The sequence below is a fragment of the Agelaius tricolor genome, unplaced genomic scaffold (assembly GCF_023055355.1).
Source record: "Agelaius tricolor isolate 1412-34295 unplaced genomic scaffold, bAgeTri1.0.p SCAF_18, whole genome shotgun sequence".
Taxonomy (NCBI): domain Eukaryota; kingdom Metazoa; phylum Chordata; class Aves; order Passeriformes; family Icteridae; genus Agelaius; species Agelaius tricolor.
Genome location: NW_027269278.1, coordinates 16,878,350 through 16,995,956, shown reverse-complemented (window position 1 = coordinate 16,995,956; position 117,607 = coordinate 16,878,350). Strand labels below are relative to the sequence as shown.

Below are 117,607 nucleotides of genomic sequence, written 5' to 3'. Positions count from 1 at the left end.
CAGCCGAGAGCAAAGCAGTGCTGCAGGCTCCTTTTCCTCTGCATTAACGGGAACCTCGCACAAACCCTGCAATTCTCCCAAGGAGATGCTCCCCTCTCCCTTCCCACGCTCTCCTCTGATCAGGAGGAGAAAAAATCGCGTTTTGCCCTGTGGGTGCAGGGGAAGATCTCTGCCTCGTCCCCTGGGCTGCTCAGGAAAGCTCCCACCACAGAACCCAAACGCCCTTTGTGTCACCGTGATATTCTCTGAAAAATCCTCTTTGCCCAGGATTTTCTCCTGGGAAGCTGAGAGGCCTCAGAGAGGAATGAAAACCAAAATTCTCTGAGTGCTGCTGCTGTGTTTGCTGCTTTGGAATGTGGCTTGGACATTGTTTACCAACAGGTGAATGCTTGATTGGTTCCATGTGAATTGTTTTTAATTAATGATCAATCATGGTCCAGCTGTGGAGAGGCTGAGAGGAGTCACAGGTTTTTATTATCATTCTTGTTAAGCCTTCTGATGTATCCTTTCTCTTTCTTTAGTATTGTTTTAGTATAGCAATATAATATAATATAATATAATATAATATAATATAATATAATATAATATAATATAATATAATATAATATAATATAATATAATATAATATAATATAATATAATATATCAGCCTTCTGAGAACTTGCAGTCAATTCTCCTCTCTCACCTCGACCTGGGGACCCTCACAAATGCCACACCCTTTATTCCCTGCTCACAACTTTTCACCTGCTGCTTTCATTGATTCCTCTCAAGGACACACCACATTAAATTCAGGCAGCTTTGACACCAGCACATGGAGCTGCTGTGGGTTTACCCTCAGTTTTGGAAGGGTCTGCCAGAAGCTGCCGATTTAACCTTGGATTTCCTGCAGGAAATGGCCTTGCTGGCAATGTCCAGCCCAGGTAAGTGCAGCACCTGAGTTCAGGTGAGGTGCTGGAAATGAGATGGAATTGGGAGTGTGAGGTGGTGCTGGTGAGGTTTTAAATGAGCAGAGAGAGAAGGATGAGCAAAGCCTGAGGGTTCCTGTCTCCCTGCTCCACAACCTGGTAAGGAATGGAGTAGCTGAGGAGACATAATTAATCATTTTGTTTATGTATAGCAGCACTGCACTGGTCTCAGTGTATCCCAGGGAAGCAGGAGATCTCCTGGGAATATTTAACTTCATCTGCATGTCCTTGGCAGTGCCTGAGGGGAGCTTCAACCACGAGGATTTAACACATATATAAGTATATATATATATATAAGTACTGTATATTCCAGAAATAACTGTTAACTACCATTTCCTCCGGGTGCTAGGCTGAAGACAGAGCAAAAGTAAAAATATTCCTTCATTTTTCAAACCAGAGCTGACAGCCCTGAGCAGTTCCTGGTGCTGCAGCAGCTGCAGCCTCCCCTGCGGGTCAGGTCCTGTCACATCTGGGCTCCAAACTCCTCTGGGCCGCCCAAGGGCTTTGGCAGCTGCTGATGCTGGAACTCCCTGGGGGAAGGAAAGCAGGGCAGGCAGGGAGGGTCCTGGGGCTTCTGCCTGAGTTCTCTCCTCCCATGGCTGCATCCCTGCTCCCTTGCTCTCTGCAGGACCCCTTGAGAGTCCTCTGCAGCCGAGCGCTGCTGTGTGCTCCTGCTCCAGTGGCCACTGCTTTATTCTCCAACCAAACTCCCCCAGCCTGAGCAGTCCCAGCCTCCCTGGAGGGGCTGGCCCTGCCTTGTTGCTCTCCAGCCTGGGATGGGGCTGGATTTTGGGGGCAGTTTGCCCTGGCAGCCCATCCTGCACTGCTCCGGACCCGATTCCAGGCTGGCAGGAGCTGGATGCTCGCTGCTCTTCCCCTCGCTGCTCTTCCCCTCGCTGCTCTTCCCCTCGCTGCTCTTCCCCTCGCTGCTCTTCCCCTCGCTGCTCTTCCTCTCGCTGCTCTTCCTCTCGCTCACTAGATGGCATCATCCTGGAGCTCCTGAAGGGCTCTCCGGCTCTTTCCCTGCATCTGGCACTCTCTGGGACATCCCTTCCACCAGATCTCTGCCTCTCCTCGGGCTTTCAGTACTTTTCCAGGGTGGTCCTCAGGAGTTTCCCTGTGCTCCCTCATTTTAGGGTTCTGCTCTCCCTGGGCAGGATGGGTGCTGCCTGCTGCCAGTGGCTGGCACCTAAACCCTGCAATTCAGGGCTCACAGCAGTGGAAAATCATTCCTGCTGACTGCTGATAATCAGAGAGATCTGGAAAAACGGGAAATCTCTGCTGGGCTGGGCTCCAGCTGCAGGGCTGTGTCCTCTGTGGGGGTAGGAGCATCATTTTGGATGATTTTTGTGAGGCGGCTCAGGGAGGATGGATGGATGGATGGATGGATGGATGGATGGATGGATGGATTTGTTCTGTACTCAGGGAGGACCAGGACATTCAGGTTCCTGGCACAATCCCCCAGTTCTGAAATGGCCAAGAGAGCAGCAGAGGCTCTTCATGCCAGGATGGCTGCAGTCAGTGTTCCCTCTGCAGTCAGGGCTGGTGCTGGGGCTCTGCCTTCTCATTCCACTCCCTCCTGAGAGGAATAGGGGATTTGTCTTTGCAAACAAGCTGGGGGTCTGCTGGTGGATAAAACCAGCTCTGGAAAATAAAAGAAACAATGGGAAGGATTCTGCTGATTGATGAACGGAAAAAGGTATTTGCTTTTACAAATAAACTTTAGGTTTGCTGATAAATGAAATTAGACATTGAGAGATGAAGGGAACGATGGGGAAGAAAAACCCCTAAAATTCCATAAGAATTAAAAATTAAAAGGGAGGATTATACATTAGAGGGAAATCTTTGGGAAATCTCTGGTATCAGGCATTTTGGGAAGTCTGTACCTCTCAAGTACCTCAGCCAATGGGGAAAGAGAGAAGGGAAATGCAGCCAGGAAATTGGGATAAAAAGGAGGCTCCATCCTCCAAAAATTCGAGACATCCCAGGGGAATGCCCCATGGCCTCTCCCTCAATTCCAATAAAGCCAGAAAGGACTCCTCTGTCTCTGTTTTGGACATAAACCTCTGGTGTTTGTGGATTAATTTTCCTAACACTCCCTGACACCAGGCAGACCTCAGGGACTGCCCAGCTGTGCCCAAACACAGCTGGAGCCCACTCACAGCTGTGCAGAAACCCATTTGTCCATCCGAGCTGAGGGATGGTTTTCAGAAGTCGTTTTAAATTGCTCAGATCCTGACAGGCACGAGGGAGAGCGCCCGAGCCTGACTCTTGTGTAGGTCCTGACCTCTCCTGTGTAGTTATTTTAGCACAGTTATTTTATTTTATTTGGCTTCACGAAGCTTCAGCCTGTGGTGAGGGCAGCAGGGGATGAATGTTCACCCTGAAACTCCCCTCGGCTGCACCTGCAGCACCCAACCTTTCTGTGGGACATCTCTGCTGTCCTGCAGCAGCACCCCCAGAGGTGTGGACAAGCACAGGACTCCCAGGCCGCTCACAGAGCCCTCATTTGGGCTCCCTTACAAACCCTGGGCAGATTCCTTGAGGAATGAAATGTCCAGGGCACAGCAGAGCCCCAGGCAGGCTCTGCCTCTCCCCAGTCAATTCCCAGAGTTATCTCCCAGGGGAGGTGATCTGGTCAGCATGCAAAGCCACTCCCCACTCCTCTCTACAGCCCTCATTACACTTGTTAATTAAGCACTGGAGCCATTTTGCAGCCTGAGCTGAGATTTTCTCCAAGCCCTGCCGGTTCCTGGGTGCTCATTAGCTGTGAGGAGTGATGGAATCCCTTCAGCAGGCCCAGGGAGAAGACAATGCTGATGCTTAAATGCTTCTCTACCTTAATTCTTCTCTTCAGCATGTGAAGACCAGAAATTGTTTCATTCCTCTCTCAATCAGCCTTCTCCATTGCTCCACATCTCAGTGTACACTCCCTCCCTTAGCAGCTGGTTTGGGTGTTTTCCTCACCATGCTCTGGAGGATTTGTGCATCTCTCAGGGCTTTTGAACTGGTAAAACTTCCTCTGCTCCAGCCTGGACACTCCACACAACACCAAGAGCTGCAGTTGCAGATGTTGGTGCTGTCCCAGGCTCTTCATGAGCACTTCCACCCCCAGCATGCCACAGGAATGTCACAAGGACAGAAGGAAGGGAGGATTCCACAGCTCATCCCCACCTCTCCTCAGAGCACATCCGACTGAGCAGTGGTGACTGGGGCAGGAGTGGGGGTGATGTGCAGGAACCCAGTGCTGGGTCTGCACCCCAGCAGGCACCAGGGAGGTGACCAGTGGCCTGATGTCCCCTCCAGACAGCCCAGCAACGCTTCTGCAGCCACCTCTGCAGGGGCTGGGGGCTTTGCTGAGGGGGAGGAGGATGAAGGCGAGCCCTTGGGGAGGGGCAATAAAGCCCTGGCAAAGTGCCTGCACCTCCATCAATTCTCTGGGGTGGCTGTAGCAAAGTTAATAGTATTAAAAAAGAGCCACATTTAAGGAGCCGTTAAGGAGTGAGATGAGTTGTTTATGATTAAATTAAATTCATATGAAAACTAATGACCTGCCAGTGTAAGCCTTGAGTAACTTTACAATGTAATTAAAAGCCCAGCGGGGGAGAGAGCTGTGGTTATGCCACGTGTTGAGGAGCTGCTGGGAGCACGGAGGCCAGGGGTAAGTGCTGGTGCAGAGAAGGGCCTGGGCATTGCCCTGGCTCTCTCCTGGCACCGTGGGCACGGAGTGGGGCTGCCAGGAGGAGAGGTGGATGCAGGGGGTCAGCTCCTGGCTGGCAGGGGTAGAATCATGGGTCGGTGGGGCTGGAAGGGACCTTAAAGATCGTCCCATTCCATGGGCAGGGACACCTTCCACGATCCCAGGCTGCTCCAAGCCCTGTTCAACCTGGCCTTGGAGGCTGCCAGGAATGGAACTTCCCTGGACAGCCTGGGCCGGGCCTCACCACGCTCACGGTGAAGAATTCCTCCCTGCTATCTAATCTCAGCCTGCTCTGACAGGAGCCATTCCCTGCTCCTGTCACTGCACGCCCTTGTGAGCAGGAATGCGGCCTGTCCCGGGCAGGGCAGCTCTGGCCTGAGCAGGACAGCCCTTCCCTGCTCATTCCCTGCCTCCTGGAGGGACGTGGCTGCTGCCGGCCACCCACGGGCACTGCTGCGATGGGACAAGGGCAGAACCACCCCGGGGACACTGCTGTGATGGGACAAGGGCAGAGACACCCGCGGGCACTGCTGCGATGGGACAAGGGCAGAGACACCCGCGGGCACTGCTGTGATGGGACAAGGGCAGAACCACCTCGGGGACACTGCTGTGATGGGACAAGGGCAGAACCACCTCGGGGACACTGCTGTGATGGGACAAGGGCAGAACCACCCTGAGGGCACTGCTGTGATGGGACAAGGGCAGAGACACCCGCGGGCACTGCTGTGATGGGACAAGGGCAGAACCACCTGAGGGCACTGCTGCGATGGGACAAGGGCAGAGACACCCGCGGGCACTGCTGTGATGGGACAAGGGCAGAGACACCCGCGGGCACTGCTGTGATGGGACAAGGGCAGAACCACCTGAGGGCACTGCTGTGATGGGACAAGGGCAGAAACACCCCGGGGGAACTGCTGTGATGGGACAAGGGCAGAGACACCCCGGGGGCACTGCTGTGATGGGACAAGGGCAGAGACACCTGAGGGCATTGCTGTGATGGGACAAGGGCAGAACCACCCTGAGGGCACTGCTGTGATGGGACAACATCGGAAACACCCACAGGCACTGCTGCGATGGGACAACATCAGAAACACCTGAGGGCACTGCAGTGATGGGACAAGAGCAGAACCACGCTCGGGTAAGGGGGACAAACCGGGACCCGTTCCCGGGAGGGGCTCTCCGAGCCGTGTCGCAGCCGCAGCGCCGGGCTGGGCGCGGAGCGGACACCCCGGGCAGGCTGGGGCCGGCCGGCCCTTTAAGCGGCGGCGGTGGGGCCGCCCCTCCGGCCGGGATAGGCCGGGCCGGGCCGGGGCCGCCTCCCGCCCCCGGAGCGGGCGGCGCGGGGAGGCTCGGCCGCGCTGCAGCCTCCGGTGCCGGCGGCGAGCGCCAGAGCGTCCCCGCTCCCCGAGGGGCACGGCAGCGGCGATGCCCAGGCGGAGCATCGCCGAGGTGAAGGTGCTGGACGTGCAGAAGCGGCGCATCCCCAACAAGCACTATGTGAGTGCCCAGCCCGGCCCTGGGCGAACAAAGGCCGGGCGCTGCCGGCCCCGCTCCCGCGCGGAGCTCCGGGAAGGGAGGACGGACGAGGAGGAGGAGGAGGAGAAAGAGAAAGAGGGCGGCAGCGCTGCCGGGGTGCCTCTCCCGGCTGTGCCGGGGGTGCCTCTCCCGGCTGTGCCCAGGGCTCCCGCGGTGCCCCTGCCAGCCTGGGCATGCCCCGCCGCTGCCCCCGGCCCCGGGCGATGCCCGGGGATGCGGGCGGGGGTTGCGCGCACCGGGCAGCGGCCACGGGCACCGCGGGGAAGCGGCCCCGCTCCTGCAGCCGGGGCCGTGGGACCTGTTGGTGGCGGAGTCCCGGGGCAAAGGGACCACCCGGCTGCTGCTTTCGGTGCCTGGGTAGTGCTCGGTCCCTAGGAAGGATCCCTCGTGTCCCCTGCCTTCCTGCGTGCTCCAGACTATTGCGGGTTTGTCTGGTTTTGAAGGTGTTTGGTTTTTTTTTTTAATTTTTTTTTTTTTTATGATTTAAACTTTGGTGTGTTTCCAGGCACACCCGCGGCGAGCTCGTGGGTGAATCCTGGCAACAGCGTAAAACAAAGCCCGAAATGTTCTTCCCTCCCGTGTTGCCGTAGCCCGGGGTGACCCAGTGACACACTCACTGCTCGTGGCACATCTGGGCTGTGCAGATGTGCTCTTCGCTCTGCCTGAAGCCAGTTGCCACAAGAGCCAGGCTTTCAGAGCTCTGGGGAGATCAAGGGCTTCTCCAGGTCCCCTCGGCTGTTTGGTGGCATTGAGCAACAATTGGAGGAAAGTGAGGGCAGGAGGCGAAGGCAGCGGGGTCTCTCCTCGCATCAGGGATGCGGCGTGGCCGCTGCCACCCACCTCCCTTATCTCCCCTTCTTCCTGCTGCCCTGCCTGGAGCTTTGCCAGCCCTGGCAGAGCCTGGAACCGGTTCCAGATGTGCGCTGTTCCTGCCATCGTGTCCCTCGCAGCCTTACTCATCGCCGTGCGGCTCCGGAGCCGTGCGGAGCTCCGTGCGCTGCTGTTTGTTTTGGCGGCTCCGGGGCTTCGTGTCCCGTGACGAGCCGGGCTGGGATGGCTCTGGGCTGGCTGTGGGATGGCTCTGCTGTGCCTGCAGCCCTGCCGTGCCCCTCCGGAGCAGGGTCCCCACGGCAGGGACGCGCACCCGGTGCCGCACACGCTCTGCGCTGTCCCCGCTCGCCCTCCGCCCGTCGCGGAGCCGGCTGGAGCTGGGGCAGAGCACAAATAATCCCTGCCAGGCTGCAAAACCGGGCCGGCGATGTTTGCTGAGCAGGGAGCTGGGTGGAGGGGCTGTGGGTGGGGATGGGGAGCAGGGGCTGCGGGAGCGGTGACAGCTGTGAGCCCCGGACTCCCCAGCCCATCCCAGCCCATCCCGTCCCTCTGCTCCAGCCTTCCCAGCCCATCCCATCCCTCTGCTCCAGCCTTCCCCTGCCCCGGGCTTGGACCCAAACCCAGCAGCGGGAGCCAGCGTGGCTGCACAGGGCTGAGCCAGGGAGGGGCCGGCAGCGCTGGAGTCAATGGGAGCGCTCGCCTTGCTGGAGGAATCGATAGAACCGGGCAGATTCACAAAGCCAGTTAATTATATGAAACCAAAGCTTTTTTTTTTTTTTTTTCTTTCCGTTTTTTTCCTCCTGCAAAGAGAAAGAGAGGCAGCAAATCATGGCTGAATCATTTGTAGGCAGTGGCTGCTGGCACAGCGTGAATCCAAGGCGACCACCGAGTGTCCGTGTAAAAACCTTTGCCCTCTGCCTTCTCCCATCACACAGATGTGCTCTGCCCCAGCCCTGAGGCAGCTCTCCTGTCCCTGGGGAGGCAGCAGGACCACGCTGCCTTTTCCCCCTGCTGCCTCTGTGATGACCTGCCCTGCTCGGGCTCCTCTGCCCCAGCCACAGGTTTCCCTTTGCTGGACAAAGGTGTGATTGTGCTGCTCAAGGTGAGGCCACAGCACAAAGTTATGAATTCCACTTTCCCAGAAAAGTGAGATCAAGGCAGTGTTTCCAAGCCCTTGTTGCACCTGCAGCAGGGAGGGCTGCCTCTATTCGGGCTGCTGTGGTTTGCTTTTCACCTGGGTAATTGATACAACAAGAATTGCAATGCCTGAGACAAAAAGTTGGTTGTTTTGCAGCTCTGCTGTGGAGCAGGAGGCACAACGTTTCCCCAAATTGCAGGGCAAGCACCCAGCAAGGTGCTGGGCAGGGTTTGGGTGGCTGGGTACAGGTACAGCCCTGTGCCCTCAAACTCCACGTGTGTTTTTAAGCTTTTCTTCATGGGCACTGCCTGGCAGGGGCATTGAGGAACGATCCTTGTGCAGGTGTTTGTTGCAGGATGCTCTGGCTCATGGCAGCCCATTTTCCAAGGGAAAAGGGGACTCCATCCTCCAGGCTGTGGCTGAGGTGACATTTGCAGTGCATTTCCCACAGAGTCCTGTGTGAAGTGATCCCAGCTCAGGGATGCTGCCAGCGAGGGCTCCGGGGCCACCCTGCAAATCTGAGCAGGCAAAGTCCAAGAGGAAAGTTTAAAAATAATCATTGTGAGAGACAGAGGAGCAGACTGTCATTTCTCTGGTCTGGCCAAGTCTCTGATAAATGAATGTCTATTCAGAAAAGACCCAAAACAAAGCCATACTAGAAACAGACTGGATTTTCCTTTAAAGGACTTCACGCAGGACCTCTTTATAGTATTGTGTTTGTTACTCTAGAGCAGAAGCCCTAAAAGAAAGCTTTTTCCTACTAAATCCAGATTGGGTTTTCTTTCCCTTTGGCCATCTTCAGGATGTTCCATTTTGTTACAGCTGCAATGTTTTCTCTGTGTTAATAGCAATGCCATTGAATCCCAGCTCCATTTCTGCCTACCAGGAACATTTCCATTGTTATATAGGTTTAAATAGTTGTTCTGGATCACCATCCAAAATTATATATATTCATTCAACAGCATGCTGTTTGGGTGGGTTAGATTTTTGGGAAAGCTGGGTTGTGTTCTCTCAGGACTTCCATTCATTTCCCCTGTTTATCCCTGAAAATGGGGGGTTTAAACAAAATGTGCAGCATACATTTATTTTGCAAACCCAGTGAACAAGATGGCAAAGCTTGAAACAAAGTGAAGACCTCATTTGTGGTAGCTGGGTTGTGAAAGTAATTAACAGTGAGTGGTGGAATCTGGCTAATGGGCCCTACAGGTGTTTGAAAACAAATCTGAGGAGAACCACGTTCAAAAAATGAAGGTGCTGTTCTGTTTTTGATGTGGAATTTGTGATGTGGTGGTGTAGGTGTCCTCTCTGTTCCTGGGGCCATTTGTGGTTTCATTCTTCGTGCAGCCCAGCCCTGCTGTGCTTATCTGGAACTGATTATGGAGTGTTTGAATGGCAAGAGGACAGAGCTGCCAATCTGCAGCTTCTTTAGTGCTTTACATTTATGAGCTGGAGGTATTTCTGAGGAGCACGTACCCCATGGATGTTGTTTTGTGGTCCCAGCTGGAGCAGAGCTCAGTGGCCCCTGGCCCGGTGTCCCCTTGAGCAGCTGAGTTATTCCCCTGGATTTTGGGAGGTGTTTCTGCCCTTGTGGATCATCCTGGTTGTTTGCCTTCACAAGGGTGTCAGGGATGACTTTTCCCTGTGCTGTCTCATGAAGGGTGACCATGCCCTTGGAATGTCCTGTGGGCAGCCCGAGGAGCTGAGTGAGGATGAGGAGGCTGGCATGAGTAGTGTGAAATCTATGCAGTGTGGTGTCCCCAGATAACCAAACTAGGAGTGGGACAGAGCTAGGGGAAGCTGCAGTCTCACTCCTGGTGGCCTCTAAAGCTTTGAGGGCTTTCTCAGCATCCTCAGTGGTGGTTTGCTGCTGTATCCTGTGGTTGTGCCTTGTCTCATCCCATTTCCTGTCAGCTGGGTGATGCTGTCCCAATGACATGGACTGGGAATTTGGGAGGAATTTTGCCCTGTCCTCGTGCCTGGCCCTGCTCTGCTCCACAGAGCTCACCAGGCTTTCCTCCTCACCTCTCAGCAGAGCTGAGCATGGAGCACTCTTACCTTTGTGGATGAAAACCAGCGCTCAGACTCAAACTCTCCTTTTATTTTTCTTCCCTGGCCACGTTTCTCAAGGCTGTTGAAAAGCTTGAATGTGGAAGGGCCAAATCCTGCCTGGCCCTTGGCTGCTGAGCAGGAGCAGCTCCGTGGGGGAAGCTGGTGCTCACACTCAGCTCAGGCTGGTGCTCACACTCAGTCCTGGCTGGTGCTCACACTCAGTCCTGGCTGGTGCTCACACTCAGTTCCAGCTGGTGCTCACACTCAGTTCCAGCTGGTGCTCACACTCAGTTCAGGCTGATGCTCACACTCACTCAGTTCGGGCTGATGCTCACACTCAGTTCCAGCTGATATTCACACTCAGTTCAGGCTGGTGCTCACACTCACTCAGTTCAGGCTGATGCTCACACTCAGTTCAGGCTGATGCTCACACTCACTCAGTTCAGGCTGATGCTCACACTCAGTTCCAGCAGCTGATGCTCACACTCACTCAGCTCAGGCTGATGCTCACACTCACGCTCAGTTCAGGCTGATGCTCACGCTCAGTTCAGGCTGATGCTCACGCTCAGTTCAGGCTGATGCTCACGCTCAGTTCAGGCTGATGCTCACGCTCAGTTCAGGCTGATGCTCACGCTCAGTTCAGGCTGATGCTCACACTCAGTTCCAGCTGATGCTCACACTCACCCAGTCCCGGCTGATGCTCACACTCAGTTCCAGCTGGTGCTCACACTCAGTTCCAGCTGATGCTCACACTCAGTTCAGGCTGATGCTCACACTCACTCAGTTCAGGCTGATGCTCACACTCAGTTCAGGCTGATGCTCACACTCACTCAGTTCAGGCTGATGCTCACACTCAGTTCCAGCAGCTGATGCTCACACTCACTCAGTCCCGGCTGATGCTCACACTCAGTTCCAGCAGCTGATATTCACACTCAGTTCAGGCTGATGCTCACACTCACTCAGTTCCAGCAGCTCTGGGGCCCTCCCTGGCCTCTGCCTGCCCCCATCTCTCTGCCCCTGATGCCCCAGCTTTGCTTTGGAGGGTGTCTCTGTGTTCCTGTCGCAGTGTGGGGACAGGACACAGGAGGATCCCTGTGTGTGACCTGCAGAGGGGCTGGGGCAGGCTGGCTGCACTGCTCTGTGCCTGAGGGCTCTGAGCAGCCTCAGCTGGGCTGTCCTTGGGGTGCCAGCCTGGTGGCTGTGCCCCTGCCATCCCACAGTGCTGTGCCCTGCCAGCCTGTACGGCAGCTTGGGGGGAAGAGGCTACAGATCAAAAAATCAAAAAAATCAAAGGGATGAGCTGGGGCCAGGGGAGAGGGGGCTGCTCTGCAGTGCTGGCTGTGTGCTCAGGCTGCCTGGGCTGCTGCTGAGGGTCTGCCTGCCCTGGTGCTCCCTCCAGTCCTGGGAGGTGGTGGGATTTTGCCTGCCCTGTTTCCAGCCCTGCCTTGGCTGGTGGTGAGATTTTGCCTGCCTTTCTGCCTCCCCTGTGCCAGAGAGCCCAGGGCAGCATCCCTGGTGCCCTAGAACACCTTCCCATGCCAGCATGTCCCCCCTCCCAGCTGCCCAGCAGGCACAGAGCAGGGCTGAGGGGGTCACGAGCTGCCTGCCCACTCAGCTGGGCCTTGGCTGTCCCTCTGCTGCTCCCAGCTTTGGCACCCCCTGGCACAGGAGCCCCCTGTCCCCTCCCCAGCCCCACAGGCCTGCAGCAGTGAGGGCTGATGGAGAGGGGCCAAGCACAGCAGCTTGGTGCCAAGAACTTTCTTTGTTTCCAGCCACCTCCCTCCTTTTTTTTTAATTTTTTTTTTTTTTTTCTTTTCCTCTTACAATTTCCCACTCCCTTTTCTGTGTTAAACCCACCCTGGCTTGGCTGCGTTGCTCAGCTCCTTTGGTTTCTCTGCCCCTTTGGGTTTCCAAAGGGAGGGTGAGGCTCTCACATCTCCCCTCATTCCAGGGTCACCGCGTTTCAGCGTGGGTGAAATCAAAAGCCTGATGCCTTTGACTGATGCTTTTCCTCTTTGCTGCTGAAAGATGCTTTAAATATGTGGAGTTTTCCACAGAGAGGTTCATTGTGCACAGTCCCCCTGGACCTGAGACCACACAGGCTCCGAGCCTTTGGAAACAGCTCTGCAGACAGCTCAGCCCCCGCTGCAGGCTGCAGCGTCTGGGGCTGCTGCAGGAGCCCTGCTGGAGCCTGGGGACTTCTCTGTGTCCCTGCACTGCCTGGAGATGTCATTCCAAGTCACCATCAGTTTGCTGTCCCCCCTGCCCGTGTCTGTGTGGAGGAGCTCTGGGCACAGGGGAGCTCTGGGATCATCCAGGGAAGGCTCTGAGCTGATGCTGGGGTGGCTGAGCTGCTCTGGGCACAGGGGAGCTCTGAGATCCTTCAGGGAAGGCTCTGAGCTGATGCTGGGGTGGCTGAGCTGCCCCGGGGCTCCACCAGCTCTGAGATCCTTCAGGGAAGGCTCTGAGCTGATGCTGGGGTGGCTGAGCTGCTCTGGGCACAGGGGAGCTCTGGGATTGTCCAGGGAAGGCTCTGAGCTGATGCTGGGGTGGCTGAGCTGATGCTGGGGTGGCTGAGCTGCTCTGGGCACAGGGGAGCTCTGGAATCCCTCAGGGAAGGCTCTGAGCTGATGCTGGGGTGGCTGAGCTGCCCCGGGGCTCCACCTGGGTTCTGGATGCTGCTGAGCTTGGGCTGGACTTTTAATGTAAAAGACCGAGGTCATTTTCTCTGCCTGGTGCCAGGCAGAGTTCCCAGTGCCCTCTCCCACGTTCTTTCCTGTGGGGTTTTTGTGTGTCCCCCCCAGCCAGGACACCGTGCAAACCTCCATGAAAAACTTTGGAGAACTGCTGTAGGAGGGGAGGGAAGCTCAAACTGCAGCTCTAGGTTTTGCTCACCTTCCCTCTGCCTTTCTCCTGCTCACATCTGAGCAGTCCAGGCTGCTTCCCAGCTTGTCCTGGTGTGTTTATGCAGGGAGTCCAGAAATGATTTTTCTGCGAGGTCACACGGCCTCGTGTTTAAGAACGGGAAACTGGTTCTGTTATTTTTTAATTTTTTTTTTAATTTTTTTTTTCAGTATCTGTTCTTCATTTCCTTGCCTCGAGTCAGCAGTTTGAATCAGCTCCTCTCTCCCTCCCCGTGCTGTTGTGAGGGACTTTGTGGGCAGGGCAGGAGGGAGGATTTGGGGATGGCTCCTCGGTCCCTGAGGGCAGTGAAAGGCACCAGGAGCCACCGCTGGGTGCAGCCCCAGGGATTTCCAGCAGTCCCTGCAAAAACACTGCTGGGCTGGCTGCTCCCAGGGCTGGCTGCTTCATTCCTTCAAGAGGGAAAGGAAAGAAAAGGAAAACGAAATCTCTGGCTGCCCTTTCCAGAGTCTCGCTGGCTCCTCACCCCCTCTGTCCCCGTGACTCCCGTGGCTCTGGTGGGTCTGAGCTGGCTCCTGCAGCCTCCCAGGAGCTCCCTCCCTGCATCCAGGGCTGTCCTGGATCCCCCTGGCTCTCAGAGTGTTCCCTGGGCTGCTCTGACAGCTCTGGTGTGCTTGGCCAGCTGCCATCTGCATGTCTTGCAGCAAGCTATTATTTCCTGACACTTCCCTTCCCTCCCAAAGGTTTTCAGCCCCATTTTCCACGGGCTGTTCTCCCTCTGAGAGAGGTGCTGGGCAGGGGACAGCAGTGACAGATGCTGGGTGATGATGGGGGGGCCCAAGGGGAAGGCTGCAGGATCCCCTGGGCCTTTTTTCCATGTTATATTTCCATTTAGGGCATTTTGTGTGACCAAGGAGAGCCCTGGGCAGCGGTTGGTGGTCCTGATGTCACCCTGCTCAATGGGTCACTTTTAAATACTTGGTTTGTCACCATTCCCATGTGCTGTAGGGATCCCAAGGAGTTTGGGAGCCCAGTTCTGTTGAACTCAGCCTTTTGCATCTGCAAGTTTCCATTTTCTGTGAGGGATCTGTTCCATCTCTGCCCTCCAAGGGATTGGAGCATGGCGAGGGTTTGGTGCTCATGAGAAATGCTCCTCTGAGCTGGCATCAAACCACATCCACCTGCACCTCAGAAATTGTCCCTGTGCCTCCTGCAGCTGCCAGCACTGAGGCTCCAGGGTGTCCTTTCCAGAGGGAGGAAGGGCAGCCCCCATTCCTGGGTTCCACTGACTCAGCTCCTTCCCTTCCCTGGTCACAGCCCCCAGCTGGCCCAGGAAGGGCTGCAGGTGTTTGGAGATTTGGGATTTGGACAGCTCAGCTGCTGGTTTTGGCCAGGGGCCCATCCCAAGCCCCCCTGGATCCAGCCTCAGGAATCCCTGGAGAGGATCCAAGTGCCAGCCCCATCCCTGTGGGGGCACAGCCCTGGGGGATCCCCTCTCTTCTCCTTTTTCCTCCATGGAAAAGCCCTGCAGGTGGTTCCTCAGTGATAAAAACCCATGGAATAACTGCTTTCCACGTGCCCTGGGCTGGGGAAAAGCCTCTTCTCACCTCAGCTGATGGGGTGGCTCCTGCTGGGACAAAATCTGGGTTGTTTGGGTTCCTGCTTTGTGGTGGCTGCTCCTGGCAGGACACGGGGCAGTGCCAGGCCAGCAGGGAAACTTCAGAGCAAGGGCAGTGGTTTTAAAGCTGTCTTGGTTGTTGGAAGTGCCTTCCAAAAGCACCTGAGGAAGGGATTTTGGGGTCTGTGGGAGCCTGGTGCCTCATGGAAATGCTCACTGGGTGAGTGCAGTGTTCAGACCTTGTTGTTGGGTGAGAGGAGCACCAGGGTTGTGTTTTCTGGTGGATTTTTTATTTCTGAGACAGCAGGGACTGGATTAGATATTGGGAGACAACAAGATCTGGGATGAGGCTGTTGGAAGGACGAGGAATATCCACCAGCAGAGAGGAAGTTGGCTTTCCCCAGGTTTTGTAGATACAGAGGAGCCCCAGGTCCTGTGGGCTCCTCCATCTTCAGTGCTTTCCTTAAGTAGGTTGAGGAGGAACCCCTGGAGACCTTTCTGCTGCTGGACAGGGATGTGCAAGGGACTCTTCTCCCGAGCCCTGGGAGTTCTGCATTCCAGCACAGCAGCAGTGAGCTCATCAGAGAGCAGAAATTGCTGCAGAGGCCACAGGGGAGCCTGGGGTGCCCTCAGCCCTTGTGCCTTCATTACCCTCAAGAGCTCTGAATGACTTTGGCTCAGTCTGTCCACATCCTGATTAAAATCCCAGTCTAACAAGCTGTTGACTCCAAATAAAGGCAGGGTAGGAATAAACAATGAGGAGGAGCTGGCTCCTGCTGCTGCCCCAGTGGAAGGCTCCGTGCAGGCAGGCAGCCAGCAGTGATATAACCCGAGCAGCGCTGGGGACTGCTGACAAAACTGGGATAGCAGCTCAGCTCCCAGCCCACATGAGCTCATGCTGGCCCTGCAGCAGGTCCTGGGCAGGGGGTGAAGGGGTTTGAACCTGTGCTAGCACCAGGTTAACCCCTGGTTTGCCGGGGGAGTGCTGCCTCCCTTGGAGCACAGCGTGGCCTCCACAGCTGGAGCAGATGTTGTCTTGGAGAACCATCTGTGCTCTTTGTGTTCATAGGGAGGAAATGAGGGTCCTTCATCTCAGAATAAGAGCTGGGGAGTGAGAGCAGAGCAGGGAATAGCTACAGACTGAGGGACTGGGTTTAGGTGGGATATTGGGTGGGGAGCTATCGCAGACATCTTTTATGGAAAATCCTTTCCTTAGGATTTTTTCCTCCTGAGAAGCTGAGAGGCCTCAGGAACAAAATGTAGACATTGATTATCTGCTGCTGTGGAATGCAACAGGTGCATCTGTGATTGGCCCATGTTGGTTGTTTCTAATTAATGTCCAATCACAGTCCAGCTGGCTCAGACAGAGAGCCAAGCCACAAACCTTTGTTATCATTCTTTGCTACTCTATTCTTAGCCAGCCTTCTGATGAAATCCTCTCTTCTAGTCTTTTAGTATAGTTGTAATGTAATATATATAATAAAATAATAAATCAGCCTTCTGAAACATGGAGTGAGATCCTCATCCCTTCCCTCATCCTCAGACCCCTGTGAACACTGGCACAGGGAGCCCCTGGCACAGGTGCCCAGAGCAGCTGTGGCTGCCCCTGGATCCCTGGCAGTGCCCAGGGCCAGGTGTTTGATCACCCTGGAAATGCCCAGGGCCAGGTGTTTGATCACCCTGGGACAGAGGAAGGTGTCCCTGCCATGGCAGGGGGTGGCACTGGATGATCTTTTAAGGTCTCTTCTAACCCAGCCCAAATTCAACAAAAGTGGACCTTGAATTCCTGGTTTGCAAGTAGAGAAGTTCTTTATTTTAGCAGTAAGAACTTGATCCCTCTTGCTGCCTTGTTTTCTGTCTTAATGTGGGAGTGATTGCACTGGGAAGAGTTTGTCACCCTCAGGAGTGTCCCCACCTCGGTGGCTCAGGCTGTGCCAGCCCTCTGAGCGGCAGAGAGAGATTTGAGGTGGATTTTCAGTGCAGGATTTGAGTGGCTTTGATAAACTCAAATAACCGAGTGTTGTGCTGTCCTGGTGTTTGAGCTTTGGGTGCTGGTTGAGGATGTTGGTCACATTCCAGAATCTGGAAAAATGGGCATCTCAGTAGGGAAACTCCTGAGGGATTCTCTCTTAAATACCAAAAATGGGCATCTCAGTAGGTAAAAACCCCTGAGGGATTCTCTTTTAAATCCCAAAACATCAGCTTTTAAGAGCCTTGATGCTTGATTTTGCTAGCAGAAGTTCCAGCAGGTCCCTTCACCTGGGCTTCTGAACGTTTTGGTCCTTCTTCAAGGAACTGATGCTTGAATTTCTGGTGGAAATAAGGACTTGAGTTAGGAGGAAAACAATACCCTGGGTTCTGCTCAGTCAATCTGCTATCAATTTGAGATTTGTGTCACTTGGGTGTTGCACTGGCACCTCACCAAGGGTTATCTCTGCTTTCTGTGAAACACAGAGGGGACATGAGATCAGCAATTGCCTCATTCTGAGATGTGCTTGTTGTCCTTCACAGAAGAATTGGTGCTGAAATGGGCCGGGTTTGCTGTTTTGTGCTGAAATGGGCTGGGTTGGGTGTTTTGTGCTGAAATGGGCTGGGTTTGGTGTTTTGTGCTGAAATGGGCCGGGTTTGGTGTTTTGTTTTGTGCTGAAATGGGCCGGGTTTGGTGTTTTGTTGTGTGCTGAAATGGGCCGGGTTTGGTGTTTTGTTGTGTTCTGAAATGGGCTGGGTTGGGTGTTTTGTGCTGAAATGGGCTGGGTTGGGTGTTTTGTGCTGAAATGGGCTGGGTTTGGTGTTTTGTGCTGAAATGGGCCGGGTTTGGTGTTTTGTGCTGAAATGGGCCGGGTTTGGTGTTTTGTGCTGAAATGGGCTGGGTTTGGTGTTTTGTTTTCTGCTGAAATGGGCCGGGTTTGGTGTTTTGTGCTGAAATGGGCCGGGTTTGATGTTTGTTTTGTGCTGAAATGGGCTGGGTTTGGTGTTTTGTGCTGAAATGGGCCGGGTTTGGTGTTTTCTGCTGAAATGGGCCGGGTTTGGTGTTTTCTGCTGAAATGGGCTGGGTTTGGTGTTTTCTGATGAAATGGGCCGGGTTTGGTGTTTTCTGCTGAAATGGGCTGGGTTTGGTGTTTTCTGATGAAACGGGCCGGGTTTGGTGTTTTGTGCTTTGCATTCATCCCCAGTTAGAGCCCGGTCTCGGGGTCTGTGAATCACCTGCAGTGACTGGGGCTGATCCTGTGGCATTTCAGGGATCAGGACGCTGATTTCCCCCCCTGCAGGTGTCAGAAACCCAAGGCCAAGCAGGCGGAGTTGCAGAGCCTGGGGGTTTGAGCTGCTGCAGTCCCGTTTGCAGCAGCCAGGCTGGTGCAGGTGCTGCCCTTGGATCTCAGCTTCAGCTTTGGTGCTGCCGCTGTAAATGGGGTGCCCAGGGTTCAGTTATCAACTCCTGTGGCTGGAGGGATTTGTGCTGTGTTTTTACACAGAAATGTCACCCCACACTCAATGTGTGCCCCCCTCCAGGGCCACAGAGCTCAGTCCACCACCAGAAACAAACATCTGCTTAAGCTGCAGCACTGGGGCTCAACAATTTACCCTCACCTGTGTTGTGGTGTGGCTGAATTGATCTGAAGCATTCCCCTGCCTGTCACCCAGCTCTGGGGGGCTGCACTGGCAGCTTTTTGGGTTGTGGCGGGGCCTTTTTGGGGTCCCTCACGCTGATTTGTGCCTCTGTTCTTCCCTCCAGGTGTACATCATCAAGGTCACCTGGTCCAATGGAGCCACCGAGGTCATTTACAGACGGTACAGCAAGTTCTTCGACCTGCAGGTGGGGAATCCTGGGGGTGCCAGGGGTGCTGGGGGTGCTCCAGCCCTCGTGGGCTGACAGGCTGAGCTCACTGCAGCTGCTGGTTTCTGCTTTACCTGTGCAATCGCTGGGGTTGTTATTGAGGGGGGGTTTGTTTGCTTTTGGGGAGGGTTTTGTCAGAGTTAGGTCCAAATTCCGCTCCTGTGGCTTCCCCAGCTGCTGTCACAGCAGAGCAGGGCTGAGAGCTGCCCCTGGGGAGGGTTTGATGCCCTGGAGCAGGGGAAGTGCCCACTCACTCCCCTGGCAGCAGCTGCTTTGGCACTGAAGGGAGCCTAGAGGAAGGATGGAGAGGGACCTTTTACAAAACCACGAAGTGACAGGAATGGCTCAGACTGAGAGAGTGGGTTAAGAGCAGAAATCAGGAAAAATGCTCCCTGTGAGGGTGGCACAGGTGCCCAGAGAAGCTGTGGCTGCCCCTGGATCCCTGGCAGCGCCCAAGGAGAGGTTGGATGGAGCTCTGGACAAGCTGCTGTGGTAGAAAATGTCCCTGCCCATGGCAGGGTGTTGGAACTCAATGATCTGTACGGTCCCTTCCGAGCCAGGCCATGCCATTATTCTGATTTAATTCCCTCCTGGTGCAGGGGGGAGCCAGGAGGGAAATGGAAGTGAGGGAGAGGAGGCTGGAAAGGCCATTGGGGCAGGCTGGGCTGCAGGAAACCCAAAGCAGGGCTCTGGTGAGCAGGCAGGGGGTGTTCTGCACCTCCTCCTTGGTGGAGGTGAGCCAAGGGCTCTGGCTGGGCTTTATGAGCCCAAACCCAACCTGAGCTGCTGGAGCAGAGCCTGTGCAGAGCAGAAAGGGAAATGCACAAAGGGATGGATCCCTGGGCTGGCACAGGGGCTCTGGGGTGCCTGTGGCACCAGGGAGGAGCTGGGCACCCCCTGAGCCCTCTCAGGTGGGGCTGGGCATCCCCCTGGGCTGGATTCCCCTGTGACCGTGCTCACTGGGGTCTGAGGATGAGGGGAGAGACAAGGAGCTGACTCCATGGTTCAGAGGGCTGATTTATCATTTTATGATATATATTACATTAAACTATACTAAAAGAATAGAAGAAAAGGTTCTCCTCAAAAGGCTGGCTAAGAGTAGCAAAGAATGATAACAAAGGTTTGTGGCTCAGACTCTCTGTCTGAGCCAGCTGGGCTGTGATTGGCCATTAATTAGAAACAACCACGTGAGCCCAATCCCAGATGCACCTGTTGCATTCCACAGCAGCAGATAACCATTGTTCACATTTTGTTCCTGAGGCCTCTCAGCTTCTCAGGAGGAGCAATCCTAAGGAAAGGATTTTCCATAAAAGATGTCTGTGACATTCCTCTGCATCCAGCCACTGCTGAAATTGCAGCCTGCCCAGCAGAGCCAGCCCTGGGCTTGCAGATGGCTCTGCCAGGTTCAGCTGCAGAGCCTGGGATGGGGCAGAGGCTGCTCTCAGCCCTGTCCCCTGCCCGGGGAGGGGGGCCCTGGCAGTGCAGGGGTTAAGCTGTGGGCAGCTGTTTGTGTAACCAAGGAAATATTAAAGTAAATAAATAAGGAACAGCTGTTGGGCAGCAGCCAGGCCTGGAAGGAAATGGAGCTCGTGCTTCCTTCTCTGCAGCATCTCCTCTTCATGGTGCTCCAGGCTCATTCCTCTGCCTGGGGCACAGAATTTGGGGTGTCTGTGCCCCCAAACCCCTCTTGGGGTGTCTGTGCCCCCAGACCCTTTTGGGGTGTCTGTGCTGGTTCCCTTTGGGGTGTCTGTGCCCCCAGACCCTTTTGGGGTGTCTGTGCTGGTTCCCTGGGCTGGGCAAGGGCTGTGGGCAATCCTGGCTGTGCTCCCTCTGTCCCTCCATTCTGGCTGGAGCTGTGCACAATCCTGAGGTGGAAAATGTCATAACTGGAGCCAGGCACTCTGCAAAACACCTTTAGAAGCAGAGCTGCTTTATAAATACATAGAGATGTGTATCATGGTGGAGGTGGGAAAGTTTAAAGCAAACATCTCCTCCCTTTGCTGTTCCCTGCAGTTTTTTCCTTTAAAAAAATGAGAAAAATATTAAAACAGCCACTCCTTTTTGGCTCTGTTGAAAGAATGAAAGAAGCTGTGGTTTTCCCCTTCCTTCCCCCTTATCACACATGCTTCCTGGTGTCCTCCTTTTAAACTCATGCTGCAGGACAGTGGAAATTGGATTGAGAGGTGAGGAGTGAAACAGATCCTCTGAGCACAGTGGAAAAAAATGCTCTAGGTAGGCTTGGTAGCAGTGCCTGGTGCCATTGCCATTTCTTGTGTGACTCTTGCATGATTCTGGGCCAATTTTAGCTCTTCAGGCAGAAGTTTTCCATGCTGGAAATTATTCATGCCTCTGGTTATTTTAAAAAAAAAAAAAGGGAAAATTCCACACAGCCCCCCAGAAAACGAGTGTGGGACTGAAATGGTTCAGCTGCTTCTGCAAACAGCAAGAGGGGAAAATATTTTTCCTAGGTCCAGTTCTGATGATCTTTTTGATGTGCTGGAGGAAGAATTGGAAATTTGAGCCGCAGGTGAGCTGTGTGTCAAGAATCTGTCTGTCTTGTTATCCAGGGAAAACCCATGCAGGCTGATTGATGCTCACAGCCTTGAGCAATCCCAGCACATGTTGGGGTCAGGATGTTTGTTCATTTAATATCAGTGCTACCAGTGGCTCTGGCTGCACTTTCCATGCTCCTGTCAGGGGCTGAGCAGGGTTTGTTTTTTAAAAAGAGCAGGGAAAGGGTTGGTGCACCAGGGGCTGGGACCTGGAAACTTCTGGATCCAAGTGGGAGAGAGGAGCTTGGTGGGGCTGAGGAGATGCTGCAGTGGCTGGGGAGCTCCTTCCTCCTGGTATTCCCAGTGGGGCCACAGCTGAATCATTTGTCACCTTCCCCGGTGGCTCAACAGTTATTTCAGGAGCAGGGCCAAGGAAAATGCAGTGAGTGCTGAGAGCAGAGCCAGGGGGCAAAGTGTGCTCCCCTCCCAGGCAGGCAGGACACTGCAAACCCTGAATGAACTGCAGTGAGGCCTGCAGGCTGCTGGACCCTGAATCCACACAATCCTGGAGGCTGGAAAAGAGCCCCAAGGTCAGAGTCCAACCTCTGCCCCGTCCCCACCTTGTCCCCAGCCCAGAGCTCATTATCATCTACAGAGATACTCAAAGATACAAATTCAAAGATACAAATCTTTAGCAATTAGAAGGGAGAACTGCCCAAAAGATTTAATTCCCATGTAGAACTTTGCACTTCTTATGGTCTGTTGGTTCAAGGTAGATACTCAAGAAACCTTGTTCTAAAACTGCTCATTGAGTACCAGATCCTCCAGGTGCCACCTCCAGGGATCGGGACCCAAACCCCCCTGGGCAGTTCCAGGGCCTGAGCCCCCTTTCCATGGGGAAATTCCTGCAGTGTCCACCCTGAGCCTGCCCTGAGCCCCCTTTCCATGGGGAAATCCCTTTGCCTTGGAGCCATCAGGGCAGCTGCATTCCCCATGCTGGGATGAGCAGTGTCAGAAGCCACCCTGCTGGTCACAGAGATGCCACAGGCTCCAGCCAGGAGCATTTCAGGCTTTTCCTGGGTACTGTGCCCTTCCCTTTCCTGTCCTTGGTGCCCAAGCCTGGCCCTGTCCTGCGCAATTCCAGGTTCTGGCCCTGTCCTGCGCAATTCCAGGTTCCCATCTCGTGGCTGCTGCACCTTTCCAAGCACCACCACCCTGCCTTTCTCTTCCAAGGGTGGCAGGACCTCCCCTTTCTGCCTGCTTGGCTGTTTCCATTCCTTGTGCCACACCAGTGTCCCACAGGAGCTGTCACCTCTCCCCAAGGGCTGGTGACCCTGCCCACCCCTCAGCTGAGCTCAGCTGCTTCCTCCTGGAGCCAGGCCAGCAGCTGAGGCAGATGCAGGGGGGCTCTCATCCCATGGGAAATGCTCAGGCCGTGCCTTTTCCTGCTCCGGGGTCACCACTCCAGGGCTGAAATCAGGGTGAGGATTGTGGAGCTGGGCATCAGCTCCAGCCTGTGCTCTCTCCTGTGCTCAGGAGGGGTTTTGCTCTGCAGGTCCTCTGCCTCTCCTCCTTTTCTCTGGGAATATTTTCTGCCAGGTGGCAATTTAGGTCAGGGCAGCTTTTTAGGAAGGAAGGAAGGAAGATAAAATTGTAATTCTGAGGTTTAAAACCTGGTGTAACTGTAGGATTTGTAGTAAGTTTCTAACTCCAAATGCTAAACTCAGTTCTGCATAAACCCCTTGGCTGGAGGAATAATTTCCTTCCAACAGGACTGAGGCTCTTTCCCAACACTCACAATTCCAGATGTGAGCTGCTGGCAGCAGATGGATGCTGTCCCTGAGAAACAAAGGGATGGGATTGGTGCTTGCAGGGCTGCTGGGAATGTCAGCTGCCATGGAAGGTGGAAATCAGGCACGGGAGTGGCTTCTGTGGTGGGCAGAGGGAGAGGATCAGGGTCTGCTCCTGCCTGGGAGGTGCAGAGGCTCTGCAGTGCCTGAGGGATGCTCCCCATGGGAGGAGCCTGACGAGTTCCTTGGAAGGATCCTCTTGAAACCTCAGGCTGCAAGGAGTGCCACTGCTGCTCAGAGAACAGATTCTGGCTGTCTCTTGTGGTTTCTTGTGGAAACCCCCAGGAGGAAGCATTTTTCCCCCCTTTGTCATTCTGAGTTCAGCAGGCACGGCTGGCAGTCACTCCAGCTCTTCATGTGACTGAGAGCCACTCATCTCTTGCTGCTCTCCTAAAACACCCCAGACCCAACCCTTTTACACCTTTCCTGCCACTGCCAGCCCCCTGTGCTGTCCCCATGCAGCCCCACTCCATGTCCTCAGCATCTTCTGCCTTTGGCTGCTGCCACATTCTCAGAATCCCAGAATTATTGAGATTGGAAAAACATCTCTGAGACCATCAAATCCAAGCTGTGCTCCATCCCCACCTTGTCCTCAGCCCAGAGCTCTGAGTGCCACCTCCAGCCCTTCCTTGGACACTCCAGGGATGGGGATCCAACCCTCCCTGGGCAGTTCCAGTGCCTGAGCCCCCTTTCCATGGGGAAATTCCTGCTGTGCCCACCCTGAGCCTGCCCTGAGCCCCCTTTCCATGGGGAAATTCCTGCTGGTGTCCACCCTGAGGCTCTCTGAGGTTCCCTCTCCTCCTGTCCCTGTTCCCTGACCCCCTGGCTGTGCCCTGCCATGTTCCAGGGGTGCCCCTCTTTGGGACAGGTTACCCCAAGGCTTTTCCCCTTGCAGTCAGACCCTTCAGCCCCTGAGGGTGATGATGTTCTGTGGCTGCTTCTCTGCTCAGAGCTTTCATTTTGAGACCAGGGCTGGAGACACAACATAGGCTGGGCTAAACGTGCTCCCCACACAATTCAGGGACAGAAAAACCAGGGAATTTGAACAACTCTAAAATTGGCTCTGGCTCTCCCTCCCATTCCTGTCTGTCTGTGCATCCAGTGTGTGTTTCCCAGTTCTCTTGTTTGTCCATATGTTCAACAGCTCCTTCAGGCTCTTTGCTGGAAACTCTCAGCTTTGACCCACCTGGAGCTGTGTCATCTTGGAGAGAGTCCTGCAGCCCTGGGGCCAGCAGCTTTGTGTGGAACACCAAAAAATAAATAGTTCTGTTGAAGTGGTGCCTGCTTCCATGAGAAAATTGGCAGCAGGCAGTGGCCTGTGCCTGCCATCTCCATGTGGAGCAGAGCCTGGTGCTTCTGGAGGGGGTTCCTCACCTGTTGTGTGCACACAGGTGCCAGGCAGAGGCAGGGAGAGGGGAAAGTCTGTGTCTGAGGGAGTCAGAGAGGCTCTGAATAATCCAGCACACTCAATGGGCTCTGAACACTGGAGCTGGCACACAAAGAGGAATTGTTCTCATCAGCTTGTTTCAGGCACTTGGAGGCTTGAAAAATGAAAATGAGCCTCTTGCTTCCATTGCTGTGAGCTCAGAGCTTGCCTTCCTCTGTCTCCTTCCCTTCCTCCTCCTCCTCCATTATTTAACCCAGGCTCCTGGCAGGAGTGCTCAGAGGTGAAGTGAGAGTTATCTTCATGCTCCTGATGTGGAGAGCAGAGAGCAGCAAGCACTGGGCTCCAGCAGGTGGGAATGCCAGCCTGGATCCCCCTCTCCTGGCTCATTCCTGCTCTGGAATTCCAGCCTGGATCCCCCTCTCCTGGGTCATTCCTGCTCTGGGAATGCCAGCCTGGATCCCCCTTCTCCTGGCTCATTCCTGCTCTGGGAATGCCAGCCTGGATCCCCCTCTCCTGGCTCATTCCTGCTCTGGGAATGCCAGCCTGGATCCCCCTCTCCTGGCTCATTCCTGCTCTGGGAATGCCAGCCTGGATCCCCCTCTCCTGGGTCATTCCTGCTCTGGGAATTCCAGCCTGGATCCCCCCTCTCCTGGTTCATTCCTGCTCTGGGATTATTCCAGCCTGGATCCCCTCTCCTGGTTCATTCCTGATCTGGAATTCCAGCCTGGATCCCCCTCTCCTGGTTCATTCCTGCTCTGGAATGCCAGCCTGGATCCCCCTCTCCTGGCTCATTCCTGCTCTGGGATTATTCCAGCCTGGATCCCCTCTCCTGGTTCATTCCTGCTCTGGAATTCCAGCCTGGATCCCCCTCTCCTGGCTCATTCCTGCTCTGGGATTATTCCAGCCTGGATCCCCCTCTCCTGGCTCATTCCTGCTCTGGAATTCCAGCCTGGATCCCCCTCTCCTGGGCGGCCTCTTTGATGGCAGAGCCCTGAGGCAGCTCAGCCAGGCAGGGTTTTGTGTGTCCAGGGTGGTAAACAGGGCTCTCTCAATGGTTCTTTCGTAACAGGAATCTTATTTCAACACTTTGGGGATTTTTTTTATTTTTTTCCCCCCCTCCAGGGTTTATGGAGTTCAGCACAATTCTGGGTAGTTGCGTGTGCCCTGAGCTCTGTGGTTCCAGCCTCCCACAGAAATAAATCAGCAGGATCTCTCTGCCTCAGGCAGCTGGGGCAGGACAGGCAGGCCCTGCGTGACTGAGGGCAGGGAGGAACCCACAGCTCCCTCCAGCCAGGTTCTGCTGCAGAGCACCAGCAGCTGCTTTGTCCTCTCTGCCCAGGCTGCATTCAGAGCCATGGGCTCCAACAGCCCTTGCAGAAGTGGAGGAATGGTGAATTCCCACCCTGGAGCTCAGGAGAAAACACTTTCCATTAAATGAGGCCTTTTTCTGTTTGCAGAAGGAAGAGCCAGTATTTTTGCAGCAGTGCATCAAAGACCTTCCCCACTCTCCTCCTCTGTCCCTCCACAAAGAACATGCACAGCCCAGTGCACTTCAGCCTAGTTAAAAGTTGGCTCCTTTGTGTTTCCTCTCTCCAAATGTCTCCCATTTATAGCGTTCCAGCCCTTGGCAGCAGCAGCCAGCACATTCCCAGAGCCAGGGCAGCTCAGGGGCTCAGCCTGGGCTGGGCTGGCACCTCCTGGGCCTGCCCTGGGCTCAGCTCCCTGGATGGTGCTGGGTGAGCATTCCCAGGCCAGCTCACAGCCAGGACACGCTGCAGGGCTGGGCAGGAGGGATCAGCTGCAGATCCCTGAGCTAGAGCCTGGCTGGAGCAGGGCTGGGACCTCCATGGCTCATCCCAGGCTGGGAGAGCTGTTCCATGGCTTATTCCAGGCTGGGAGCAGCTCTCCATGGCTTATTCCAGGCTGGGAACAGCTCTCCATGGCTTATTCCAGGCTGGGAACAGCTCTCCATGGCTCATTCTAGGTTGGGAGCAGCTCTCCATGGTTTATTCCAGGTTGGGAACAGCTCTCCATGGTTTATTCCAGGTTAGGAACAGTTCTCCATGACCCCTGATTTATTCCAGGATAGGAATAGCACTCTATAGCTCTTGGTTTATTCCAGACTGGGAACAGGATTCCATGGTTTATTCCAGGCTGGGAACAGCTCTCCATGGTTTATTCCAGGCTGGGAGCAGCTCTCCATGGTTTATTCTAGGTTGGGAGCAACTCTCCATGGTTTATTCCAGGCTGGGAACAGCTCTCCATGGTTTATTCCAGCTGGGAACAGCTCTCCATGGTTTATTCCAGACTGGGAACAGGATTCCATGGCTCATTCCAGGTTGGGAACAGCTCTCCATGGTTTATTCCAGATTAGGAACAGCTCTCCATGGTTTATTCCAGATTAGGAACAGCTCTCCATGGTTTATTCCAGGCTGGGAGCAGATCTCCATGGTTTATTCCAGGTTGGGAGCAGCTCCCCATGGTTTATTCCAGGTTGGGAACAGCTCTCCATGGTTTATTCCAGGCTGGGAGCAGCTCTCCATGGTTTATTCCAGGCTGGGAGCAGCTCTCCATGGTTTATTCCAGGCTGGGAACAGCTCTCCATGGTTTATTCCAGGCTGGGAACAGCTCTCCATGGTTTATTCCAGATTAGGAACAGCTCTCCATGGTTTATTCCAGGTTGGGAGCAGATCTCCGTGGTTTATTCCAGGCTGGGAACAGCTCTCCATGGTTTATTCCAGCTGGGAACAGCTCTCCATGGTTTATTCCAGCTGGGAACAGCTCTCCATGGTTTATTCCAGGTTGGGAGCAGCTCTCCATGGTTTATTCCAGATTAGGAACAGCTCTCCATGGTTTATTCCAGGTTGGGAGCAGCTCTCCACAGCTCCTGGTTTGTTCCAAGCCCCTCTCCCAGTGCAGCCCTGTTTGCTGTGAGCCCCTCTCCCCTGTTCCCTTGGGATGCTGCCTTGTTCCAGCTGCACCCAGGGCCAAGGAGGGCAGGCTCTGGCTCTGGCTCTGAGCCTGTTCTCTGCCCTTTCATCCCTCCTGGCTCCTTCCCTCTGGAAGCTTGGCAGAGCAGCTGCAGGACAGCCCTCCCAGCCCTGGGGGAAGCACATCCCAGGGGAAAGGCTCTGATGCTGAGTGAAAGGAACCAAAAAGATGGGAGGGATAAAAGTTCCATCCCTTGGGGGCTTGTGCTGACAATGCAGTGTGGGTTTCTGGGGGGAGCCCTTGGATAATGCAATGGTTGAAGGTTTCCCTGTTCCCTCTCTCCCTGAGCCAGGGTGAGCTGATGCCCTTCCACTCCCTGGATATTTATTATTGGAAAAGCTCTGGGAATTGAGCTCCTCCCTCCTGCCAGGGCCCCTGTCCTGGCCCTGCCATGGGCTGTGTCCCTGGGGAGGTCCCTGCTGTGCCCTGGGGCTTTGCTGGGGTTTTGTGGCTCTGGGCTGAGTGAGACCCAGCATCTCCACGTGCTTTTAATCAATCTAACACAGGCACTCTGCTGGTGGAAGGACCTGCAATTTATAGCATGTGGCAGCAGCCCTGGCTCCAAAATGAACCAGTTTGATGTGATTGATGCTGCTTGGGGGGAGGCAGAGGATGGAGAGCAGTAAATCAGCGTGAAGGAGCGCTGTGTCCCAGAGCGGGGCATTCTTGGTGACACGACCAGGACCTGTTTCTATTGTTCAATCTTCTATGGTTAAATGCTCCTGGTGCAGCACAGGCTGCTCTGAGCACCACCCACACACCCTGGGCAGCCAAGGAGTGCATCTGTGCACTTGGAGGGGGAGTGGGAGACAGAAAGGAGAGCTGGGCTTGTCCTGCCCTTGCAGGGGAAGGTGGTGGAGCTGAAGGGATCAGGTGTTTCCCTGTCACAGACATTCTTTTATGGAAAATCCTTTCCTTAGGATTTCCTGAGAAGCTGAGAGGCCTCAGGAACAAAATGTAAGCATTGATTATCTGCTGCTGTGGGATGCAACAGGTGGATCTGTGATTAGCTCATGTTGGATGTTTCTAATTAATGGCCAATCACAGCCCAGCTGGCTCGGACTCTCTGTCCGAGCCACAAGCCTTTGTTACGATTCCTTCCTATTCTATTCTTAGCTGGCTTTCTGAGGAAATCCTTTCTTCTATTCTTTCAGTATAGTTTTAATGTAATATATATGATAAAATAATAAATCAGCCTTCTGAACCATGGAGTCAGATCCTCATCTTTTCCCTGGTCCTGGGACCCCTGTGAGCACGGTCACATTTCCCCACATTCCTGGTTCCTCACTCCTTTCCCCTCCCATCAGGCTCTCCCAGCCTGCTGGAAATCTCTGCTCCTGTGCTTTTGGGAGGGATTTCTGGCACTTTGGGGTCCCCTGGCAAAGGGCTCTGCAGGGATCTCCTGGGGGCCTGGGCACAGGGGAACAATTTAACCTCTTCTTTTGCTCCATCCTAGAAGTGGTGGTTGTTCACAGGGTCCCAGGATGAGGGGAGAGATGAGAATCTTGACTCCATGCTTCAGAAGGCTGATTTATTAGTTTATGATATATATTATATTAAAAGAAAATGATATATTAAAACTATACTAAAAGAATAGAAGAAAGGATTCCATCAGAAGGCTTGAAAGGAATAGCAAGGAATGATAATAAAATCTTGTGACTGACCAGAGAGTCTGAGACAATTGGACTGTGATTGGCCATTAATTAGAAACAACCACATGAGACCAATACCAGTTGCATTCCACAGCAGCAGGTAATCATTGTTTTTCTTTTCCTGAGGCTTCTCAGGAGAAAAAAAATATCTTAGCAAAGGACTTTTTTGAAAATATGTGTGTGACATTCCTTCATTTGGGAAGATGCTGGTTGGAGGTGCTTGGGGCTGCTGGAGAGGGGGTGTGGGTGAGCAGGACTCACCTGTGCAGCTTTCCTGATGGTTCTGGTGGTGGCTCTGTGGATTTTGGCACCAGCTCTTCCCATCCTGTGTGACACAGCCCCAGCTGTGCTGCAGGGACGTTCCCATGGCTGGGATGGGCAAGAGGAAGTGGAAAGCAAGGAAAGAAGCTCAGCTCAGCCTGTGTAAAACATTCTCTTGGGGGTTTTTATTTCCACTATTATTATTCTTAAGAAAAGCTTTGCCCTTGATGAGTCACCTAAAACATTACAAAAATAAAAAGGCTTTTAATTTCAGCAGCTCACATTGAAGCTTTAATTGTAATGAATCCTCACCTGCTGATCTTTCTTCTTGGCAGGTCAGCATTTTCCAGTTGCTTATGCAAGAACAGGGCCATGAGGCTGCTGTTCCTGCCCTGAGCTTGGCTCAGCTCACAAGGAGCTGTGGGGATGCTGAGCTGGTCCCTGGGGGTTCCTGTCTCTGCCAGAGTTTTGTTGTCAGCTGGGAAGGGGCAGGAGGGACCATGGCCATGCCAGGGGCTGAGGTTTGTTCTGTATAAACCCCTGGCTCTGGCAGCTGAACCCCTCAGGGTCTGCAGTGCCCCTTTGTTCTATCCTTGCATTGCCCTGGAGCTGCTCTTGGTGACACCACTGTGAAATCCTCCCTTGTGTGGGGACAAAAAACCCTCAATATTGGCTTTTCTGCTGACTTGGAGCATGGAGCAGCAGGGGAAATAGATGGTTTGGGTGCTTGGCAAGAAGTGTGATGCAAGAAGAGGGTCATGAGGCTGCTGTTCCTGCCCTGAGCTTGGCTCAGCTCAGCCCCTGCCTGGGCCTGTCTCAGGTTTGGCCTGGGCATGGGTTTCAGGGAAGGGATGCACACAGCTCTGCTGCTCCCCACACTGAGCAGGGAGAGGGCACCCAGCTCAGGAGTGCCTGGGGGAGGAGCTGGGCACGGGTCAGGCTGGGGTTTGGGGTCCCTCTGTGACCCTGGAGCCCTTCAGTGGGGTTGGCTGTGGAGCAGGGTGAGGTGTGAAACTCCCCTGGAGGTGTGAGCACAGCCCTGGCCCATGGAATAGGGCAGATGTTGGTGTTCCCCTGCACTGTTCTCATTTCCACAGCAGAAACTAAAATCTGATGCATTCCCAGTCTTCCATCACTGGGGAAGATGCTGGTTTGAGATGCTTGGGGCTGCTGGAGAGGGTGAGCAGGACTCACCTGGGTGGGAAGATGCCCCTGCTGCTGTGTGAAATGCCCTGGGGCTGCTCACCCTGCCCAGCTGGGGCAGCTCCTGCTGCTGTGAGCACCCAGCTCCCCCTGGCATGGACTGGGGATGCTGTGGCACCACTGGAGCCCTTCCCCAGACTGGGCACTGAGCAGGGGAGAAACTCTTCCCTGTGCTCGGGTGGAACTTCCTGGGCATCAGTTCCTGCCCGTTTCTCTTGTCTTGTTCAACACATTTGGGATCTGAGCTTGCTCCTTGTTAATCCCTCTGTCTTCGGGGCTGCTGTGGGGATTTTTTCACCCCCTGTTTGTTCAGACAGCCCTTGAGGATGCAGGGAAGGTGCCTCTTGTAGGATCTCAGAGAGACTAAACACCAGGAGCCTGTGAGCTGCTGCCAGATTTCCCTTTCCCAGACGATTGCTTGGCAGAGCTTTCCCAAACCAGCTGATCCCAGTGCTTTGATGTGCAGGAACACATTGAGAGGTCCCTGGTTCCCAGCCTGGAGCCCTGTCCCCCCTGGCAGGACCCCAGTCCCTTTCCCACCTCCCCAGTGGGACATTGGTGGCCCCAGTTTGTGCTGGTGGCCAGCTGGGCTCAGGGATGTCCCCTCTGAGCTCACCCTGGGGCACTCCCTGCCCTGCAGGGATGGGCTGTGGGGAGCTGGGCAGGGTGGGATGGGAGCAGCCTCAGCCCAGCTCATCCCTGCTCCATCCCAGGCTGCTGCTGCTGTCCTTGCCCCCCTGAACCCCTATTCTAAAACCCCAAAAATCTATTTTTCACCCCATGATAAATTCAGTATCATTCTACTTAAACTTTCATGGCTTGCAGATCTTCGTGTAAGGTTGGTAACTTCTCCATGGGTCAAATCAAACCCCCAGGTGTGTCCTGGGCTCTGTGCCAGGGTCTCTGAGCCCCTGGCAGGGTCCTGCACTCCAGGACAGCCACAGGGATGCCCTGAATCCCCCAGCTGGGGCCTCTGGGGCTGTGCAGGGCTCAGATCTCAGGCATTTCTGATCTGAACAAAGCAAACCAAGCACAGGAGGACTGCCTTTTGTTAAACAATGCCAGGCAGTGACACAGTGATGTCCTGTGCATTTTAGGCCCTCCAAAGAATATTAACTGATAAAGCATTAGACTTGGAAGCCTCTTAATTTGGGAAGGTACATTCAGGTTGAAGGTGTAATTTTGGAAAGTATGTGATACTGCCTTGATCAGTAATATGAAATTAGCAGTGTTGGTGACTTCACTTCCCAAAGACATATTCACCAAGAATTGCTGCAAAGCAGCAGCCTGTCAAAAATAGTTCCAGAGAGAAGCTTGTTCTCCTTAACTGCTGGCCTCTATTTTTGCTACAGAGAGGGCAGTTCTGTGTTAGAATTGCCTGTGTGCACGCTGTAACCCCTGTGGCACTGCACCACAGCTCCTTTTTGGGGCAAAACCAGAAATCCTGCAGAGCAGGGACGCTCCCTGTGACTGTGCTCACAGGGGTCCCAGGATGAGGGAAGAGACCAGGAGCTGACTCCATGTTTCACAAGGCTGATTTATTATTTTATGATATATAGTACATTAAAACTATCCTAAAAGAATAGAAGAAAAGGTTCTCCTCAGAAGGCTGGCTAAGAATAGAATAGAATGGAATGAATAACAAAGGTTTGTGGCTCGGACAGAGAGTCTGAGCCAGCTGGGCTGTGATTGGCCATTAATTAGAAACAACCACATGAGCCCAATCCCAGATGCACCTGTTGCATCCCACAGCAGCAGATAACCATTGGTTACATTTTGTTCCTGAGGCCTCTCAGCTTCTCAGGAGGAAAAAGTCCTAAGGAAAGGATTTTTCATAAAAGATGTCTGTGACAATTCCCCTCTCCCCAGGATCCCCTGCAGCATTGCTAATTGCTCTAATTAGGATATTATCTTAGGGCTTTCCTGCTGATGAAGCAGCTCTCTGCCAGCCTGCTGGTACAAAGCTGCTTTTCCAAGGCTGCCCATTTCTGGGGGGTTATCCTGGTTTGTTTTTCCTGTATTTCCCTGTTAATGGACAGCTCAGGATGGGGACGGGGAGTTCTCAGAATCTGCCTTGCTCCAGACTCACTGCCCAGACATTCCTGGCTAAGGAAAACAGTTCACTGATAAGATTAGTTGGTGGTGGAGATAAATGTGGATGAATGTGCCCTGTGCTGCTGTGGGAAGCCTGGGCTGGATCCCCCACTGGGGTTTCTGTGCCCAGTCCTGGCTCCAGGGCCTGGGATCGCTCTCCCTCTGCCCAGGGGTCAGTAAAAAATGGGACACAGCAGCTTCCCTGCATAGCAGACACCAGAATTCCTCAAACTGCATCCACCCCAGCCTTTTTCTTTCTCCTTCTCTGTCAGAAATACTTAAAAATAATCTTGGAAGGGGAGAAACAATGGATTAATTGTTGCTGGGTTGGTTTTTTGATTTTTTTTTCCCTTCATTTTTTTCTCCCTGGGCTGGCTGGGTGCATTGCTGAGAGCAGGACTTGGCCCCTCTGTGCTGCCCTGTGTTTGGTGTCTGGCTGCATCTCTGCTGCCCTGTCTGCCCCTCTCCCTGGGAGCCTGGCTGGCCCCTCTGGGGATGGGATGGGATATATATTTTATATTATATATTATATATTGTATATTATATATTATATATTATATCTTATATATTAATTATATATTATATATAATATATCATATAATATTATATAATATTATATAATATTATATAATATTATATAATATTATATAATATTATATATATGGGATGGGATATATTATATATTATATACTATATATTATATATTAGATACTGTAGATACTGTAGATACTGTATATTGTATATTATATTTATATATTGTATATATATGGTATGGGATATATATTATATGTTATATATTATATATTATAAATTATATATTATATTTATATATTATATATTATATATTATATTTATATATTGTATATATATGGGATGGGAGCAGCTCTGTTTGGGGCTTGGAGAGGAACCTTTTGCTGCAAACAGGGTTTGTGGGAGTGCCCCCATGCCACCCTCCTGCCTCCCACAGCTCTGCTGCTGGAAAGGCTGCTCTACCTGGAAAATCTGGCACTGCAGAGCACCCTCTGGTGCCTGTCCCTGTGTCCCTCCCCCAGGGTTTGTGGGGTTGCTGCACTTTTACCCTTTTCCCATCCCTTTTGCAGAGCTGGAGCTGCTTTCCTTGGAGGCACTGGTAGCAGTCCTAGAGGCACTGGGGCAGTCCTGGATGCACTGGAAGCAGTCCTAGAGGCACTGGGGTGTTTTTGGAAGCACTGGGGCAGTCCTGGGGGCACTGGGAGCAACCCTGGAGGCACTGGGGCGTTTCTGGGGGTGCTGCAGGAGAAGGAGCATCCCCGTCTTGCAGGGTCAGCAGGACAGGGAGGCCACAGAGGGAACCCCAGAGCCTGGAGCCCTGCCAGCTCTCCCTTGTGTCTGCTGGCATCCCCTGGCTCTGGCTCTGCTCTTTTCCTCTGCTCTTTCCCCTGGCTCTGCTCTTTCCCCCTCTCTGTTCTGTGTTTTCTGTGTGTGTGTGTGTGCAGCTCAGGAGGATCCCTCAGCCCAGGCTGGCTCTCTGTGGCTCTGTGCTCCTGGATCTGCCATCCCAAGCTGCCTCCTGTGCTCACAGCCAGCTCTGGGCTTGTTTTGCTTGGAGTGAGGTTTCCAGCTGTTCTTCCCACAGGCTCATGCCCAGGAAAGCTGCTGAGCTGGTGTTGGCTGTGCCTCCTCCAGAGCTGGGTGATGTGGCAGCCAGGCTGGCTGGGATCCCCCCTGCCCTCTCCTCTTCCTGCCCATGCCAGAGGCTGCTCCAGCCTCTTTTCCTCCTTCCAGCAAGAAAGAAAAGAGCAATTTGTCCCTTGCAGGCTGCATGGTGCCAGCCCAGGTACTGGTACTGGTGGTACTGGTGCTCCTGGGCTGGGCTGGAGCAAGGAGAAGGCTCCTCATGCTGAGCAGGGCACAAAGGGACATGGAGATGGGCTGGGCTGCAGTTCTGGATGGCTTTGGAGGGATCACATGGCTGGGAAGGGACCTGGCCAGAGGCACAGCCCAGGCACGTGCAGCTGCTGGGACAGCACAGCCTGGAGCCTCTGCCCTGGAGCTCAGGGAGCTCTGCAGCCAGGGATGCTCAGCTGGGGCTGCAGCAGGGCCAGGAGAGCTCCCAGTGTCTCCAGGAATGCTCCCAGTGCCTCCAGGAATGCTCCAGTGTCTCCTTGAGTGCTCCCAGTGCCTCCTTGAGTGATCCCAGTGCCTCCAGGATTGGTCCCAGTGCCTCCCGAAATGCTCCCAGTGCCTCCAGGGTTGCTCCCAGTGCCTCCAGGAGAGCTCCCAGTGCCTCCAGGGTTGCTCCCAGTGCCTCCAGGGTTTCTCCCAGTGCCTCCAGGAATGCTCCCAGTGCCTCCAGGGTTTCTCCCAGTGCCTCCAGGGTTGCTCCCAGTGCCTCCAGGGTTTACCCACAGCCAGCTGTGCAGTGTTTGTGCCTTGTTTTCCTCTCCCCTCTCCAGCCACAGGCTCTCCTGAGCTCTGCCCTGCACACAGCAGAGCAGGAGTGCTGCACAGAGGGACAGGGCTGTGCTGGCAGCCGGGATTTTCATGGATTGAGGGCAGAGCTCTTGGCTTGCCTGGGGAGCCAGGTCCTCCCTGGGGCTGCTGCAATGAATGTCACACAGTCCCTGGCTGCTGCCAGGTCTGGGGACATTTTTTCCCTTACAAACCCCTCCCAGTGCCACCCAGGTTCTGAGCTCACTCTGAGAGCTCTTTCTGCTTTTCCTGTTGTCTTTGGGATTCTTGGAGGAGTTTTTAATTTCTTCTCAAAATGCAGGGAAAAAATACCTCCTTGCATCTGTCCCCTCTGCACCAAACCTCAGTAATTTATCCCAGGGTTTGGCATAAAGAAATTTATCCCAGAGATCCAAGGAAAAAAGGGTAACTGCTGCCTGTGCAGGGCTGCTGGTTGGACTTTCCAGGTGCTCAGGACACTTCCTGGGCAGGTTGTCTCCAGTGCTTCCATAAATGTGAATTCTTTAGGCAGAGAGCTCCAGCAGACTCAGCCAGACCCATTTCAGTACCTGGGCACCAGGGAGCTGCAGAAATCCTGGCAGACACTTCAGATCCATGCCCTGAGGAAACCAAAGGAGAGTTTGCACCTCCCTCCTCCTCCTCCTCATCCCAAAGGAGGGAGTGTTGGAGTCCCTGGTGTGTTCTGTCTCTCTCCTGGGCAGTGGCTTCGTGTCCTGCCCGTGAATCCCTCATCTTCCTCACCTCTCTTGCATTTCCTCTCCTAGATGCAGATGCTGGACAAGTTCCCCATGGAAGGAGGCCAGAAGGACCCCAAGCAGAGGATCATCCCCTTTCTGCCAGGTAGGACAGGGGCTCCAGCAGGATCCAGGCTGGTTCTGGCACAGCAGGAGCTCTGTGGGACTGGGAGCACACACACATGTGGGAGCAGACACAGATTTCAGCTCTGCTCTGCTGCACCATCTGAGCAGCAGCGAGTTCTTGGCCTGCAGTGTGTCCTTTAAAATCTCTGATTTGTCAGCAGTGGGTCTTAAACCCCCCCCAGGATTTCTCTGAACCTCCAGAATTGTTGAGTGGAAGCCCAAGGATTTCTCTGAACTGTCAGAGACATCTTCTATGGAAAATCCTTTCCTTAGGATTTTTTCCTCCTGAGAAGCTGTGAGGCCTCAGGAACAAAATGCAAACAATGATTACCTGCTGCTGTGGAATGCAACAGGTGCATCTGGGATTGGGCTCATGTGGTTGTTTCTAATGAATGGCCAATCACAGCCCAGCTGGCTCAGACTCTCTGAGACAAAAGCCTTTGTTTTTCATTCTTTCTTTTCCTATTCTTAGCCAGCCTTCTGATGAAATCCTTGCTTCTATTCTTTTAGTATAGTTTTAATACAATATATATCATAAAATAATAAATCAGCCTTCTGAAACATGGAGTCAGATCCTCATCTCTTCCCTCATCCTGGGACCCCTGTGAGCACGGTCACACTGAACCTCCAGAATTGTTGAGGTGAAGCCCAAGGATTTCTCTGAACCTCCAGAATTGTTGAGTGGAAGCTCCAAGGATTTCTCTGAACCTCCAGAATTGCTGAGATGAAGCCCCAAGCATTTCTCTGAACCTCCAGAGTTGTTGAGTGGAAGCCCAAGGATTTCTCTGAACCTCCAGAATTGTTGAGTGGAGCCCCAAGGATTTCTCTGAACCTCCAGAATTGTTGAGTGGAATCCCAAGGATTTCTCTGAACCTCCAGAGCTGTTGAGTGGAATCCCAAGGATTTCTCTGAACCTCCAGAGCTGTTGAGTGGAAGCCCCAAGAGCCCCACAGGCCCAGGGCTGAGGGTGCTGTGAGGCTCCCCAGAGCTGCTCCCACGCTGCTTTCCCTGTCCTGTGCAGCTCCAGGGGACACCAGAGAGGAGGAAAGAGCAATGGAATTCAGCCTTTGAATGGGTTTCCTGCCCTGCTCAAAGCCAGGAGCTCTGTGCCATGTCCAGCACCAGTGGTTTTATCAGCACATGTGATAATCTGGGGCACTTTGTGGTGTGGCTGCTGCTGTGGGGGGAAAAAAGAGCCTTAATATGGCTTGGGCAAAGAAACAGCCTGTGGGGAGTCTCTGTGACCACAGAGTTGTCTTTACCCCCACCCTTGAGCAGCTAATGAGGATATTTAGGAATGTCACAGCACCATAATCACTTCCAGTGGCTGTCAGGTCTGTTTAGTGCAGCCCTTTGTGCTGTGCTCTGCCTCCTGGCTCTTCTAGAAACATAAAGGCCTTTGTGGGCTTTGCTTTGCTCTGAATGCTGTGGAAAAAAAAAATAGAAAATAATTTAATTTCCACCCCTTTCTGAGCAAGAGAATCTGCTCTGGGTTTGTGATTCTGGCTTGTCCTGGCTTTGTAACATCAGCAAAAGCAAAGCTCAGCAGAAAAGCTCACCTGGGGTTAGAGCAGCAAAGCTCACCTGGTGAAACAGCAGAAAAGCTCTTGCTGTACAAGGGCTCCTGCCAGCAGGGAGAGATGGAAGCCAAACTGGCAAAGGCCATCACTTGGAAAAACTGGATTTGTGCTCTGCAGAAAATTCCCACCAAAACTCTGCTATTTTTGGGAGGGAAGCCTGGTCAGAGCTCTGCTGCTCTCACTCACCAGTGTTTGTTTCTCCCTGGTGTTGGAATAGTTTCCCTTTGCTCCGAAACATGTCACTGGGATTTCCACTGTGGGAAAAAAGGGGGTGGAAATTGCTGGAAAAGAGAGGCTGGGCCAGCTGCAGAGCCCTGTGCTTGGGGCAAGGTGGTGTTGGAGCTGGGATTGTGGTGCCTTTGCCCTGGGACAGGCAGAGCCACAGCTCCCCAGGGACAGGGTGGGCAGGCTCTGCTTCTGAGGGCAGGAAAGGCTCTTTCAATATTTGCTGGCTGTCCTGGAGCCTGATTCCTTTCTGGAATCTTTTCCCAGTTTGGGGTGACTGTGGTGGTGTTCACAGGGGTCCCAGGATGAGGGAAGAGATGAGAATCTGGACTCCATGTTTCAGAAGGCTGATTTTATTGTATATATTATTGTTTATTATATATATTTAATATATATATTACATAAATATAATCTATTTTATATATTAAATATTTATTATGTATTATTATTTAGTATATATTTTAGTATATATTATATTAAAACTATATATATTATACATATTATAAATTTCATATATTATTATTTCTTATATATTTACTATATATTATATATGTTCATATATAATATATATAATATATTTTATATATTATTATTTAGTATATATTATATATATTATATTATAACTGTATATATTATATATTATACATATTATTATTTATTATTATATATATTAAATTAAAACTATACTAAAAGAATAGAAGAAAGGATTTCATCAGAAGGCTAGCAAGGAATAGAAAGGAATGATAATAAAATCTTGTGACTGACCAGAGAGTCCGAGACAGCTGGGCTGTGATTGGCCATTAATTAGAAACAACCACATGAGACCAATCAAAGATGCATTCCACAGCAGCAGGTAATTATTGTTTTTCTTTTCCTCTGAGGCCTCTCAGCTTCTCAGGAGAAAAAATCCTCAGGAAGGGATTTTTCAGAAAATATCATGGCTATAGTTTTGTCCCAGCTGACCCCCAGCTTTGTGTCTCTCAGCCCAGGGTGCCATCCAGGTGAGCCTGGGACTGGTTTCCTGCACAAACATGGTTCTATCTCCCTAGATTTGCTGGGTTTAGATTGTGTTCAGCTTCTGGGAATGCTGCAGTTTGTTCCCAGTCCCATTTGGAGCATCTGAATTTCATTAGCAGGGGAGCTTTGGCTGCTGTGGTTTCCTGCAAGCCCTCTGCTTGCTGGGAAGCCCTTGCAGAGCAGCACCAGCCCTGTGGCCACTGCAGCTCTCCAAAATTCTGCTTTTAAAAACAGCCTCCCCAAACCCCCTTTGTCCTGCTCCCTTCTCAGGACTTCACTGCTAAATCTTCCTCCTGCAGCTCTGGCTCCCTCAGCAAACCCCAAAGTGTCCCAAACTGGGGTCAGCACCACCACCTGAGGAGGTGCCACGGGGTTTGTGTGTCAGGCTGGGTTCCTGGAATGGGAAGGAGCTCCAGGATTGCCCCACATCCCAACACCCAGCCCACAGCAACTCTGCTGGCTTTGTATTGCCTCATTTTGTGAGGGCCTGCCTTGAGGATTTGACTTTTTATGGGAAATTTCTGGAGGCTCTGGCCTCTCTGAGCAGGTCTTGGATGCTGTCAGGAGGGGATTTTGTAAGTGCAAAGTTCCTTCAGCCCACTGAGCTCTTGTGGGGCCACTGAGCTGGGTCCTCCAAAGCAGAGCAGCTGCACTTGAGCTTTGGGGACGGGCTTGAGCTCTGAGCTTTGGGACCAGGGTTTGAGCTTTGGGGCCAGGCTTGAGATCTGGGACCAGAGCTTGAGCTTTGAGGTCAGGGTTTGAGCTCTGAGCTTTGGGGCCAGGGTTTGAGCTCTGAGCTTTGGGGCCAGGGCTTGAGCTTTGGGGCCAGGGTTTGAGCTCTGAGCTTTGGGGCCAGGGTTTGAGCTCTGAGCTTTGGGGCCAGGGTTTGAGCTTTGGGGTCAGGGTTTGAGCTCTGAGCTTTGGGGCCAGGGTTTGAGCTTTGGGGCCAGGGCTTGTCCCTTTTTGGGTGTTGGCACCACCTCTATCCCACAGCAGAGCCTGGTGGTGTTTGAATTTTCCTGGCAGTGCTCCTGCTGTGTGCCTGAAAAGCTTTGAGGGGAATTTGAAGTGCTTTTTGAGCTCTCTTAGCTGGCCTTGAGCCCCTGGCAGAGCTTTCCTGTGGTGCTGGAGCAGCTGTGGCAGCACCCAGCCCATGGCTGGCACCAGCTGTGCCCTGCCAGGGCTCTGGGCAGCTGCAGAGGGACAGAGGGACAGAGGGACAGAGCCCTGCTGGTGCCTTGCTGGGACATCACCCCAGGGTCCCACCCTGGCACAGGGCAGATGGGGACCCCAGGAAAGAAAGAAAGGAGAGGAGCAGAGCAAACAAATGAGCTCAGCTGGGGAGGGCTGTGCCAGATCCTTCAGGAAACAGCTTTGCTGAGGAACGTGGAGCTTTCCAAGCTCCCTGCAGCCCCAGGGGCCTGGAGCAGCTCCTGGCCAGTTCTCCTGCCTGCCTGGAAACGTGAGCCCCAGCAAGCAGGGTTTGCCTGAGGCTGAGCTCACTCTGGCTGTAAAATTGCTTTTCAGGAAGATTTAGCAGTGAAGCCCTGAGTGAAGGGAGCAGGACAAAGGGGGTTTGGGGGGGTTGTTTTTAAAAGCAGAATTAGCCCTGCTTTCTGCTCCCTTCCCAGCCCAGCAGCCTGCTTCAGCTTTGGGGCCAGGCTTGAGCTTTGGGGTCAGGGTTGAGTTTGAGCTTTGGGGTCAGGCTTGAGCTTTGGGGCCAGGGTTGAGTTTGAGCTTTGGGGCCAGGCTTGAGCTTTGGGGTCAGGGTTGAGCTTTGGGGCCATGGTTTGAGCTCTGAGCTTTGGGGCCATGGTTTGAGCTCTGAGCTTTGGGGCCAGGGTTGAGTTTGAGCTTTGGGGCCTGGTTTGAGCTCTGAGCTTTGGGGCCAGGGTTGAGTTTGAGCTTTGGGGCCTGGTTTGAGCTTTGGGGCCAGGGTTGAGTTTGAGCTTTGGGGCCAGGGTTGAGTTTGAGCTTTGGGGCCAGGGTTTGAGCTCTGAGCTTTGGGGCCAGCATAACTCCCAGGGTAACTGTGAGGGTGCTTTAGATCCCCGCAAAACCTCTGTGAAGGCAATGGGAGAAAGAAAATTTGTCGCTGTCGAGGCGGTCACGACACAAAGCAGAGACCACAAGCAGTCTGAGATGGCAACTCTTTATTATTGAACATGGCTGACTTTTTATACACTTTTAAATTGGTTTTGCTTCTTCTACTTTAACTATTAGCTGCAATAAGTCAATATAACACTATTGGTGAAAAGTTACAATGACTTCAAATAACTTTTTAAAAATGCTTCGTTCAGCTGCAAAGTTCTCTTATCTTTCTTCAATTCTTCACTTCTTTCAGTCTCTTTAGTTACAACTTTAAAAAGTTGTCAGCCTCTTCTTGCTTCTCAGCTTCTTCTTACTCCTTTAGCTAACAAGCCTTTCTGGAAAAACTGATCCATTTTCCAGCTCTGGTACCTGACTTTGCTCAGTGCTGTTGCATCTTCCTGTGAGCTGGAGATGGCCCAAGGGTCCTTGTTGTTATTTTGTGCTCTGATGAGAGGGGATCTGTGCTGCAGCAGGCTGGGAGGGCAGGCTGAGCCCCGGCACAGAGCAGATGCACAGTGCAGGACTCCTGCCTGATCCCCCATCCCAGCCACGGCTGGCTGCTCCAGGGGCTGGGATTCATTATGTCTACATTCAGGGCTGCCTTTTCTCTGAAGTGAGCTTGGAACCCGTGCTGGGGAAGGTCTGGATGTGATTTGAAGGTGCAGAGGAGTGAATTCTTTCCATGGGGAGGGGGGGACTCCTTCAGGGTAGGGCAGGAGGCTCAGCTGCTTTTCCACTCCTGGAGCCCCTGCCTGGCTCACAGCTGGGCTGCCCTGGGGATGCTTGGGGTTCTCAGCCTGCTGCACATCCAGCCTTTGGCTCCACTATTTTGCTACTTAAGGTCCTTCTGCCTGGTTTTTTAATTTTTTGGGGATTTTTTTGTTTGTTTGGTTGGTTTTTTTCAGGTTTTTTTTGGGTTTTTTGGGGTTTTTTTTTTGGTTTTTTGTTTGTTTGTTTGTTTGTTTGTTTGTTTTGGGGGTTTTGGAGGTTTTTTTGGGGTTTTTTTTTGTTTGTTTTTTTGGTTTGGTTCGGTTTGGTTTTTTTTGGTTTGTTTTGGGGTTTTTTTTGGGTTTTTTTTGTTTTGTTTTTTTGGTTTGGTTTGGTTCGGTTTGGGTTTTTTTGGTTTGTTTTGGGGTTTTTTTGGGTTTTTTGTGGGTTTTTTTTGGTGTTTTTTTTTGTTTTGTTTTTGTTTTGTTTTGTTTTGTTTTGTTTTTTGTTTTTGGGGTTTTTTTTTTCCCATCTCCTTGCTCCCAGTACAGCTCCAGCTCTGCCTGGTGAACTCCCCCAGGAGGGAACCATTTGCAGAGCCCTGGTCCCTGGTTTTGTTTGTTTGGAGAGATTAACCCCTCCTGTGTCCTGCCTGCTCTGGCTCTCACTGCTGGAGACCCAAATTCCTCCTCAGCCTTGTCCCCAGGGTTTCTGACACTGCTCAGTCCCAGTGAAGCCTGAGGCAATGGGGACCTGGCTGCATTTTTTTCCAGCCTGCCTATTTTGGGGCTGCTCCAGCAATTTTTGCTCTGGGTCAATCAGAAAAAGCAAATCAGCCTTGATTTACCCGCAGAGGAGTTGGGTTCTTCCACTCCTGGGGAACAGATCCTTTCTGGCACCAGAGGAATTTTCATGGCCAGACAGAATCCCTTCAGTGGAGCTTTTTTTCCCTTTGGAAGGATTAACAGGTTTTTAAAGTCCAGAAAAAGCAGGCAGCCCATTCTGCAGTGTGGATGCTTGCACAGCCATTGTGTGTTGGAGCCTTATCTCAGCTGTCTTTTTCCAAAATCAACTTGTTTGACACATTCCTGGGTGAGAAACGTTCAGTCCTCTCTCAGCTTTGTTTGTTTCTGTGGAGGACAGTGCATTTTACAGGGTATTTTTACAGTGAGTTTCAGCACACTTCCTGCTGGAGGGAATTCCTGGTGCCAGCAAGGATGGAGCCTCGCTGCTCATTGCTCATGCATGACATTATCTATGTAAATAAGAAAATCTAATTATTTCTGAGTCCTGGCATCGTGAGGAGAGAGGGAAGCTGGGCAAGTGGAGCCTGCAGCAGCACTGGCCTCTGCAGCTGATGGAAAATCAGAGCTGCCCCCTTCACTTGTCCTTGCTGTGTTCCTCATCCCGGGGCAGGAGCAAAAATGGGTTTGGAACCGTGGAGCCTTGGGATGGTTTGGGTTGGAAGGGACCTTAAAGGTCACCTCACCCACCCCTGCCATGGGCAGGGCACCTCCACTGTCCCAGGGGGCTCCAAGCCCTGTCCAGCCTGGCCTTGGGCACTGCCAGGACCTGGCTGAGGATCCTTACAGGCTCTGGAAGCAGCCAGAAAAGCACCAGGGAGAGAGTTCTGGGCATGAGGAGGTGGGAGCCATCCCTGGAGCTGCAGAGGGATGCAGGTGCTCTCTGCACCCCTCGGTCTCCTGTTGTGCTCCCCTTGTGCTTTGTTGCCTTGGGCCATGGGAAAAGCCCCACTGGACAGAAATTCCCACTGGAATTTCTGCTGAAATTCCACCCTAAATTCCCAGATTTAGGTCTGGGCCAAGGAAAACCTGCCCAGGGAAATGCTGCAGGTTGCCCACCTCTCCCTTCCAGGAGGGAAGGGGTTTCCTGCTCTCTCCTGCCTGTCAGCTCAAGGGTTTCTATTGCTAGATTTGGCAGCACTGAAGGGGCTGCAGTTATGTTAATTAGGCTTTTTGATTAAAGTCAGCTTTTTGTTAGAAAATAAACTTCCTTGTTGAAAAATACCAGATCTAGAGCAAATGGAGAGAGGAGCTGGATTTCCTGCTGGTTCACATGCTCCATGCCTGGGCTAATTTAAGATCACTTGTGATGAATTTGTTCCCCCCAAACTGTATTCTTTTTATTATTACTCACTAGCATATGTTTGTTAAACATTTCAGTATTCCCACACCCAGAGCTTATTATTTCAGCCATTTGTAACCTACCCACCCAGCAGTGATTTCACTTTGGCAGACCCAGAACCAGAACAGCCATTCCTTACCCCTGCCAGCAGAACTGGTGGGATCCATTCATCTTTCTAGCAATCATCATTCAGACAGAATCCTCAGCAGCAAACACACTGGGATTGCTGATGCAAAGGCAAAACTCGATCATTCTCTTGTCAGATGGAAAATAATTGCTCAGGGCAAGGAATGGAGCTCCAGCCTGGGTGCTGGTCCCAGTCTTCCCAGAGAAATCCCCTGTTCCCAGGCTGTTCACCCTCAAAATAGAAGAAGATTGAATAGAGGGGGATTTTGTTCTCACTCTGTCACAAAGGCTGCCAGATTTGGCTCTTCTTGGCATGCTTTAGAGGGAATGCACTGCAGGGCAGAGCATTTCCCACCAGCAGCGTCCCAGCCCTGCTGCCAAGGGCCCAGAAATGAGGAGCAATCCTGGGCTGAGCTGCCTGACCCCCTCCCTTCCCCTGCAGGGCAAGGATGGAGCTGCCTCTGAGTGGGTTCAGTCCTGTTCCAAAGCATTAACTGAGCCTGGCAGGAGATCTGGCTCCTCCAGAAGGTTCTTGCTCGTGCTCTTTGCAGGCTGAAGTTGGCTTGGCTTTGGTTCATCTCTGCTTCAAAAATGCCTTGGCTGCTTGCACGAGTCACCCGTGATGCAGCTCCTGGCCAAGTCAGGGAGAGGCACAGGGGGTGACCCAGCCCTGCATTGCAAACTGGGATAGATCACCCAGCCCTGGAGTTCAAATTCTGATCAATGACTCAGCCCTGCAGTTCAAATTGCCAGAACCATGTGACCGTTTTCCTGCGTCCTGCTCTCGGTAGCATCCAGCCCCTGGCTTCAGTAATTCCAGGGGAAAGGGACAAAGCCATGGTGGGACTCCCCAAGGGCTTTTTCCCTGCTCTCATGCGGTTTGCAAGGGTGGAGTGAGGGGAGTTTGGCTTCTGGCTTGCCCCGTGGTGACCCCTTTGATAAATGAAGGGGTTGTTGCTCTCCTTGGCTTCAGGGATGGGATTGGAAACCCAAGCAGGCACAAAAAAGACTTTCCTGTGGTATTGGAGCTGCCGGGAGGAACTTGAGGGAACTTCATTGCCACAAAGCTGGGTTTTGCAGGTGATGGTGTTGCAGAGCAGTGCCAGTTCCTAGAGCTTTGGGAAGTGCTCTGAAATGCTGCCAGCACCAACCCTTTTGATCAGGGATCTGTTTCACTGTCTGCTAATGGCTTTTGTCTCCTTAAACCAGGGAAGCTGTTCTCTGAGAGAGCAGCTTGAAGCATTTAGGACTCATTAGGCTTCAAAGGAAAGAGGCCTGTACCATAACCAGAGGGGAGGAAACGGAGTGGCAAGAGGATCCCATTAATGGAGAACAAAAATAAACCCCAGACAGGAAGGAAAATTCTATAGGTCTGACTCAGAGCTGCAGACACTGTGGCATCCAGGAGCTGCACAGGGAAAAACCCTCTGGGCTTGGCTGCTGCCCACACTGGACCTGGACACGCTGGACAATGGGACAGGGATGTCCTGCAGCCTTTGCCAGGGATTCTGTCCAGCCCAGACTTGCACACCAGCAAACAGAGGGGTGTGCTTTGGTGGGGGCTGCTCCTCAGCACTGGTGAGAGACCAGGGGGATGCAGTTTGCTGGGAGCTGTTTGCTCTTCTCTCCCCTGGCTGTCCTTGCCACTTGGACTGTGCCCGATTCTGGTGAGCTGTTTAATCCATAGGAGGAAATGGGCTTTTTTTGGGTATGGTGCTCTTGGGGAGCAAGAGGGGGTGCAGGGAAAAGGTCCTGACAGAGTGATCCCAAAGAGTGCTGAGCTGAGCTGCCCTGTCTCCCTTGTCTCCTCTCACGTTTCAGGGAAGATTCTGTTCCGCCGGAGCCACATCCGCGACGTGGCGGTGAAACGGCTGATCCCCATCGATGAGTACTGCAAGGTAAGGGGGCTCCAGGTCACAGGATCACACAGGATCACACACAGGATCACACACAGGATCACACAGGATTACACAGGATCACACACAGGATCACACGGGATTACACGGGATCACAGGATCGCACACACAATCACACACACAATCACACACAGAATCACACAGGATCACACACAGAATTCACAGAATCACTGGGTTGGAAGAGACCTTCAAGCTCATCGAGTCCACCTCAGCCCCAACCCCTCAACTGAACCCTGGCACCCAGTGCCACATCCAGGCTTTGTTAAACACACCCAGGGATGGGGACTCCACCACATCCCTGGGCAGCCATTCCAGAACTTTATCACCCCTGCTGGAAAAAACTTTTTCCTGATATCCAACCTGTATTTCCCTTGGTGCAGTTTGAGGCTGCGTCCTCTGGTTCTGTCAGGAGACAGAGCCCAGCCCCAGCTGAGCACAGGCACCTTTCAGGAGCTGTGAGAGTGATGAGGGCAGCCCTGAGTCTCCTTTTCTCCAGGCTGAGCACCCCCAACTCCTCCCTGTCCTTGGGCACCCACCAAGGACAATCCCAGTTTGGCCCAGCTCCATCCTGATGGACTGACAGCATCTCCTGGTGTGGCAGTGCTGCCCTGATGCCTTCAGAGGCTGCCTGGAGCAGAGGCTGGGCAGAGTTACAGCAATAAATTGGTTTTTATTAAAAGCCCTTCACAGGATCCACCTTGGGCAGTGCCAGAGCCTGGCCGTGGCTCCACCCCAGATGGATCCTGGCCACGAGTTCTCACACTTTGATAAGTTTGGGTCCATTTCCATGCTGGCTTCATTGTCCAATTCCAGCTCCAGGTGATGCAGTCCCACCCTCCCAGGTTGCTCCCCTCCATTCCCTGTTGTTTGCACTTTTGGGCTGAAGCTGCAGCGGTGTCCTTGGTTCTGGGGCTGGAAAAGGATTGTTCTGTGGGACTGAGCTGTGAGGAGAACCTGCTGACACCTGATATGGAGTGCAGAGTTCTGTACCAATGCAGTGCAGAGGCTGGGAAATAGGAAAGCTCAAACTGAAGGCATCAAGAGCACAGGAGTGTGGCTTAGCCCCTGCTCTCAGTCCCTTTTTGATTTAAACCCACCCATGGTTTGGCTTTTCTCTCTGTGGATCCGTGCAGGGGGCTTGGAGGCCTGGCCTTGCAGGGCAGAGGTGCCCAGCCCTCTGCAGTTTGCTCCCTGCTGCTGGGCTCTGCCTCCCCCCTGGCCCTTCTCCAGCTGCCAAGCAGAGCCAGCTCTGGAAGGGCTGGGAAGGGCCTGGCTGTGCCCATCACCACAGGTCTGCAGTGAGATGGTTCCATGCAGGACTCGGTTTGAAGCTCCTCAGGGAGCCTTTCCTTTCCCATCTCTTGGGAAAAAGCCTCCTGTTTGATGGGAGGAGGCTACTTGATCCTACTTGAGGCTGTAGGATGGTGGGGTGGCTCCAAACTGGGATGCAGACTCCAGTTACTGGTTACAAAACCAGGGTAAGATGAGTTGTACCTCAGAAAATTATTGGAACACAGAGGAGGATGAGACAATTTGCTCCATACCCTTGAAGGATATAAAACTGGGCTGAAGTGTAAGGGAAATTATGATTTTAGGGCAGATTTTTTTTTTTTTTTTTGGCAGGGGAAACAAAATTCTGAAGTCCACAATGAACTATTTTCACACAAATCCAGTGTGTGTCACATCTCAGCATGTCAAAAACATGCTCTGGTGCTTGCAGCAGCCATGGTAGGACTGGTACCTCCAAAATCCAGTCTGAATGTTGTTGGAAATTTATGCAAAGACTGTAAAACCCATGGGAGAAGATGGGGAAATGGTGAAATGCCCATGCCATCCCTTAGGTGAGGGAGGTGTGGCAGTGCCTGTGTGTGGTGGGGGAGGCTGTGGGGTTTAGGGCTCAGCCAAGCCCCTGGCAGGGAGGAATCACAACTCCAGGGATGGAGATGGGCTGGGAAATGCAGACAGCTCTGCAGAGGGGCTGCAGATGAGAATCACTGCAGGCCAGGAGAGCAGATGAGCGCTGCAGGTGTGGTGCAAGGTGTGCCCTGAGCTGTCCTGGGGGAGCTGATGGTGCTTGGCCACTGAGCTGTGTCCCTGCACAGACAGACACGGCCATAAATCCCATTTTGGGGAAGAAAACGTCCCTCAGTGATGAAACGCTGCAGCTGCCTCTTTCAGAGCAATGCCATTAGTGGCATAAAATATAATGAACCCTTTTTCCTTAACAAGAGGAAGGTAATGGCTGATGTTCTATGACCCACTTAGGGAGCTGTGCTCTCCTCCTCCCGTTAATGCATCACCCACGAGGCCCCAGAGCTGCTGCTGCTGCTTGCCCGGAAAGCAACTGGGCTGAGCTGGCTCTGGGGCTGGCCAGAGATGGAGAATGAGCAGGGATGAGCAGGAGGAATCTCTGTGAGGAGGATTTTCTTTATTGCAGTCTCCTCTGGGGGAAGTTGGGTGTTTTTGTTCTCTGGGAGAGCCCTGCAGAGAGGATGGGTGAGATATGGGGTGGAAGCAGGGAAGAGGAGCAGGGGGGGAGCCACTGCTTTCACAGGGCTCTGTTCCAGCTCCTGTTGAATGAAAAACGTGGCAATTTAAGATAAAGTGCAGGAGAAGCAGCAAAGGAATCAGAGCAAACTGGTAAGAGCAATGAGTTGCTAAATGAGACTTGGGACAACCATGGGATTGGCAAGGAGAGGGAGCAGAGGCCTGAAATGCCTTCTCATTGCTCCAGTTTATTCCCTTTGGCCTTTCCCGTGGTGTGGGATCTGCCTTCCTCCTGTCTAAGGGATTTGGGGAAAGTGTCAGGGGGGATTGATGGAGGAGTGGTGATGCTCTACCCCAAAGAGACTGGGTGGCCCACTGAGAATGCTGCTGCCCTGAGAAAGACAACAAAATCCATTCTCACTGCCTGCAGAATGATTCTAATCCAACAAGGATCCTCTGCCTTCGGTCCTTTCCCCTCAGGCCTGCAGGAAGGATGGGAAAGGTGACTTTGCTGTGGCTCCAGCACCAGAGCTGTGTCCTGCTTTGGGTGGCAGGGCCAGAGGCGGGACAGACAGACGTCAGGCAGGGCCAGAGGCGGGACAGACGGACATCAGGCAGGGCCAGAGGCGGGACAGACGGACATCAGGCAGGGCCAGAGGCGGGACAGACGGACATCAGGCAGGGCCAGAGGTGGGACAGACAGACCTCAGGCAGGGCCAGAGGCGGGACAGACAGACCTCAGGCTGCTGTGCCTCTGTTTCTGTGGCCTGCTTGGCTCAGCACAGCCAGCTCCAGGTGGGCTTCCTTCCAAACGTGCTGGGAAATGAGCTGTGGGCCTTGTGTCTCCTCCTTCCAGCCCAGGGTGTTCTCTGGGATCATCCCCTCCTTTCAGAGGGCACAGAGCCTTCTCCAGGCCACAAAATCCCAGGAATTTTGGCAAGAGGAAGTCACTTAGGTCATGGGATGCTGGAGCTGGGGAGTGGTACCACATGGGAATGGCATCCATGCAAAACCTGATATTTGAATAGCCCTTCCCTGGGCCCAGAAGCCATGGAGGGAGTGGTTTTCTCTGTGCTGTGTCTCACATGGTGCTGTTCAGTCTGGCCCATGATTAGTGGGCTGAAGGCTGCTGTGCTGGCACTGAGGCACTGCTGCTCAGTGCCTGGAAGGGCTTTGGGGCCAGCACTTGGGGCACTGAGGAGCCACATCTGATCTCTGTGGTCACCCTGAGGCTCTGCTGCTGTGGTTTTGTCTCCAGGAGAGAAATGAGGGGAGGTTTGCTTTGCCCACGCTGCTGTCACGGGACTGCTGGGACAGCAAACACAGGGGAGGGGGAATTGCACAGAAATCTGGTTATAAATCTGCTCCAGCTCAGGCTACAGCTCTGCTCCCTGATTTTAAACACTCCTTTTTTCCACTGCCCTCCCAGCCAGGCACTCTCACCCTGCAGGTCCCACTGTTGAAGATTTTTTGCAAGAGATTCCTTGAAGGGAAAGAAGCAGAGGGAATTTTACATCTCCTGCCATTCCACAGCAGCCTCCCAGCCCTGGTGTCTGTGCTTTTGCCTCCCTTGCTTCTCCCCCTGCCCCTTCCCAAGCTGCCATTGCCCAAAGGAGCATTTTTAGGCTGTGCTGGGGTGGCAGTGGGAGCCTGCCACGTGTAAAGTGCCCAGCCTTTCCCAAGGATGGCTGCTCCAGGCTGGGAAATGGAGCTGGGAGGCTGCATGGGCACCCTGGGGCTCCCAGCCTCTGGCACAGCACCTGCCCCAAAGGTGGAGCTGCCTGGGGCAGTCTCTGCTTATTCTCCTTTAGTTGAACTGCAGCAGGGGGGGTGCTGGGTGGGACAGGGGCTCTCTGGCTCTGCTGGGAACCCCTTGGGTGCCACTGGTGTCCCAGGAGTCCTCGCTGGGCTCCTGGCACAGTTTGGATGCTGCCAGCAGCACTGTGTGTGTGTGTGTGTGTGTGTTTGCTCCTCAGGCTCTGATCCAGCTGCCCCCCTACATCTCCCAGTGTGAGGAGGTGCTGCAGTTCTTCGAGACACGGCCCGACGACCTGAGCCCCCCCAAAGAGTGAGTGGGTGGGTGTGCCACTGCTGGGGGGCAAACTGGGAGGGGGAGAGACAAACTGGGATGGTGGGAGACAAACTGGGATGGTGGGAGACAGACTGGGATGGTGGTGAGATACAAACTGGGATGGTGGGGACACAAACTGGGATGGTGAGAGACAAACTGGGATGGTGGGGACACAAACTGGGATGGTGAGAGACAAACTGGGATGGTGGGGACACAAACTGGGATGGTGGTGAGAGACAAACTGGGATGGTGGTGAGAGACAGACTGGGATGGTGAGAGACAAACTGGGATGGTGAGATACAAACTGGGATGGTGAGATACAAACTGGGATGGTGGTGAAATACAAACTGGGATGGTGAGACAGGAACTGGGATGGTGGGGACACAAACTGGGATGATGGTGAGATACAGACTGGGATGTGATGGGACACAAACTGGGATGTGGTGAGACACAAACTGGGATGTGATGGGACACAGACTGGGATGTGATGGGACACAGACTGGGATGTGATGGGACACAGACTGCCTTGGGCTTGCTGATGCCCAGCACTCTGGTGCTCATGAGCAATTCCCTTGCGAGTCACAGGTCTGGGATTTGGAGACTTTGGTGCAGAGGCTCTGCAGCTCAGTGTGGACACTTTTCCCCAGTGTGAAAGTGGAAACACTTCTCTGTACCCCATGAAGTGTTGGTCTCTTCCTGAGCCTCTTTCTCCTTGCAAATAGCACTCTCAGGAGCATGATCAGCCTGGAGAGCCTCACTTCACACACTTGCACCAACCTCTGCCTCGTTGGAAGGGCACTTTCCCTCCCCATATCCATGAGCCTCATCCATTACAACACTCCAGAGCCTCTCCATGCACACCCAGCAAGGTTTGCAGGGAACCTTACACAACTCAGTGTGGTTCTGAGTCTTGTGACTGTGAGCTGCTCTGGCCAGGAGCCACCCATCCCCTGCTGATCACGAGCAGCAGGAATCTGAGCAGCCTCCTCCATGTGCTGCTCTGCTGCTCTCCCTTCCCCTGCTGCCTGTGACAGGGCTCCTGAGCACTGCAGGAGCCTGATTGACTGTGAGGGGAAAGCAATAAATTGATTTGACACCATTCTCTATTGGAAGGGTGTGGAGGTAGATAAAGGGATTTGGTTTTTCTCCCCTGAGCAGCAGCTGAGCCTGTCAGGTCTCCGGCTCAGTATAGTGCTTGTGTGTTCTACATCTTCTCCCTGGGTTTTTGATTATTTTCATTCCCTCTTAATTCCCCCTTCCCCCATGCCTGCTTTCCTCCTTTGGCTCCTGTTTCTATTGGCTTGGCCTGTCATCATTTCTCCTGCAGCTCGTTGTCACTGATGAGATTGGTCTGAGAGCCCCAGAGCCCATTAACTAATTGCTTGCTGTCTCTGATGCTCTCATCTGTCCTGCCCAGCCATTGCTCACCACTTAACCTGCTGCTCCAGTGGTCATCCACCCCTCAGAGAGCGTCATCCAGCCCTCAGGGAGGGTCATCCAGCCCTGGATGGATGGACAAGGACAAGCAAGGGACACCAGGACAAGATGAGCTTGCAAGGACATCAGAGGGGGGGTATCAGAGTGTGGGGCTGTTTTGGGATGTCTGTGCAGGGATCTTTGAGCCCTGCATGAGGAGGAGGAGCTGCTCTGCAGTAGGAGTCAGGTCTCGGACCCACCTGCAGTGAGGGATTTTCAGCCACAGGGGATGGAAGGGCAGCTTTAGCCTTGTACCCTCTCTCCTCACCTTTATTTTGTTTTTTAGGCTGAGCCAGAAATGAGGCAGGGTGGGCACTGTGGCCAGAGCATTCAGGTGTGGGGAGACTCCTTTGGGGCAGCCCTGGGAGCTGCTTGTGCTCCCAGCCCTCTGTCCTTGCAGCCATCAGTGCCAGTCCCCTGCCACCTCCCTGCTTTGGGTCTGAGACACAAGGCACTGCCTGGAGCCCAGAAATCCCAAACATGTTTTTATGGTGGGACAATCCACAGCGTCCTGGGTGCAGAATTCTGTGAGTTTGTGAGTTTTGGCCACTGCAGGGCAAGCAGGTGATGCTGAATCCAGTGGTGGTTGTGCTCCTTCCCTTCTCCCTCTCTCCATGGGGAATGTGCTCCTTCCCTTCTCCTGCTCTCCATGGGGAATGTGCTGCCTCCCTTTCTCCCTCTCTCCATGGGGAATGTACTCCTTCCCTTTCTCTCCCTCTCCAGGAGGAGATCCAAGCTTGCAGCACACAGAGGGACCCAGTGGGTGCCCCTTGTCCCTTGGCCTCCATCAGCCAAACCCTGCAGCATCTCAAGGACATCCCCGTTGTGTCCCCATCCCATTCCGAATGCCAGAGGGGTATTTATTAGCTACAATTCAAAATGCTAATTAATCCAAGTCCTTGACTCTGTCCTCTGGAGGCACTGGGAGCCCATTCCCAAGGCCTGGAGTGCTGCCAGCTCAGCACTAAGGAGATGGGAGCTGTGATAGACGGCGGGGCTGGATCAGACGTGACAGCGTGTCTGAGGCTGGCCCGGATGTCATCCCTCATCCAGCACAGAAACATTCTGCTCTGGGAATCTGAAAGGGAGCCAGGCCACAAACAGAGTGGGGGAAAGGAGAAAAAAAAAAAAAAAGGAAAAAATAAAAGGAAAATATTTTTCTGCTGGGTGGCTGAAAGGTGGGGATGAGGGAGGGGAAAAGGAGTGGTCAGCCACTCTCATGGAGCCCTCCTGCTCCCTGGCCCTTCCCTGGGCATCCCTGGCTGACACCTCTGCTCACCCCTGCCCACGAGGGTGGCAGCTGCTGGCAGTGGAGGGCACGTGCCTGTGAGTGGTGTTGGATCCACCCTGTGCTTGTTCTGTCCGGGTGCAGGTGAGGCTTCACCCAACTCACTGCACCCCAGGATGTCAGACCCTGCCAGGGCCACAGCTGGCTGCAGCCCTTGGAGCTCTGCTTGAACTGCAGCCCTTGGAATTATGATTTAAGTGCAGTCCTTGGAATTCTGGTTCAACTGCAGTCAGTCCTTGGAATTTTGGTCTCAACTGCAGTTTGTGAAATTCTGATTTAACTGCAGCTCTTGGAGCTCTGGTTTAACTGCAAGTCATGGAATTCTGATTTAACTGAGGTTCATGGAGCTCTGGTTTAACTGCAGTTCTTGGAGCTCTAGTTTAACTGTAAGTCATGGAATTCTGATTTAACTGTAGTTTGTGGAGCTCTGATTTAATTGCAGTTTGTGGAGCTTTGGTTTAACTGCAGTTCATGGAATCCTGGTTTAACTGCAGTTCATGGAACCCTGGTTTAACTGCAGTCCTTGGAATTCTGGTTTCAACTGCAGTTTGTGGAATTCTGATTTAACTGAGGTTCATGGAGCTCTGGTTTAACTGCAGTTCTTGGAGCTCTGGTTTAACTGTAAGTCATGGAATTCTGATTTAACTGCAGTTCGTGGAATTCTTATTTAACTGCAGTTTATGGAGCTCTGGTTTAACTGCAAAGGGTGAACTCAGTCCTTGGTTCTGGCAGTGTTTGGGAATGGAAAGAGGAGGTTGGACAGCCCAAGCCTTTCTCTCCAGGCCCCTGTAGTGCTGTTTTCCCCAGAGCTGGAGCTCCCTCTGGGCTGAGCCAGGGCTCTCCTGCTTTTCCTGCTCCCTTCAGCAGCTCCTGTGCTGCACAACACGAGTGGTGCTCAGCCCTTCCCGACCTCCCCCTGCTCTCCAAGGAGAGGAAAAGGCTCAAACTCTGACTTTATTCCTCCTCCTTTCACCACTGCTCCCAGCTGGGCAGGATGTCACAGCCAGGAGGGGAGTGAGACAGGAACCTCAGCATTTGGTGGGGGGAAGAGGGAGGTGAAGCCCTCCCTCCATCCCCTCTTTGCCCCAAATTTTCCTGTCCTGGAGAGACAACATCAAACAGGAGAGCAGGGGGAGGTGGCAGGGCTTCTACTGGCAGTGAAAACTGGTGGCTTTTGTGATGTGGATCCCTGACTGGGATTACCCCAGTGCTTCCAGCTCACAGGGCTGCCCAGCGTGGGGCAGAATGAGGCTGAATCCAGAGGAATTTGTGAAGAGCGGTGAGGGAAGGAGGAGAAGAGAAATGCTTATGGAAAAAGAAACCTCTGGAAACTTAGCAATCCGGGGGATGTGGGATTTTTCTCCTCGGTGTTGGATGGATGCCCTGCAGCTTCAAAGAACAGAAGTCATCAAATTCCTGCTCCCCACGTCTCTCAGCAGGTCTGAGCAGCACAGGATGCTGAGGTGGGAGGGTGCTGTGTGCCCCCTCAGCTCCCCCCTGCCCTTTGCAGCTTTTAACCACAGCAGAGGTGCTGGAATAAGGCTGGGGAGGTCTGAGGGGCTGGGCATGGAGCCACTGCTGAGTCAAGGCATTCAGCTGCTCCCTCCTCAGCTCACTTTCAGCTATCAGGGAGCCCAGGTTAACTCTGTAGAGAAGCAAGGCCCTAATAGTAATTAATAAATTATTAACATTAATGACTAACTAGTTACTAGTATTACCAAGCAGTTATTTATTCACTGCCCATAGTTACAAGTGGTTAACTCTGTAGAGAAGCAAGGCCCTAATGGTTATTAATAAATTATTAACATTAATGACTAACTAGTTATTAGTATTACCAAGCAGTTACTTATTCACTGCCCACAGTTACAAGTGGTTAACTCTGTAGAGAAGCAAGGCCCTAATAGTAATTAATAAATTATTAACATTAATGACTAACTAGTTACTAGTATTACCAAGCAGTTATTTATTCACTGCCCACAGTTACAAGTGGGGTGTGCTGGGGTTGGGGCTGTCGTGGTGCTGTTCCCACCCCTGGCCATGAGAAACCTCTTTATTAAAAGCATCTTTCTCTGGGTTTTTTGGGGAGCTGAGCAGGCCCTCATGCATAAAACACTTAAAAAGTTGTTGCTCTGAACTCGGTCCCTGCTCTGGGATGCAGGGGCTGCAGGAAGCCACTCCAGGAGCTTCTGCTGGTGGAGCAGAGACCCATGAGGTGGTGGATGTTGCTCTGGATAAGGATTCTTGCTGGCTTGTGGCTTTGGGGTGGTGTCCTGCTCTGCAGACAGATCACAGCTTGTGCACAGAGTTGTTTGCTCTGCATTTCTGCCGATCCCCACGTGCACATTCAGCAGGAGCTCAGGCTGGATCCCAGCTCCACAACAGCCTCCTCGTTCCCTTTCTGCTGGGAGCTGGCTGACAGCAGCAAACACCAATTTCTGCAGAGCCCTGCAGTGTGCCAGCTCCCTGCACAGGCTCTGGCTTTTCTGAGCTCCCAGGGCAGGTCCTGAGCCCGAGGGCTCAGCTTGGCCAGCTCTGCAGTGGCCCTGGAGTGTGGGCACAGGGGCTCCTTTCAGGGCTGCTGGAGCATTTGCTAAACATCACTTCTCCCAAACAAGGGCTCTCTTGTCCCCTGCTCCTTGCCTCCATAAATCTTGCAAACATCTCCAAGCTGGCTGAATGCTCAGGAGATGAAGCCCCTCCTGACAGCTATTTTGGTGCCATTACTGTGTTACAGCAGGATTTTTTTTTTTACAAGAGAGGTTGTTTTTTATGTGAGGGAGATGTTTTCTTGGAATGCTGACCTCAGATCCGTCCTGTTTGATGTGGCTCCTGTGTGGGTTTGCAGCAGCTGCAGTTGTTTTCCTTCTCTTGGTGCTCCAGTCCTTCACCTATTGCACCGGCAGGGCCAGTGCTGAGGTCCCCAAAGCCACATTTGGGGGCACTTTTCTCCTGTGAGTCCCACTGCAAGGTGGCTTTTTCTGTGTGACAACCTCAGGGCCACCTCCCTGCAGCTCTGGGACCTGCCTGGCCCAGCAGCCACCAAATGTGCCTTAGGAAAGAGTTTATAAACTCAAGCCAGCCTGTAACAGCTCTTCTTTAGACCTGGCTTTAGAATTAATGACTCTTAATTAACATTTCTTGCCTGAATTACGACCCTGTAAGTCCATGAAGAATTTCAGTGTCCCCAGCATCCTGCACTGAGTAGTTTAACAGTTGTCTTACAGGTTGTTGAAAAGCAGCCTCTTTGTATTTGCTTTTAATTTATTTTTAAAGTCTGCTCACTTTGCTCAACCTCTGTGCTCCCCATCTCACTCCTTCCCACCCCTGGATCCTCAGGGATGCTGCCTAGAGAAGATGCTTGAGAAACTTGACTCTCTTTTCCTAAAAAAATCGTGGCATGTGGGTTATTGAGTGTGCTGAGTTCTCCATGTGTCAGAGTTTCCTTTCAGGGGATTGTGAGGTTCTTGAAGGACACTGAGCTGAGCCCACTGAGGCTGTGGTGTTGGCTCAGAGCTTTAAGTGAGGCTCCAGTCACACAGCAGCCTTTGCCTTCAGCATTCTGGGAAGCAGCTGGAGAAGCATTCCTGGCTTTTTCCACCTCTGTGGCGCTGGTTTGTGTCCCCCTGTCCCAGCTGGGCATTGGTGCTTTGTAACTGTGCCATGGCTGCTGGGGGCTGGGGCTGAATGGGATTTACAGTGGAAGGCAGAGGGGTTTTTCCTCCCCTCCTGCTGGAGCCATCAGTTTCCAGGGAGCTCTTTGCATGTGAGCTCTGCTCTGCCCTGCTCTGCTCCACGGGGATCTGAGGAGGAGGAGGAGGAGGAGGAGATGCTGCCAGGAGTTTATTGCTGTTTCCTGTCTTGTCTGAGCTCCTGTCCCCTCTGAGGTGCTTGGGCCAGGGCTGCTGCTCTTCAGACCTGCAGCTCTTTGTGTCCCTGCCAGGAACATCCCAGCAGCAGAGTGGAATTGCAGCTCCTCCCTTGCCCCCTCACTCAGAGAGAGCAGCCAGGGAAGGGAAGCAGGGGATGAGTTACAGTGATGGGTTTAGCAGAAGGCAGGGCAGAAACTCCAGTTATTCCCATCACCACCTGCTGGTCTCCAGCCTGCTCATCTGGCCTTGCTTTGCCTCCCTTCCCTGTTCCCTGTGGAACCTCTGAACTGGGGCAGATTTAATGGGGATTATTAATTAACTCTGATTTAGCTCTGCAGTGCTGCCTCTGTTGGGAAATCTTTGGGATGCTCTGTCCCAGATTCCCCTGTTGGGCTCTGCACCTGGGACGTGGTGCTCAGGTCTCTGAACTCAACAGGCTCCAGTTTCTGTAGCAATGTCCTCTTTGTTTCCACTCCATCTTGGCTGCATTTTATTTCATTCTATTGACACTTGCATGGATGAGTGCCCAAGGGGGTACCAAGTGCCTCGGTGGAAGTTGCAAGGCCAGGCCAGCAGTCAAGCTCAGCCTGGGAAGGACAAAACATTGAATTATGAAGTGAAAGGAGCGGGGCAGGGGCTGTTTGCAGGTGGGTGATGCCCATGGAGACAGTGGCTGGGTGAGGAGGGTCAGTGGCCCCACCAGGCCAGCGCTGTGTGCCCTCCTGGGTGGGTTTGTCACTCAGCCAGCCCCCAACTGTCCCCTCACTCTGCTGACACTCTTCCTTCTCTCTTTCAGGGAGCCCATTGGGAAGAAGAGGTCTGGTAAGGACTCCTTTCCTCTCTGCTGCTGCTTACACCAACTCCTGCTCCCACCCACAGGCCAGCTCTCCTGCTGTGGGGCAAGGTCCCACCCCATGGCCCCCATCCCATATCCCTGGGGCTCTGTGGGGCTCCCAGCCCCATGGCCCCCATCCCATATCCCTGGGGCTCTGTGGGGCTCCCAGCCCCATGGCCCCCATCCCATATCCCCTGACCCTGGGTGGGTCAGATGCCCAGAGCTCCCAGCACTACCCTGGAGGTGCTGTGAGCACTGCTGGACCCCAGTCCACCCCCTCCCTGCCTCATGCCTTGTCTCCCATCCTTTTGTTCCTCATCAGGGATTATCCAGAGAACGGCCTCTTTCCTGCACAGAGGTACTAACAGCTGCTCCTGCCCTGCTCTGCTCTGCCTTTCTTGGGGGACACCTGCTCAGCTGGGGGGGCAGGAAGCTTCTCACCCTTGCCAGAAGCTGTCACATCCATCCCCTGTGTCTTTCTGTGGTGGCTGCTGGACACGGGCTGGTGGCACAGGGGCTGGGCTTGGCTCTTGGTGCAGCTCCACGGGCAGGGGACGTGCCCCAGGGCCTGCTGAGGGTCTGCAGGGTTGGGGGTGAAATATTTCAGGAGTTCAGGGGAATGTCTGAGCTGCCTGGGGGGCAGTGTGGGGCTGGGAGTCTCCTGGTGCAGCTGGATGTTCTCCTTCACCATGGCACCAGCTGGGAGCCTTGGGAAGGTGCTGGGGCCTGGGATGCTCTGCCCTTGCTCCTCAGGAGAGGGGGACATCTCTGAAACACCCCCTTGCTGGTGGGGTTTAGGGTTATTTGAGCTTCCCAAAAAGAGCAGGAGACAGGAGTGGAAGAGCCTTTGGTCCGTGGGTTAAGGAGGCAGCTTTCAGCTCCTGGAGCTGCAGAAGGTATAAAAATAATGTGAAATTCTTTGGGAAGGAAGGTCTGAGCTTTGGCTGCATGGAGATCCTGCTGAAATCAGTGGTGGGAAGGATGTTGGCCAGAGAACTGGCACTGCCATCACCTGTGTGAGCAAACCCCCTTGTGGGTGAGTGGGATCCTCTTGCAGGAGGGGGGACAGGCACAGGAGGGACTCAAAGATTCCATTCCCCTTTCCAGTGGAGCTCTTTCAGGAGCTGATGTTTTCACTGAGGCTGGGGGTAGCATGTGGTGGTGTTTGCAGGGGTGCCAGGACGAGGGAAGAGATGAGAATCTTGACTCCATGTTTCAGGAGGCTGATTTATTATTTTATCATATATATTAAAAGAAAATGATATATTAAAACTGTACTAAAAGAATAGAAGAAAGGATTCATCAGAAGGCTAGCAAGGAATAGAAAGGAATGATAATAAAATCTTGTGACTGACCAGAGTCTGAGACAGCTGGGCTGTGATTGGCCATTAATTAGAAACAACCACATGAGCCCAATCACAGATGCACCTGTTCCATTCCACAGCAGCAGGTAATCATTGTTTACATTTCATTTCTGAGGCCTCTCAGCTTCTCAGGAGGAAAATCCTAGCAAAAGGATTTTTCATAAAATGTGTCTGTGACAGTAGGATGCAGGTGGGAAGCTCTGGTGTGGTTGGGGCTCCTGGGTTTGATCTGTTCTCATGGGCTGAATGCTCTCCTGTGGGGCTCACAGGGTTTTAACCTGTTCAAACCTTTGACAGCATTTTCTGCTCAATCTCTGACTGCTCTCTGTCCAAGCAGGACATTGGGATGGACATTTTAAACCCTCGTGAGCCATTTGCCAGCACAGCCTGGCTCTGTTCTGGAGTGCTGGGGACAAGAGAAGGAGAGGCCTCTCTAGGGTTGAGAAGAGGAAGAACATTTCTGCTGCATAACTCAGTTCAATGAGGGCAAAATTCAATTTAAGGGCACTGCCTGTTAGAGGAGCAGGAGTTCTCCACTGAGAAGGAAGAGTTTGGATAACATCCAAGCTCTGGCAGGGCAGGATGTGCTGTTCTGGCCCTGGCAGCAGCCAGCAGGGAAAGGTGTTTGCTCTCAGTAACCTTACACAGGGTTGATGCCTCGTGCCAGACATGTTCAGAGATTCATCTCACTGCCTTGCATTTCCTGGCAGCAGAAACAGAATTTGGTTCAGCTGCTGTCACCCCAACTCCTTCTACACCTTGAGGAAATCCCTGGTGGCTCATTGGGTCTTCAGGCCAGGCCTGCTTTGAGGTAGCGAATGTGCAGCAAGGCACAAAAAACACTCCTTCAATCCAGGATGTCCCTGAGGAGGGGTCATCCAACAGCTGCTAACAAACAACAATCACGAGGATTGTCCAAAAAACAATTTCCCAATTGCCTGAGGGGGGGTGAGCTGCTCTTGAGTAGTGCTGGGAAGAGCTCTGAGGTGCTGGCACTGCAGGCTGGGTTTGGAAATGGGATTTGAGCAAACACTGGGATGCAGAGTGGGTTAAAGTGCTGCTCCTGTGGTGACCACGAGACTCAGAGGACACTTGGAGTTTCGAGGAGGGCCTGGTGTGTGTGAGCACTGGAAATCAAATCTGCTTTCTTTGCTCAGCTTTTTGTACAGCACTTGGAATCCCGCCTGGCTGAGCCTGAGGCGTGGGTTCTGCACAGCTTGCAGGGGGTGGATTATCCCAGACTTTGGGGCTCTGCCTTGGCCCCTGATTTAGGTTTGTCTAAAAGCAGCCATGCCATCAGTCCCCTGATTGTTGGAGCGTTTCTGTTCTCTCTGCCTCTCACAGAAAGCACAGATGGAGAGCATGGCTTGGTGCAGGCGAGCCTGAAACTGCCTCCAGAGTTTATATTTGGCTGGAGCTGCCCAAGGAGGCTGGCAGAGACCTCAAATGCCCCTTTGCCAGTTCGGTTTTTGCTGCTTTTTTTGTGCCCACGTCCCTTTTGCTGTGCTGGGGAATGTCCCTGCAGTGTTTGGGCTGAGGAGAGGCAGGGAAGGAGCCTCAGGGGAGCTGCCCGAAGCCCCACTGCTGGATGGTATTTCCATGTGATTGTTTTCCACATTCTGGAAGAATCCCTGGGGAGATGAGAGGGTTTGCAAAGAATTCAGCAGAGCCTTCAGGGCCCATTTCAGTGAGAGCAGGAGGAAGGCCCATCCCCCTTGCAGTGCTGATCATCCCAAACCCCTCAGGGCTGGGAGAAGAGGGGCTGCTCTGATCTGACCCACACAGGCAGGGGAGGAAGTGACTTCATCCAAACAATGACATTGTTGGGAGATGCATTAGGCCAAGGCTGGAGTGTACAACAGCCTTCAAACCCAAATACCTGTGCCCCTAATTCAGTGCTGAGCTCTTTGTTTCCCTCTGGGAGCACCAGTGGCCAAGCTCTGTCAGGAATTCCTCACTTTTGGCACGAGGGAAAGGAAAGGAAAGGAAAGGAAAGGAAAGGAAAGGAAAGGAAAGGAAAGGAAAGGAAAGGAAAGGAAAGGAAAGGAAAGGAAAGGAAAGGAAAAGGAAAGGAAAAGGAAAAGGAAAAGATCACAAGCACCCCCATTTCTGTGAGATTTCCTGCTGGGTTGGTACATCTCAACCCTTGGGTGAAAGGCCAAGTTTCTGGCCAAACAAAACCTGCAAGGATTTTTGTGCTGGCTGAGGGTGAGGTCACTGCTGTGGGCAGCCCTGGGTCAGCTCTGGGATGTGCTGAGAGCCCCTCCTGCCTCCAGGGTGAGCATCACTTCTGCCAGCCCAGCCCAAGGCCTCAGTGGTCCCTTGGCTCAGTGGATTCCCCTTCTCTAGGCCACATTTATGTCTTTGTCCCAGCTGAGGATGCCCAGCTCCTGCCTGAGCTGCCTGCACACCCCTCTCTGGGGGTTCCTCCTCCCCTCCCCAGCTCAGAGCTTTGGTGCTGTCTCCCTGCTCCCTGGGCAGCTTTACACTGATGCTATTTTGAGGAACCCAGGTCTGGCTGTGCTCAGGATGCTTTGCTCCCTCCAGGGTGTGTTTTTGTGGTTGAGGATGATTAGGGCAGGTGAAATGCTCCCGGAATTAACGCCTACCTCTTCCTCCAAGCTCGGTTTACCACTTCTCTTCTGGTTTAATGGGCACGTTGGAGGATCCAGAATTGGCTGCTGAAACTGCAAATAGCCTCGGAGGCACGGGTGTAATTACAGGAGGGAGGCAGAAAGGGGAGTACTTATCTCTTCCTGCAGTTGTTATTTTTCTCTCAGGGGCTGGGTAGATCCTCAGATCCCTTTAAGCACAAACCTTTAATTGAGCTGCTAGAAGAGATAGTCCCAGCATCCCCCATTCACTTCGAGGGCTATTTTGAGCTCTGTCTGCTGCCCCACCTTTGGGTTTTGGGGTGTAGGAAGCTTTCCTGGTCAGGAACAGATCCTCTGCACTGGCCAGCTCACCTGGAGCTCTGCAGGGTGCTGTTTATGGGCACAGACCATTTCCTTCCTTTTCCTTGAAATAACACTGCCCTGCAGACACGTGCTTCATTGCAGCCTTGGCTGTGGTCTGGCATTCTCAGGAGCAGCTGGGAGAGGTTGTGAACAGGAGAACTTCTCCAGGAGGCAGCAGAACATCCTGGCAGTCCTGAGGACCTGCTAGATCCTGTCCTTCAGGATGAGGATGGCACCTTAGCACACATCTTTCCTCTCAACCCCTCCTCATACCTCTCAATTTGTCTTTACAAACTCTACTTTTTAACCACCTGGAACATTTGAAACACCCCCTCCTGACTTTTCCAGGTCTCTGCACCAGGTGTGGCAGGTAAAAACAGAGAATAAAGTAGACAAGGAGAGTTCCTATTAGCCCAGTAATTTTGTAGATGGATCCTGATAGCCAAGGTCTCCCATCCTTCTCTTCCATTGGGAAGTCCAGATCTCTGGGACGTTAGAGATCAATTCAAAAGATCAATTAAAAAATACTCCAATGACCTCAAGTAACCCCTGTGACCTCAAGTAACCCCCAGATCAATTAAAAAATACTCTAATGACCTCCAGTAACCCCAGCTGAACTAAAACAATGCCTACCAGGGACTCCAATGACCTCTAGTAATCCCAAATGACCTCAAGTAACCCACACCAGGGCCTCCAATGACCTCACACAACGTTGACCAATAGTGGTTGAATAAAATGCACCTGCTCATCTTTCCCCCTTAGCAAAAGAGCATTTGAGCAACTGTTCTCCCCTTGGCATAAAATTCAAATCAGACAGAGAAGTGTCTGCTAGGAAACACAATTCTGGGTCCAGCAGGAGCTCCAGGTACAACAGCAGATCCTGACACCCCTAACAATCCCTTTCTAAAGGTCTTTTTCACAAATGGCACAATCATTCCTTCCCTGTCGCTGTCCTGGTGGCCTCCCCCTTCCCTTTGCTCCTGGGGTTCCCTTCTCTTCATCCCATCAGGGGCTGTAAAACTGTGCCATGATCCTTGCCTGTACCTTTACCTTTTCTTATCCCGGTGCAGGGGAGTCCTGGACGAGGTTTTGTTGAGACTTTTGTGCTTTTTGGAGGTTTTTGGAGGCAGACAGGGAAGTGCTGTGGTGCTCTGGGTACCTGAGTGCCCTGTGCCTGTTTCATGGGGGATGTAGGTGCGGGAATGCCCGGCTGGACACTGGGCACTGGCAGTCTCCTGCCAAGCCCTGGTGCTCCATGGGCAAAGGGCAGCTGTGCTCAGTGTGGGGGACACTCATGTTTGTGGGGTGGTGGCAGGTGTGAGTGGGGAGTTGTGCCAGGCTGGGGGGATGCATATCCAGACTCTGCCCTAAATGAAATGGTGCTGAAAGCACAAACTGGGCACCAGGCTGGCCTCGCTCCCCTCCGGTGACAGCAGGGCTGGCAGTGCTCCGTGTGACCTCAGTGTCCGGGACGTGTGTGGGACATCCTGGTGTCCTGCCCTATCCTCCTGGTGATCCCACAGTGCTCCCAGTGATCCCACGGTGCTCCTGGTGTCCCAGTGATCCCACAGTGCTCCTGGTGTACCGTCCTATCTGCCCTGCTCCCAGTGTCCCGGTGATCCTCCAGTGCTCCCGGTGTTCCGGTTATCCCATGTTATTATCCCGGCGTCCCGGTTGTCCTGCAGTTCTCCCATTATCCCAGTTTTATCCCACAGTTCTCCCAGTGTCCTGGTTATCCCCCAGTTATCCTGGTTTGTCCCACAATTCCCCCAATGTCTCAGTTATCCCACAGTTCTCCCGGTGTCCTGGTTGTCCCACAGTTCTTCCAGTGTCTCAGTTATTCCATGGTTATCCCGGCTTATCCCACAGTTGTCCCAGTGATCCTGCTCTGCTCACGGTGTCCCGGTGATCCCATGGTTGTCCCGGTTATCCCATGGTTATCCTGGTGTCCCGGTTACCCCATGGTTATCCCGGTGTCCCGGTGATCCTACAGTGCTCCCGCTGTCCCGGTTATCCCATGGTTATCCTGGTGTCCCGGTTATCCCATGGTTATCCCATGGTTATCCCGGTGTCCTGGTTATCCCATGGTTATCCCGGTGTCCCGGTTATCCCATGGTTATCCCATGGTTATCCCATGGTTATCCTGGTGTCCCGGTTATCCCATGGTTATCCTGGTGTCCCGGTTATCCCATGGTTGTCCCGGCTGTCCCACAGTTCTCCCGCTGTCCCGGTTATCCCATGGTTATCCCATGGTTATCCCATGGTTATCCCGCTGTCCCTGCTGTCCCATGGTTATCCGGTGTCCCGGTTATCCCATGGTTATCCCGCTGTCCCGGTTATCCCATGGTTATCCCGCTGTCCCGGTGGTCCCACAGTTCTCCCGCTGTCCCGGTTATCCCACGTTATCCCGGCTTATCCCGCAGTGCCCCCTGCCGCCGGTCCAGCTCCGTTCCCCGGCTCTCCTCTTGCTCGCCACAGCATCGCTTTGTTCCCGCCGTGTTCTGCCCCCTCTGCTCCTCCTCGGGGTATTTTCCCCCATTTTTTTGCCAGGACACCGGGATGTGCAGCTGGGCAGGGAGCAGAGCAGACCGAGGGGCTGAGCACAGCGGGGCTGGGAGGACAGGGGATGTGCCCTGTCCTACAAACACCTCCATCCTACAAACCCTTCCCATCTGGGGCTCTGGGGCTCCTCAGCCCAGCAGAACCCTCTGCAGGCTCTGTGTTCTGGGGCAGCCAATGTGCTCAGGGGAGTCACCAAAACCCCAGGGAGATCCAGGCTGCCGTGAGCTCCTGTGCTGGTGGAGGTTGCTTGGGTGGCTCTGGTGGGCTGCAGCAGGTCTCACCTGGCTGTCCCCGCCTCACCTGGCTGCTGGTTTGATCTCTGTCCCCCTCACTCTGCCCAAAGCTCTGGCTCCCCCCTCTCACGCCGGGTCCCCAGGGTGTCCTGGAGCTGCTGGGTGGCGGTGGCCGTGCCCTGGGGACAGTGCTGACCTGGCACACGGGTCGGTTTTGTCCCCTTCCCTGTGCAGGAGCTGACTGTGCCTCGGCCGAGCCCCTGGTGCTGGAGCAGTATGTCGTGGTGGCCGACTACCAGAAGCAGGAGAGCTCGGAGATCAGCCTGTGCGTGGGCCAGGTGGTGGATATCATTGAGAAGAATGAATCAGGTACAGGGAGCTGGGCTCTGCACAGGCTGCTGGGGCTGCACAGGAGCAGTCCTGGGCTGTCAGTGTTCTCCTGAAGCAGAACAGCCCCCAGGCATGCTGAGGTGGGGTGTGCAGGAAGCAGCTCTGCTCTGTCAGTGTGGATGAGCCTGCAGGGCTCTCTCTCAGGGCTGATTTCCCCAGTGCCGTCCCCCTTCCTCAGTCTTGGTGCTTCTTGGAGCTGGAAAACTTGGCTGAAGTGTGCTGAGGACAAAAGCCATGCCTGGGCTTGGCAGGCTGGGTTTAGTGAGTGACAGAGGGGGACACTGTCGTGGTGGCCATGAAAGGCCCCTTGGTGTATTCACAATTCCTGTGGGCAGCAGCCGAGCTCTTCGCTTGCTTCCAAACTTCAACTTGCTCTTAACCTCTGCACAGGGACTGAGCCATGGCATGGAGAATTTATTCCCTGCAAAGGGACTGAGCCATGGCATGGAGAATTTATTCCCTGAAGCTTACAGATGTTGCCTGTTGGGGGGAGTTAAATGAAAATAGATTTTAGCAGCTCTGGAGAGCTGCTTGCCAGAGGATCAGTTGCACCAGCAGCTCTGTTTGAGAACGAGAGAAATAAAAGCAACCCTGAAGCAAATGAAACGATTAGCACAGCCAGCTCAAAAGCTGTGGAAAATCATTTATTTATCAAAGGTCAGCCCTGCTTTTCCCTCCCATGCAGGTAGCTGATTCCCTCCCTGACAATGTGGTTGTCTTTCTAAATGACTCACTGGGGGGGTTCTGAGGGTGACACTCAATCTTTATTTTCCCCCCCTAAAGACACAAATTGTGCTTTTAATAACGAGCAGCAAGTGTTGGTTTTGATTGGACACACAGGGGGGCCCAGAATTGCTTGTGGTCTCTCTGGAGCTGGCTGGGCTTCCACTGGGAGAGCTGATGTTTTAAATCCTGCATTTGCTCGTGGCTTTTCAGTTCTGCTGTTTCCACAAATGTAGAGAAGGCGAGCGCAGCAGGGCTCAGCCATCGATTCACACACAGGGTATTCATCTCTGCTAATTAGCCCAGGCTTGCTGACCCACACTGAGGGAGAATGAACCGTGAAGGGGCAGAAAAAACCAAAAGCAAATGCAGTGGCTGGAGCCATTCAGCTCTCAGAGCCTCTCCTGGTTTTCCTGGGGAGGGAATTGTACTTTTAGATGTCACTCAGCTGCAGTTCTCCCGTGCTTGGCTCTGTTGCTTTTGGGTCACCCCAGCTTCCCATGGAGATGCAAGAAAGGGGTCACAGCCCCCCAGGCACGTGGTTTGGAGGGAGGGAGGGAGTTTTTGGCTGGTGTGAGCCCTTGGCTGAGCCTCCTGCTGTTTTCTCCTCAGGCTGGTGGTTTGTGAGCACGCTGGAGGAGCAAGGCTGGGTGCCAGCCACCTGCCTGGAGGCCCAGGATGGAGTCCAGGATGAGTTCTCAATGCAGCCTGATGAAGGTAAGAAGCTGCTGGAGGCATCTGCCCCAGCTTCCTCTGCTGGAGGCACTGCCTCACCCTCCCTGAGCCTGGGGGAGGCAAAACCCAGGAACAAAACCTGGGAAAAGGGACAAAACCCCAGGAATGGACCTGCAGCAGGACTGGGGCAGCTGGATACTGGTGGTGCATCCACTGGCCTCTCTGCTCCTCCACAGAGGTGCCAATGCTCACCCCAGTGTCTCCCTTTATTCAGGGGGCTATTTTACCTGCCCTGGAGGAGGAGCAAAGCCCAGGTCCTTGGACAGTGCATGTGCAGGACAAAGAGCACGCAGTGTGGGAAAGGCAAGGCTCCAGCCTGTCCTTGGAGCAAATCCCAGGTGTCCCTGGATAACAGATCCTTGCCAGTGCCTCTGTGTGCCCAGGGCAGAGCAGAGCTGGCCCAGCCCCTCGCCTGGGGGGCTCAGCCTGGGGAGGGCTCCAGGCCAGCAGAGTCTCTGTGGCAGCCCTGTCTCCTCCTGGACATGAAGTGCCACCTCCTCACGTCCTCTCTTGTCCTTCTCCTGCTCTCCCCGTGCTGCTCCCAGTGCCATGGAGGTACTGGTCTCTGCCCAGGCACCTTGGCCGCCGCCGGACCCTCGGGGACTTGTACACCCCTGGATGGGCTCAAGGTGGAGCACACAGAGACTTTCTTGGCTGCCCCTGTGTTGTGCTTGGAGCCTTGTGTGCATGTTGGTTTGCTGTGCATGCCCACCCCTGCTCCTCAGCCTTCCCTTCCCTTGTGCATGTCCCTCTCCTCTCTCAGCTCTTCCCTCTCATGTTTTGGGCTCAGAAATTGCAGTTCCTGCTTTCCCCCAGCACACATGTGCAGAATTCTCCCAGCTGCTGCCTCAGTTCCTGCAGTAACCTGGGTTGGTGCCTCAGGGTGGGGTCAGGAGGAGAAGGTCCTGCTGGATGTGACAGGACATGCTCTGCTTGGTCTCCTCTGCATGAAGGGGGTGGAAAATCAGGCCCTTCCAGAGCTGTGCCACTCCCAGAAGACAAATCCAGGAAACCTGCATGGTGGGGATGTAGGGATGTCAGAGGGGTGAATTTTGGAGGCAGATTTTTCCCCTATGGTGTTCACCCTGTTGTGAAGGCACTGTGTAAGCACAGGCAATTGTGTCCCTGTGTTTCTTCCAGAGAGGAAGCTGAGGGAGGGGGAGGATGGATGGACCCATTTGTCTGACATGGCTGCATGGCTTTTAGGATGTTTCTCCTTCCTCCTGAAGGGAAGAACATTCACATTCCTGCTTAACATCCTTTGTTCTGGTGGACATGACTTCAGGTTCTTCTCCAGGCTCCCCACATGGCTTTGACCAATGTCCTGGGGGTTAAATGGTGACGTTCCTGCAGATCTGCTGCTCTGGAGCAGTTTGAGGGCACCTCTGTGTCAATGGGGTTGTCTCCTCATGCCTGTGGGATTTCTCTCCCCTTTCAGAGGATGGTTCCTCTTTAAAGACTCTGAGAATGAAATTTGAGCTGAAATGAATGCATGGAAGAGGTTCTGTGATGAGCTGTGAAAAATCTTTAGTCCTAAGGGAGAGGAGAAACTGTTTTAGAGAACTTCTTGGGCCAGAGCAGCTCACCAAGGTTTACATTTCCAAATACATTTCACTGTCATTTCCCTTTGAGTGGTCGTGTATCTCTGTATGTTTGCACCTAAATTACAAGAATTATCATTTTATCAAGCACTTCATAGCCATTTGTCAGCTGAGGCCAGGTTCCCATCAAACAGCTCCTCAGTGAAGCTGCTCTTTCTTTCCACCAGAGGAGAAGTACACAGTGATTTACCCCTACACTGCAAGAGACCAGGATGAGATGAACCTGGACAAAGGGGCCGTGGTGGTGGTGACCCAGAAGAACCTGGAGGGCTGGTGGAAAATCAGGTACTGTCCCAGGCACTGCAGCTGGGGCTGTGGGATGTCCATTGCCAAGGCAAGTCTGTGAGCTGGGGAGGGCAGAGTTCCAGAACTCATTTCTCTCCACCCTGACAGATTTGATGTTCAAGCACAGCTTTGGCTGAAAATCTTTGAGCTGCCCAGATTTCCTGTGCTGGGAGGTGGCTGTGTCCCCCAGCAGAGCTTTAGTGGGTGTCACATCCTGCTGATGGGGAAACCCAGGAATGTCCCAGGGCTGGCTGCATCCCCTGGCTCTGTTGGAGGCTCCTGCAGGGAATGGCCAGGTCTGGGCCAGCTCTGCTGTGTGCCAGAGGCTCCAGCCCATCCCCAGCTGAGGTTTGTTTTCTGCTGGAAGCTCATTTTCTCTTCTCTGTGGTGGAGCAAACGGCCAGGCTTGCTCAGGGTGGGAGGACTCGCTGCAATTTTCATAACCTCACAGTGAACCTGTGCTCCTGGCAGCAGCACAGCCCCAGAAACACATCCACTGACGTGTGAGGCACAGGAGAGCTGCCACAGGAGCTCGAAAGGCAATTACAGACTCGGTAGTTGGTGCCATCTGAACAAGGTGGCTGCAGCCCAGCCAGCAGGGAGGGTCTGGCATGGCAGGGGCACTGTGCATGTGGTTTGCAGTCAGGTCACAGGGCTGGTTTCTCTCCTAAACAGATTTAGAGCAGGGAAGGGATCCAGGCTGCCAGCAGGGAGAGGGCTTGTGCTCTCTCCAAAGACCAGGTACATCAATCCTAGCAGCAGCCCTCGTGTTTTTCCCTCTGCTTTCCCTGCCAGAGCTCTTCACTCCTGAACCGGTGCCATTGCTGAGGTGAAAACTGGGCTTCACAGCACTCCCATTGCTTGGCCCTGGCTGGGGCCAGCTTGTGTGGGAGCATTAGCCATGAGGGAGCTCTGCTGGTGCCATGGAGAGCCTGGCAAGCTCCTGTTGCCCAGAGCTGCCAAGGTGTGTGCTGAGCTCTGGGCTCACGTCCTCGGCGTGTCCCAGGGGCTCTGTGCAGTGACCCTGCTGTCCTTGTCCCCACAGGTACCAGGGCCAGGAGGGCTGGGCCCCTGCCTCCTACCTCAGGAAGGGCAATGGAGATGGGTTCCCACCCAAGCTGGGCTCGGGCTCCCCGGCTCACTCCGGGGCCCTGGATCTGGATGGCATCTCCAGGCAGCAGCTGCTGGCCAGCAGGGACAAGGACGGGCTGGGGGGCCAGAGGGACAGCAGGCTGGAGAGCCGGGCCCTGCCCAGCGCCGACATCCGCCGCAGTGAGTGCTGGGCAGGGCAGGTGGGGTCAACACGGCCTCAGGTGGGCTCCAACACGGCCTTGAGTGGGCTCAAACATGGCCTTGAGTGGGCTCCAAACATGGCCTTGAGTGGGCTCTAAACATGGCCTTGAGTGGGCTCTAAACATGGCCTCAGATGGGCTCCAACACGGCCTTGAGTGGGCTCCAAACATGGCCTTGAGTGGGCTCCAAACATGGCCTTGAGTGGGCTCTAAACATGGCCTCAGATGGGCTCCAACACGGCCTTGAGTGGGCTCCAAACATGGCCTTGAGTGGGCTCCAAACATGGCCTTGAGTGGGCTCTAAACATGGCCTCAGATGGGCTCCAACACGGCCTTGAGTGGGCTCCAAACATGGCCTTGAGTGGGCTCCAAACATGGCCTTGAGTGGGCTCTAAACATGGCCTCAGATGGGCTCCAACACGGCCTTGAGTGGGCTCCAAACATGGCCTTGAGTGGGCTCCAAACATGGCCTTGAGTGGGCTCCAACATGGCCTTGAGTGGGCTCCAACATGGCCTCAGGTGGGGTCAAACATGGCCTCAGGTGGGCTCCAAACATCTCTTCCCTCCCAGGCTGGGGATCCTCTCCCAGGCTCCAGGATCAGCTGGAGATGTTCTCCTCTCAGAAACTGGGGCACCTAAAGGGAGCCTGCCAGGAAAATTGAGAGGATGTTTTACAGGACAAGGGAGAATGTCTTCAAACTGGCAGAGAGCAGGTTTAGATGGGATATTGGGAAGAAATCCTTCCCTGTCAGGGTGGTGAGGGTCTGGCACAGGGTGCCCAGAGCAGCTGTGGCTGCCTCTGATCCCTGGCAGTGCCCAAGGCCAGGCTGGACAGGGATAATGAAAGGTGTCTGTGCCCATGACAGGAGGTGGAATGGGATGGGCTTTGAGGTCTTTTCAAACCCAGGCAATTCCATGATTCTGGGATTCTGTGATCTTAACCCCTCTGCAGGCCAGGTCCTCTGGGTCAGTCCTGCATTGCAAAAGTAATTTCACATGGTCACCTCAGCTGCATTTCCCAGGAGAACCTGAAAGCTGGGATACCCTTGAGACCTGGGGGACCTGTGCCACTCAGGGTTCTGGGCTGATGGGTTCTGGGCTGATGGGTTCTGGGTTTCCCTGGGACAGGTTTAGTCCTTGCCTTTCTGTTCTGTCTCTCACTTGTCTTTCATGAACACGTGCTTAAAAACCAGAAACTCATCAGCATCTGGAATTCTTCTCCACAGAGTCACCAAAGATGAGGCAGAGGCCACCTCCTCGCCGAGACCTCACCATAGTAAGTGCCAGCTGGTGTGGGAGGGCAGCAGTGGCACAGGGGAGCACTGCAAGGAGCTCTGGTGGCTGGTTGGGATCTTGTCCCCGTGCCTGGATGTGGTGTCACACCTGCTGTACAAACACACTGATGACTTTTCTGTTTTCCTGTCCCAGCCCCGTGGTCTGAACCTGCCTAAGCCTCCTGTCCCCCCTCAAGTGGAAGAGGAATATTACACCATTGCTGACTTCCAGACCACCATCCCTGATGGCATCAGCTTCCAGGCAGGGATGAAAGTAGAGGTGAGACTGTCACCTTCCCTTCACACACTGTCACTGTCACTTCAGGGCAGTGCTCCTGGCTCCCATTGCGCTGGCACCTTTTGGGCAGGGCTCCCCTTCCAGGCCAGGGAGAGCTGCTCCCCATGGTGCTCTGGGTGCAAACCAGGCATGGTTTTGTCTCTGTTAGCATTCCAGACTCTGAGAGTGGCATAAAAATCTGTAGGAGCTCAAGGGACTCTGGCCCCACACCGTTCTTGGTGGCCTCCTGTCCCCCAAGTGTGAGTGCTCTATTTGAGCAAATGGAAAATAAACCCACACCACGAATGGCATTGGAGATGAAATTTTTCCTCTTAGTTAGGCCAGGTGTAAAGTTAAAAGCCCTTCCAGATTCCTGGCACACCCTCTTTGCTGGCAGAACCCCTCCTGCAGATGGGATTTTGCTTTCTCCGTGTCCAGATGTGATTTACGCCTCTCTAAGAGGATTTTTTCTTCAGGGCTGCCCCACTCAGCCCCTGCCAGGCCCCAGCCCCACTCCTGGAGCTGCAGACAGGCTGGGCAGGGTGGGATCCACATGGGATCGCTGCTGCTGCTGCTGCTTCATTGCTCCAACAGTGCCACGCTGTGGCCAGCACCCAGCATCCCTCTCCGGGATGGATGAGGGACAGAGACAGCTCAGCAGCTCTTCCTCAGCCCTCTTCCTTCCCTGGCAGCCAGGACCAGGCATCCCTCCCCTTAGGATGCCACTGCTGGGATTCCAAGGCTTTTGGCTGGAGCAGCACAAGGCCATGTGTCACCCTGCCATCATTTCTGCAACCCCTGAGCGCAGAGTGGCTGTCTGAGGTCTCCTTTCCCCCTGGCAGGTTATTGAGAAGAACCTGAGTGGCTGGTGGTACATCCAGATCGAGGAGAAGGAGGGCTGGGCCCCTGCCACCTTCATTGACAAGTACAAGAAAACCAGCAACGCCTCCAGGCCCAATTTCCTGGCTCCCCTCCCCAACGAGATGGCGCAGCTGCGGCTCGGTGACACCGATGGCGGCAGCGCCAGCGAGGAGGTGACAGGGCCCTGCCGACCCCTGCCAGAGGCTCCTCCCAACGGCATGGACTGCACTGGGAGGTGGGGCAAGGACTGGAAGGGGAAGGAGGCTCCTGACAGCGGGGACCTGTCCTTCGCCGGGGGCTACGAGGAGATCTCAGACCGTGACACGGAGGAGAAGCCCAGCCTCCCACCCAGGAAGGAGTCCATCATCAAATCAGAAGGAGAGTTACTAGAGAGGCAGAGGCCTCCCCCCAAGCCCCCAGGCATGATTTTGCCCATGATCCCACCCAAGCAGTCGGCAGCCCCGAAGGACAGCAAGAAGCCAGAGCTCAAAGCGGAGAAGGGCAAACTCTTCCAGCTGAAGAACGAAATGGGGCTGGAGTGTGGACACAAGGTGTCGGCCAAGGAGGTGAAGAAGCCAAACCTCCGGCCCATTGTCAAGCCAACCAAGCCAAAAGCTGAGCCCATGGAAGACAAACCTGAGCCCATCACCCAGAACCCCTTCTTGAAGTCAAGACCTCAGATCAGGCCGAAACCCGCCGCGTCCCCCCGGCCTGAGGCACCCCCAGCCGATGACAGACTGGACATTTGCAGCCTGCGGAGCAAGCTGAGACCTGCCAAGTGCCCAGAGAAGCCCTCGGAGCAGGACCCCGCTGCTGGGGAAAGCTCCTTCAGCAACGCCGCGCTCTCCTCAGAGCCTTGCGGGCGCTTTCCGGAGCGGCCGGGCACGGAGAGCAAAGCCCTTCCCAAGCTGGACATTGCCCCCAAAGAGGCACTGCCCAAATCTCCCCTGGGCCCAGCGAGCCCCCCCTGTGCCCGGGACGCCCCTCAGCGCCCCGTGGTGCCCCCTCGCAGGCCACCCCCTCCCAAGAAGATGGGGGCTCCTGCTGCCATGGCCGCCGAGCCCAGGGCCCCGGTGCGGGAAGCCCCCGAGGCCAGGCCCTCAGCAGTGCCAGGCAGGCCCATGCTGGTCCCTCCCAAAGCCAAGCCCTTCCTCGCTGCCTGCATGCCGGACGAAGCCAAAGCCAGAATCAACCCAAAGGTCATCTCCAAGCCCGTGGAAAGAGGGGAGGCCAAGGAGAGGCCCTCAGCTGCCATGTCTGGGCCCGACGTCTCCAGGGAAGCTCTGTACGTGGCAGTGGCGGATTTTGAAGGTGACGAGGAGACCAACAGCTTCAGAGAAGGGACTTTGTTTGAAGTTCGTGAGAAGAACAGCAGTGGCTGGTGGTTCTGCAGGGTCCTGGCTGGGGGGCCCTGCTGGGAGGGCTGGATCCCTTCCAATTACCTGCGGAAGAAGCCGTAGCTGCTCCATGGCTGGAGGCTCCCTGGTCTCTCACCTGAGTATTTAATGAGCAGATTAATTTATAGTTTTCTGTAAGGCTGGCTTTAAAAGAGAAGATAATAATTTGAGATCCCACGCTTCCCAGCTGGAGCCCCTTGGCAGCAGCTGGAGGAAGCAGCTCGGCCTCCCCTCCTCACCCCTGTGCTCCCTGTACCCATCCTCCTCCTCACATTCCCCAAAGGACTTGGCTTCCGTGGTTCTCTGTGCTGGGGAGATGGACCTTGAGTGACGTTCTGCCACCTCTGTGGTGAACTGGAGAGAGATCCAGCAGCAGCCAGGTGGAATGGTACCAATGCAGGAGATGACAGAAGGATTTGCCTTTCCCTGAAGCTCAGGGTCACAGCCAAGAGTTGCAGGTCATGTTGCTTAGTCCAGGGGTGTAGCAGAGCCACGAGGAATGTGGCAAAAAGGAGGAAATGATTGCTGAGAACAGGTTTCTGTAGCTCTGTCTTTGGTTGAGGGCTGTGCCACACTCCCCCTGCACGGGGATCATCCCTTGGTCCTTCCCTGCTCTACGATGACAAGTGTTAACTTCAACATCCTCCTGATGGAAAAAAATAGGGAAAAATACACCCTCATTTACCAGGTCCTGCTGTGCTGCTCCAGGACAGCTCTCAGGCTTCTCCCCTGCAGTACTGCAACCAAACATCAGAGGGGTTTTGCTTCCGGAGCTGAGGAATTCTATGCAAGGCACAGAGGACCAGAACGACCCCAAAACCCCTGGAAAAGGGAATGCTTTGCTCTCCTCCCCACACAGACTGCCCTGCCTGTTGGACTCGGAGGGGACCACCCCTTCCAGGACCCACTGAGCTCCCCGGGCTGGCGGGCAGCAGCCGGGAGCTGGGTCCTTCCCTCGGTGCTGATTTATCAAGTGCAATCCAGAATGTGGGAGCTCAGCTCCTCATCACCACCAGTTCTGAGGTGTGTCTGGTGCTCAGGGGCTGCCTGCCTTGTTTGTCACCCCTCCTACCTGTCCTCCAGGTTCTTGCATTTCACCCTGTGGGCCAGGTTGGCTTGGAGGGGTTTCTGGGCAAGCAGAGCCTGGGCTTTTTCCATGCTGACATCCCTGCCTTGCCCTCAGTGCTGCTTATCCCAGCAGGAGGATGAGCTGTTGCTCCCCAGTGCTGCTTTCTTCCTTTCTGTCCTTGGCTATTTGCAGCTTCAGGGCCACATTTCTCTCCAGAAGAGCTTTAAACCCAGATGTCTGTGGGTTTCACAGAGTCACAGAATTGTTGGGGCTGGAAGGGACCTCTGGAGATCATCCAGTCCAGCATCCCTGCCAAGGCTGGGTCAGGTTTGGTGTTGACCAAGCCCTGTTGCCCTCTCTGGTCTAATTGCAAGTGTGAGCAATGCAGCCACATTGTTTTGCTGCTGAAAATAATGACAGTTTTCCCTCTAATTTGAGGCTGGCTGAATTGAAGGAGCGTTCTCCACTCCCCCAGATGCTCACTTCCTTCTCTGTCCATATTTTCCACCCTGGGAATGTGAAGATCCTTCTGTTTGCATACAGAAAAAACAGTAGTCCCAGGATCATTCTGGGAGGGCAGTGGGGCAGTTTGATCTGATAGAGAAATCCTGACCATCCTCATATCCAGAAGCCCCAAAATTGATTTTTAGCCATGGGAATTCACTCACCCCGGTGTGTGGCTGATTCCTCTCCCTCCCACCTGCGGTTTCCTCCGGTGGCACATCAGCCCCTGATGGGCTGACTCACCTGAGCTGGCAAAAAGCATTTTGCAAAACCACATTTGCAAGGCAGTGCAATAACAAAGCTCCTTGCTGGCACATCGGGAGGTGTTGATGTGCTCCTGGGTGGGTTGGGACAGCTCTGCCTTGGCTCTGCCTGGCTCCACTCGATCCCTTCTGCTTTGGAAAGGAGTGGGGACAGGATGAGTTAAAGCAGAGCTGTTCCACAGCCAAATCCAGCTCCCACAGTATGTGGGAAGGGCTGGACCTGTATCCCTGCTCTTGACACAGGGTGGAAGGGCCGTGTGTCCTTTTCCCAGGCACCGTGTCCTTGCTCTGCCTTTGCTGAATGGCCTTTTCATCTCAGCTCTGTCTCAGAGACCTCTGTGCCCTGGCTCTCCTCAGAGAGGGCTGTGCTATTTGTGTGGTCTGGCCTCTGAAGGAGGCTGTTCCCTCTCCCCTCCCAGCCTGAGCCTCAGAACTGGTCGTGCTCCATTTTCCTGACACAAGTACTGTATTGGCTCGCTGAGCATGGGGCAGGAGCGCTCCCTTCTTCCCAAAGAGCTTCCAGGAGGGAGTGCCCTGGTGGGATCCCCCTCAGGAGGTGCCCACACCTGCAGCCTTACCCCTTTTCCACTCTCCTGCCTGCCCAGGTTCCTGTGGGGAAGGTGCCAGGAGCTGCTGGGCTGGCAGGGCTTTGTCCCCGCTCTGCTTTGTGCCCCCGCTCCTGCAGCCACCTGTGCCCCAGGCCAGGCTGCCTCTCCTCCCTGGACCTCCCTGCCTACCTCGTGAGGAGGAGGAGGGTGGCCAGAAGCAGCCCAGACTCGGGGGCAGCCCCCCACCAGGCACAGCCCAGCCTTTGAGAGCAGGGGCTGTGCCATGGCTTGGGGCCCAGGAGCTGGGATGTGGGGACAGAGCAGGCTGGGCACATCCTGGGTGGGCATCAGCCCTGCAGTGCCCAGCTCCTGCCAGGCTCCCAAAGCCCATTTGTCTGTCCATGTGTCTCTATATTATGTAATGTGTATAAATCTCCATTACTGTGGGTGGGTGGGGGGCAGCAGAAGGTAGATGTAGCTGTGTCCATGCCCTGTCTATACCTTCACCTTTAAGGGATGGATTTTTTTTTTATTTGCTGGGTTTGGGGTTGTTTTTTTTTTTCTTTTCTTTTCTTTTTTTTTTTTTTTTTTTAAGAAACAAAAATAAACTGCTTGACTGGTTTCAAGCACCCTGGTGAACCTGTGTGTATGGCTGGTGGAATTCTGGGGTGCTGCTCCTGTATCCAGGGCTGGTTTGGGGTCTGTCTGTCTGTCCGTCCTGTCAGCTGTGGCAGGGAGGCTCATGGGGACCCTGACAGCTCCTTGTGTCTTCCTTGGTGCCCAGATTTATATCTCATTTATATCCCACCAAATGGGGCAGTGGAGTGTGGAAGTTTTTACTGTGGGCTCAAACCAGCAGAGTTCAGTGATTTTGGGAAGATGCAGAGAGAGAAGGAGGCACTGCCAGTGCTGAGGGGCTTTGGGGGTTCTGGGTGGCCAGGGATCAATTCTGGGGGTAAACTGAGGCAGCAGAGTGTCTAAAAAGGCTTTTTGACATAAATTGTCAGCTCCTTCAGCACCCAGAGTGAGCGAGGGGTTTGTGTGAACACTCAGCTCTGGCAGGGCAGAGTTGTGGATGAATTTTTCCACTCCACATGAAGAGAAAAAGAAAAGGGAAAAGGAAACAGGAAAAGGGAAAGGAAAAGAAAACAGGAAAAGGAAAGAAGAAAGGGAAAAGGGAAGGGTAAAAGGAAAAGGGGAAGGAAAAAGGAGAAAAGGAAAAAAACTAAAATTAAAATCAGCCTCCTGCTGTGTCTCCATCACCCCTGGCTGCCTCAGCCTCAGCAGGGCACAGGAAGGGGCCAGGCTGGTGAGTGCATAAAAAATTTGGGGCTCTCTGTGAAGGCCCCCAAAGCCTTCCACCTCTGTAGCCCTGCAATACACCCTTGTCCCCCAAACTTCCAAGGATTTGCAGGGTTAAATGAGCCAGCAAAGCCTCCCAGCCCACGGAGGGAGTGAGCAGCCACCGGGCAGTGACTCCCAGGAGCAAAGCAAAGCTCAGGAAAGGTTTGTAAAGTTGTTTTTATTATTTTGGAAGTCTCTGCCCCTCTGGATTAGTCTTTCCTCACTTTGCAAATCAAGGCTGTCTCACCCCCCCAGCTCAAACTCTTTGAAGCACTCTGGAGCACTCTGTACAAGCCAAAGGTTTATTTGTTTCATAAACAAGTCAAAATTATATTCATGGAAAACAGGTAAATGGACAAAAGGAAAACACACAGCACTGAACACTATAGAGCACTGACATGTAGAGGTGCAGCTCCCTCCCTCGTGCGATGCCCTCCCTCCCCAGGCCCCCCAAAATTTTGCTGGAAAAGCCTAATACAGAGGTCCAAAATCTGATTCAGCTTCAACAAGATAATACAGGTCACAGTATTGAATCATAAAGGTAACGACAAGAGAGGAACTGCCTCAGAAAGGGGGAGAGGTAAAAGAGTTCCCCCATCTCTTTCCTTTCTTCCTTTTTTCTTTAAATTTTCAAACAATGGTTAAGGAGGAGAGGAGGGGAAAATCCATGGAAATAAACACTTTTTCACTCCTATATATATATATATATATATATGTGTGTGTGTGTGTATATACATATATATATATATGTATAAAGCAGGATTCTCAGTGAACACAAAATTCTATAAAACTACCATTGATCTGTGTTGGTTTTCTCCCCCCATCTTTTTTTTTTTTTTCTTTTTAAAAGTTGCTTTAAAAAGGATAAAAAGTGCACAGACACCCTTATAAGGCACAAACAGATCTTCTGTACAAATCATATATCATTGGACTGTTTAAAAAAAATAGCAATACGAATACTAACAATGAAATCTGTAAGAGGCTACCTTTTCCTGGAAATCTTTTTTTTTTTCTTTTTTTTTTTTCTTTTTTTTTTGAGGCCTATTTTGGAAAATTCCTGTTGCTCTTGGATAGGCAGGGCCACAGGTCCACTGCTCTCCCATCCCTCTTGGTTCCTTGCTGGCCTCACTGGGTGCTGCCCCTCCTTGCAAACTGGTTTTGGCTGCTACAGCAAAAATTCAGCCTCTGCAAAGTGTCCTGAACAGCTCCTGGGGTGGATTCGGTGTTTCTCCTTGCTGGCTTAAAAATACAAAACAGAGCTACACCAAAAAAACCCCAGCCAGGCTGCACCCACCCTGCTGATGGAGGCCCTGAGGTGGCACCGAGCCAGGGGGGCTCTGCCCCGCTGGTGTCACTGGGAGCAGTGACCCAAGGGCACCCCTGGAGCTGGGACAGCACCCTGGGCACGGCCCAGACCTGATCCAGGCTGGGCATTCCAACAGCTCTCCTTGGATTCCTCCCCAGGGAAAGGCTTCCCACGGCTGGCAGTGCCCAGGCAGGTGCTGACACACCCTGGCACTGCCCACAGCTGGGCCTGGCTCTGCCAGCGTGAGGCTGGGACATCCCTGGCAATGCAGAGCCTGTGCTGCCTGGGGTGCAGGACAGCTGGGAGGTCCAGAAAAGCTCCAGATGCAGGGAATGTGCCCTGGCTCCTCCTCGAGGACAGGTGGGAGTGAAAGGTGCAGTGGCTCTGCTCAGGGTGGTGGCACAGCCAGTGGCACCAAAAAGGTCTTCAAAAAGGGCTCTGCAAAGCTGTTGGGCCCTCGTGCAGGGCCATGGCTGAGAGGTCACAGCAGCCTCTCCTTCCACACTCAATAAAAATGTTCATCAGCACTCCAAGGAAAAAACAAAAGGTTTCTGGGTGCCCTGTGAGCACAGCCTGCTGCAGGAGGAGGATGAGCTGCTCCCTGGCTGTGCCCTCCCTGATGGCAGCGTGGCACAGGGCTGGCACAGGGCTGGCACAGGGCTGGCACAGGCCAGTAGCCAAACCCAGCTCTCCTGGCACAGCCAAGCCCCCACCTGGGCAGCAGCACCACACACCCACAGCCTTGGAGGAGAGAGGGAATAGGCAGACATCCCTCAGGCTCCCTCTGTGCTCAGAAGCTCTAAAATGTACAGGAGTTATCATTCCATTTTTTCCCTTTTCCAGGCTAAAATGTGGTAATTGCACCTTTCTGAAAAGCTGTTCTTGTGCACTTGGTAGCACACGGTCACCGAGCTGCAGGGACGCAGCTCCTCTCATCCTCCCATTTCCATCTTTTTTCCCTCTTTCTGAGCCTGAAGCAGCTGGAAACTGGCCAGGCTGGGGCTGAAGGACAGGATAGGGGCTGTGCAATGGGCAAAGGACAGAGACTGGAGCAGCAGGGAGGAGGATGCTGAGCTCCTCACACCAGCCCTGGTACTGAACAATCAGGTGCTGCCTGCAGCTGACATTACACCCAAAACCCATTTACCTTTAAATTCCCACCATCTAATTCAGCCTCAGAGCCTTTTTCTTTCCTCCTCAGTAAAGCCAAGTGAGATAGTCCCTGTTTTTTCTCAGCAAGGTCTCAGGTACACTTGAGACCCAGTGTGCAGGCAGCTGGGAGCTGTGCTGGGAAAGAAAGAACAAGTAAAATCAGCACATACAGTCCCCAGAAATAAAGGTTAGCCTGATGGGACTGGGTCAGAAATTAATTTCTCACCAAAGCCTCCAAAAATCCCCGTGGTGGGGCGGGAGGAAGGCTGAGCCCTGCCATGGCACTGGCTGCAGGGGAAGGTCTAGCACAGGTGACAGGCAGGACAGGTGACACAGCAGCTGTGCCACCTCCAGGAGGGCAGAGCAAAGTGCAGAGGTGTGTGCCTGCAGGTGGCAAGGCCACCACTGCAGTGTCCCATCCACACACCCCTGTCACCCACAGGCTGCGTTTATGGCTTCAGAAGGCAGCAGGGCAGTGCCCGAGGTGCCCCTCACAGCTCCTGCAGCTCCATCACTACAGGGGCTCTGTGTGGGCTCCTGCTCCTCACTGCTACCCCAGGGCAGCTCCCTGGCTCTCAGCCTCTGTGGCCAGAAGTCCCTGTTCTGCCTCAGAAAGAAAAATCTGCATTATCTAAGCCCAGACCAGCTCCTCCATGTCCCCATGAGTCTGTTCATGGGGACAGAACCCCAATAAGTGACAGTCTGGCTGTGTCACTATTTGGCTTGAGCTGGTTCTCCTTACATGACATTTCCAGATCATTTCTGTCCACTTTGAACCCTCCTGCTGGGCTTTATCCCATTTTTACTCCACCACAGCACAAGGCCCTGGCAGCAGCCCAGAGCTGTGGGGTTTTAGGGTCGGGCAGCCCAGTGGCACCTGGCACTGCCCAGTGGCACCTGGCACTGCCCAAGTGACAACCTCCCCATCTGAACCCACAGCACAGCGAGCCTCCCCCTCAGCAGGAGGAGAGAAAAAAGAGCCTTTGCAGGGGAAATTTCTCATTTGCAGCTGGCTCAGGTCCCGGGCCCCACACGATCCTCAGCTTTGCTCCCTGAATTGTGCCCTAGCAGTCAAATAAGGAAACACAGATAACGAGCCACTGGATAACGACTGACCAGCACGATAACCCAGAAGCAGGGACGGAAAGGCGTGGGTTGCTAGCGGCGTTCCCCCTTCCTGCAGCCCCTACGGACGGTAAATCTTTATCACATCTTTGATGACCCGTCGGCAAATGGGGCAGCAGGCGTTGAGCTGCTTCTTCAGCTTAAGACCACAGGTGTTGCAGAGGCACATGTGTCCGCAGGTGTAGATCACCGTGTCCACCTCGCTGTCAAAGCACACGGTGCACTCCCCGTTCTTGCTGCTCGATGGCTCCGGAGGGGAGAAGACAGGAGAGATGGGGGGGCTCAAAGGGGAGCTGGGGGCGGTCACTGCAAAAGAAAAGGGAGAATGAAGCTGGTCAACTGGGATGGAGCAAAGCTGACACTGTGTGACACACTTAAGGCAGGTTTTAAGGCTGTCCTTAGTCATTGCTTGGTTCTTTGGCCAAGTGAATCCCAGTGTATTCCAACGTGCAGCAGTCAGAGCCTGTTAGCCCTTTTCTACACATGGGGCAGGTGCCACATCCACACATTTTCTGAACACTTGTAGGGATGGTGATTCCACCACTTCCCTGGGTTGCTTGTTCGAAACCTGACCACCCTTTCCATAAAGAGATTATTCCTTATATTTGAATTAAACCACTCCTGGTGTAACTAGATGCTGTTTCCTCCCATCCTGTTCCTGTTCCCTGGCAGCACAGCCCAACTCCCCCGGCTGTCCCCTCCTGTCTGGGAGTTGTTCAGAGCCAGAGGGTCCTCCCTGAGCCTCCTTTTCTCCAGGCTGAGCCCCTTTCCCAGCTCCATTCCCTTCCCTGGACATGCTCCAGCCCCTCCATGTCTTTCTCATCTCAAGTAGCCCAGAGTTGGACACAAGATTCGAGGTGCAGCTTCAGCAGTGCCCAGCACAGGGGACAGTCCCTGCCCTGCTCCTGCTGGCCACACTGGGGCTGATACAACCAATGCACAGCCCTTCTCCAGGCCATGAAAACCTTTCCAGCACTGTGTTTTCTTCCCATTCCTTCTGTTGGCCTGGCAGGAGAGGTAACCCCCCTCCCTGCGGCTGAGGCTGGCTGTCCTTACCCAGCGAGGACTCGGAGGCTGATGAGGACCTGTTGACGCTGAAGGCCATGTCTGAGTCACTGTCATACTGGGAGCCACCAGGAGATCCTGAGGGAGACACCGTCCCTGGGCTGGACTGCACCGTGCCTGGGAACACAGGAGAGAGCTGAGCCCACAGAGGGACACCCCAAACCTGGCCAAACCCCTCAGCCTGCTGAGCTGCTCCCACCCCCCGGCACAGCGACTTCAGGGCAAGTCCTGAGTTAATGCTGCCCCTTGGAAACAACGTAGGGCAAGATTCTGGATGTGAGCCCAGGGTCTGGACCTTGTTATGCCTTTGTACGATGCCTGTTCAGCTTCAGAGAAGCAAGCACCAGGTTATGCAATATTTGCCTTTCCTCTTCCCCACGGTCCCACTCTCCCCAGCAGCAGTGGGCTCCAGCTGTGGCTGTCACACTGTCAGCTGGGAAAAGCCATTGCTTTGGATGAAGAAAACCTGCTTTACAAAGTCATTAACATCTGCTTTTCTGATTGAATCCTTAACAGAAGGAAATGAGAAAGGCTGGAACTGGTCACCAGCAATGGATCAGAAGTGCCAGCTGATCCCTGAGCTGTGGCAGTGCTTCAGGAGCAATTACTGCCCATGCTTAAACCAGAGCTGTGCCCATAAAAATCACCATCCTTAGCAAGGCAGACGTTTAATACCTGTGGGCTGGAATAGGGAGTTTATAAAGAATCCCTTCTATAAACAAGCCTACTGAAAAACAGCTGCCCCCCACAACCATCCCTGTTTGTAAAGACTCCCTTCTATAAACAAACCCACTGAAAAAAAGCTGCCCCCCACAGCCATCTCCGCCTCTCTGCCTGGTGCTTGTTTTATCTCCCAAGCCTCATTCTTTCCTGGGGCAATCCTAGAGGCTGCACACATCTCTGTGACAGGCACCATGCTTTGTCACTCTTGTTTGCAAACACAACGAGCTGCATCCTCCCATCAGTGAACATTCTGAGTGCAAACCCAGAGCTCTGCTTCTGGCCCAGGAACCTACTCCAGCCAGGTGCTCCATGTGCTGCACTTACCCAGGATTTTGAGCTGGTTGATCACACCGTGGATGGTAAAAAACACCCAGAGGGACTGTGAGGTGTCCACGCACATGAGCATGCCCCGGCTGGCCCCGTTGACCCCGTGGTGCACCTCTCCATTGGGCAAGACCATGAAGCTGAGGATGTCACCACTGTTGAGCACTGGGAAGGCCCTGTAAACCACCCAGTACTCCTTACGGTCCAGGAGAAAATCCGGATCCGCTGGGAGCTCGTTTGTCCGCAAAGTGCTCGGATCACAAGAGGTGATGCCGAACGAGAGGGCCCCGTAGTAGGGCAGCCCCAGGTGTCCTACTTCCACAAAGAGGCTCTCCCCGATGTGCAAAGGCCGGTCAGAAAACACCAAGGTCCTATTGCTCTCCTGCCAGTTGGTGCAGGCCACCATCCTGTCCTGGGAGAAGGTGATGTCGGGGCCGCGGGTGGGGTGGAAGCGCAGGTCGGTGTCCAGGAAGGCCGGGACTCCCTGGGCGTGCTGCCGCCGGCTGGGGCAGCAGGGGATGATGTGGTTGTCAGTCCCAAGCCCTGGTACCCGGCTTAGGTTCAGGTTTGCAATTTTGGCCACCACTTGGTTGTTCTCGAGCTCGTTGTTGTTGAAGTTGGCCGAGTCGTGGTTGCTCTGGGGAAGGCAGGTGCTGAGCCGGGCGGTGCTGAGCCGGGCCGTGGTCATGGTCTCTGCAAACATGCTGTCTGTGAGAGAAACCCAGGCACAGAGGCTTTAGTCAAGAGAAAACCGCCTGCTTTTATGCTTACAGTTGTTATTGCAGCCTACAGACTCCATGAGGAAAAATCAGCCCCAGGTCAACGACTAATGAACAGCTCCTGGTGCAGAGTCACACGTGGAGCAGGCAGAGAGTGGCTGCATCTGGCACCAGCCAAGGAAAACCAAGTGTTCCAAAGTACCTGTGTGATCTGGGAGCTCCCTGCACTGGGAAATGGGGAAAAGCTGGAAACCAGTGTGCTCCTACAGCTTTCTGACAGAAGGATCTGATAGCTCTGAGGTTATATTATTAAAAAAAAAAAAAATCTCAATATTTTGTTGTCCCAAGGTCTTGTGCAAGACAGGTCCACAAGTGATGGACTCAAGGATGAATGGATATTCTTTCCACACTCCTTGTCAATGCCTTACACCTGTGTCCAGGCACAGGTGTGTCCCAGAGAGGTCATTTCAAGCCTCATATCTCAGGGGTGTTCACAGCCCTGCAGAGGTTTTGAATGGAGAGCTTGTCACAAAAGCTACTTCCTGCAGGTGTTAGAAAGCTTTTACAGCAGAAGGTTGTTTTCCCTTTTCACAGCAAAGGGAAAGTCAGGATGTTGATCCTTAATTAATTTCCCAGGTTTCCACTTGAGCCATGCCAGGCTTGGGGGTGATATAAAGGTGTGGGAAAGTTTGGGACTGTTCACCCTTCTACCTCCAGCCCTGCAGGGGCAGCTGGACACTTCACTCTGAAGGGTTTAATGCACTGAGCAAAGTCAGAGCATGTGGAATTTAAGAGTCTGTGTGAATGACTCCTGGTCTTCCCAGAGATGGGGAGGGGTGAAGCAGCCCAGCACCAACACTGCCTGCTCCCTGGAGGAGAGAATCCCCAGGCTTTTGGCAAAAAAGGAAAAACACCCAAATCCACCCAGCAGCTGCAAAGCAGAACCTGCCTCACTCAGAAACCCAGGAAGGAGAGGCCACTGGGGTGGGCTGATGGCTGGAGCAGCTCCTTCTCAGCCAGCACAGCTTGTGTGGCAAGAAATGCTCCCACAGAGGAGTCAGACACATCCAAACTTCATGACGGGTGTCTCATCCCTGGAAGTGTCCAAGGCCATGTTGGACAGGGCTTGGAACAGCCTGGGATAGTGGAAGGTGCCCCTGCCCATGGTAGGGGGCTGGAATGAGATGATCTCTAAGATTCCTTCCAGCCCAAACCATTCTGTGACTCGTGATGCTGAAAGACACATTTTATGCCTCAGAACTGGATTTCACAATTTTCTCAACTCGGAACATTTTGGGAGGATGAGGCAGAGACAAGCAGATCTTTAAGCAAGGAATTCAGGTCCCCTGGTGCCCCAGGTGGCTGAGTATGGCCCTGATTCCTGGGGCAGTGTGGGGGGTTTGGTGTTTTAATTTAAAAAAACCTCCCAGCAGAGTACAGGTGCTCTCAGCCTGAGCTTTTCACTGGGAACTCTTGGATGCTGCAGGCAGGAGTGGTGGTGGGGAGCAGAAAGAAGCTGCATTTTATTTTTCAGGCTCCAATTTAATGAGGAGAAAGAAGAGCTCTGGTAAAGCAGCTGCCTTGGCCAATACAGCAAACATTCCTTCTCCTCTGTGATGAGCACCAGAGGCTGGAGTGTGTCACAACTGCAATTACAGGACAAGCTGCTGGTGCAGTTTAATTACACATTTGAGGCACAGCAGACAGGGAAAAGCGTTGTTTATGTGTGGCCTTCTCGCCTGTAAAATAATTGGCACTGCTGAGAAGGATATGTGATGGAGCTGCCTGCCCTCTGGACTCACCATTCCACAGCTCAGCCCTGGTGCCTGCTCCGTGCCAGGCTGGCAGCACCATCCCCTGGGGCAGGTGCAGCTGCCTTGGGCTGCTAAAACTCCATCAGCTCCAAGGAGTCTCCGGCAAAGGGCAACTCTCTTGGATTTTAAAAGTGTTTCCTGTGGTGCAGCCCAGTTCAAACACTCCATCTAACGCTGAATTAATTAGAAATTTCAATGCTGTAAAAGCCACTAAAGGAAAATCATTCCATGGCCATCAGCTGGGTTTGCTAATGGGAACAGATTCATCCCCTCTTGCAGCCCTCCCTAAGGATGAGGCTGTAAACCAGCCAGACTCCACCTGATTCCAGGGCTCTGAGCGATGTCCCTGTGCCAAGGAAGGGTCACAGTGCCAACACAGCCCCTCAAACTGCCAGCCTGGGTGGGACCATGGCCAAGAGCAGAGAGAGGGGCTGAGGAAGGGCTCCAGGAAACTCTTGGGCAATTACTCAAAGTTTTCCAATGGACTGGCAGTAACTGGTAGCTGGGAAAGAATAGACAAAGTCACAACTGGTCCTTTTTGTCTCCTCAGTCCCTGGGACCTTGCTCCATGTTTTTCCATGCCAAAGCAGCACATCCAGCTCAGGGAAAGCTGAGTGGAATTACAGGTAAAGATTTCCATTTATCCCTTCCCATAATGTGCAGCCTTAGGACTTTTCATCACTGCCATCTCTGGAATATATTGCTACTGCTGGCAGAGGAAAAATGATTAATTGGCGGTACAAAACCAACAGCAAATTAATTTTCTAAAGTGTCCCATAGAAATGCTCACACAGATCATGCATCAGAAAGAGCAAGCAGAAGAGCAGCCCACAGGCCACAAAGACACACTTACCTAAAATTTGCACTTCATGGGTAATTCCATAGACGTCTATGAGCGCCCAAAGAGGCCCGGAAACTTTAATACCACAGTGAAACAAGATGGGCTCCTCATCGTTAATACTGTAGAAAACTCTGCCGTGCCGGTCCACCCAGAAGGCCAAGATATTGTCCCTGACCGCAAACCTCTCGGGCAGGGCCTTGGCCCAGTAGCCGGGGCGGGTGACGAGGTCGGGGCAGGCGTACTTTGGTATCTCCTCGGAGCTCATCTGCGAGGGGTCGTGGATGGTGAAGCCGAAGCGCAGGGCCCCGCTCCAGCCGTGGTGCACGGCCACCAGCTTGAGGCGCACCTTCTCGTAGAGGTGGATGGGCCGGTTGGTGAAGGTGACGCCGTTGCAGAAGCTGTTCCTGCGCGTGGCCCGGCGCGAGTGCGCGTCCAGCCGCACGTTCTTGCCCTTGGCCTGCGAGTGGAAGCGCGGCGGCTCCGCCAGAGCCAGCACCGAGCGCCGCTCATGGCTGCTGCTGTTGGGCAGGCTGTAGTAGGGACGGCTGGACACCGAGCGCGCCTGGTGGCTCGTGTCTGCAAAGGGACAAAGGACAGATGTCAGCAGGGCTCGGCTCGGCTGGGTGGGATTTGCAGCGCTCTGGCAAGAGGTGGAGTGTCACAGGATCTCACGGGATCACACAGAATTCACACAGAATCACACAGAATTCACAGAATCACAGAATCAGAATCTCACAGAATCACACATAGAATCTCACAGAATCCCACAGAATTCACAGAATCACATGCAGAATCACACAGAATCACATAGAATTCACAGAATCAGAATCTCACAGAATCACACATAGAATCTCACAGAATCCCATAGAATTCACAGAATCACATGCAGAATCACACAGAATCACAGAATTCACAGAATCGCTGGGTTGGAAGAGATCTTCAAGATCATCCAGTCCACCTCAGCCCCAACCCCTCAACTGAACCCTGGCACCCAGTGCCACACCCAGGCTTTGTTAAACACACCCAGGGATGGGGACTCCACCACCTCCCTGGGCAGAACATTCCAGAACTTTATCACCCTTTCTGGAAAAACTTTTTCCTAATATCCAATCTAAATTTCCCTTGGTGCAGCTTCAGGCTGTGTCCTCTCATTCTGTCAGTGCTGCCTGGAGAAAGAGCCCAGCCCCAGCTGAGCACAGGCACCTTTCAGGGAGCTGTAGAGTGATAACATCACCTCTGAGTCTCCTTTTCTCCAAACTAAACACCCCCATAGCTCCCTCAGTTGTTCCTCACAGGGCTTGTGTTCCAAGCCTCTCAATATTTCACCTTCACACAGCATGCTTAACCACAACCTGCTCTTTGCTGTCCCAGTTTGGCTCTCAGCCTTCTGCAAAAATGTGTCAAGCAAGGTTAGGCCGCTTCCCTGCAAAGCTGGAGAGGAAGGAACGTCCTTTGTTCCCATCAGACGCTTCCTATTGCCCTCAGAAAAGCCCAACATCTGTAGCTCCAAGTTTCCTCCTTGCAGTGCACGTGCTGTTAACTCACATGGTGGCCAGAGACAGGAGCTCTGAGGACTGTGGCTGTTAAAAAATCACAGATGCTCAAGGAGAGCATGGGTTTTGGGAGATTTTTGTGGGACATGCAGACACCAGCTCCTCTGTGCCCTGATTTTGTAATGATGAACAGGAACTTTTGACCAGCACAAATAATCCCAGACATTCAGCAGCTGGAGCACCTCTGCAACACCAGACTGTTCCTCCTAAACCTTCAACCCAGCCCCTGGCTCAGATATCAGATGCAACTGGCACATTCAGGAACATTTCATCCTTGCCTTTACCCAGAAGCTCCCATTTGAGCTCAAAGCACTTTATAAATGATGATTGTTTTCAGCTTCACAGCACCGCAGATGGCACAGAAATCCTGCCATCCTCCTTTTACAGATGGGAGAATTGATGGGTGAGATCTTGCAGCATTTAAAGTCAATAGCAATTCTGAGACTGACTTCAAGAAAAGCAGATTTGGGACCTAAAGTGAGCTTCACACAGGCATGAAGCTGAAATGAAAAAAAGCTCAACGTTGAATCTTAAACCTTTGCTAGAAGCTCCCTGAGGTGGAGACAACGTCTTTTGCAAATCCCTGAGCACATGGGGACTTGCTCCAGGTCCTGGGCTCCCACCACCACCATGGTGTTCCAGGGAATTTGGTCTCCCCATTCCCCACCCACTCCACCTCTCCTCCTGTCTCTGCACCTGGCTTTGTAGATGTTTAAAACAAAAATGGAACACGTTCTGAATGCCCAAAGCCATCCTGTTAAATATAAACCCCCCTCACATGCTCACAATTATTCTGAACACTTTTGCCATGCTTGAAGCTTTAGCAGCCACCTGCCAGGCCCTTCCTTCAAGCTGCTCCCTCCCTGTGTGCAACCCCAGGCTTTGCTTTGTGACAAGGGAAGGATTTTTCTGTCGTTTCTCTCTGTTGGAAAAAAACCACCAGAAGATCCTGGGAGCTCAGCTGGGTAAGCTGGCAGGAGGGCTGCAGTGGTGGCAGCTTTGTTTTGGAAGCTAAACCAGAGCAGACAGGGCAGTGAGAGGCTGGGACCTGCACTGAGGCACTGAGCAGAGAGAAGAGAGGTTGCAGCAAGATCTGAGCACAGGATTAGCCCTTCAAATCAGGCACCTGCAACAGGAGTCAAAGGGCTATGAAGGCAAAAAGCTCCTGTTTGCAGTAAGATATAAATAACAATCAAAAGGTGTTGTGTCTCTTGCTTTGTCCTGCACGTGACAGTTGCTGTGCAGTGGTTAATACTGTCAAACACCAGTGGAAATTAATGCATCCTTGCTCTCAGGCAGTGAGGGGAGGGTGCCAGTTCCATGCTGGGGCTGTGGAAAAGAGCCCTGGAGCAGATGGGGAAGGGAAAATCCTCCCCAGGCTCAATCCCCCTGCCCATCACAGCACCTCTGCCCCAGCAGCACTGCAGGCCAGGCCCCAGCACGGCAGGGCTCCCCAGAAAGGGACATTTCTTTCTGTATTTCCAGGAGAAATCTCATTCCTTGCCTGCTGAAGAGCTAAAATGCAGAAATGGCTGCTCCCAGCACAGCCCACCCGTGCTCATGTGGGTGCTGCTCCATGTGTGCCTGTCAGCACTCCTGACAAACAGAGCTGCTGCCAAGGGAGCAGGGTTTGGGGGCTCCAGGCAGGGACCCAGCCAGCACAGGGCAGGGTGAAGCCTCTCCTGGCCTTGCCTCCCCACACTGCACCCCTGTTTCCATGAGCATTCACACAGCCTTTGTGCCCTTCAGGTGGGACCTTGGTCCAGCAGAGCTGGGATGGATCCCAAGGGGCTCCTGAGGGACCGGGTGGGCTCTGTGCCACCTCACACCCTGCCTGGCTGGGCAGACAAACCCTCATTTTATAACCCACTGAGCTGCTTTTTGTTTGTAAAATGGTTAAAAACAACCCCCCTGTTGCTGCAAGTGCCATGGCCTCAATGCCCCACATTGGCCAGCAGCAGGAAGGAGGGAAGACAGATTTTATTCTCCTCTCTGCTATCCCCAAAACCCCCTTGTTCCCAGTGCCAGTGCAGCGCCAGCCTTCCTCCCACAGCCCCCTGATGGAGAAGAGGCTCCTGCCAGGGATGTGATGCCCCTGGCACTGCTCCCATGCAGGTTCTTCTCCTGCCCCTTTCAGAAGGCACAGAGGACCAAGGTGGCAGCGCCAGTGCCACCAGCACGAGTGACAGGACAGCGAGAACACCGGCACCCGCTTCAAACACAGCTTTGGGTCCGCCCCACCAGAGGGGGATTCGGGGTCGGGATCTGGCACTTTTTGTTTTGTTTGTTTTGTTTTTAAAAAAACAGGAAAGCATATTGTGGCTAAACAATAGGAAACGCTGGGACGGAAATGAAGGGACAATTTATTTATAATGCTGCTCCCCCCTTCACATGAACACCTGCCTGTGGAATAAAGCCTGCCACCACCACCCGAGGCAGTGAGGCAGAGTTTTCCCACTGAAACACGCCTGGGGTTGAGCTGGGGCATGTGCTTTACTCATTAGGTGCTGACGGGGACTCCAAGCTCAACAGGATGTTTGTGCCTTTCAATTGTGTCTTTGAATTGCCCTCATTTGCAGCTCGGCTTCCACAGTTTGGCTCGGTTTATTCCCTCTGCTATTGCTCCAGAGCCTCTCCTCTCCCGGCTGTGCATCCCCACCCCAAAGTGGGATGACGGCAGCCGAGCTCGTGGCACAAGTGCCACCCTGCCCGGGGTGCCTGACAGGCAGTGAAGAGCGACGCCAACTCTTTTTCTTTTTTCCTTCAGCTGTGAGATTCCTACAACTCTTGGGAGCAAGTCATTTCTTCTCTTTCTGCCTCACTTCCCCGTCTAAAAGAGAGTAACACCATTTCCTCCACCTCATGGGCAGCTAAAAGGATGGAAAAAATGTGAGATTCTCTAACACTTCAACCCCTGAGCCCTGCGAGCCTGGCTGCATCACCACAGAGGACACAAACCCACTGAGGGATGCCTTGAGCTTCCATCCCTCTTTTTATTCCAGTTTTCCATTTTTCATCCCCACTCTCACCAGTTTCAAACATGACACTCACAGCACGTCCCTCAAACACACCAGCAAATATAAAAGGCAGGAAAATGGAAGGAAAAGCTGAAGTGAAGGGAGAGGAATGGTCTGAGGCTCCTCACTGAAGGATAAACCCTTTTGGCAAGGCAGCATTTCCATCCTTGTGGTGTCAGATGACACTGAGGCAGATTTGGGTTCTGGGGGCCGTGCTCTCATCTGAAGCTTCACCTGCTTTCTAAAAGGCCAGCACACTCATTCCAGAGGTTATGCTGACCTTTGGAGAGGTATTTTAACAGACATGCACTTTGCATTTCAAAAAGGTACAGCAGGCAGACCCTGGACAAATTCCACATATTTATCATGGTTCCAGTTCTAAAAATAAACATTTTTTTCACCCATTTGTTTGCAGTGGCACTGTAATCCCACTGACAGCAGCAGACAGAATTCAGCTCCAGAGCCCTGTCTGAGGCTGCTGCTCTCCCTGGGGCGTGGGATGAAGGAGGCTCTGAGCTGGGGAGTGACCTGGAGCCAGATCCATCCTGTCTTCACTTGCCCTGACAAGCCAGGCAGGAATGATACCCCTAAAATGGGGGAGAAGGGAATAATGCTGAAGGAGAGCAGAGCTACAGCGAGAGCAGCCTGACAGCAGGAGGAGGAGGAGGAGGAGAGCGCTGCGTCCTCATGCGTCACCGGTAAATCCATGGTCTGCACCAGAGACATTCCCTGGCTGCCACAGCCTGTTCCTGAGGGCCTTTCCCAAGTAAATCCATGACAAAAGACCCACAGGATCCCAGGGAGCAGTTTGGTGCCAAACAGGCCTGTGCAGTGGGCACAGAGAGGGGAAAATTACTGGGACCATCCACAGCTGGCAGCAGACACAGCTCAGGCTGCGGGAGCAGGGTCTGCCCTTGGGCAGAGAAAGGCTGAGAGCTTCAGAGAAAGGCTGAGAGATTCAGAGAAAGGCTGAGAGGTTCGGGAGAGGCTGAAGGGTTCAGAGAAAGGCTGAAGGGTTCAGAGGAGAGGCTAAAAACCTCCTGAGAGGCAGCAGCCTGCAGCCTGAAATCCATCTCTGGAGCCTCGTGCCCGGTGAAAGGGAATCCACCAAACACACCCACAGCTTATCTTTATGGGCTCTGCTTTATCTGAACTTCTTCCTATCCCAGCAGATACTCAGGTGGCTGCTGCTGCTGCTGCACATTGAAGAAGGTGCCTGCAGACAGGGGAAGGTGACTTTTGCTTTGTGACAGAAAAACCCCAAGGGGGGGACAAGAAGGGCGAGTTCACAGCGTGACAGTGAGTGGTGGGAACAATCCCAGTCAATCCCAGTGTGCTCCAGTCAAAGCACATCTCAAAGGCCTCATCCCACTGATGCCTTGGGAAGGCTGAGCCAGAGCAGAGACCAGACAGAGCTAAAGAATAAAGCAGGGATTTATTCAAAGCATCTCCTCCATGGACCCACCTTGGGCAGCACAAGAGCCCAGCCAGGGCTGCACCCAAGATGAACCAAAATGGCCCCAAAATGCACGGCTGGGCACGGGCTCTGTCCCTGGGATCAGTTCTGCTCCATTTGCACCTTGCAGTTCATTGTCCCATTCCAGCTTTAGCCCCTGCAGTCCCATCCTTGTTTTTCTCTCTCCAGCCCACGGTGTTTGTGCTCCTGGGCTGAGATTTGGATCATTTGTCCTTGGTGCCCAGCTGGAGCAGGAATTGTTTTGTCTCCCTGCTCTGTGCACAGAGCTCACCATGCCCTGATGTGAAGCCCAAACCCACACACTAAAGCAGCACAGAATGTGAAACACATAAAAGCTAAAACCTGAGGCATGAGCACAGCATCTCCACTGCTGGAGCCCCTGGGATTGTGGAAGAGGCAGGGGAGGCTGTTCCTGCAGACACCAAACATCCCCAGCAGCACCAAGCAGGATTCTGCTCCGACACGATCTTATCTTCTGAGGACAAGAGATACAAATCTGCTCACATATAAATTTAGTGAGCTGTCTAGACATTTCTTTCTTTCTTTTTTTTTTTTTTAATACAGAAAATGTGTCAGGGAGCTCTGTGGGAAGCACTGGGGCGGCCTATTCCATGCTCAGCAGTGTGGATTTGGAAAGCTGGGCTACCAAATCCAACAAAAAAAAAAATCTGCCTCATTTCTGAATGTCCTGCTGGCTCAAACACTGGAAAATTCAATTAATAAACCCCCCTGTGTAAATTCCTATGGTTTGCACAACCAGTCTGGAGGCCTGTTCTGATGTAATGTCTTCTAACCTGAAAGAAACTTCCAGAGAATTCAAAAAAGGTTCATTTGCAAGAGAGTGACACAGAAATTGAGGTGTTAAGGGGACACTGAAGAGCCTGTGATGAATTACAGGAAATGTGGAATTTTTGAAGAAGTGCTTGTGAAGGAGGGGAGGAGAAAAGACATACAAAAGTCACTTTTTCATTAAAAGAAGCTGTGTTGTGGCACTGAGGTAACTCTCAATGCACATATCTCATGGACATACATCATTTCTCATTGCAGAACAGTTCAGAAAAATCCCTGGCAGAGAATAGGGATTGACTTTAGCTCACAAAATCAAGTTGTGCTTGTCTCCACAAGAAAATCCTCTAATGCTTCAAATCAAACATTTTATGGGGGATTTTTTTTTAAATACTAAAATCCATTTTTTTTACAGGCAGGGGCTAATGATGTATTTATTCTGGACTTCTAGGTGTACCTCCATGAAAACAGGGAGGTATTTGCCAACAGCATTAGCCAAAATCCTTTAGTTCTGATCCTTTTTCTCAAACCAGCAAAGGCAACTCCAGCAGGACCTTGCAGTAATTTCCAGCTTGTTCCACCTCCTGCCTTCCACTGTATTTTCCAGGCTGCTCCACCTCCTGTGTGTCCTCAGGAAAAGAGCTCCTGCATTGCTGCTCCTTTCAACTTGAACCCTTTTCTTGCAGTGAGGAGCTCGCACCAAAGCTCAGTCACACCCTATAAAAAATAGGTGGCCTGAAAAGAAAGCCAAGACCAAGCCTTAACTCTCCTGGTTATCCCAAAATCTCCTCATGGCAGCAGCAGTGAAGCCAGAAGATGGGGAGTGCAGCTGAAACTCTGACATGTTCCTCCCAGGAACCACCAGCTGGCTCAGGGCAGAAAATAAACCATGACAGAAGCTCTGCTCTGAGGATGGAAAGTGCTGATGGCAAATCCTCCACAACCTAGAAGAGCCCCAGAAGCTGAGGAGAGCCTGGCAGGAATATTCTCATATATATATATATATATATATATATATATATATATATATATATATATATATATATATATATATAAAATTTTAAATTTTTATATTTTTATATTTTTATACATATATAATATAATATAATATAATACAATATATAATTATATTTGTTAGATGTATTTAATATATTATTAAATGTTAAATACTTTAATATATTATTAAATTATTATTAAATAATATAATATAATATAATATAATATAATATAATATAATAATATTTATTATATGCATTAATATTATATAATATGATGTAATATAATATAATATAATAATACTATTATATTATGTTACAACATATTAATAATCATATTAATGTCTTATATATAAATTATATAATTTACATAATTATATAAATTTATAATTCTATATATAATATAATGTAATATAATATAATAATATAATGATTATATATATATATATAACATCATATTCTCCTGCTTGGCTTTGCTTTTGGTGGTAGAAGAAATCAAATATGCCACAAGGAAAGCCAGTGCATGACCTAGATGGAGAAGCATTTCCAGAGCAAACTGGGGAGCCCTGAGCTAAACCAATATTGATGGATCAGGCTGCAAAAGCAAGGGCTGCTCCCCAAAATTAAACTCCTGCTGGGTCTGCAAGGATGGGAACATCCACCCACACTCACCTCTGCCTCTCTCCTGTTGTGCCTCTCTCTCTGGGCACGCAGGAATTTTGCTGCAAAGTTGGCCCCATCTTTATTACAGGCTTTTAGTCCTCCTGCATATAAATAGCACTCAGTATACACAGAAGCCAGCGATTAAGCACAGGGAAAAAAAAAAAATCTCCTCTTCCCTGTATTATTAGGGAATCTGGGTCAATGAGTCTGCAACTTGAGTAAGAAATTCTTAGAGCTGCTTAATGAGAGACAGAGCGAGCGGGATGGAGCAGAGGCAGGGTTCATGCCATAATCCCTGCCTAAGTCCTGCAGTGCAAGCGATGAAAGCAGCTGCCTGATGGATGAGGAGCCCTGGAAAGGGCACAGCTCCTCCTGGGCTGCTCCAGGGCTCAACACCCAGGTCTGATGTCCCAAAGCCACACTCCCGGGCCAGACAGCGCCCAGACACGGCAGGGCTTTGAGAGACATCCTGCAAAACTCGCTGGAGCTCTTGGCTACTGGCTCGAGATAAAAACATCCTGTCAGAAATGATCAGTCAGCCACTCTCACTGGAGCTCTGAGTGGGGATTTCTGGGCTGTGCTCTCACTAATCAGCTGCATGTGCAACACACGCGAGTTGCTACACCAGCAAAGCAAACCCCTGCCCCTGACTTGATGTATTATGGGTCTGAAGAATTGTTACCTTCTTTAGAAAGTGGAGCTTAGCTCGAGGAGAGCAGAGGTCTGCTCAGCTCACTTTATCTTCTCTGAGTCCATCACGGAGTTTTGGGAGGTGACCAAAAGCAAGGAGCAGTGAGCAGCTGATGGCTCTTAAAGCAACTCCACAAACGGTTTCTGAGGAATGCTAGGTTGGAAATGATCGTCACTAGGTTGGAAGACTGAATATTTTCCAAATCTAAATGCTTGGGGATTAAAACATTTATTCCTGTGATTTATTGTTTTCCTTGTTTTCTAGAAACAGGCAGTGTGCACCAGAAAGCAGAGAGAGAGTTAAAATATGCAACACTTGAGGCTGGAAAGGCTGATCTGGGAGGAATGGTCACAGCTGGAGACCCCAAGATGGGAAGAGAGGAGCAGAGATGTGAACAAAACCCTGATGTTCTCTGGGGTGGCTGGGCTCTGCTTAGATTTACTAATTTCATACAGAAATAGGGTCCAAGGTGAGAGTACAGACCCAGCCTAAGAGCAACCCAAGAGACCCCAAAAACCTCCTGTGTCAGGGAGTGCTGCTGGCCCCTCTCCCTCTGAGACCCATCCCCTGCCCCTGCCTGGTCCCTCTGCACAGCAAAGATCACAGAATATTCCTCACAGGTCAAAAAACCTGCCTTGGTCTCCTTGCCCCCAATTCTTCCCCATGCATTTCTCACTTCCAAGACAACTCCTGCCCCACAGAGAGCATGAACAGCTCAGGTTTTCAGAGCAACACATTGGTTCAAAAGCTTCATTCTGGTGCTCTCCTTCTCCAGTCAGGACTGGGATTTGTTGAAGAGTTACAAGATCTTGTGCCTGCCATCATCACTGACATTGAAATGGTCCATGCCCTCGGCCTCCTCCTGCTGCCAGAGCAGCACGGCAGGACCATTAATGCAAATAAACTCCCTGTTTCCATTGAGCCTTTTCTCCTGGCCAGCTGCACCGAGTCATCTGCTCCAGGGCTTTATAAATAGTGACCATGTCATTCCAATGCTAATGGCTTTTAATGAAATTGAAGGATGGCATGCATTGCCTTTGAACATCCTCAGAGCTGCAATTCCACTCCATGCCATGGTTTCAATGCAGCGCTCGTGGAAAGAGCTCTGGGACTCAGCACATCCTTCCCACAGCCCATCCATGTGTTCCTCTGGACAGGAACACAAAGAGGGAAATCATTTTGTTGTCTCCTTGATGCAGGAAACCCACCCATCCCCTACAGACAGGCACTGCACCACGAGGGCAGCTTGTGACACGGGGAAAATTTAACAAAAAAGATTTGAAGAGCGATAGTGGCAATTGAGCTTCACTTTCCATGCATTGTTCTCCGAAAATCCCCAAAAAGCTGTGTTTACCTTATCTTCATCCCTCTGGGTTTGGGCTGTACACAATCCACATGCCTTCCCCACCTCCCAAAAGCATGTTTGGAGCAAGGCCAGGCCATGAGCTGGTAGGCTCCGTGCATGACTCAGGTGGGTGTGTGAGGCTCCAGCCAGGAGCTGTGATTTCCACACTCCCTGAAAACACCAAAAGCTTCCCCCTGAGCACAGGAATCCTGCAGGGCTGGGGAGGAAGAAAAGCTGCAGGTGATGATGAGCCCCTGGCCTGGTGAGGGTGTCCCTTTCATGGCAGGGGGGTGGAATGAGGTGATCTTCAGGTCTCTTCCAACCCAAACCATTCTGGGATTCTGTGAAGGGTGAGATCAGCGCTTGGAGCGATGCTGCAGGTGGAGGGAGGAGAGCCCAGCCATCCATTCCACCTTCAACTTTTCCCCAAAAACCCCTCAAGATAAAATGAACAAACCTGCTCTTTTTCTTTGCTTCCTCGCTTTTACAGAAGTTTCTTTTGTCTTTATCTCTCTTCACAGTGGTTCTAAGAGTCCCTTTTTTTTCTCCTAATTACAACTTCTCTACACTCCAAAGAATTCAGTTGAAAAGAAAAAAAAAAACCAGTGGAGCTCTTCCAGTCCAAACAGGGATGGATAACCAGAGAGCCATCAGATTTAACAGTGCCACCCAGAGAGGGCTTTAGATCTGCCCTAAGAGCCAAAAACCCCAGGAAAAGGGGGGAAGGTGTTCTTCCCAGTAAATCCCTCTTCCAGCATTTTTTAACTGTGTCCACAGTTCCTTTTCTATTTACACACAATTTAAACAGTGATCTGGCAGCAGGAGGGGAGAATACTTGGGGAGGAATGCATGGCTGAGGAAGCTAAATAAAGCAGTGGCCAGCTCCTCAATCATCCTATATTTTATATATACAAAGGCTGTGATCCCACTAAGCTTTTCCAAAACAATATGTAAAGAATCCAAAACAGGGCAAAACAATGGTAATAACTGGTTATAATGACATCAGGGGCACAGCACAGCTCTGCTCCTCTGCCAGGCTCCTTTCCCTGGTGGCACTGGTGGCACTGGTGGCACTGGGAGCTCTCTGGGGCTGTACTGGTGAGCTGCTGCCTCAAGCCAGCACTGTCCCAGCAGGGAGATTTCAAGGAAAATTAATCTGGCCAAACTCTCTTTCTGATGACCTCACTCAACTCGTGTACAGTCCAACCTGTACAATAACATCACATATTTTGTTGGCTGTTTTAGTAAATATTCAGACAAACAAGTTTTGGGTTTTTTTTCCTAAATACTTCAGAAACAAATCCAAAAAAATTTAAAGGGAAAAAGAAAAAAGAGTAGCATTCTGGTCCAGAAACACAGGAAAACATCCCACTAAAAAAAGATGCGTCCCTCTTTTCCTTAGCTGAGGTATTTAAAAATGCAGATTTCTCTGCTAAGCTGTGAAGGCAATCTGAGAGGCAGGTGGTTGTGCAACTCTTGGCTGCTGCATGGCTCAGCTCTGACATCCTTTTCCATGATATTTGCAGGAATTAATAAGAGGAAACAAGACCCACTTCAAGACATTAAACTGTCCAAACAAAAAAAAAAAATAAATACAGTCATACCATTACTGGACACAGCATGACCTCAGCCCCTTTCCTTCATCTCAAATGTCTTCAATTATTTCAACACAAGAAGGATTTGAGCAAGAGAGGTTTATTTTTAAGCCTCTGTGTCAACCTTAATTCCAGTGGGGTTTGAACCCAGCACACCTAAATCAACATCAGCATTTTTCTCCCTTTATTCTTTCTGTCTTTGTGGTATCACAGCCAAAATATGATAGAGGCAGGTGAACCAAAAACAATCTGGAGATGAGACACAATTCCTTGCATTGTTGAAAAGCCAGAAAATGATGAAAACAATTTTTTTTTTTTGCTCCCTGCCCCAGAAGAAAGAATCATTGGGGTGAAGGTGTGAATTATGGAGCAAACAGCACTGCAATGGCCAGGTCCAGGCAGTACCCGAATTTACACCCTGTTTTCTCACTTTGTTAATGTGCAGCTTGGGCTATTGTTCAGCAGAACTCCTTTGGTCAATACCTTCCAAACAGTTCAGTGCAGAGCTGCCCGTTGTTGCTATTGTTACAGCTGAATTTTGGGGTTTTTTTGTATTTTTCATTGATCATTTCCACCTCCAAACCCCAGTGCACAGTCCAGCAGCACTCCTTGGTAACTGTGGAATTGGGAATATTAAAAATCCCACATGAAACAAAAAAAAGCAGCTGCCTAAACCCTCCCATTTCCACCCAGATGTCTCTTGTTTCAATTAACAGAATCAAACTAATTCAGAGTCATTCACTGGCCTTGTTTGGACTCACTTGGAAAAACACACCTATAAATCACATCTGAAAAGCTGCAAAGAGAGAAAGAATTTGTTCCTCTTTGGGCAGTTCTTTTTGTTCTTTTTTTGGTAGAACAAACTTCTACTACCCAACACAAAATGCACAATTATGTGTTGACAGCTCACAGCCTCTGTGGTTCTGGCCACAATAAAACACAACTGCACACTGTCCCTCCAGTTCTTCGAAATTCAGGACACCCAGAAGCTCCCATTTGCATCATCTTCCTGGGAATCTGAGCTGGAAAAGGGATTCCAGGGAGCCTGAAGTTACCAAAACAGAGCCACAGCAGGGATTTCCCTGGTCCCAAATCCATCAGACACTGAAATATGGAAGATGGGCACAGAAAAGGGAAATGAAGGAATGGGCAGAGAAAAGGGAAATGCAGGAATATGAATATAGAAAGGGAAATGCAGGAATATGAACATAGAAAGGGGAAATGCAGGAATATGGGCACAGAAAGGGGAAATACAGGAATGGGCACAGAAAGGGGAAATGCAGGAATATGAACATAGAAAGGGGAAATGCAGGAATATGAACATAGAAAGGGAAATGCAGAATAAGGAGGCAGGGGGCAAATCAGGGAGGGGGAAAACGTGGTCCCAATCCAGAGGCACACAAGGAAAGCCTCTCCCTCCTTGTGGGACCTGCTGACACCATTAATCTCATCCCCAAGGAAAATCTGAGGCGGTGGTTGAGAGCTGCTTGCCGTGGTTTGGAGAGGATTCCTCCAGCCTGCCCATAGGCTCTGGCATTTACAGGAGTGCAGTGAATTTCCACGGGGCTGTAAACATTGACTAAATAGGAATGCATACAAAAAGAGGCTTTGAAAAGAGTTTGGTTCAAGATGAGAAGTGGTGTTGACCTCTCAGGGAGGAATGTCCTGCTGCAGTGGAGATGGTCAGCTGAGCGCTCCACGAGGGTGGGAGAAACAAGGAGCTCGCCCAGGGAGATGGGAAGTAAATTCTTATTTTTGTTTTTCTTCTCGAAGTAGCTTTTAATGTTTCTGAGAGCAAAAGGCATTTTGAAAGAAACACAGCTCCTCAAAACACGACTTCGAAAAGGGGCTCCTTTTGAATCAAAATAAATTTTGAAGAAGAAAAATGTGAACATACTCTTATTAAGTGAAAAACTCCAGCTGTTCCACACAGGGCTGGCAAGGCAGAGAGAAATAATTCACAAATCATTTTATTAATTAACCAACAGAGTGTCCTCATGAGCTGATGGGAGACCCCCCACGCTGGGCTCCCCACAAAAGGGAAATAATCTGCATTGCAATTAAAAATCTGCCCTGGAAACCATCAGATTGAGGGAGGAAAGGACTATTTTAACCAATTCATTAATTATGAATATTAAAGAAATCAAGCTTTGAAGCTCAGTTCATAAGGAGTCAAACTTCCACTTTTGTTCTGCTCGGGAAAATCCAACTCTCCAGACAGCATCTGTCAATCTGATCATTATGTGGTTAAATGAGGGAGAAAAAATGTGTTCTCTCTCACCTGCAAAAGCTATCTGAGCCTTGAAAATTTAATTTGAGTTTTCCCTTCTAGATTTGACTGGTCAAGTTAAACTAGAAAGATTATTCATGGAAAAGCAACCGCAGTTGGTTACTAGGATACAAAAAATCACTTAGTATGTTCCTCCAATGAATAATCCCAAGCAGAACACACACAAATTCAATAAATTATGAATTTCTCGGTCTCTCTTACATAAACATTGGGGTTGCAGAGGCATTTCTTGGAAGCCTTTAATATAAATTCATCTCTTAATGACTGTGCTCTAGCCAAACAAACAGAGGGGATGGCTGAGCCCTGCAGGTGAGCTGCATCCTTTGTCTAGACATGGAAGTTCTGGCAGCAGGCAGGGTGCCCAGGGCCAGCAGATCCCTGCTTGTCACAGAGCAGATTCTGGGATCTGGCAGGCTCACAGGCCCTGGCACAGCGGGTGACGTCAGCAGCAGACTAAGCTAATTTGGAAGAAGGCAATTCTTATTCCAGAAAACATAAAATAAAATTAAAAAAATCCCCCTTCCTGCACAATTCCACGGATCTGAGAGGCCTTACATAAAGCACTTGTCAGATGTCTGAAGGCATGAGGCACAATTTAGGCTGGAGAAGATCTCTTAAGATTATTGAGGAAGGCAGGGAGAAGTTTTCCTGCTTCCATCCGAGGCCCCCAGCCCAGCACAGGGTGGGAAAAGCATCCTGGGGTCAGACAGAGCCTGCCCTGAGCCACTCTGACATCCCTGGGAGCAGCCCTGGGGCTCAGGAGGTTGATTTTGGTCATTGAACAGAGTTTGGGTTTGTGTCTATGGGGATGTGCATGGGGCTGTGTGGGCTCCTCCCATCCCTTCCAAAACCACAGGATAACAGGGTTTACAAAACCCAGGATAGCAGGGATTACAATCCCCAGGATAGCAGGGAATACAATCCCCAGGATTACAAAACCCAGGATAGCAGGGATTACAGTCCTCAGGATTACAATCCCCAGGGTAACAGGGATTACAATCCCCAGGATAACAGGGATTACAATCCCAGGATAGCAGGGATTACAATCCCCAGGGTAACAGGGATTACAATCCCCAGGATAACAGGCATTACAAACCCCAAGATAACAGGGATTACAAAACCCAGGATAGCAGGGATTACAATCCTCAGGGTTACAATCCCCAGGGTAACAGGGATTACAATCCCCAGGATAACAGGCATTACAAACCCCAGGATAACAGGGATTACAATCCCCAGGGTAACAGGGATTACAACTCCCAGGATTACAATCCCCAGGATTACAATCCCCAGGATAACAGGCATTACAAAACCCAGGATTACAATCCTCAGGCACAAACCCTGCTCCAGGCTCAGGTGTTTAAAGCCACGCTACAGAGGCTGAAATCACTTAGTATAAACTTAGAATTCCTTGAAATTGAGCCTTGTGGAGCCTCTGTCCTTCTCACCCTGCGCCTTTGATGGCATCGGCAGCTTGAGCTGCTCTGTGCTGCCGAATCACCCAGTAATTGCTGTTTAAAGCCCACAAATTGCTGTTTGAACCCGTTTAAACAAATCAGGTGCCCGGTAATTGCTGTTCAAACCCCACAGATCCGGTGCCCCGGTGGGGATGTGCCTTGCACCCTGCAGAGGACGCCTCCACTCCAGGAGGGAGCACCAAAACACCTGGAATTCTGAAACACCCGCCAGGGGAAGAGGCTCTTGATGTCTACGAGCAACAGCCACTTAGAAAATGATTTCTGTTCTCATTCCTGGAAACCCTTTCACTTGGCAGGACAAAATAATCGAGAGTTTTTGCAGGTGTCCTGAGGAAAGGAGCACCACAGAGCAGCCCCCAAAGAGGTCACAAGGGGACACAGCTTTCTGCCAGGAGCTACAGGGATTATCAAAGCCACCCTTAGCCCTGGTAGTGCAGTTCTACTCATTCCATTCCTAGCTGATGAATAACAAATAAAAATAACTTGTTCTTTGAGATCTCCAGTGATAGAACCGTTCTTATTTATTGTATTCCACCTGTATTCTAACTTGCCTGGCTGCACTCTGGAGAGCACATGCTCAAAATTCCTGGTCCTGTCTTCCCCCCAAAATTCACTGCAGCCTCTGAGCTGCTCCTGTTAACAGAGTTTTAGCCACCCCCAGGACACCACACCAGGCAGTTCCCAAGTGGAGTTTTGTGTTCCCAGGGAAAGAAAAAAAAAAAACCAACTCCATCCAACTGTGTCAAGTTTAAGACCCCAAGAAACAGCAATTTTCCCTCATTAGGAATTATGCTTTCAAGCTGAGGAGATAACTTTTGAACTGCACTCCATAAATTCCAGGAGACATCAAGCTGAGCAGCTGGTGTCCCAGTGAGAGCAGAGGAGATAACAGGCTCAGGAAAGCTGTGCCACAGTGCCAGTTATCTCTGAGCAGAGCAAGATAAACCTGAATGAAATTATTTCATTTGTGCTGCCAAATGGGATATTCTATCTTTTATCTTTGCCTTCTCCAGGCAGGGCCTGGAGGATTCAATGTTTGACTTATGGAGGAGGGCAAAAATCAAAAATCTTTATTCCCTAGCATTTGGAAACCTGATAGAAAACTTTTGCTCCAGGGAATTCTTTCTTGACTGATTGTTTTCCCTGTATTGCCACACAGCCAACAAAAACCAGAGCTTTACTTTTATGTGTCTATTTATTTCTCCCACATAACCATTAGACATTTTCCTATCAGGAGTGCAATCACAGGAAAATGGCTAAAATAGGAGAATTCCTAAAGTACAGAATTCTCATTATTATGTAAAAATCCACAGCAAAACCAGCAAAGTTCAAAACCAAAACCTGTTACATGCAATTATCCAGCCAACAACCACAAACAACTCCATCCATCCTTCCCCCCTCAAAGCATCAGCAGCTCTTAAAAAAATCCTAAATGTGATTTCCCAGCTGCACTGAGAAAGCTTTGAAGTGCAGTTAGATGGTTTTGTCTTTAAGGAATCTTCCTGTGCAATTGAAGCAATAAATCATTTTTTATCTTCTGATTCGGTTTCCCAACAGCAGAAGGGTGCAGAAAGGGAAAAAAGACATGGTTTTGTTGGAAAGGGGGAAGGATTGGGGTCAGATCCTCTCAGCAGGAGATTCCTGAGCTGCTCCATTGCCAGAGGTCTGAAAGAACCCAGGGAGAAAAAAACCTCCTGGGTGGAAAGCAAGCCCTGCTTACACAAAGCAGAGGAGGAGATCTCCCTGGACACAGAGGGGAAAACAAATTAACAAGCAAGAAATCACTTTCTCCTCCCTCCCTCCTCCCCAAAGGCCCAGTCCAACTGCTCAGACACCAGGAATTCATGTTCCAGCCCTCAGTAATTGAGACAACAGGGCATCCAGGTCTGAAGGGAAAAGCTGGCACAGGTAAGCTGAAATAAAGCTCCCTCAGTGCCAGTGATTCATTCTTTGTATCAGACACGGGGAAAAGAAGCACAGCCATCACCAAGACAGGGAAGAACACAGAGTAAACAGCATCTCCTTCCCACCAAAAACGTCCTCCCATGGGCACAGATCTTATCAGAGGGAGCCTGGGGAGGGCCTGTCCCTGCTGATGCCTCTGGGGAAGGAGCTGGGCTGGGAAGGAGAAGGGGTAGAACCTCTCTGAGGGCACCAAAAGCCTCAGTCCCCTCCAGGACACAGATCAGTGACACCAAACAAGGCTGGAGAAGCTGCCTGAACGAGAGGACAGAACAAAGTATGGAAATCCTCCTCCAGCAAAACTTCCTGCAGCTGCTGCAGGCAGAGGAGCTCCCCTGAGATGCGCCACGGAGCCAGGCCCTTCCCCACAGCCCTTCCCCACTCCTTGGCACCTCTGCCCTCTGGATAAGTCTGCAGAATTTGGGTGCCAGGGAGTCCCAAAAGCGGCCAAAAGGAGATCCTGAGGAGCGGGGAAGGCGCAGGTCATGGGTCAGCCCCGTGGTTTGGCTGCTGTGCAGGACTCCAGACTGCTCCCAAAAACTGCCCTGGGCAGGGGAAGGGAGATAAACACAGCACAATAACATGGGAATGTGTCAATTATACCCTTTTTTGACTCGGAGATGGGGTAACTGAGAGGCATTTTAAAAACTTTTATTCCATTTTCAGTCTCGTGAGAAGGCTGAGGCAAGGCAGATGTTCTAACTCGCGCCATCACACAGACCCATTCCCCACAGAAACGCAAGGAGAGGAGCAGCAGGACCGGACACACCTTCCCCGGGTGTGTGGGGATGTCCAGGTGGGCTCTGGGGTGTGTCCCGGGAATCTCGTGGTGCAGCACACGAAGCCAGCCCAGCAGCAGCTCCCCAGAAGGCTCTCCCTGCGCCAATTCTCCTCCCTGCTCCTCTGCCGAGCCCACCACATCCATGGCGGCGACGTGCGCGCTCCACCTTAGGCAAGGCTGCTCCTAATTTAGCTGCCGAGGCTCTCAGATAGGCTCTGTAAACACAGGGATGCTGCCGGGCAGGAAAATGTTTCCTTTCAAGGCAAACCCTGCTGTGGCAGGACGCGGCTGCCCCGAGAGCAGCTCCTCCACCCAAGGAGCTCAGAGGTGAAATCCCCCGGAGCTCAGAGGTGCTGGTTTGCATTCCTGATGGGAAAGGCAGCGAATGTGACACGGGAGGAGGATCCTCGGCAGGACCGGGAGAGGAACCCGGCACAGGGCTGGCAGTGACTCATCCCGCTGTCAAATAAACATCCATGCCCGCACATCCAAACCTGCCTGCCTGGAGTTAAACACCTCAAATATCCCATGGAAGCATTTCCATGGCTTGTCAGATGATAACCTGCTGGGGAGCTGCGATTTCCTCTGCCTGCAGGGAGGAAATCCAAGGGTTCTGCCTACACAGACAGAGCCTGGGGTGGGATTTTCAGCCTCTGCAGGAGGGTGAGGTGCTGACACACAAAATTACCCAAATTATCCAAAGAAATAAAATTATCCAAAGAAATTAAAAGAAATAAAAGTGGGGAAAGCGCTGCTTGACAGAATTCCCAGCAAAGAAATTCCCTGTGGGGAAAGTGCTGCTTGCCAGAATTCCCAGCAAAGCAACTCCCCTCTGGAGCATAAATCATTAAAATTTGAAAATTATTAAAATTTAAAATAAATAAAATTTATTTTATTTATTATAAAAATATATTATAATATATTATATTATAAATATATAATTATAATATATTATATTTATATTTATATTTATATTTATATTTATATTTATATTTATATTATAATATATTATAATATATTATAATATATTATAATATATTATAATATATTATAAAATTTAAAATTATTAAAATTTAAGATAAATTTAAATTATTTAAATCATTAAAATTAAAAAAAAAAAACCACAAAAACAGAGAGAGGGCACCTGCCCAGCACTAGCCAGTGGAGAGCAGGGAAAGTTCTGGCTTTAATGACACACTTGGCACAGTGCTGGGTGTGTGTGACAGCCCGTGGGCCACGGGGCATGACACAGCTCCATTTAACACCAGCCTGGGAGGCGATGCCTGCCTGGATTGCTCCTCCAGCCTCCAGAGCCGAGGTGCCAAAGGCTGAATTAATCGTGCCAGTTGGCTGCAGCACAGTTTGGGGCATGTACAGTGGTTAAAGAGAGCCCTCAGTGCACAATCAACCTGCTCCAGCTCTAAATCCCACAGAAGGCTGAGCAGCCTCACAGGTTTCCTTTTGAAGAGTGGGAAAGCAGAAGGCTGCTAAGAAAGCAGTGAATTAATCTTTTTTTTCCTTTTTTTTTTTTTTTCCACTTCTGTGACCTTCTTCCAGGAGATGCTTCATAATTAATTAACTCTTATACCCCCATGTGAGCCAGGGTTTCCTGCCTCCCTTACATTCAAAGCAATCCTGTGATAAAGCCACTTGCTCAAAGGTCTCACAGGGAGTCATCAAAATCAGTGACAGACTCTCAGAACCTCAACTCCCAGCCTAAAAGATGCAGAAAAACAGGCAAAATCAGGCTGGATTAACACCTGCAGTCCTTGATGATCAGCACTGAACCAAACCCAAACCAAAAACTGGTCTGGACAGGAACTTTTTTCACTCAAACCAGACCAACCTGAAGTGGTTATTTGTAGTTTTATTGAAGTCAGACTGGAGCCAAATCAAACAATTTACTGAACTCCTGACAACGACAAGAACTCCTCCCACAGTGCATCACTAGCAGCTGAAGGAGGAGGGACCAGTAACAAATCTAAACAAAAGTGCTCCTTCAAGTGAGATTTCAGCCCCTGGAAAAGGCAGAGAGATCTTTTCCCACTGCATGGACTTTGCTCCTCATTTCTTAGAGGAGAACTGAATCAGTATTTTCAAAAGGCATACACAGAAATGTCTTTTTTAACCCACATGCTGTGAATTCCTGCTGCTCTGCCTTATCCAGCACCCTCCAAGCATCCCTGTTTGGCCTGGCAGGTGGGAGCACCAGCCTGGTGAAGGCCTAAACTTGGGATTTCTGCCTTGTTGAGGGTGGGTTAATGATTAGAAGCCTTTTCCTTAAGAATACAAAATAATTTCTTGCACCGAAGTGACTTGTGCCAGAACAAGCCCCATTCTCCCTCGTGTTTACCAGACACAAATGCCACTCATACTTGGTATTCCTCACAGTTGTGAGGAAGGCTGTGGGAGAAGCACAGCAATCAGATCCCAGCCAGATTCTAAAAAGGGAATTTGGCTGCTTTGTTAAATACCAATGCCCCTATTTGGGTCAGGACCAACAGCTGGATCCCCAAGTCCTTCCCTTGTGCCTGGGCTGGCGAGTGCCTGCTGTGTCCAGCAGCTGCCACCTTCCCCTGTCACCAGGGCTCACAGACGCTGCTCCTTCAAGCCTTTCCCTGGATCAGAGGAATTTTCCCCTCTCCCAAGCCTGCCCTGCCGAGGTCCCGGCTCCCACTGGTTTTTAACCCTTTCCTGAGCCCTGTGTGTGCCTGCAGGAAGGAGCCCCGTGGAGGAAGGAGCCCTATCCACGACACCAGGGTGCTGTGTGCAGCTCCCTGCCTCTCTCACCCCAGCTCCAGAGCGATTCCCTGCAGCAAAACAGGCACAGAGCCACAAATCCCACAAATCCCACAAATCCCACAGATGCAGCAGCTCCTGGCCCACTCTGCAGCCCAGCCCAGGTGCTGCCCATCACCTGCAGGAGCCAGGACAACCCCGTGCCTCAAAAACCAACAACCCCCTAACCCAGCTGCCCGCAGATCACCTCGGGCCGTGGGCAGGGAGGCGAGGGGAGCAGGGAAACAGCGACATCCATGCCCAGCCTGTGTGGAGCCGCTCCTGCCGGAGCATCCCGAGCGCCGCGGGGCAGCAGCCGCGTGTGTCGGGTGTCGTTTCGCTGTCCCCCAGAGAACAGCGGCTTCCAGCAGCACCTCAGGCCTGTTGTTAAGCGCATCTGACACATCCCAGCTCCTTTCCCTTCAATGCCTCCCCAGGAGCTGCGTCTCATTAGGCGCAGCCTCATTACTCGCGTGGGTGCCGCTCCGCTCGGAACCTCGCTGTTAATCTGACAAAGCCCGGGCCCATTGTGTGCTGACCATCGGATACTGGGCAAACACGAGTTTCCCAAGCTCCCGGCACGAATTCCTCCGGCACCGATAGCGTGTGCTCTTGCATGGCTCCGCGGAAACGCGTGGAGGAACGGATGGGGCTGGGCGAGGGTTTGAAGATGCAACAGGAACGGTTTGATCAAGCACATTCGGACAAAGTCGGGTATAAAAATGAGTTGTCTTCAACAGGATTTCAAATTGAATTCTGCTGTTTGAGAAAAGCATTGCCATTTCTGTGTAAAACCTGAATTGCTGCTTGTTTGGCTCTTCCAGGAGCCAGGTCCCTCCACATTCCCTCTACGTCTGATTGCATTGAAAAAGCTTTTTCTACCTTTAGCTATTTATGGTGAACAAAACGACCAAAGTGATTCTGCACTGAATCAATTTAAGTAAGCAAATTTCAGTTTGAAGACGTTCTGTTTGATTGTTTGGGTTTTATTAAGAAGTCTCTCCAGTCCGTGGGACAGAGAACAATTCCTCTGTTTGTCAAAATGAAAGTGCCTTGCTCAGTCTGCAGGGTGAAGAAAGAGGTGCATTCTGGACCAAGAAGAGGAAAGACTTAATTCTGACTGATTATCTTTGAGTAATTCTAAACAGCCCTCACATTTATAAATGGGACTTCATCCAACCATTCAGTCCCCCGGAAAAAACTTTCTAATTTTCAAAAGGACTGTTCCAAGAACAGCTCTAAACCTGCTTCCCTCCGCAATGCCATTTGGATAATGAAAGACAAACAATCCATCCAAAATTCAATTTCATATGAAAAATTGCTGAATGGGGTCCAACCCGACAAAAGAAATTCATAAACTTCCAAACTGCAAGCATCCAAAGGCTCCTCTGCAGCCACAGGTTAACAGCTCCTTTGGGCTGTCATTACTCTTGTAAAAAGCAAACTAAATTTGGGGAAAAGACATTTCCAGCATCATCCAGCCCTCAGCAGAGGCATTCAAGTGTCCTGCATAGCTTTGCCTTGCGCAATTTGACAAATGTTTGCAAATGGACCATCCCCAGCGCTGCGATCCTCCCAGACAGCCTCCACCTGGAGGGACACCACCGAGATTTTCTAGGCCACCAGAGCAAACGTTTGAGCTGGGAGGTCTCCATAAATCAAACCTTCATTTTTCTCCCCCCCCTCCCTCCCTCCATCAAACTTTTCCTCTTTAACAACTCCTTTTGAAAGCACCGCGAGGAAGTCCTGAATGGCGGAGCTGCTGTGAAGCTGATGTCATCCCTTTTTTTAAATTCACGTGTGGAGGGCTGAGCATGTGGAGGCTGCTCAGGAGAGACTGTTCTAGCACCAGGCAGAAGGGCTGGTACAACTCCCAGCCTTCTGGAACGGAGCTCTCAGCAAGATCCCACCACGGCCCAGCAGGTACAGATATTTTTCCTTCGGGAAGTTCCAGCCTGACCGGGGTAACCTCTGCTGACCCAAAGACGTTTCCCCGGATTTGATTTTTTTTTTTTTCCCCTCCCAGGTTTTTTGCATGTGCCCCCAGCTGAAAAGCCAAAAAGCGAAATAAATTTCCTCCAAGGTCATGCACTCCTCACGATGTCTTTATTTGCCAGTTGGCGAAGTATTGAAAAAAATGAAGACTTCCGTATTGTGAGAGGAGCTAATGTCCCATTTAAATGTAATAGAGAACGAGAGGAGATGCAACTAGAAATCTAATCACTGCTTCATAGCTAAACCACGAGCTTAGCAGCTTTCTTTTGTGCCCTGAAGGTCCCAGGCACCCTCTCTTTGCAAAGACAATATATGGCACATCCAAATGCTAATCTATTCCTCTCTTTATTTCTATATTCAGCTCCCTGGCTGATTACAGGCAGACGTGTATGTGTTCAATAGGTCCTCCTGCTTCTTTAAATAAGTTTAATAATACCCTTTTTATTTATGGGAGCCTGAAGTACAAAGGATGCAATGCAGGAGCTCTGCAAGAGCAGAAAAGAGAAGAAAAGCAAAGTAGCTGAAGATACAGCCTGGCAAGGGCTCAGTAATTCAACACTGTTGATTCTATAGAGACCAACTGCTTTTATTATGCACAGATTCTCCGAGGGGGGAGAGAGCCCCACAGTTACGAACTTGCAAAGGAAAAGAATCTGAACGTCTCTTGTCTGAGTGCAGAATTGGCTAAAAAGGCAATTTTAAAGGCAGGGCAGCCCACCGACCATTTCACCCGGCCACTCCGCACAACTGACGTCTCTCCCCACTAAAAAGTTGTATTAAAATAATATAACGAGAAGGGGAAATGAAGCAGAGAGCCCCTCCGAGGAGTGGCTGCGAGGGCTGGGAAGCGCCGCTCCAGCTGCGGGATCAGCCCCGCTTCACCCCGCGCTCAGCATCCCCGCCCGCCGCGCATCGCCGGCAGCGAGCGGCTCGGAAAAACCCCTGAAACGCCCGAACGCCCGGCTCCTCCGGGCATCGCCGACACGCTCGGCTTCCCCGGGCATCGCCCACACGCTCGGCTTCTCCCGGGGAGCCTCGGACCGCGGAGGGGCGGCACGGCCGCCCTCGCTCGCCCGCAGCATCCCCGGGGCAGGAGGCGCCCCCCGCCCGCAGCCCCGCGGCCCCGGCGGTACCTGCCAGCGTCTTGTGCACCGTGTTGCCCATCGCTCGCTCGCTCGGCGGCGCGGCGGAGCCCGGGGCCGCCCGGAGCTCCGCAGGGCCATGGACAGCGCCCGCCTCCCGCCGCCGCTCCGCGCCCGCCCCCGCCCCGCCCCGCGGAGCCGCCCCGCCCGAGCCGCGGGTGCCGCTGCTGTGCCCCAATCCTGCCCCGGTGCCTCGCCGGGATGTGCCCCTGTACCCCCATCCCTGTCCCTGTCCCTCGCCGGGATGTGCCGCTGCTGTGCCCCAATCCTGCCCCTGTGCCTCGCTGGGATGTGCCGCTGTGCCCCCATCCCTGTCCCTGTGCCTCGCCGGGATGTGCCGCTGCTGTGCCCCAATCCTGCCCCTGTGCCTCGCTGGGATGTGCCGCTGCTGTGCCCCAATCCTGTCCCTGTGCCTCGCCGGGATGTGCCGCTGCTCTGACCCAATCCTGCCCCTGTGCCTCGCCGGGATGTGCCGCTGCTGTGCCCCAGTCGTGCCCCTGTGCCTCGCCGGGATGTGCCCCTGTGCCCCCTGTTCCTGTCCCGGTGCCTCGCCGGGATGTGCCCCTGTGCCCCCATCCCTGTCCCTGTGCCCCCGATCCCTGTCCCGGTGCCTCTCCGGGATGTGCCGCTGTGCCCCCATCCCTCCACCAGTGCCTCTCCAGAATGAGTCTCTCTCCTTCCCATCCCTGTCCCGGTGTCTCTCCTGGATGAGCCGCTCTGCTCCCTGTCCCTGTCCCGGTGCCTCTCCGGGTTGCACCCACTGGCACCTGTCGGAGGAGCTGCCAGCCGGGGATTTGGGCCAACACGGGCCCGGATCTCCCCCGAAGCCCCCAGAGACCTCCGACAGACGTTTGGCCTCACCCTCCTAGGGTAAAAAAAAGAATCCTCTTTCTCCCGTGGCACAAGCACACCTCTCCATCAGCAACACCTTCCCGAAGGGCACAGCTGCACTGGGGAGCACTGGGAGCCGACAGAGCTGAGCCCTCTCCCTCTCCGTGCCATTTCCTTGCGGGTGACCTTGGCTAAGCCACTTTGCATCTCGGTGACACGGCTTCCCCACCTGGGCACCGAGGGAATTAGCAGCAGCGTTGTGTCGGCAAAGGCGTGATTAGTTCGAAGCACGGCGGTGACCAAGGACACCTCAGCCCACAGCCGAGAGCTCAGCACCGACAGAATCGGCTCCACAGCTTCCCTCCTTCGGATCTCAGACGGAAAAACACCTTTGGAGCCCCCCTGGAGAAGAACAAGGCTCCCTCCCCACCCCTCCCTCCTCCTGGCCCGAGGGGTGACGATGCCTTCCCTCCCTGCCCAGCTTCCAGAGTTTTAAGACTTTAGAATTGGGAGCCTCAGAGCTCCAAAATGTTCTGCAGCCAGCACCTTGGGCTGATGACACGGTGCACAGTGCTGGGAAAAAGTGTCCCCTGGCAGGAGTCACATCTCTGGGCTGTCACAGAACCTGGGACACAAAAGGAAAAGTGGGAAGAGGGGGAGAGCCAAGGAATAGTAGCTCAATAGCCTGACAGAGATCAGCCTCTGATCTATTATAGAGAAGCTAAAATAACAAGCCTTTAATCCCTAGATCATGTTGAACAGGTCAAGTGTGGCTCAAGAGATGAGAGAGGACAGAAAAACCCAATTTCCAGCATTTTTTCGCTATCATAGGGATTTGTTAAAAATGGGATTATTGAGTGAGACACCAGCAGCTGTTCTTAAAAGCGCCTGCACCCATCTGCTGTCTCCTTGGGTTAGCACATGTCTCCCACTCCCTTTGCTGCAGGAGCTGTCAGAGGGCAGCAGGAGCCCAGTGCTCCTCCAGGGGGACAAGGGGAGGGCGGCAATGTCACCCTCTTGTCACGGAGGGGAAAGTCCTTGTGTCACCAGACAGCGGGAGGCTCCGCGAGTCGCGGCTGCTTTCCCTCAGCAGGGAGTGGCAGTTGTTATTTTAGGGCTTCAATTCGCCTTCAAAAGCCGGCGGCAGCAGCCGGGGGCTGCTCATGTGTGTGCCGTGTGCGGGCTGGGTGTCACCTCCCTGTCCCTGTCCCTGTCCCTCCTGCCACACCCCGGCCACACCAGCCCGCACACTGCCCGCCCCAAGGGTGTCCCAGCCCTTCCTCCTCCCCAAAACGGGGTAAAAATAGAAGACAATGAAACGGGAATGCACATCCTTGGGACACGGAGGTTGCCTGCAGGAGTGCAACCAGCATTCCCGCTCTTGGCATTGTGAAAACAGAGAGTTTGTTAACATAACCTGCTTCTCACAATGCAAAACAACACTCCTGGGAAAGGGTTCAGCCAGGAGGATTCTCACCCTCCCCAGAAAGAGAGAGTCAAAGAGAGCCAGGACTGGACCCTGAGCAGGGCCTGAGCAGCACTGCAAAGTCAGCCTGGAGAAAAGCAGAAACTGCCCCAAGCAAGGCTCCACAGACAGAAGCTCATTAGCATTTTAAGATTCTTTCTGCTCCAGCAAGTTTTGATAACTCTTGATCACAACACACTTCAGCAATTTCCTCTGTGTGCCTCTGAAGAAATCTCCTTCCCTGTCTGCCCTGGCTGGCCAGGCACAGCCTGACCTGCACACACAGCTCTGCTCTATCTGCACTCCCAGAAACACAAAACTGTAATCTCACCTAAGCTCCTTCCCAGCAATTTTTACCACTAGACCTCAGAGCGTTTTGCAGACAAGGTGAGTGACAATATCCTCATTTCATGAGGGATGAAACCAAGCCACAGAGAACCCAGGAGATTTGTACAAGGTCACAGCTTGGCCATGGGCAAACTGGGGAGCAGAGCTCTGGAGCAGCCACAAAACTGAGCTGGATCCAGCTTGCAGGACTGGCCACTTTTAGCTGCACACATTTTAGTTGCTTCTCCCTCTGCATTTTCTATTGCTCCCCATAACAAATTCATCTTAGTGGGATCAGTGGAGTCTGATCAGGATAATATTATGCAAAGGAAAAAGTCTTTGGGAGGCTTTCTGTATCCCACTGATGTCAGACAGCTGCTTCCCAGCTCAGTGTAATCACTTCTAAATCTCACTGTGCAGGGGTGTGTATCCAGGCCTTTCAAAATGGACCAAAAAAATAAAAAAATAAAAAGAAAAGAGAGACAAATTTCTTCCTGAATCAAAAATGTGATGAATTCCACTTGAGGTTTGTCGCAGACAGGAATCTGACACAAACCTTCCTCTAAGCACCCACACAGGCCAGGCCTTTCTCTCAGAGAGGGAAATATTAGCAGTGATATAAACACGTTTGTATAAATGTAATGTTCCCAAAGATGCACAAAGCTTACAAGGAACAGCTAAACTTCCACTGATTGTTACCAGCCCAACGAGGGACTCTTCTTACGGCATCGGATGGGTTTCATTGTCTTTGTAAATCCCCCGGGGGCTCGAGTTTTGGGGGCTGGAAGCCGCAGTGAGCTGTAAGGTACCACTGGGAGCAGCTGCCACTCGTGTCTCTAACAGATGGCAGCAAATAATGACAGGCTGGGCTCTTCCAGCAACAGCCAGACAAAACCCTGAGAAATCTGAGTGTCTGTGGGGCTGGGAGCCCTCCTGCCCTCCAGGGGAGCCTCCTCCCATCCCAGATCCCTGTTCGGGGTGGGATCACCTTCCCTGGCTGGCAGAGCCCCTGGCTGCCTCCACAAACAGCTCTGCCCCTCCACTCTCAAACTGGCCAGGTCAGTCCCATTCACAGAGCAATCCCTTGGAGCTCCCAGAGTTCTCTGTCCTTCCCAAAGAGCAGATTCCTGCACCCAGCCCTGCTGCACAGCCCAGGCACTGCCAGCTGCTCCTGTTTCACACCCTGCACCCTCAGCCCTGGCTCCTTTCCCTTCTCTGTGACTGAATCTGAGGAGAGGCTCAGAGCATCCATTTCCTTTCCAGCTCCATCTGCCTGCAGCTCTGAGGCTGCCCAAACCTCCTTCCCTTCCATCACCTTGAAACCTCCCTTTCCTTCCCCTGCTTAGCAGGAGCTCCCTGGGAATTCTCAGAGGCTGCAGATGGAAAATCCCCTAAAAAAGACACCAGGGGACTGTCCCAGCCTAAAATGCCCTTCCAGCTTGCAAACACCACCATGGCCAAGAGAGTGCAGCTCCTCTGAATGCACATCAGTGACATTCAACGCATTTTCTTCAACAGGTGCTCATCCAGCATGGAAGCAATTCCTTCCTCCTGACACCAGTTCATTTCCCTGGCTGTGCTGGGTGCTTTTATGAGCTTCCCCCTGGAGCTCCTGCCAGCACCTTGTGCTTTCTCCCCTCCTCCTCCTGGCTGAAGGGCCTGTCCAGGAGAGAGCAGATTTGCCTGATCAAAGCAAATGTAACTCGTCTCACAACTTCCCAGCCTCCGCATCTTGCCTATGGAAGGAGAGTACTAATAAGCCTCTCTCCTACTTGGAGATGAGTGGAAAAAAAAAAAAAAAGAAGAAAAAAAAAAGCTGAATTCCCATCACACACACTTAAAGAGGTATTTGTTTAGGAGGGATGCATGTACAGAGCATCCTCCAGCAGCACACAAAGCCCTCCTGCCACCCACGCCTCCTGACTGCTGGCAGCAATTCCCTCCCTGCCCTGCTCCCTGCACCAGCACAGGATGCTCAGGGTCTCCACAGGTCACTCTCCCAAACTGGTTCCGACTTCTTTTTTCCCCTCTAAGAAATGAAGGGAAGCAGGAGGTTCCAGCACAACAGTAGGAAAATCTTGCAAAGAGCTTCTTGAACTGGCCTTGACTACGCAGAGGCTGAAGCTGTTTCCTGATCCTTGCCCTCAGAGCCTGCTGGAGGCTTGGCTTATTTACCCAAAACTGGAACACTAAACCACACTTTGTGGAGTATAGGGCAGAGTGCTGTGACCCACAGGATGTGGTGCAGCCAGGGAAGGGAAGCCTGCAGGGATGGATGGATTTTGTGCTCAGATGCCCAAAGGAGCAGGGAGCACCTGCCCTGATGGGGTTCTCCGCTCAGGGTGCAGGTTGTGACACGTGCCAGCCACACAGGGGATGCAGAAGCCACCTCTGACAAGATGCCAGAGCAGCTCTGAGCTGAGGAACATGTGGGCATTGCTGGCAGAAAGGGATCTGGCCACGGATTCCTCAGCTGCAGGAATTAAAGCCCAGGCAGAGAGAGGAAAAGGAAATGGTGAAACCACAGCACAGCTCAGTGTCACTCACAGCTGCCACGTCCCAAGTGGCTTTGGAAGGATAATGACAGTCCCCAAACAGCAGCAGAGGCTGCCAGCAAGGGCAGGAGCTGGGGTGGCAGCGAGGATGATGATGATGATGATGATGCAGGGAGGAACAAGGAGAACAGAGGCACAAAGGGAGAGACTTGTGACAGCATCTTCTCCTGGGGAAAGTGTGCCTGGGCTAATTCCACACCCTTCATGCTATAGGTAAACAAAGCTGCTTTCTCTCCACCTTCCCAGGGCTGTGGGGAGGAGAGGGCTCCTGGCCATGAGGGACCAAGGGCCATCCCTGCAGCCCTCAATTCCAGCCCTGCTGGGAGATGCTCCCTTGCCAGCCCCAGAGCAGTGCCCTTTCCTCCTGTGGGGGTGGAGGGTGGGCTGGGCCCATGGAAGGAAGAAATTCCAATTTAGAAACAAACAGAGGCAGTTCCTATTATTGTTAGTGGGATGTCAGCATCTCTGGTCCCCAGCACCACTGTCAACAAACAGGCTCACAAATGCTCCTTCAGCATCAGCCAAAATAACATCCATGAAAGCATCTATAACTCAGCATTCACTACACACACAACAAGCTCTCCTTCTTCTTTTTAAATCCAGTCTTGTCCACGTAATTTTAACATAAAGGAACTGGTTGTGGGCTGTGTTACCAAATGAGTCATCATTTTATGTGACAGTGTAATATGATTTAGAGAATTCTTGGCACACCAGCGTGGATTATGCATTATAATCTCTTAATTTGGGCTCTCAGTGCTGTGTGCCAGAGCCTGGAGCAGGAGGGAAGGAGCAGGAGGGAATTGCAGCCCGAGCTCTGCTCCTGCTCTGCTGTGTGACCTTCACAAATTTGGTACCCTCCTCCTGCCCTCCTTCCTTCATCTGCAGAGCAGGAGCACGCCTGAGTCTTCAGCAGGGTCAGCTAATGCTCACCCAGGAGGTTTTAAGAACATTATGTAAAAGCAAATTGTTATTTCAGAAAGGCAAGGAAAGCAGGAGGACTCTGCAGTGCAACAGGCTGATCTTGGGAAGGGCTGGATGCAGCCTCTGGGTGCTGGGTACCAATCCCAGGCCAAGTGGGGACAAGGATTTTCAGATGGTGAGGAGGAATTCCGAACAGGAAACCTGGAGGTTTGCAATCTGCGACTCTTTGGAAAACGAGCATTGTTTCTGACAAATATCAATTAAATAAATAAATAAATGCTTGGGGAAGCTCCTCTCCCCTTCCCCTTCCCCTTGGGGAGGCTCTCAGTGTCCATGGGGATGGGCAGCCTCCACAGGGGAAGTGGAAGTGTGTGTGACCCAGGAGCTGGGGACGCTCATCCACTTCAGGCTGGCCCGAAATTCCGGAATCAGCTTCCCCAGAGAGGAAAATCTGGGATCAGAGAGTGCTCTGGAGATCCAAACAAACAAACCCAGAGTGCAACATCTGCCAGGGTTACCCCTGAGCCCCAGGATTTCCATTCACGTGCTTCTGGGAAATGCAAACTGACCCATATTTAGCCAAGGGGCACTGGGCAGGCAGGAGAGA

At 52.4% G+C, this 117,607-nt stretch overlaps 2 protein-coding genes across 3 annotated transcripts; one reads left to right on the top strand and one right to left on the bottom strand.

Moving 5' to 3' along the window:
• Positions 1-6,010: 6,010 nt before the first annotated feature.
• SH3PXD2B (SH3 and PX domains 2B) lies at positions 6,011-76,551 on the top strand. 2 transcript variants are annotated; one of them, XM_071443596.1, is made up of 14 exons: positions 6,011-6,161; positions 18,432-18,512; positions 35,679-35,754; positions 45,488-45,564; positions 50,046-50,137; positions 57,570-57,595; positions 64,959-65,093; positions 66,450-66,554; positions 67,118-67,201; positions 68,341-68,458; positions 69,504-69,730; positions 70,977-71,026; positions 71,179-71,304; positions 72,144-76,551. In XM_071443596.1, exons 1-14 carry the CDS (start codon positions 6,090-6,092, stop codon positions 73,620-73,622), a joined length of 2,748 nt encoding a protein of 915 aa, XP_071299697.1. In that variant the 5' UTR covers positions 6,011-6,089; the 3' UTR covers positions 73,623-76,551. The 2 variants fall into 2 exon arrangements, with proteins under 2 accessions (XP_071299697.1, XP_071299698.1); XM_071443597.1 differs by lacking the exon at positions 67,118-67,201.
• A 1,024-nt stretch (positions 76,552-77,575) lies between these two features.
• NEURL1B (neuralized E3 ubiquitin protein ligase 1B) lies at positions 77,576-111,020 on the bottom strand. The gene is made up of 5 exons (XM_071443595.1): positions 110,893-111,020; positions 86,369-86,932; positions 82,983-83,690; positions 81,927-82,052; positions 77,576-81,176 (listed from the first exon to the last, which is right to left on the bottom strand). Exons 1-5 carry the CDS (start codon positions 110,921-110,923, stop codon positions 80,932-80,934), a joined length of 1,674 nt encoding a protein of 557 aa, XP_071299696.1. The 5' UTR covers positions 110,924-111,020; the 3' UTR covers positions 77,576-80,931.
• Between the last annotated feature and the right edge of the window lie 6,587 nt (positions 111,021-117,607).

Coding starts and splice junctions, on each gene's coding strand:
- SH3PXD2B (XM_071443596.1), top strand. CDS start 6,090: ATGCCCAGGCGGAGCATCGCCGAGGTGAAGGTGCTGGACGTGCAGAAG. Junction 6,162..18,431: donor GCATCCCCAACAAGCACTAT/GTGAGTGCCCAG, acceptor TCTTCCCTCCAG/GTGTACATCATCAAGGTCAC. Junction 66,555..67,117: donor CTCAATGCAGCCTGATGAAG/GTAAGAAGCTGC, acceptor TGCTGCTCCCAG/TGCCATGGAGGTACTGGTCT.
- NEURL1B (XM_071443595.1), bottom strand. CDS start 110,923: ATGGGCAACACGGTGCACAAGACGCTGGCAG. Junction 86,933..110,892: donor GGTGCACAAGACGCTGGCAG/GTACCGCCGGGG, acceptor GTCCCTTTGCAG/ACACGAGCCACCAGGCGCGC. Junction 83,691..86,368: donor CCATGAAGTGCAAATTTTAG/GTAAGTGTGTCT, acceptor TTTCTCTCACAG/ACAGCATGTTTGCAGAGACC.